Here is a 127,784-nt window from a genome sequence, read left to right as displayed (position 1 = left end):
GCTACTGGACTAGCATGTTAAAGAAACAGTTTCAGTCAGTATTAGATTCTGTATTCCCGTGTCTGGTTGATGCTGCAAATCAGAATGCTTTGTTTCCTTGCAGATAATTAATTAGTTTGTCCTGGCAAATGCTTCACGTGGGATGATACAGTTTTAACGACCTGATACAGCTTTCAAGGTTCTTTCCAAAGTGAGAGTATGGAGTACAGGGAGCTGTAGCAGTGATGGGGATGGAGGAAGAACCAAAGTGTTTTGTGTTTCTTAAGACCTGTTCCTGTATGACAGGTTCTAAGCGCTCCCCAGGAGTAACTCAGACATGCACACCTCCTATGGTCTCAGAACCATGGAATAAATACAGGTATCTGGGTGTTATTTTCTCTGCTGCTGGCAACAAACAACAGCACACTGAATAAAACTTACTTCTTTCAGCTTGAGCTCAAGTTTTCTATCTTATGTTCCTCTACCTTATGTTCATGGTGTCATTTATAGGTACAGAATTAAGTAAATGGCCATTTACTTCAACATAAAGTGCAGCAAGGACATTAGGATTGTGTCAGACCCGGAACATGCTTCCCACTTTATGGAGGCTATATCATGTGTCAACAATTTAAAATGCTAAACCTATTGGAACAGGACAAAATGTATACTGGCGAAACAACACTGATTTATGAGACTGAGAAATTAATAATAAAAACAAAGAGAACAATAGCAAATATTGTGCTATGGCTCCACATGAATGTGCAGGCAGACATCCAATTTACAAAGGAAGAAGGAGTTAGCCAGAAATTCTTTTCCAAGAATTGGGCTGACAAGAGTTGACAGTGGCATTAGTTACAAGTATAGCTGAAAGAAGGCAAAGTGTTTTATTGACATATTGACTTGGATTGCATTCAAAGCTCAAAACAAAGCACTAACCTGCAGGTAGAAATTGTTGCAAATGGGAAGCTAGTCATTCTTCTATCCTGAGAAACAAAGTAAATGCTTTTTAAAATCCTTTTTGAAAGGATTTTTTTTGTGAAGTAGAATGGCTAGCAAGGCTAAAACTGACTGATCTTTTAATCTGAGCCTTCAGTTTTTGAGCAGAGGTTAATGATTGCAACTTCTTCTTTTTAAGTGTGCACTGTAATATAATCCCCTCAGTTATATATACCATTCTGCAGTCACTCAAGCCGAGGCAAGAGTAAATGCTCCTTCCTTCACCCATTCCTTGCAGTCAAACAATGTTCTTTTGCCACAGGAGTGCTGATTGCTGAGGACGACTAAATCCAGTTTGCTAAAGCAGGATAATTAATGTTAAAATAACTTTGGATCTTTACCGTTTCTAGCAAGACTTAATTTGATGAAGGCCTCTAACACATTGATAGGTGCAATAGGCTTATCAGAGTACTTACTACGCTGTAAATGATCATAATAACCAACTCACAGTAATAAATATTTTTTCTAGTTTGGCTTAAATCATGAATGGACAGATTTCACAATGAAATATACTTTGGACTTCCTAGCAATGTTTCAATTATTTATGTGCATATCAAAACCCAAAACTGTGGCCTCTTCAGATGTCCCCTATTCCAGACTGCATCGACTGGCCCTGTGCCTACCATAAACCTCTGACTTTAAAATGGTTTGCATAACTCATTCAGCCTTCTCCATACCAGATATTTTATTTGTGGGTACTTCATTCTGGGGAAAAAAGAGGAGTCCCAGAGAAAACTTTGGGCTGTGAAAATTATTAGTGCTTAATATGCAAATTACAATATGAAAGCCAGATTCACTCCTCTGCCCAAGGGGGAGGGTATGGATACACCCACACATCAGGATAGCTCCCCAGAATCCAGCTAGGGCCTCATGGGATCTATCTTACACTCAGCACTACATCTTATGGGTGCATAAAACAGGGAAGAAACTTGAGGAGGGACTGGAACACCCATTCCCCTTGTACCAGATGAATGTCCCCACAGATGATGTTCACATGCTCCTGCTGTGCTCAGCCTCCCCAGGACTCTCTGGTGACGGAGGTGCAGCACTTGCAGGAATTGCTGAAAGACTTGTCTCTTGGCTGTGCTGTTGCCTGGCACTCAAGGCATGGACTTCCCATTCCCTGACTACTAAATTTTGACAGAATAGGATGAAAGATAAGTTATTGGGAAGAAGATGCAGGTTTTTGTCCTGAAATGACATTTTGGGCCTTACAGACCAAGAAGACAAAGGTACCAGCTCTAGCTGCAGTGCTAGAATTTCAGAGAAATACCTACTATTTCCTATTGTCCATTTCAGTAAGCTCTGCTATGGGTATTTTGAATTCCATCTGGAGCAGCTAACACACAAAGTCATGTACAGACAGACAGACACATATACACCCCCCAGGCATTTTACCTGAAGGTGCTGTATGTACTTCACCTCTTCCTGTGGCAGCAATTATCATCATCAATGGAAACAGCACAGAGGAAACCCCTACCACACAGCACAAGGGATTGTTCCTCACAGGGCAGTGTTTTGGAGGCCAGACCACAGGAGGAGGAGAGAATACTGTGGCACAGGTGCTAACAGAGAAGAGAAGATGACTGGCATTCAAAAGAGAAGTGAAAATTTCTCTGAAGTGAGAACTATGAGAAAACTGAGGTTGATACAAGTTCTGTGATTCTGTTCCTCTCTGAAAGAATGAAACAGACTGAAGAGAAGATGGCCATGAAAATATTGCAGACTAGAGAGGCAGACACCCAGAAAACAACTACTGAAGAAGCAAAGAGTACCATTTGATAGAATGCTGTATTTAGCATCATGTTGCAGATATTGACTGGGAAGTCAGCCCTGAGCAAAGCCCCAGGATTCACCTCAGAAACTTACATCAAGACTGCCAAAGAGTACATTATTGCTGGTAAACTGAAAATATTGGCTTCTAATAGCATGTTCCCATGAACTGAGATAGCCAAATTATAACCCTTTCCATATATCCATTATGATATTTAAGGCTAATACCTTATTATGCAGCATGAGAAGAAGGACCTAATTTATTGAAGCAATGAGCAAAAGGACAAACTGAAGACCCTTCCCTTCTCAATCTCTGTTTAAAAAAACATAACAATAATAATTTAGAGGATTACAAGGTGAGTGCTGAAGAGAAAGAATGTCAGATGTTTTCCATGGCTGATTAGCTCAGGAGAAAACCTGATGCTGAGAGGCACAAGCAGGAAATAAGTACATTGGGAATTGTGTTTTTGAACAAAACAAAGACCAGAAATTCTGCATGCTTCCTTATTATTTTAAAAAGAAATGTATTTTCTTGAATACATAGCTGAGTTATTCTTGAAACCAAATTTTAAAAAATGACATTTACATGGGTGTCCACACAGCCTCTTTCCAACTCTACCTCCCAGGAGACTTTGCCTTCTGTCATGACAAAACTGAGTGCCAAAGGCCAGGTACCTCTAAGTTTTGGATGTTTTTTTGGTTTTTTTCCCTAGGCCTTAATTGACTTTTTGAATGAGGAAGTAAGTCTGTGATTTTGATTCCAAAAGGCAAAAACCAAAATGGGGGATGGACAGATGGCCTACTCACAAACCTGTGAAAGCTTATGCCCTACAGAGGCAGTATCTGACCACACAGGTTAGTGGTCTAGATCAGCAGGATGTTCTGTTTCTAACCTGCTTCTCCTGTTGAAGTTGTCTTTCTGGATAAGATGTATGCTGAGCATCTGTTCTATCTCCCTATCTTTTAAAACCCAACATTGTATGCATAGGATGATAACAAGAGTGACAACTGTTCAATGGAAACACATTAAGTCAAGTTTTTTTAAAAAGGCTGGTGCTGTTTTCTACCAACATAAATACACACAGAAATGTTCTGGTGTTACAGTTTGTCTGAACACGTTTGCAGTAAGGGAGGCTTACGCAGGACGAGCGCAAATATAGCCGCAGACAAGGTTATACCAACACGAGTGTGTGCGGGGCACGTGCAACACATTGCAGTAACGCGTGGGGAACAGCAGCCTTGCACCACTTTTACAGAGAACAAATGTCATTCTAACTCTTTTCTGACCCAAATTCACTCACTCTGACAGTAGTTTGTGAAGTCACTACCAACCCTGAACTATGATCTCTTGCAGTCTTGTTTATACCAGGAGATTAAATTTTGTTTTATAAACCATCATGTCCTCATGTTACATGTTTGTTATTTAGCTAGCACTGAGGCTTTTATACAACTTCACATGACCTCAGGTCTGCCAGGTAACAGGCAGTTGTCCCCTCACATCCCTGAGGCCTCTGAGGCTATGCTGCACTTGTCAGTCTCGCACAGCATACTTGGTTCTTCGTTTAGAGATGAGTTCACAGTTTCTTTTAGACCAGTGGAAGCAAAGATTTCTTTCATGCTTTCTACAGCCCAGGCTAAGAAATATGAGGGTGATACTAATGAAGGATCTTTCCTTCCTGAACAGGCCTTGTGGCCCACTGTAAAAGAGTGTTTTCACTTGGTGTCTTTACATAAATTTCCTATCAATGCCCGTTCTGTCTCTGGGGATGTCAGGTAGCTTGGCACAAGTGGGGAAACTCGCCATGGAAGGAGCTGTCATCCAAAACAGCTTCTTCCCCATGCCACTTAATTTTCTTTTGGTTAATTTTTACCCCACAGAATGGAACAAAATAACTACAGTGTACAATTTCATCATGTGTTATGACAAAACACAGTAGACAGGACTGCAGTTGGGTTAATTTCTACTGTCTCATTTAGAAAAAATTAGATTTGCCGTATTTTCAAAAGAGGCCACACTCTACCAATAACAGGACACAGAAAGAGTACATTTTTGAATAGTAAAATGATGCATGAATTGGATATAGATCCTCCCCATCATTCTCCATGAGCTCATTGTCTCAGGAAAACATACTTAAGAAATTTTTTAAAACATGAATTTAAAGAAAAAGTACAAAGAATGTGGGAGGATTCTTGGCCACTCTCCTTTTGGAATACCAGAAGCATGAATTTCACAAGTCCCTGGGATATGGGAAATGCCAACAATTTGAGAAAATAACTACTCACTTGCATTCATTAACTTTAGTTTACATTTTTAAAGTCTGTTACTTGAACATAAACAAGATTATAATCACTTCCTCTATTTTCATATTTTTACAGTTAAATGTTACCTACATGATATAAGCCAAACTATTTACATTGTAAGACTACTTGAGCACAGATTGTCCTACTGTTAAACAGCATCTAACACAATGAGAGACTGAAACCCACCTGCATGAACCCAGACAAATTAATTATTAATAAGGACATTATTAATAATGCGTAATAACACGCTCTACAGTTCTTGCTCATTAATACCGAAAGGACTTTGGTTGCTGGATTTAGCCTGCTTTTCTTCTGAATTCCACTTAAAGAAATGTGGTCACCAAATATTCCTCACTTACAGTAAAGGTTACATCATGAAACTACCACAGCAAACCAAACTCATCTCACAGCCAGCAGATAGAGGCTGCACAGATGTAACAGAATTAATTTGATTTGTAAAAATACACAGGAATAAATCTGCACTTTAAATGCCTTTTAGGTTATGTTAACCACTTAAAGTTGGGCAAGTAAAATTTTTGTTTAATCTCATTTACACTTCAATACCACTGACTGTATGTTTCTAGTTAAGGATGGACCACCCTGAACTGTCCACTTCTTCAGAGATCCAGTCTTTGGATTGCAACAGAAATCAAACAGGAATAAGAGACAAATCTATCAAGTAAATGCTGACTGTCCTGCCATGGGGTAGTTCTGTGCCCTCCAGAAGGGGAACACACATTGTGTTCCTGTAATCTCTTTCAATGCCTGTTTTTTCAAATTATCCAGTGGTTTCCAGTCCATCAAATACTTGGATGGAAAGAGTCCTGCATATTTATATTTATTGAGTAACTTGGGGCATGGAGTTGATTTATTTTGGCAAGTGAATTTGATATCTTAGTTCCTCATCACTATTCCAGATCCCATTTCCTGGCACTGCAAAGTTGTTTGCAAAACCTGCTCTGTTTTTGTAGTTTTAAAACCCAAACTATTTCACCACTTTAGGTCAGCTAGCAGGAAGTGACTGGTACATACCATTTAACCATGAAACTCCAAACTAGTCCTTACAGAGTTTGAAACAAGCTCCTCTATAGATCAGTCTTTTTCTTGAAGAACTACATTTCATTATAGCATTCTCCATTCAGCTCTCTTTCTTCAGCTTCAAAGAATTTATCTTTGAACACACTTATTGCCTCAGCTACCTCATTTATATAATAAGCTTTTTTCCCTCCTGTAAACTAATTAGGGACCTAGTGAGATTGGGTAATTCTTACAAAGCACATTGGAAACAAATGTGAAATGTTACCACCAGGAAACTCATGGAGATAGAGCACAGAAAAGACTAGTCATGGACTGGAGGAAAGAAAACAAGTGGCAGTGAAGTTTTATTTTGATAAAGTATGAAGGAATAAAACATTCAATAGTATTGAAATGTATTTTCTGTATGCCCCATAACACCTCTTCTCAATTGTTTTGACTTTGAACCCCTAGCAAAAAGCCTTCAGAACACTGGTAACCAAACTTTCTGTATTTAACTCTACAAGTTCTTTCCTTCTGTGTGAAGCAGCTAAAGGTTGGCAAGTATGGTTAACTTTGAGATAGGAGGCAGAAACAGCAAACACCCTTTGTAAACATGGCAGGATGTGAGTGTTTTCAAACAACATCTCCAAAGCAAAGCATTCTGTTGCCTTTTTTTTTTTTTTTTTTTTACAAGTCTAGATACAGCACAAACTTGGAAAATTTTAGTAGAAGCTGTTCTCATTACACTGAGAACATCAGTGTTTATTGCTGCTGTAGATGTAATTATGTCAGTATGGAATCTCAGCTGAAACGTAAAGCTTCTATCTCCAGCAGTAAAGTAACTACTGCCAAGTTCCCTCAAGTATCACCAGAGCCAGGGAAAGAATTTTTTCTCTACCTTCAATCAATAGTAATAGTTTTGAAAGGTGCTTCCCCCACCCCCTCTTGGTATCACTAACCACCAACTAAGGAACAGAGCATTCTGCTACCATCAGGCAACTCACCTTCCCCTGTGCATTTGAAACCTTTCCCCTTTTAAATAAGGTTGGTAAATGTGCGCCCTGTGTAGCAATGAGAACAAGCCCACTCAAAGGCCAATCCTCCTGCAAGGCAGGGAGGTAGAACAACTGGGTGAAGAAAAAAGCCAGAGCAAAGCAATTCTCTCTTCAATGCTTTGTTTCCCAATAGACATTTTCACACTATCAGTTACTTTCTTGCAGAGGAGATCCACCTAGGGTGTGTTACGTGAGCATGCCTAGTCCAAGGCATTTTCCATCTTTTGTTGAATACCTTTCATAACCTGACAGGTAAATGCTTGTGAATATGTGCCAAAGGCAGAAAGAGTTGTCCTCAACACTTTCAAAGCTTCCTATCTGCTCACTAAAGAGAGGAAATGCTCACACTTGGTGACTAAGAAAACCTCCTTTTCTGCAAAGCTAATCCAAGCAACAGAGAAGAACAGAAATGTGCCAACATTCCTCACTTTGAAACAGACAGCAGGAATATACTTGTAAATCAAGTCCCTGCCAAACTGGTTTTCTTATCTGAAATGAGTTTTCAAGAAATTTGATCATCCAACAAGACTTCCAGTGGCTGAAATTCATTGGGGAAAAATCCCTCTTTTTTTGAAACTCATGATTTTCTTTGCAACAGAGGCAGGTTTTAACACCCACAGAAACCACTGAAGCATGGAGCCCCATAAAGCATATACTCAAGCCATGGTTTCCCTTAACTAACACTGCAGCACTCATTCTTTACACTGAGTCTGCAGATGGCAGCAGCAAATACAGCCCACACCTCCCTGGCAGTGCTGCAGAGCAGTAGCAGGAGTTTCTAACTGCAATAACTGGATATCATGACAGTATCAGGCGGTCAGCTTTTCTATATTACCACAGAGACTGCAAGCTAGACCACCTAATACAAGCTCTACTTTAGGAAACTTAAACAGAGCCTCTTCTGTATCAAGTTTCAAGGGAGAAAAAGGTGCAAACTTTTAACAGATTTCATGTTCTTAGTCTAAGTCCCCATACACTGAATCTAGAACAAATGGTAAACTGAAGCAAAGATTTAGCACTGAAAACTTCAGCCATGATAAATATTCTCACTGAAACAGTGAAATCTTTCAAAGAGACACTCCTGTGTTTGGACAGATGTTCACAAAATTATCTAACTTTACAATAAATGTTTCATCTGCATTTTAAAATTGATTTTAAAAAGCTGGTCATCCCTTTACTGAAATATGCCAGTCCAGAAGCAACTATAGCATCAATGCCTCTTGAGAACTGCCTCTAGTTGTTTCACTTTTTCATGTTTACGTTATTATGTTAAGTGTCAAAGAACCCCTGGATATAGTCCTTGAAGAAATAGTTTCCTTCTTCAGCAAGGGGAAATCACATGAAGGACAGGAAGACACACCCAATCTACAATCCCAATTATATTCATGTAACATATAATGTTCATGTAATTATATTCATGTAAACATCTGTGATGACTGGAAGGCAATTCAGTACACCAGAAGCATACATCTCTCTTAGGAAGATATAAATCACATTTTTAAGCACTACTGAATAGACTGAGAAGTCACACACTGAATAGAAAGGGTCTCTATGATTGTTTACTACCAGACAGATGTCTACCATTTACATTTGCTACATCCAGCTGAGCAATCTGGTACACTGAGGCAGTAGGATCATGCTTATCATCCAACCTGAGTTAAGTCAAGCACCAGGAGAGCACATGAAACACTAACAGTGTCTCTGTAGCCATATAAAATTACTAGAAATACCATTTGGTCAACATTTATATAGATATTTAAATGTAAGATGCATGATGCTAAAGCATGTGGAACTATTTTTCACCATGGGGAAAAATGACAAATAAATCCTGTGCACACATTTTTAAAGTTCTGAGTGCCTCTGCTTTGCTTATTCATGTTGTACAAGGCATACAGAACACTCACAAAAAAGATAGTGGCAAAGCTCTCAAACTTTCACCTTAACAAATCATATGAAATAGAAGGGAAGATCTATCTCCACATGCACTAATGAAACCAAAAAAGGTCATGCTAGCTAGAGCATTTTCTACCAAAACTCCCCAAGCCACAACCATATTTCCACAACAGGACCAGGAAATAATTGAGTGTTTGTAGCTACATATTGTATATAGCTACATGAACAAGATGACACAGATGATTTTGTTGGAAATACATTCATTAAGCCTTACTACTTGAATCTTATGGTATTCACTTGGCCCAGAAAAACCTCACATTTTTAGAGCAGTCACCTCAAACTTTACTTCTAAATTGCTGGCAGTAATACATAAAAAGAAGGTGGTTTTGATTATCAGCAATTTGAATGGAAATGTGAAACTAGAAGCATTCTACCTTCTAAATTCCTTATGTCAATATTATGTCCACTACCTTTGATTTAATTTCTTTTGCACAGTTATTGTATTGAGCATCTTTGGCTCATTTGTAAAAACTGATGTGAATGACTCAACAGCAGTTTAAAGAAATTACCCCAAACCAGGCAAGAAACCCTTGCTGAATTTAATTTTTAAAAGGAAAAATGAGATCAAAGTAAGACTAAATTCCCTTGGCAACATGAGGAAAGCTCCAGGGATATTAGTAACATTCCTAGGCCAAAGGAGTTGTTTCTGTGGTGGATATAGCAACAGCAACTTAGCCAATTATCCCTGCAACAGTTTCATTATAAAAATCCAATTTCATGCAGATTGTTCACTCATATTTACTAAGACAAATGTTTTCAGTCTATTAGTTTTGATTAAACAAATCTGTTTTCAAGAACTGCCTAGAAACCTTTGAATGCTTCCATCAAAAGGACAGTATATCTTTTCTTGTTTTCAATATTCTGAAGATTTCCTTGTACTAAAATGTTTCTGCTAAGTTGTAGCATGCCCTGTTTTCCCCAGACACTGAGACAAACACTTCTCCTCACTCCAGGAAAAGCCAATACAAAATTGGCTAAACAAAAGGAAAATTATTATATGAACATAGAAGGAAAGATATATATGTATCAGTGTGTGATACATATATTTACATATACATAAACATATCTATATATGTATGCATATACAAAAATACAAGTACTGTTTAACAGGGGGTTTAAATAACAGGAAACAGTTCTACAATACAGCATTCAAATATACAATTTGAAAATATAAATTCAAAAAGTCAATGCAGAGGGTGTAAAATTTGGGAAATTTTAAGAATGAACTGAGGGCACCAGCTTATAATTTTGAGGAAAAGCATTACTGTTTTTTCTGTGATGAACACAAAGAGTACTTCAACTTGACAGCTCTTCCTTTGCTTCAATGCAAGGTCTGCCCATAGTGGGGAAACAAAACTTAGTTTGTGGACTCAAAATTAACAGCTGATCAAAGCTCACAATGTGTAACACTGAGAATACAAAAACACTGAGAATACAAAATTTCTTCTGCCCTGAATAAATTTGCATAATTGACAGACTATAGATTGGCTCAATTACACAAACAGACATGTACTCTTCTGATGCATTTAATCACTTAGCTTCATACTGACAGTGACGGAATAAAAATGTATGTGTCTAAAATTAACTGTGTACTAACATTTCCTTCAGACTGCATTTTAACCCCTTCTCTCTCTTTCTGGAACTTTATTTCCATTAAAGGAGGAAATATTCTTCTCATAATAAGTCAGTATCAGTGGCCTGCTGTAAAAATTACTTCAGTTTAATTCAAACTTATCATCATTTTCCTTGGGACATGGGATCAATTATGAGTAATTCACTTACCAATAACTTAGTAAGGGCACATAATATAATATATACTGGACTGTAGTAAAAAGTGATACCAACAGTCAGGTGAAAATACAGATTAGATTTTAAAGTAGAATACAAAACTATAGGAAACATGTTCACGCATTCTGTTAAGGCCACTAGGCAGTTAGGAGAAAGTTTGTCTTTTTTCTCCAGGACTGGGGAAGAAACAGTCTAACATTTTTCTTTAACTTGGGCTATTAGTACCTACTTTTTTTACAGCAGAAATCCATCAAAGCAAGAAAGAAAAGCAGCACAGTTCTAACAAAGTAAGTCACAAAAACCCAACACTTTGTTCAACTTTTTAAGTTCAACTTGAAAATACATGGAAAATTTTTAGGTTGGCATATTAAAGGAAAAAACCTAATATTTTAGTGATATGTATCATACATATCAACGTATCATACATTGTGCACAACACCATTAGCTTGACTTTGCAAGCCACGTTTTGTGCAATTCACATGCTTTTTGTATTTTACATTTACCTGTTATAGTAATGCATGCAGTAAAGCACAAAGTCATTATACTTTTAGTATCTTGGTTTATTTTCGTTATGGTTTTGCTAGACATGGTGCTGATGCATAGTTGGAAAGATCAGTGAGTTTGAAATGCACATGATAGTAAGGAATTGTTGGCCAATTTACCTGTAGCAGATAGGTGGTGGGTGAGGAGATGTAGCAGGATGCTCTGCCTGGATGGCAGTAAAACAGCAGGAATAATGCCCTGTTTGCAAAGTTATTACTAGTGATTGCAGGAGGGGGTTGTCCTGGTGCTTTTGGTGCTGAATAATGCTGAAACCAGCCTGATTTATCAATCCCAGAGCTAAATACTCTTCAGAGAAAGGTGAAGCTGTGGCAGACCTGGAAAAGTACCGGATAAAGCAACAAACAAGTGGTACTACTACTAACTTATCTGAAGATGCTGAACTGATACAGCTGGCCTGGAAACATAGGGCCCACTCCCATTTATTAATGAGTGGGGAGGGTCTTCCAACAATCTTTCTGGAGATTCCTTCCTTGAGTTGGGATTTGCTTCAAGGTTACGCCTCAAAGCTGAGGGAAAGAGATTTGCCCACAGTCATTGCTATGGGTGAGTAAAATCAATCTCTACTTCATAATTTCTTTCGCTACTTTGGATATAATTCCTTCAATATTGCTTCAAAACTAGTGGACTGAACTAGACTCATACTTATAGCTACCTATACTGCGTAGTAAATAATTCTGATTAAGATCTTTTAGTCTCATCATTATCATAGTAAGTTATAACCCTAATAATAACTCTAATTTATTTTTTTATAAGTACTTCTGGTTTGTCATCCTTAATCCTGTGGGACAAGGCTGTGAAAAGGTTCAGTAATGCCTACTTAATCCATTAGCATAAACCATTAACAGGGTCTGGGCTAAGGCTGGATCCAGCTGCACCCAGAGGCCTCTATGAGGAGTTTAGAAAGCAAGAGGGTCCTGTCTGTGCCTTGTGACTCAACCCGAGGGAGGCTTCTCTATAATTTCTGTAGCTCCCACTCTGCCCACAACACACCTAAACACCTAAACACCTAACTTCCCCTTTGTGCCCTACCGTGGCACCCACAAAATACAGCAGTACATGCCATGTGTCAGTTTACCTTGAAAAGCTGCCCATGGCCTCAGCTAAAGCTGCCTAAATGTCAGGTTGAGGTGTGAGACTGCCATATCTATCTGGAGGGAAAGAAATCATGGTACAAAATACTTGCTACTTTCCCTAATATGTGTCTGAGTGGGTTTCAGCTATTGCTGTGGTAGAATTGGTGTAAGAACATGGCTCGAAAAAATAGTGTTCTGAAATACAGCTCAAAGTTACTGAACACACAGAAATATCTGGACATAAAGAGAATTAAAATACGTAGTTTTAAGCTACTGAAGATGTATCCATTAACTGGTCCTTAAACATAGCTAGAACAGTACAGTACTGACCTTAAGGACTGTGGGTAGACATACAGTTACCAGAAATGCTACAGCTACAGTCTGAAAGTGAGAAAGTGTAATTGTACATCTTGTTCATATATACATTTCCCTTTGCAAATAATCTAGATAAAGCACAAAATTATACAAACATTACACCATGAAACAAGTATACAGAAAATTTTCTACACAGGCTTCAGTGTTTACCCCGTGCACAAAATTTATTCATTATTGGCATTTCATAGCCTGCAGTTTAACATACAGGATATAAGTAAATGAATGAGAAATGCACCTGTAGTACACCATCACGCCTTTGAATAAAAACCAATTGTGATCTAAGGGCTCTAAAGCAAGACATTTCTTATGCTATTTCTGGAAAACTCTAAAGGACAGAAATCCACAGCATGAAGATAACCATCTAAGGAATGTTTTGCTCTTCCAATTTTCTTTCCAACACAAAAACCCTTTTATTAATTTTATAATAAAGGCTAAACAGGCCCACTGTACTATCAGGCAAGTTTGCATTGGCATTCATTTCTAATATGAAGAACAGACAGGACCAGAACTATACTTTTGGTGCAAAGACACATTTTAAAAGAGGTGCAACGTTTTCTGTGATTAGCATAGAGTGCTGCGAACAGCCTTAAGTATTCTGCAGCCACAGGAAGTTTCTGGTATTCATTATGACAGGCATGCCATTTAATAATTTTGTTTAAATTTTATTCTAATATACATTTAATAATGTAAATGTACACATCATGTAAACCCTTACATTCCTTGGTAACCTAAGTTAAACACATGCTACCTTATACATGCAGTTCCATAAAAATGATCCCCTTTGACAGCTATTCATCACAAGCTGGAGTAGTTAAGGCCCCATCTCTTTAATGGGCAGTGAATAAAAAATTTAAAAATTATTAATAGACATTCTCAGCTTGTACATCATAAACTACACAAGTCTAGACAGTCTTGTCTAGTTAGACAAGACCAGACAACTTTTAATTTGGGACTCTTTCTGAGAGATGTCCATAAATGAAAACTGAATAGTCCATAGTGCAAATTACTACCTCATAAACTGCAGCATAATATCACTTTTCCTTATGGATCTTCTTTATGAGGAAATTTATATTTCTGAACAACAACAACAACAACAACAACAACAATAATAATAATAATAATAATGCATTTCATTTTACACTTATGAGGATGATATTGCACTTAATGGAAAATGCTTTACTGAGTAGTAATGTCTTTAAGCAAACCTGTGTTACAAGCAATTTTTATTTTCTTGTGTCTCCATGAATTTTCACACAATTCTTAAATATTTACTAAAATTCCTTGGTTCCAAATTAAACAGTATTCATAATGAATGTATTTTTAAACATTAAACAATTTGGCCAACACACCATAATACTATAACCAAACTGTCTACTCCTTTCTAATTTTGAAGCTAGTAATTATCTGCAAATTTAGTACCACACAACTACTGGGGGATGTAGAATTTAGAAAAATACTCTGTGATTACAGGTTCAAAGAGGTGTGCATAGATAGTGTGAAATACAGGCGGTATTCTTTTAAAATGGTTGAATACAAGAGTCCAGCAGGACTCCTAACATATTAATAAATTTGAAAGGCTAACAGAGGGATTTTTTTTTAGAATTGCCATACACTATTAAATCCTCAATAATACCTAGTATTTATATAGAACTTCACATTTTTAAAGTGCTATACAAATACTATCTGGATGAAATGTATTCTCCAGAGGTGGAATACAAATCCAAAGTGAATGGTGATCAAATGTAAAAATGTAATGTAATTACTACAGAGAGGAACTAAGTACTTTATAATCAGCTCGCTATGCATGAACTATCATGGAAGACCACACACTGTACAAGGGAAATGTACAGATATAAAATTATTATCATTCATTAAATAGGTTCTGTAACCACAAGGAATTGACACGAGAGCTGTAAACACAACCTTAAAATGCCTAATTCAGAAGGTGTAGGAAACACAAGGAAACCCTTCAGTGACAGACAGGCAGGTTATTTCAAGTGCTAGCGCAAACCACCTTTAAAAGCCATTATTCCTATACATCAATGCGGATTCCATGTTTTATGGACATTAATTCTCTAGTGCCTGTTAAATACATAATAAATGAACATAGATGAGGTAAAGATGCTGTAATTGCCACATACAGCCAATACGGCAGGGGAGGAGTTTTTCCAAATGGGCAGATCCAGAGGCCATGACGAATCCCGTCACGGACATGATGAGAAGTCCAGGATATGAACAACATCCATGGAAGAAAGCACCATGAGTCCTTAAGCCTGAAAAGCTGCATGATAAACTTTAATGTCAGAGCCACCACAGGAATCACCGTAGAACAATGAAGAAGTGGTCTCCGTGGAAGAGTCAGAGCAGCCTGCAGAAGAGAAAAATATTACAGCAAATGGCTACAACTGTGGGAAGAGAAGAAAAGTTTAATGAGTGTTTACAGGTGCACTGTCAGGTGACTAAGTGGAAGCAGAAAGAAAAACATACTGTTCCTTTCCATTGCAATTAATTTAAAGCCAATTTTATGCATGAGAGTTGTGTGCTGCCCAGTCTCTATTGTATGACATGAATCATGCATCTTACTATCATCAGCAAAACAGGGAGTGAAAGGGGTGAGGAATCCTATTTGTCCCATAGTCAGGCGGTACACAGGAACTTGTATAATCTGCTGCACTGATTATATGTATTTAATTTCAAGACAATTAAAAGGAAAAAAATCCATGCAATACACTTGAAATATTTAATATGTTTTACTTGAAATAAATAATGTGCTTTAATGGCATTTACTCCCAAAAATACATCCTGTATTTTACTACAGTTGTAACCTGTAAAGTTGGTTTAGTTGCACAGTGTTTAAAACACAAAAATATGAGCAAATTACATGAGTTACATGTATTTTGATCACCTTGAGACGGTATTCTTCAAAGACAGGCAAAACAAAGTTCATAAACCAAGATCTGAAACATTAGTGACCGGGGTTTTTGTATCAACAACTTGTTTAATAGTAACTCAGTTGAAAGCCTGATATTTGGTTTTAATAAGGTGAATGTCTAGCTAGTGAGATGAGATTTAGCCATTTTAAGAAGTGATAATGTCTATTTAATATACATGTCTAAGAAGGTATTCCGTGGGTGTACTCAGTAGCAACAGCACAAATTCAAACACATTAAAAAAACTGTAATGGTATTTTGGATTTCTATTTGACAAATAATTACATTATTGTGTATGTAAGCACAGAAGAAACAACACCACGCTACCAGAAGGTCTACAGAAGTGCTGATGTGATATTCACTGGCTCAATTCATTACTCAGAAAACCTGCAACAAGGCCCAAGAGACTGGACACATCCCTCACTGCACCTACTCCAGAAAGCAAACAAAGTATCTCTAATCTGCTCATTCTTCAAATGTGTTAATCTTTGCAGGATTCAACAGCAAGAGGGCTGGGCAGTGGGACTCTGGAATAGGTCCATCACGTTCATGCATAATTTAGATAACTGCATGTAACACTATCATCTCTGCAAGGAAACTTTGATGTAGCCTTAGCCAGTTTATTAACTGATTAGACATGGGAAGTTAGGGACTACCTTGAAATACAAACCACAACCCACCTTAAAAGGCTTGCAGAAAGCTTGTTCTATTAGCTTCCCACCACATGATTGTCCGTGACTCCTGATCAGGTAATGGGATTTAAAAACTTTGTAAGTAGTCTCAACAATTTTTAACTCTAATGTGGTGGACCCAATTCCTTTAAATTGGAGCAAAAACTGTATTTTCTTCAACTTCAGATTTGTTTCACACAAGCAGATTGTTCATGGATTAAGGTAGAAAAATCTTGTGATGATGAAACTGTTTATCACCTGCCTTACAAAGAATCCGATTTTTGTTACTGTCAACAAGAGGCTCAAAAGTAGATACTAACTTAATTTTGAGAAAAACTGAATAGTGGTATGTTTCGGCAGATAATCTATTGACTGGCCTCTATTTCTGCACTTTGAAAAAAAAAAAAAAAGTAGTGACGTCCAAATTAGTCTTTTCCCTCTGGACTATTAAGATTAGATGCTAACAGCAACACAGTGAGTAAGGAAAAGTTTAATGTTACTAATGTACTCAGTTTATTGGTATTGGTGCCAAGGTGATGCTTAAATTCTTTCCATATAAATTTCAGGTGGCAGGTGTGTTCATATAGCAAACCTGAGTATTCAATTTCAACAAGAGAAAATCCTATCTGTAACTGCAGTACAGCTGATATGCTGTTGCTCAAGGTCTGAGAGAACAGTCTGTTTCCTCTTTTACATTCTGTGACTAAAAGAACTTACATCCTTGAGTTGCCAAGCCCTGAAGACAGACAGGTAGTTCTGTTTTGCTAATATAAGCTGCTACACTCTCTTTCTCTTAACAGGCAAATTTGTTTGCCTTTAGAAAGCACCAGATCTTAAAAAAAAAAAAAACCCAAAACCACAAAAAAACCAACAACAGAACCAAAAAACCACTGCAAAACACCAAAAAAATGGAACCTTTTCCACACTAAACTTCCTGTGAAAAACTGCAAACAGAATTTATTTGCAAATGACCTTTTCCATTTGCCTACATATGCAATCAGATGCAAGATTATCTTGCAGTTGCTGCTCCTCCAGCCTCTCTCACTACAATGAGCAGCTGGAGACAGGAGACAATAATTGCATGCAGAAGAACCCATGCAAATTATCTGCTTTAATGCTCATGGTGACACCATGGATGTTATAAAACAACAGATGCTCCCTCACTGATATTCTGTGGTGCTTCACAAGCCTGAAGTCTTTAGTTCATAGTAACATATTCAATGTAATATATAGTAGTAATATTAACAATATAGTAACATATTCAATGCTACATCAATTGTGCTTGTGCAAAGCTTATTCGCTAGTTTCAGAAATGCTCCTGTACAGCCCAGGTCAGTCAGGGGCAGCACTTTTCCAGCAGTATTATGTATGTTTGCCACCAACTGCATGTTCTACACTTCTAGAATTTGATGAGTCTTTAGCACCAAGACAGCAATTTCTGCATGTCTGTTCCACAACATGAGTGTCTGGGCTACAATCCTGGTGGAGTCCAGGAGCAGCCCATCATGTCATACCTGCACTCCTGACTGACAACAGGCTGCAGGAACTACCACCTTTGGAGTAGTCAGTGAGACAGGTTCTTCTATACTTATGTGCACAGTAAAAACCACATGGAGCACAAAGAACTACAAATTCCAAATAGTGGAGTCATTGTAGACTTCATACTTGTTGCAAAAATAATGTGGGCAAAAGGTCAGATCACATGGTACTTGGTACACAAGTATTTATCAGAGCAAATATACAAACACCACAGGTGACTATTTACCCTGAATACTGCAGAAAAATAATGATGACCATGAAAAACAGACCAATGGCCAAATAATCCAAGCGCTGAGTAGCGTCAGCAGGAACAGAAGTAGGTAGTAGAGTAGTGTGAAGGTAACAATTGAAGGTAGAAGGCAGCACCACCTTGTGCTGCAGAGAAAGGTTACTCCAGAAAAAATAACTTGTCATCAGATTTAAAAGTGATAACTATGAGCTTTATAGGTGATTGTGTAAAGTAACGTGAAATATACTATAGGTACAAATTAGTAATAGTGGTGTGGTTGGTTAATTAGACTTATTAATTTATTAGTTATTTAGTAATGTGTTGCAAAAGCAGTAAACATGTTAGTCTCTTAAAGCAGTTACTCTTAACCATGCAATTTAAATACAAAGAATGGGACTGTAACTACCAAATATGTAGTAAAAAGTATCCCATGAAGTAATAAATAATATAAGTGACAGCTTGAAATTATGCCAAGAAACTGACATGCACATCATATTAAGCCAATGAAAGAAAAATTATATATTGCAATCAGATCTAGCTGGCCAGATAGCACACAGAAGAAAAGTTTATGGGGATTACGTTACATCACAAACCAAAGGGACTCTGATGGCACTGTAAGAAGACAAAACCTGTAACAGATTATTATTCTTTTTTTATAGGACAGAAGCACTGTACATTTGTACCACTGAAAGGAATTAAACTACGGCATTTACCTCAAAGGAAGTCTCACCTAAAACACTACTCATGGTTTTGGATTGGACCCTTTAGAGGTAATTTAGGCAAAAATGCAATACATAGGAGAGGAGAAAAATAGCATGAAGTTTAGAAAACGTAAATTTATTTCCTTAAGATTTTTTTGGAAGTTATTTAGTTGAGAAGAGAGTCTTTGCAAAGCATACTGGCTTTGCAAGTTTTAATGATGCTTTTGCTCTAAGAGTCAGGAGACCTACACCAGATTATTTCCCTTATTAGCCCAGTTAATATAGGGAAAGGAAAGGAGCTGGTAGGCAAATCACTTTGAAAAGGCCTTTGGGCATCTTGTCCTCTCTTTACCTCAGCTAAATACATTTGGCTACTAAAAGGGCTATGATTCTACCTGCAATATTTTGTGTTTCTGACTTGAAAAACATTTTGGGGGAGAGCACAGAAATCAGCTGTCTTTTGCAAAAAAAAATGTTAAAGAACAAGAGAACTAGATCTAACTGTCATCAGCAGTTAGAAAATGAACTGCTATCTGCTTGGGAACTAAAACAGCACAGGAAGAAATTAAATCACAAAATTACAAAAATTTACTTGGTTTCACATAGTAGGGATAGTCTAGGCTACACAAACGTTCCCCATTACGGAAGGTGTAAATATATTTAACCTTGCCTCACTAACAAGTGGCAGGTCACCTCCCAATTCCATAACACAATTCAACAGTCAACTTCTCAAACTGACATCGGTGAGGTGTGACATCTAGTGGTCGTAATTGAGAAAAATACTGGTAATCATCTCAAATGAATGAAAAAGCAGCAATAAAATTTTAATACTTTCTAATATCTAGCCATTCATTAACTTGCATTCACTGATTTTAAAATAAGAAAAAACAGATGAGAATAATTAGAGATTTAAATCCTATTCCATATTGTTATTCAGTAATAATATTATATGACCCATTAATCAACCAAGTTAACTTTCCTTTTCTTTACATAGTTTTAATAATTGTACAGAAGTTCCACGTACAAGAAGCACAGAATAGGAGAGAACCAGGGACTGCTTAAGGGAGAATGATGCCAGGCACCAGGACATGCTGGAGCCTGACTGTCCATGAAGCAAAATGGTGGTCAGTGGTATCCTGGACTGCACTGTGAATGGGGCCAGCACGTTGAGGGACCCAATTCTTCCCTTTCTCCTCAGCATTGGTAAAGTCAAGAGGGGAAACCTGACCAAATGCACAAATAAGAAGCATCTTTTCTCTACAATAAATAATGATACTGTATGTAAACAAAAAATATTTTTCCATTTTAAGTCTGATTTTTACATCTTAACTAAAAACAATTATTTGCCTCTTGCACTTAGCTGTCACCTAAATATTTTTTAAAAATTGGTAAACCATTGTTCTTCTTTACTTACATGAATATAAAAAACAGAACTTCCTTCCTTCCTTCTTCCTTCCCTTCCTTTCCCTTTCCCTATGAGCACACTAGAGGAGGAAACTGACTGGAAAAGAGTGCCATATTCTGGTAAAACTAATCTTATTGAGAAACTCTGTCCTAACAAGCAGTTCTGCAAATAGATGATGATCCATTCACTGCTTTACAGGAGCAAATTCACCTTTTAACTTTTATTAATAAGCTGATGCTTGCTTTCCTACTATTTTTTGGTTTGTTTTTTTTTTTTTTTTCCAATGAACTATATTTAAATGCAACTCAGACTGCCTTTTTAAATGTGACAGCTCACATATAGCTTGCTCATAGGAGAAATATTTAGGGCTGGCTAAAACCAATGTATTACTCATAATGACTGAATTAAATTAAACAGAAGCTCTATCATTTATGTTTCTCATATTTCTACCCCACATTTCAGATAGCTCTAACCCTTACTGTAAAGAGAAGTGGAATAATCCGCTTCATCTGCTTTCACAAAAGTGTGCAACACAGCACTTAACTCAAGCTGGATAACATAGCAACTACTTGATATATGTAGAATAGCATGTACATGCACAAAACTCTTTTTTTTTCCTTTCTAAGTAGCAGAAACTGAACACTAGATGTAAAATATTTTTATGGCTTTTAAAATCGTAACAACTACATAAAAACATAATTCCTGTATTTCTATGAAATGTATTTGATTAAATTATCAATAGAACTTTTTTTTTGTCTAGGACATGGTAGAAGAACAATAACATAAACAGTGATAAATTAACAAGTTACTGATCTATTGACTTACCTTTAATGACAAAGATCCAGCAAGAAAAAAGTGGTCCACATCAATGACAGAGGCAAGGAAGCCAGCCAGAGTGACCTCAGTGAAGTCACTTTTTTTCCTGAGTCCAATCACTATTGCCCAGGACCACATCCCCAGTATACCATGCACTGCATTATCAGATAAGGCTCGGAGCCAGTCATTTTGCTGAATGAAGGAGAACTGCAGGAGTCTGTCTGCTACAAAGCAGAATATCCCCAAACCTAGACTAGAAATAACTGATGCTGTGCTGAAAGTCTGGAGAAGAGCGTGCGCCTTTTCAGTCTCAGATGCCATGACAAGAACCATGTTGCAGCACACAAAATGTCATCAGGATACACACTGTGCATTGTCCTTTGTATCATCAGTTGTTCTGTAAATATCAGAGATCAGAAAGAAAACTATTAAACAAAGAAAATCCATTTGCACAAAACATATGCTACCACAGCGACAACTGGGCACTAAGACCCCAAATGCAGTGCTTGCATTTAACATTCCTAGGGAATTTTTTATTTCAATTAGTTTATTGACTTGAACACTACAACTCTGGATTAAAGCACCTGCCCTGTTTTAATTAGAACCAGCTCAAGTACCATGGAGAACTCTAATTCCACTTACTGAAATCTTAAATATTACAAAATAATTTGAAACATATCTATGATAATATACTGAATGTGTTTCAAGATTCCTTCTGATCTTAAATACATTATTTAATCCAATGAAATACTTAACATTGTAATAACAAAAGAAGATTCAGTTTGGAGGATTCTTAGGACTGATGCTCAAAATCCCAGATAGCTCTATAAAACAACTGTTAAAATTCAGTTTTCAATCTATAATCCAAACCACTCCTTTAATTTACATTCTTTGCTAATGTATGTAGCATTCCCCTGTTACCCTTTCCTGAGAAATGCCTTGTTTAGTTTGGAGACTGGAACATAGAATAAACCTTAAGGAAACTAAACCCACTAAAATACCTTCATTATTTATTATAAACACAAAGACAACAACCTTTTAGTAAAGCAAAGTAATCAAAACCATCTCCTTACAGAGCAAAACCACCTAAGCTTTTCCTCAGCATGTGCTCTAGCAGAGAAATTGGCTGTTACTTTTAGGACTTACCTATTGTCTGCCACATTACCTTCATAACTCCTCTTTTTGCAAGAGAAGTTCTAACTGTCCCAGCTGTTATGCTAGTCTTTTTGGGAAGTTATACAGACAGACCAGAGTTTTAAAGCCTATATCCTAAAAATGGATACTTCCCATGAGTTTGCCATTTTTTTGCAATATATTAAATCTTGACAATCCTTCTTTATTAGGTAAATTCTTATTCTGAAGGGCCTTTTAAAATGTATTAAGACTTTATAAGCTGACACATAATTCATAATTTTAAACATATTATAAATCTCACAAGACATAAATGTTTCTTCCAGATTATTTACATGCCTGCCTGTTGTAGAATTATCCACAAGACAGAACTACTGGCAGTCTCTGTAGGAAAAGAAAAAGCCCACTGAATAATTTATTTAGAAAACATTTTAAAAAGTAAAAGAGAAGAAAGCATGAATAATACACGGACTTTGCACAGAGATAAAAAAGTGGGTCAAGTTTAGAGTCTGTTAACCATGACTGTGCCTCTTCTGAATGACTGTGTAGACACAAAGTATTTCCTGAAACAATGGAAGTGCTGTTTTCTGGTGGGTGACCTTATGCTACACAGGCCATTGCTGAATAAATACCATTTTTAAGGAAAAAAAAGGCAATCTCTTCACAAATGTTTCTTCTATATGGCCATCACATCAGATTTGATTTAATTTAAAATTACCAAAAAGGCTGTATAAAAATCCAGTCTGTGAAGGGGTGGTGTAGCAACATACCTTTAAAAAGCACACCAGTAATCAGAATCAAACTTCCTCTGTGACTAGGAGAACATTTTTTTTTCCATCGCAGGTGCCTTACTCCAGTAGGAAATGTCTACAGTCTACACCTCAGGGTTGAGCCTCTGTGCTTTCTGAATCCAGCCTGCCCAGTCCAGTGCAGGAAATACCTAACACCGTTTGTTCCATCCTAAATAGAAACGAACCAGGCACCAGTAAGCACCGATATTAGGCAAAACAGCATACATGAAATATGAACAACAGTAAAAAAAAAAAACAGAAAGAATAAACATATATTTAAATAATTTGTAAACAAATACAGCTGAGATAAAAGCAACTTCAGCTAAGCTTTGAAGCTCTGCAAAAGAAAGCAGAAAAAAGACTGTAAACCAAGAGAAGAGCAGAAATAAAAACATGATAGTAACTAAAAAATAATAAAACACAAAGTCCAAAAAACAACTGTTCCAGTCTTCTACACAACTGCATTTCAATGGATAGAGCAATCCATTTTCATAATTTCTTCTTGTGCCTTGAAGATTCCCACCCCATGAAACATTTTTTAGTCCCATTCAGGGACCTCTTTTTAAATTCCACCCCATCACTTAGTGACCTTGGAATAGATAAAGACAGATCTAGAAATTCATATAACGACAAAGGTTGATGTCAGTTGTGTGTTAGGCTTACGCTTTTGCCATGGGTAGCATTAGCATGTGTTTCTTGAGCCGGAATGAAGAACAGGATGCAAAACTGGCTTCAGGTTGATTGTAGTCAAGAGCTATGTCCAACTGTTCTTTTTAAACCGTCTATTTCAGCCTCCTTTTCAGACAAAAATGAGTGCTGCCTGTGTAAAAATCAACTTGCATTCCCAGGTACAACAGAATTTCCCAGAATTATTCTGCAGATCAAGAGGGAAATCAGACCAGAAAAGGCAAAACTCTGGTCAACCAAAATAATCTGAAACTATAAATTTTCATGTAAAACTAGAACATTTTTTTTCTCCCTGAAAAATTATGCTTTTCAGGCTCTTTACAAAATATGACAATACAGCATCGATTTTTCCAACCTATAAATCTCAGAAAGCAGCTGTGTAGCTTACGTTCTTGCTAAAACAAAAAAGTGGGGAATAATTCACACAAAAATGCTTATAAACCTCTGTGTGGTCAGTATAGTTAACATCCTGAAGGGAAGTTCTAGGTGGGTTTTACATAAAACACAACAGCTGATAGAGTAACCCAGCTTTGAGTTGTGATTTCCCATGACATTTTTACATGAGATAAAGCACTGAGCATAATCTCTGTCCATAGTCTCAAAATGGAATTTTGTAGATATGCTTAATTTAATTTAAGGAAATTATCCAAGTAATTTTTATGAACACAGAGTTAACACTTTAAATTACTGTCACAAGAAGATATTTAGATCAAAACTCTAAATATACTTTTGAGAAAACAGCTAAGAGGCCATGGTGTATGAGCAAAACAAAAATCAAATGACTGGAATCACCACTTAGAAATATTGCTCTGCATAATTTCTGCCCCAGTTTTGCACGACGCTATCAGATATGTGAATACATACAGGAATGCATGAAGTTACAGGATCACAGAATCAATTAGGTTGGGCAAGACATCTGAGATCAAGTCAAACCTACAACCGAACAACACCCTGCCACCTAACAGAATTATGCATCCTACACAAGAAGTTAAGAGACTTGTATTCCCTTACAATTCTATAATCTCCTAAACCCCTTGTTATTTGATATTGGATGTTAATTTATATATAACAAACTGCATGAAGCAGAATTAAGACACCAGCTCAAACCTTTAGCATACAATCTCATGGAAAAGGAGATCCCAGCCTAAGACTATCTGTGAACAACTGATAGTGCCAGCATTTTTGGATCACATAATTATAACACGTTATTGGAGTGATCATGCAAATATTTTTGAGCCAAATAATTACAATGCATCATTGCGGTGATCTAGGAAATATTTTTGGGCCAGATAATTATAATGCATTTTTGGGGCTGGAGAGGGCAAAAGCCCAGAAGGAAGCGGGAGGATTTTACCAAGACGCTGAAGAACGAACTAAATTAAACCGATCAGGAAATCAAGCTGTAAACCCGAGATCAGCAGGAGCGTGAGGGGAGGCGCGGGCCTCGGGGCGCCAGAGCCGCCGTCGCCCGCCCCGGAGCCCACCTGGAGCGCGGCCGCCGCCATCCGCTCTTCACCCCATGGGGCTCGGCCGCCCCGATCCCGGCCGGAGCGGGCTGTGAAGCCCTGAGGCAGCGGGCTGGAAGCGCCTCAGGGAGCCGGTTAGGAAGCATGCGTGGCCGCGGAGCAGGCTGGGATCCGGAGCCGCCTCGTTTCCTCCCATCCCCGCCCAGCGCGGGCAGCTGGGCTTGGTTGTGAGGCATAAGTGTTTCCTCGATTATTAAATGCAGGATTTGGGTGTTCGCGCTTTGGGTCCTTTAAGTGCTGGGAGGGAAATCGATGATGAGAGTTTAGTGTTTTGTCATGAAGGACATGGTGCGCCTCTGACAGACCACAGAGCCAGAGAAGTGTCTTCTGCCCTCAAGTTAGTATTTATTTACTCAAAGAAAGCACTATAGAAAGCATTTGGGAAACATTTTATTCGGTATTAAGACTTCTTTGTGTAAGCACCTGAATAAAAGCACGCTTTCACAGTGAAAACTACCCGTGTCTACCCTGGTCATTTCAGCAGCAATCGATCAATTAAGTTGATTTGAACATATTTTCAAACATTAAAATCAGCACTGTCAGGTCAGGCCTGATCTGTTTATACAGTAGTGCTCCATTATCTCAACTGCTCTCTTTGCCTATACCAAATATGGCACCAGCGTTATTTACTGATATTACACTGGCACCTGACAGACTTCACCAGGAATATACCAGCAACTTCTCCCTCTGGCTTCAGCCTTTATTACTCTCTCCCTGCAAAGCCTCCTCAGACACAACTGGGACTGCTCCTGTGAGGGCATGGAACACATGGCTTCATCTCCCAGAAGTAGCAAGCAGAGATTCAATATCCTGAATGACTTTCGAAGTTTTTTCCAATGCCTCCAAGACGCAACCTTCATTGAGTTCTGTCTCACCCCCATTTTCTTTTTTTCTGACAGTGATACCAGACGGATTGGATTTTGCAGCAGATGTCCCTTTCAGAATGTTGCTATTGTCTAATAAAACTAGTGCTACTTTGTTAAGAAAAAAATGTGAGACTCTTCCTCCTAAAGAGAAAAATTAGTCTCTGCATTTGTATTCATCATTCTGCCTTGCAAAGTCTCACATTTTGTAGCATGGCAATTACATACAGTAATTACATACATACATGGTAAAAAAAGGACTGTATTACTTAAAACATTTATAGAAAAATGCCTTTTAGACTTCAATTTATCCAAAAGGTACTTTGAAAAGAAAAAGGGTGTTACACTTTAACAGCATGCACTTTTCATACTAAGAGAACTGAACACTGGCTTGAAGACAGTTTTAGAGTGGCTTTAAGCAGATTCAGCACAGTGCACACTTCCAGCTGGCTGAACGCAATAGAACAATACTAAGGTAGCTGATAAACAGAAAGATACTGTACTGCAACAACAAACCCAAAGGCAACTGTGTTGTTCCTCTTTCAAGAACAGATCGGCAGATGACTCTTAGCAAAACTGATGCAACACACATTAAAGGGCCTTGTTTTCTGGTGACTTTTCATTTCAGTTTTGTACTTCAACACTGTTTTTGGGGTTTTTTAAAAATCTTTACCACAAAATAAATGATAAAACAAAAAAAAGATAAGTAAGAAAATGAGGTTGGTTTTAAGACGTGAGACAGTAAAAGAAGGTAAGATCAGGATAGAGAGCCTTTGACGATCTAAACTGCAGATTTGAACATGCAGATAAACAGCAGAATATAAAAGTGAAAAAAATCTTTACAGCTTTCAAAAGGATACAATTAAATCTCTGTATTTTTTCAAGCTCAGCATCAGCAGACCTGTCCAAAAAAAAAAAAAAGGTTATTTCTCAAGGATATTTTCTACTTCAGATTTTAATTTTTAATAGTTTCCAGCAATACTGAGAATTAGATTAGCAAAATCTCTGTCTTTGATATCACTATTCAATGGCTGACATTTGTCAATTATTTGTGTTTCCAGAAATTTGGTCTCTACTCTAAGAATAGTTTCTTTGCTGTATGTATAAATATAGACAGAATTTTCATTTCATCAGCTATAAAATGCTATAAATATAGCTGATGCTATAAAATGTATCAGCTGAATCTGCTATAATTTAAGTAACAAGTGCAACTACAATTGATTTCAATTAGCATGTTTTTAATATCCCAACGTTTGCAGATGATGTCAGTAGATTTTTGGTAAGAAGCAAGTGCAACTGCAATTGATTTCAATTAGCACATTTTTAATATCCTAATATGTTTAGAGATGATGTCAATAGATTTTTGGTCAGTAGCATGTATTAAAAAGGACAAATACATCAGCAAGAGATACAACTGTCATTAGGCAGTTCAAAGTACTGTTTTACGCACTTGATGTTCTGTTAAAAACCATCTTTCTTAGTCTGATATCTTTTTACTGCAAGACATTATTTTTGTAACATTAACTGTCCTTTGACAAAGTCGCCATAATTCTGATTTTTAAGACAGGCAAAGCTCAATGAAACAACCTTCACCTGAAACTCACTGAACATTTTAAACATGGAATGAAAAATGTGGAACCATATACAAAATAAATGGACTTTAAAAACAAATTTTCATTTTTGAACATTAGGAAATGCAAGATATAAAATTCAGATTATAGTATTTTTGGTTTTGTTTTCAACATTATTTATAGTCAGGTATTTGGGATAAAGATGAATACCAATTTTCTTCAGTTACAGAGTGTGCAGTATATTCAGCAATCTCTTTCCTTTCATTCAAACTTCTGCACCATTCTATTGCTGTTCTGATGTATCTGTGTTAATAAGAAAATTTTTAAAATTAGTTATTTATATGAGAAATAAATTCAATTTCGAGCGAAGAACTGAAGGTACTAAGCAAAGCACCTGGATCTGAAAGAAAAAAAGCCATGATTCAAAATCTAGCTTTTTCTTCTAGCTTGCCTTGCCATTTTTAGTCTAGAATCTTCTTCATATTTAGCTCTATACAGTTATAGCAAATTATAACAAAGCTGTATGTTTTGCAATGAATAGCATACAAGTGTAAATTTTTGTTTGTGAATATCTGCTTGCTAAAATGCAGCACAGAAAACTTTTGATAATTCCCATAATGATGCTGTAATTACAGCAAGCAGATTAGAAAACAATCTGCAGGCAAAGGTCACTATCTGTAATAAAACAAAAATTGGATAAAGTGCTGTTCAGTTCTATATATCAGCTCTATATAGGACAAATGCTTTTGGGTTGTTTTTTTTTTTGTTTTTTTTTTTATCTACTGAAGTAAATGCCAAGTTGCAGCTCTGTTATTTTTCTAAAAAGACATTGCCGTAACAGTTATAATGGAATCAAAGCATGCAGTGGCCCTGAGTCACACAGGTCTTGAATCTTTGCCAGAAATAAGATGGAGCTTTTATCATTACATGTTTGGTCCATCCCTACCAGCTTATTGTCAGTAAATACTGTTTCTTCATCTAAGAGGATTTATAAAGAATAATTTTTATATTTAAATTGTTTAAATTGAACAACTAATTTAAATTACCTTTCATAGACTCCAGGACGACTTATTTGTATTAGCTGCTGTAGCCCATCAGGAGTAGTTAACTTACACCAGCCTACATCTTCATTTATCTTAGAAGAAAAAAAAAAAACCAAACAAATATTAATTTTCTGCTGCAGTCCAAAGGAAAAAAAAAAGCAAGTATAATATGCCAATTTAAGAATGAAATATCTTTAAAAACTTACAAGTCTCTGGTTTCTTAGGGATAGTCTGCTATAACAAAGGCAGGGGAAAAACACCTGGCAAAGCCCCAACTCTTGCTTTGTGCTATTCAAGAATAAATTATTTCTAAAAGTGTGTAAAAATGTCTCCAAGCCTGCAGAAATCTCAATTATTATTTTTTTTAATTTTATTGGCAGCAGAACTTTTGTTTGGTATTCTCATTAATTTTCTAGTAACACTTTTTCCTGGAAATTTTTAGGAATAGTCCTTCCTCTAAGTCACATGTTACCTGGATCTCACTACAGGAAGAGCTGAAATCCCAAACCATAGTCAGGGTTATCCTATCCCAAAAAACAGCATGGACTTTATGATCTGAGTACACAATCAGTCTTCCTGTGCTGGGAATAACTTTGTCATGCAGAAAAACTGGCAACATTTCTCGTCCATCAGTCTCAGATACCTAGAACCAAACAAATACATAAAAAACTTGAAGAAAGGCTATTTTACATCATTACAACCATCTGTATCTGTTCCAGATTTTTAATTCACTTGTTTTTCCAGATCACAACCAGCTCTCTTCATCATGCAATTGCTTCTTAAATATAACTTTTAAATGCATGCTTTTGGTTCCCAAATATCTGCCTTCCAATCTGTGAGGATACACTCACCATTCTTCCCTCTAGATTAAGTCCTATTCACTATAGTCTGTACGATCATCCTTATAACACTGCAAGATTTAAAAAATTTCAGCTACATACCACTTTCCAGCAGCAGAGATAATAATTATGACTTAATGACAGTTTTGTTTTGCAGCAATACTGAAGAATTCTGAGGAGAGAAAAAAACCCCAAAGTATTAAGCATTTAATTCCTACTGTGTCTTCTAAGCACTCGAAAATTTAATTTTTATACTTAAAGTAATAATAAGTGTTTTGTGTAATTTTAACTCCTGTCCTTTCTAAGTCAGTGGAATTAACGTAACAAAGGTAAAGTTACTTGGTTGCCTGAGTAATAATGGAGGATATAGAGTATGGATGTCCTGGCACATCTGGAGGTAGGCTGCTCACTGAATACATCTTTTCTTCGACCTGAATAAAGAGCAGAAAGAAGATGAGTTAGTTACAGGTACTGTAGCATGAAAACAGAATTAAGAGCAAGTTATGGAATTTCTAACCTCCCATAAGCCAACTATAATCACATTTAAATCTGCCACAGAACATAGACAAATATCTGATTGAAAATTGTATCCTTAAGCCTATGTCTGTGTGAAGAAATATTCAGTTTCTTTAAACTCAGTGAGAACCAGTAAGTTCTCTTGTCAGACAGTAGACTACAGGTCTATTGAGTGGCAATGATTGACTACAAATTAAAGGCTGGGTTCCAAGACTGCAAATCTTATCCTTAATTCTGCTTTAAAAATTCAAGGTGTTGCATTAGCACTTGAGAGGACCTCTCCTCTGGGGGAACTTAACAGACATGCACAAAGGCAAAATCCTTTTCCAGCATTGAACAGCTGGTCTGCAGCACAGCCAGAACAAAGCCTGCATCTTCTAGGTTCTGTCTTCATACAGTAGAGAACACTTCCAAGTACAAAGAGATGAAACTCTAATCAATACATTAGCTTCAAGACTAAACTTCTAAATTTGTGAGAAATGGTTGTTTGATAAAATAAATGTTACAATGAGGAAGAATGTTCTTATTGTGTAAAATTTACAAAAATAATTTCTGAAACAGAAGGAATAATCTCATCTTTTTGTATGACTGATGGCTTGATTAAGGCATTATAGTAATTACCAGTGTAGTGACTTCACTACACATTGCATAGCCAAATGTCTTAAGGAAGCTGCTAATTTGAAGGAATTTGGAACAACCCTTTAAATAGTTCTAGTTTTTAAATAATTTCATACCTTTTTTGTTCCTTTTTGGATTGCATAACGTATGAAATATTTTCCCAAAAATGCTCCCTCTGACTTGAAAAATGAGTTATCACCAGGATAAATTTCTGTGATGTTTGTCCTACCATGGATAAATCTAAGAAAAATAACAATATTTTCAGCAAGTATTTAAAATGCTGTGTCACTGGACAAGGAAAACAGTTTATTAAACCTGAAAAAAACCAATAAGCAGAGACACATTTTCAGCAACTCAGATGTAAAAAATTTCTACTGTTTCACAAACAGTAGAATGTAGCAATAATGTCTTTGAACACAGAATGTTAACGTTACTAGACTCTTTGTTTGCACGTGTATGGGAGTGGGATTTAAATAAGCTAAGGAAAGCTTTTTTGTGTCAAGGTAAACACCTCTCAAGAGCTGCTCATTCCACTGACCACAAAACATAGTGATCCTGAAAATAAAAACCCAACTTTTTTAGTAGACCAGCCACACCTTGTGTACACAGAAAACCGCTGAACGGAACAATTTCTGCATGATCTAAAAGTCTTAATTGAGAAAAAAAGCTCTGAAAAAATCTGAAGTACTGATAAACATTTTGTTTAGATGTGATGAAAATTTAGGAATTACACTCAGGAAAAATTAAGAACACTCAGCAGAAAGATCAAAGGGCTAAACACCAGTAATGCTTTTATGAAAGACTTAGGTGCTAATAGCAGTTGTAGCAATTTCAGTTTGGAAGTCCTGTTGTTGGTTGGTTTTTTTCTTTTATTTTTCCATAACCATATGGACAAGGTGACTTGCCAGGAAAATCCACAGCTAAACATGTGGATTATGTAGGTCACCAAGATAAACATTTCCAAACTGTGAAATCTTCAGCAACAAAAGGAGACATAATTTGCAAAGATACCAAGTACCATTATTTTCAGTGAAATCTGTGGGAACTCCAGCTGTCCAGTAAACCTTTAAGAAATCAGATTATCAGATCACTTAAACATGACTTCAGATTCAGGTCTGGTAATATACCGTGCTAGAAAATGTGAAGTCCAAACAGCAGAACAGTGAACAAACAGCAGAAACAGACTCTGACATGAAGACTGTGTTCCATTTCTCAAAGAGTGAGAAATGGACAAAGTAAGACATTTCATCTTAGATCTAAATTCCCATACAAATAAAGTCTTCCAGATAACACAGATGATCTCCTACATACCTGTAGAAAACACCCTGGCACCACACAACTTGAATTAGCTGATGGAATGAATATTTGTCTGTATCTTCGTTCTGAAAGAAGTCACAAAATGTCCACCTGTGTGTGTAAAACACAATGACAGCCTCACTAAGTCCATATATTGGTTGTTCTTTTGTGTGAGCGTGTTTGCTGGTAATCATTTCTGTATGTAGAACTGATGCATGCACACTTATTCAAATTATAAATGGACACATATTTTCAGAGTCCTCCAATTCCTTAGTGATCCACTTTAGTTACCAAATTAAACTTCTCAATCCTGCAAATTTTTTGCTATTTTTAGTGTTGCTGACAGACAATATATGCCACTGGCCCTCAAAAATATTATCTTTTCAAAACTGAAGGGGAAAAACCAACCCACCCCAATACAAAACCCGTGTTCTTTTTTCAATATTCACTTTTTCATTTACATATTCATACAGCATGTCTGAAAATATTTTTTTAATCTGAACTAATTACTATAGCTTCATTACAATAGGTTACAGAATGTTGGTTTTACAATGTCATATTTCAAGAAGTTCCTAAAAAACCCACAATTGATAATAATTTTAAACTTTTTTTTAATAGCTAGGATTCAATTATTTTGCTAGAAGGTGAAGTTCCAAACTGCAGAATTGTAAAGCATATGTTAACAACTACAAAGTAAAGAGTTTAAATTACCTGTGTAGATGTGGGGCTCTGCAGCTGAGTGGCAAAGCTGTAGGTAAACAAGAAACTGTTTCATGTATTTCAGGGTCTGCTAAAACATCACCTTCAACAGCTGTACAGCTGTTTGTTTCATATACATTTTCCACAGTATGTACATTACAGCATTTTAGGGCCAAGGACAAAGGGTATTTCCATTCTTCTGGGCACAATGAAACACTCCAATGCTGTGTAACCCACGTGTATTCAGAAGAACAATTTGTGTGGAACAAAGGCACTCCATCTCTTTGGTCCTTTGGTTTGGTTGGTTCCCTATATCTACTTTCAGCACAACCACATTTATTCCTATTCTCTATTCTTCTTTGTTTTGATGAGACTTCTGCTGCAGAATTTTTACTTGGTTTTCCACATTGATCTCCGCTTTGATAGTTGCTGTTCTTTTCAGAGGAGCCTGAGGATGCTGCAGATGACTGGCTGACTTTACATAAAAACTCCACTGTAAATTCTTGCTGCAATTCTGACAAGTAAAGGTGAGCATAGCCATCTACAGATGAGATCTTCACACTGCCGTTGTCAAAACATCTTGTCAGATCAGCTATCACAGGGTCAGGCCATTTAATTTCTAAGATATCACTGAGGAGAATCTAATACAAGAAAAAAGATTGAAATGTGCATCAAGATAAAAATGACCTTCCTCCCAGAAACTGCAATGGAGCATTTACATTTAAATTAATTCAGTCCTTCTGCAAGGTGATGTATGGCAAGAAATGTTGCTCTGTATTTATCTGCATGTATAAACTCAGAGGAAGCAAAACATCTAATCTTCATATCTGCTTCCTCCTGTACTAACAGAGTTCTTTCTAGCAATAATGTTTTAATTTAATCCAGTCCTAAATTAGTAAGGTACATGGGCAACTGATTAGGCACAACTGTACATGTTTGTGTTTCCAATGGCTTCTTCAGAAACAAGGGAGTGAATGGCAAAATTATCTTGTTCATAGCAATTGTCAGTGAAATTGATAAAGAATTGCAAAAGGACAGTAAAAAATAATCAGTACCAGACAACAAGGCTGCAGGTAAAACTTCAGTTGAGATAAACATAATGTGATCTCAATGGAGAAAGGCAATCCTAACTATATATAATTAGATATATTTGTATATAGGAGGATGGGCTCCAAGCTGACTGCCACCAACCAGAATCCTGGTGGTGTAATTCTCAGTCCCATGAAAACACACTCACTACTCACCAGCAATTTAATCAGTACGGAATGTTTGAAAGTACTAGGAATGGAACAAGAGCAAACAGAAGACATAGCGATATTACTGAATACATAGTCACAGCTAACCTGCATTTTGAATACTAGCTGCAGCTCTGAACAAGCCAGACCACTGACGAAATCCGCCTCATGGAGCTGTCTAGATATGTGGATGGTTGGAGTGGCCAAAAATGAGCCTAAGCACACCACAGGAATGGGTTGTTTTGAACTCAAGCATAAGGCAAGTAACACAGTCTAAGTGTTTATGTGCCCATGAAGGTATTGTCATGGTAGTAACAGGCCTCAGGCCTTAGGTTAACTCTGCTAGGCCCCGGGATGGCCTGTCAGGCTCGTTAACAATTTGTTATGAGAGCTGAAGCTTGCTAACTCTTACTTTATCAAGGTGGACTGCTGGAGTGTGGGAAACAACAAGGTCCTTGAAAACATGGGCACTGTTTGGCAACTGGCCACAGAACAATAAAGTGACAGTAAATTGCTGGAGAAGGACAATCTCAGGACTTCTAAAAAGACTATTTTGGCTTTAAGAAAAGCAGTTTTTCTCAAAGTGAGTGGGAAGAAACCAAAGGAACAAAAAAGGGGTGTGGGGGAGAAGCCAACCAACATGGTAAGGTGCTTGCTGTGGCCTAGGAAAGTTATCCTTCAGCATCCTGAAGCAAGTAGTCACAAGGGATACTGTAAGTTAAGAACAGTCTAGAAACCCAGCCAACCTCCAAAGGAGCTAGATCTCCCAAGGCCTGAGAGAAGGTGGAACTTACTCCTCAGTGCTAAGAACAGAGCATCAGCTCTGCTACTGTACTTTGCACTGAATGCATGATTGGTAAGGATTGCTGTCTTTTAATGAAGTATATAGTGACACTGAGTGACAGTGCTTTAGGCAGCTAAACACCAACATGAAGGGTATTACTACTGAAGGGTCAGTCTAAAAACTTTAAAACTTGCCTGATTAATCCGTTGTCTTAGGATTCTCACCATGCTGTGCAGACGTTCATATTCAGTGGGAGCACCCAGAGAGATGCTGATCTGGAGCAAAGCTTCCAGAAATACTAAATTAATCTCTGCATGGATGTTCAGTCTGACCTGGAGCGGCCATTCCCACAGAGAGACACTTTGCTCCATTCCTCTCACAGACCCCAGCAGCGTTTTCACAGGGGTACTCCAATGGGGAGATCTGACAGCCTCGGAAAACACCATCCTGTTGCACTGTGACCACCCTGAAAAGTTTCTACTGCCAAAATGTAACAACGTACAAAATCCTAGGTTTTATCCTTGCTAGGAATAAACTAGCTTTTAGTGTTTCTTTCCACAGGAAAAAAAAAAAAAAAAAAAAAAAAAAAAAAAAAAAAAAAAAGCATTAACCGAGTCTAAGTAACAGTTAAAACTGTAATTTAAAACGGCAGTAATTTAAGAAAGATGACAGCTCCATTAACCAAACTGCACTCGATAGATCTCAACAGCCTGTACCCACACACATGCATGTGAAATTATATTAAATCAAACAGAGAAGTTTTTCTTACGAAAGAATTACTCGCCTAATGTTTAATCCCACCTTTTTTCTTTCCGGAGGTATAACATGCGAAGGCAAGTACGGGCGAGAAGAAAACGCGTTCCGGAAATCTAGCGCTCGTAGAAGTTGTTCCTGTTGAAGTGCAGAGAAAAACAAACCTATTACGATTTTTTACATGCAGTGATAAAAATTTATGCTGATTTCATACTTTTTGTGGAGCTGAGGCTATGAAACCCACTCTGTTTTTTACAGAGAGAAACAAGAACTGTTGGGTCCGTGATCCCCGGGCCGCTCCGTTTCCGAGCAAGGAGGCAAGTCTGACACTGCCCATGGGATGCTCCCAGGGACGGCGCCGGGACGAGGGACAGCGCTCCCGTCCCCAAAGGCACTGCCCACCGCATACCCGGTAGGCACTGACGACAAAGGCGACCCGCTGGCGGGTGGTCTCCGCCGGCTGGAGCGAGTGGGCGGCCGCAGGGAGCGCCGCTTCGTACAGATACTCGGAGCCGCAAGGAGACAGCAGCAGGCGGGACCCCCCCGCGTAGTGCACCTCCACCGAGCCATCCTCGAACAGCACCATCAGCCTTTCCGCCTCCATCGCACCGGAGACCGAGCCAGAACGGCGAGCAGCTCTCGGACCGAGGCGGCTGAGGCGGCCGCGCCGCAGCAGGGCGGGAACCGCAGGGCGGGGCGACCGCCAGAACTCCCGCCGAGCTCCGCCCGAGCTCCACCCTAACTCCTGCCGAGCTCCGCCCGAGCTCCCGCCGGAGCTCCACCCTAACTCCTGCCGAGCTTCGCCTGAGCTCCCGCCGAACTCTCCCCGGATCTGCTGCCGACCGGATCTCCTGCCGAACTCCTCCCCAGCTCCATAGGTCAGTGAGCTAACCGCGCCTTCCTGCTCTCTCAGGCGAGATGAGTGCATTCCATACACACATCTGGAAAATAAGCTTGAGGGAACTGCACACGGTGTCCTTGTACTTTTTTTTTTTTTCTTAATAAATTTTTATTTGCTGAAAGCGGGGGGGGGGGGGGGGGGGGGCGGTGAGCCAACACACAGCTCTATACCTAGAACGGGGCAGTAGAAGCCCTATCTGAACAGAAAGACCAAGATGCTAAAGGACAATTTTAACATGATGCCTAGTTGCCTTTTTTTGACTATTATGTATACCCTCCACTCCCCACCAATACTTATAGTTTAATCAAAGCTGTTTTAAGTGGACTGGCAGTTCACAGCTAAGTGACAGTTATTATCAACCGCCACTCCCAGACATTAGCAAGTGCAGTTGAATATCCCCACTAGTCCATATGAGCTCTCTTAGCTTCCTTACCTGCTTAGGGAAGTACAGGTTTCTCAGATAAGTGCAATCATCGATTGACTGCATTCAGTACAACTTTCCATTCCTGACAGTTGTTGTCTCGGCAGAGAGTAGATCAACACCCAGTCAAGTGGCTGCTGACACAGCCATGCATCAAAATAACCTGATTCTATTCACAATACTCCTTTTCAATAAGTATTATTCTGTTCAGTATTTGTCTGAAGCAAGTTTCAAAGTATATATTGGGATTATGAATGAGTTATGAATATTATTATTTATGGATGATACATTGCATTTTGATCACAATCTCACTGCTCTGGTTGGGACCCTCAGTATAGGAACTGTGGAAGTAGGTCACACAGGCTGAAGTAGAGGCGGCAAATCATCAGCTCGGGATACAGTGTAGTATCTTCCCTGAGTTTTGGCTGGAATGTAATTTTCTGTTCCTGTATCAACTAATGATCAGAACTATAAGGCATCAACTGGATGATTAGAACTATAACTCAGTCAGAGAGAAGTTGCAAATTTGAGCTGTCAGTAATTCAATGAGTTGTGTGTAGTAGGAAGGAAAGGCAGAATATGATAAGGAAATAATGTCCCAGTGAAAAATAAAGATTACTAGTACAAACTAGACCAAGTGTCACTAACATTCAGTGCCACAATGGATTATTCTATTGAAAAAAAAAATCCTAGCTATGTGCAGTTTGTGATACCTGATGTGGTTGGGCCAGTCTTGCTTCTCTGTAGTGGTACAATTATTCTAAAACCCAACAGTTAAAACCCAGTGACCTCATCTGTTTAAAAAAAAAAAAAAAGCCAAAGGCCAGTAACAAGAACTTTGCAGATTTTAAAGGAAAGTACAGAGAACTAGCTGCGTTACTGGATATGGAAATCACGCAACAGCAAAGCACATGCAAAGCAGCAATTCTTGCAGCCCATTTTGAGATTCCTTTAAACAAAGTGTGATTTTCAAATACTAAACATTTTTGCTAAATCTTAATAATTTGTCAAGAGTGGGAAATAGTGTGCATACTTTTACTGATCTGCAAAGCCTGGGTTTCATGCTCAAATCTGAATGTGAAGCCTGTTTCTTTTCAGAACGAGTGCTAAAGAACCTTGCTTCACATCTCCCACAAATTTTGCTTTCCATGCTTCTCCGCCTCCACTGATTTACCATTATGCCATTAAGAAAATACATCTTTTAAAAAAGTTGTACTTCTGCAAAGGATTGCTCAGAAACCTGTAGATAAGAAATACTTTTACACAGTGCATTTGAAATTAGTAAATGCTAAAACTCAGGTGAAATAACCTTTAAACCCCTCGTGACTCATCTCTATCATACACAGAACGATGGGCGATTAAGAGTGGACAAACAAGCAGCAGACAAAGGGATCCTGACAGTGAGAAACCTGCTGCTTTCTCTTGCTCTCTCACATTAACTAGCTTGTATTGAAGTTCTGTGAGATTTAAGACAAGTAGGAAATACTTGACTGTTTAATGAAAGTATTATCTTGTTTATTTAATGCAGCAGGACAGAGTTAAAATAAATTTTTCCCTGCTGCAGTAAAGACTGAAAACACTTACAAAGTTCATATATACAGACTTCTACAATAGTTTGAACAAAAGTCTCACTTTATGATTTTTAGTATTTTCAGTGAGGAAAAACCTACTATTGCAAACTTGATCTGAATTGCTCTCTATATATACAGTTCCTAGTTCCTGATTTTTTTTTTACCATATGATTTGGCATGCTTCTTATCTACTCATAAAATTACTATTTCCACAAGCTGACAGTACATCTAGAGATGACAGCTACCTGACAGAAAAAGACAACTCGCCACAAATCATGCAAAACTAAAACATGTAAAGTGCAGTCCGTTTGAGTCACAGTTACTTTACTGCAAAGCATATATGAATGCTTGTTCCTCGGGACTTTAAGTTCTGAATAAATATAATTTCCACAATCTGCTTGTAAAGCCAGCAGAAAGTCTGACCTGTATTTAGATTAAAATTTTTGTATGAAAATTGTGCTCAACTTAGAGAATATGTATTTAAAAATCATCTAGTTTTCACATTTCTAGTTTCTGAATTTTAGTCTAAAGATTTCAGAATGCTAATACAGTCTTTATGTGCATACTGCATTTTGGTAAGTTTTATTTTTCCAGCAAGAATCAAAAGATAATAAACTCTGCAACTGTGTACTTTGAAGAAGAGAAAGGAGTGCTCAGTGAATGAGAGATAGAAGAAGATAAAATATTGGTTTTGTTTTAAAGCAAGAAGACAAGGTAGTGATATTATACCAAAGGAAATAAAGCTAGTTAAATTTTATTTTCCAAAACTCCAAACTAAATAAGTATGTTAAATAAACATCCAGAAAACAGCCACTGCTTACTCTATTAGCAGATGCACAACTTATTTAATCAAACAAATAACAGTGAAATATTATCAGAATTATTTACATGCATATTTACTATGCGTGTTCTTTAGAGTACGTAACTGTTGGGAAATACTTGTGTTTGTTTTTGGTAAGGATTTCTACTCAAGTCTAACCAGCAACAGGTAGCAGGAAACAGTTCAACTGAGTTTGGCAACAACAACAATGGAGTATCCTAAGAAAACTAACATCATTATATGGAGTCAAAAAAAGAGCAATTGGCTTCAGAATGTTAACATTTATGAAATATATGAATTTACTCCAACTACAAAATTAAATCAAACTACATCAAATTAGAAGAATAAAAGAAAGTTACAAGGGTTGGGAAAGGTTAGACGTGTTAGATACATTACTAGAAAAAAAAAAGCAAAAGAAAAAAAGCACTGCACATACTCTTGAGAAGCATGGTTTAGAAAACAACTGTATTACTATTGCCTTGAAGAACACAACAAATTACAGAATAGCTTTTTCTTGTAGATTTGAAAATAAGCTTATCTGAACCAAAGATCTTGAAAGCACCTCACTTCCAAAATACTGCTTGCTTTTTCACATATCAACATGTAACACATTTATTCCAGGAAAAAAGAAAAGTCCAGACTTCACCATGTGTGTTTTGAAAGAAGAAGAAAAAGGAAATGAACAAAAGAAAAATTCATACACAAAACTTTCACAAGCCACTTTTCATGATTGTGATATACAGGAAAAAAAAAATTCTTTCTTATTTGGATCATACTCTTCTTGGGGGGGAAGTGAAGGAAGTAAATGCAAGATATATTGTATATGGTAAAAAGGATGAGTAAATCCCAATATATACTAAAGCAAACAAGCAAGCAAATTCAGATTATTATTCTTTCCCTTTCTTCTTCAAGGGAAGTTTTATGGGACATTTCCCCATTAAATTTTAATTTCAATTATAACTTTTAAATAATTTTTATTGCAGCCAAAACATTGTTCAAAAACATTTTTCACAAAATAAACTATGTTATATACACAACATTTTAAGTTACAGGGCTTAAGTTTACATTTTTTTGGCAGGTTCTGTTAAACAAAATGGAAATTGTGTAACTTTAGTACTTGGAGAAACTCAAGTTTCTCATTTTGGTACAAATGTTTTGTGTCCCCCTTCACTCTAACCATACCTAAAGTGGTTAAATAAACTAACATTAATACATAACATCTCACTGTTTTCTGTTATGTTCTGATTCTAGACAGAATTTTTCATATGCTTCTTCAATTTCTGGATCCATCTCATCATCAATCTCATCAAAATACCTGAGGGAGAAAAAAAAAATTACCAAAGGTGTTAAGTTTACATACAGATTTTCAGAGCCAACAGATTTTTAGAATTTGTGTAGATGTCAAACATCTACAACAAGGTTTTATAAATTTCTGTTATTTTTTACATTTTCCTAAAGGGAATGAAAAGGAAAAAAATAATGGGTACTAGGAAAACAAGTAAACAGAAACCTCAAAGCAGCACAAATATGTTCAAATACCTACAGTGTTTGCCACCTTTTTAGATCATCTTATGCTGTCCAGTTTAAAAGATAGAAATAGTTTCCAAGATGATAGAAAATGCAATCATGTAATCCACACGTCCCGAAATTTAATAATGCATCTCTACTGATCCAATTACGAAAAACCATAATTACTAACATATTAGTGTCATTTTGATTGGTCAACATTCTAGTTCAAAGTCAGAATACATGAATATAGAAACCCTGCATTCCTGTTTGTTGATACGTAAAAGAAGGCCATAGAAAATGTGTAAGAAAAGTTTTTTTGCTTCAAAATGTTGTGCATTGAGGAAGCAGTCTACATATTTCTCATTTGGTCCTTTGTTCTTGTAGAAGTGTAGCCTTCAGAAGAAAGAGCCCTCACACAGAACCCTCCACCCTGATGTTATCGTGAGAAATAGCTGACAGAGAATCAGCAGACATTTGTCTAAGCTTTTCTTAAGCCTTCAACAAAGAAGGTTACAGTCACTGTGCTTAAAGGTTGACTCAAGTGTTCTACACGTCACACTTAGGATTTGCTGTGTTTTTTAACTGATGTCTGTGTTCAATTTGTATTTTTTCTTCTAAACAGAGGTTCACATGGGTCTTTTTTTCCCTTCAGTATAAGCTTGTTGATTTCTGATGACATCTCTAATATATCTTCCAAAGTTCTTGATATTCCCCTCAGCTAGATACATACTGAAAGTTTTCTAATTTACTAAAAAAATACTGATCCAGGCCTGCACTCTTATAATGCATAAAAACAACACTGAAAATGTTTGTGTGTATCAAATCATGGTCTGAAAGTCCTCTTTTGTGAGATAAAGCTCAGAGCAATTTATTTTAGACCATATTTCTCCTACTTATTTTACATATTTCTTTCTTATAAACTGATGCCAAAAAGTCAGGCTATATTCTCAACTATTTCTTCCCCTTTTGCCATTAGGTTGCTTTTCTTGCTGTACAGGAATACTGAGTAGCCCTCTAATTGCAGGGAATAGTCCTTAGGCTGAAGAGAGAAAGTTAACACTTTCTCCCTTTTAAAGACACTGGAAATTCAGTAATCATCTCTTGCTGGGATTTTCATGCACATCAGTCAAACAAATTTAGGTTGCCTTACTACAAACACTTGAAGGTTTGGTGCTTCATTTTGCTTGCAAATTTCTTCTTAAGTGCAGAAGTATGTTTGTACATGTGCATAAACATCTGAAATGTAATTACCATACTCAGCAGAATAAACATGAGATAGGTTTCAAACTTGTGTGATTAAAAACCAATTTAAACCTGAACAAATACATCCACTGTAGAACTAAGTAACAATTACATTATTTAGTTCCATTTTTGTCGACATTGGAATCCTAAATCGGAACTATCACAGCATCACAGTAAAAATAACAGTTATTAAAAAATACATCACTAAAAAAAAAAAAACATACAGCTCTCCAGGTCCTGACAGATCTGCTCCATTTTCTTCATAATATGGAAACAAATCCTCTCTTTCAAGCAGCTCTTGGTATTTTTCTTGATAATCTGGCAAAGTAAAAATGAGACTGAGTAACATATAAGACTAGTCCTCTAAATTAACAGAAATATACAAAGTTTGAAAATTGTCTGGTTAACGAAATCATAAAAGGCAGGAAATGTATTAACAGGAAAAGACCCTTCTGCAATGTTTTCTCAGGACATGAATGGATGTCTAGGAATGATGCCTAACTTCCCATAGAACTGTAAAAGTTGTGACAGATGTCTTTACCTCAAATAATGTTATGCCACACTGTGGTCAGATTACAGATAAGGAGACTAAGGATTTTGATTTGATTTTGATAGTAACAATGGACAAACAAAAGAAGACTTTAATATTTCTGGCTTTCTAGAACGGTCAGCTGCTGTGGACTACTGAACAAGTTCTTCTGACTTATATGAACTCAAATGCATATTCTCCATTTCAAACATCTACCTTCTTTAACACAGAATAAATCACATGCTCTACTAAACCAGGGATTCAAGCAGAATTTTGTCTTTTAAGTTGAATAGGTTTTAGACTCTTGAAGAGTAACATTTTATGTTCTTCAACAGGCTGTAAACTTAATTAAAACTTTTTAAAGAAGATTGAGAAGACAGGCAAGCTAAATTTGTGCCATACCTGGGTCTGCTGCAGTGAAAGGAATGCCATCAGAAGTGTAAAATGTTGGTTCATTCTAAAAATAAAGTCATCCAGAAAGTTATATGTATTCAGAGAGAAAGGTTTGTAATGCAGTTGTCTATGAATCAAACCAAATTCACATGAAATTAAGGAACTGAAATGTCCATATAATTCTTACCATAAAATAGTTTGGGTCATTTTCAGGGGTAGCTTCTGCATGTGGAGTTGTTCCATGAACTCTACCCCAGTTACTAGATCGCAGCTCTACTAGTTTCAGAAGCATGTGTTTCACATCTCTGAAATACAGAAGCACTACAAAAGTTAGAATTTGTACCAAGCAAGAAATTTGGCTTCTCTTACCATGCAAATACAAGACAGTTAAATCCATCCAAAAAAACAAGTTCAAGAAGGATAAAGGTTGGTCCATTATGTAGATAGTTATGAATTCAATTTTACAACTGCAAGTCTAGATGATTTATGTGTCAATTATGAGATATTCACCCTCTCCACTTCCTCTGCTGTTAAGTAAGGAGCTCATATGAAAGAGAAAATTGCTGTAGTTTTTACTGAGATACTACACCTTGCAGTAAAAGTTGAAGAACACAATCCTTTTTGATAAAAGGATTAATACTGGGAAAAAAAGGGAGATGATCTTCAAATTTTATTTTAGTTATCTATTCTATGGTCCTAACTTTAGTCTTCATCATAATGAAATGTTTTAGTCAAAAGTAAGAAGTAATGCCCCCAGTACATTAGATACCAACACCCATTTTATCCCTAAAATAAGAGAAAATTCCTTCTTCTTTTAAGCTAGTCTATGGGGAAGAGTATCATTAAAGAATACATAAATTAATAATTTTTTTGGTTATTTTTCCAGCTGAAATTGACGCCGAATTGATTTTTGCCTTTTTTCTTTTATATATTCTCTATATTCTTTACACGTATATTTGTAGCTCTGTAGCCTATTCCAGTATCTGCAGCTAGCATTTCATCTACTCTATTAGACAGAAAGACAGAAGAAATTCCTCAGCAGCTCCAAGCCAGTGGTCCAAGGTTAGATTCTCTGGGAAGCCAAGTTCTCCTAGACACATTTTCATAAACAAAGTTTAGTTCCTATCTGAGAGGGGGAGGAATTCAGAAAGGGTTGCCCTGGGGGGGAATTACCACACCACTTATGTCTCAACCTGGGGATCCCTGTCAGCTATGCTAATTTGCTAAATGTACAGAAATTGTATACACATTATGCTGGGTGTGCATCTTCAGCACTTTTCCACCTAGTGAGTTGAGCACCTAAGGATCCTTATAAGATAACCCCTTTTTGTCACCTAGCTGTGTCTGGCTCATGATTTTAGGACCAGCGAAAAGGCATCAAAATTAGTTTGTTATTCTGTATCTTTGAAGCCTCAGCTTGTGCCATCTATTTTGGTTCCTGAAGCAAAAATTTCCTCATCCTCCTTGGGGGCAGCTCAATTACAACCCATAGATGTTATAAGCCACTCTTGACCTCCCCTCCATATGGCAAGAGATCACTGTCTGAGCCCTCAGCCCTCTACAGGTTTTTAGTAAGTGTGCAAGAAGCTGAGGATGAAGCACAGCAGAATCAGATAACCTCATGCATACAGGTGGTTTTATGACAATTTTATGATTATAGTTAACCACTAATCTATTACTAATAGATAGTCAACCACTCATTTTTTCCAGATTAAAACTAAGACCTTGCCAAAAAGGTGTGCTTTCCAGAAAGAAAACCAAACAAAAATCAAGCCACAAAGTATATTTCATTTTGCCTTTACATTTATAGTAATTTGTATGTATTTAATACAGCTACATATTTAGTACTGCTTGTATGTATTTAAGCCTGTTCAATTCAAAATTAAAAGTATAAACTATGAGATATTGCCCCTATTTCCTCTTTGCATATACTTGCTTTAAGAGCCTAAGCGCTTACCGAAGATTTTGAGACCTAATAGGTTAAAAAAACCCAACTGAACAGTGGAATTTGAATCTCTATTAAAAACTAAAATACAAAGAACCCTACCCTAAAACAAAATCAACCCAACTGCCAAGAAAGCCACATTATCGTTCAACTGAAAAACAACTTTTATTTTTTTAACATGGAAAATGACCTACAAACACATCAATTTTCATAAATACAAGTTTCAAAGATAATTTTTTCATTATAGTTGAAGCTTTTTCAAGGTGTTCTTTTTCATATAAACAAAACACTGCACATAAACTTATCTTCTCACCTGCTACAGTTTGCATCCAACACAACATTTTCAATTCTCTGAATAATTTCCTCCATATCATTCTTTCCTTTTTCTTTCCAGGCATCTTCTAAAACGGAACCTGTCAACTAAAGAAAAAGGATTAGTATTTTTTAAAAGAAAATTAGAAATCCTTAATAAACAGTCAACAAGAGATTCTGTAACAATTCATGACACTTGGACTACTCAATGGCTGACACTCCCAGCTGTATCTCTTTGCTAAACAGATTAATAGACCTCATAAATAGGTTATTGGTAAACTACAGACAGTATAGGAGCTCCATGTCCTATATTTGTTACCTAGAAGTTCACAGCCACTTGTTTCAGTCTTGAAATACGATTTTGAAACAACTCTTCAGTGACATTGGTCAGATCTTACTTAATTTAAGTACATACTACCATTATTTATTTCCTTTAAATCTTATTTTTGCAGCTGATGCCAGCAGTTGACACAACAGATAATACTTTATTGAGCTTTAGAAACACTTCAGTCAACTTGGCCAGCATCACACATGCCAGAGAATTTCTTCTGGGTATATATAAAGGAGATGAGAATTATCTGAAGAAGCCAACCTGAACTTTAATATATAAAAGTGTATGAGGCTAAAGCTTTAGCAGAAGTCATTCTAGAACACCTGTGGATGAAAGATTTTTACTACAAGAATTGTACTTCATTGCCCAATAATTGCACAGGAGGAGTTAAATCAGAAAAAAAAAAAATAGTTTGCCACTAATAGCCATCTCCTCAGCATAAATATTACATAATCAAAAACACCTGGAATGGCACTTGATGATACAAAGGGATAAAATCCCAAGAGAAAAGCAAGTATATTGGTCAGCAATTGCTTGGCATTCATAGTATTCCACAGTGGTCTCACCTTAATCCCGGATAATTAGGAAATAGCATCAAGATTAATTAAAAAGAAACATATTGCACAGCAAACAGAGAAAACCTCTACTACTGTATTAAATGGGAAAGATAAAATGACACATTTATTGCTTCAGTAGTGAAACCAAGGTTTCATGAGGCAGCCCAGTCTAGCTACATATATATTCAACACTTGAGATACTATAAACATCAGAAAACACTGGATTGAAAAAAACAATCTCTGTTCTGTACCACGTTTTAGATATAGCAATGTGTCATAAAAAAATTTAGATGACTGGTTTTCTTCTTCTTTACTGCACTGTAAAGTTTCCTGATTTGTGTATTGCTGCTTAAAAAGGTTCTTCAATGGGCCTTGCCTCAGGGAAGCACTTGCCAACATCAGGACTGACCACAGGAGTGAAAGTGCTCATTAAGCACAATCTCACACTTGCTGTGAAGCAACCTCCTTAAACATCCAAACTTCAAATGAAGGTTTTAAATTACAAAAATCTCTCTTCCCTACTCTATGATATCAAAAGAAGCTGTCAGAAATGAAATTCAAGATAGAACAGGCTGAGAAGCAGTGGAGTATGAGGAAGGGTAAAGAATGAAAAAAAAAAAATAGTGTAATGATACCTACTGAAGATAAGTGTTTCTCCAACATAGAGGCTAACCATTTTATAAGAAAAGATATGGGTTATGAGCAAAGAGGTTTATTTTCAACATGAAAGAGAAATCTATTTATTTCTATAATAGTAATGACACAGACAGCACAGAATGAAGTAAGAGATATTAGGAACCTTTTGCCTCAAAAAGTGGTGGACCCCAATAGCCACATGTCCTTCAGAACACAGAGCACACCTAAGATATCACAATTCATTCAAAGTGGTTACAGTTTTCTCCCACACCAGAAGCAGCAAAATGAGATCTAGAGGAAGCATTTACTCATTTGCAGCTTAACTTCAGTTCTATTGCTCACTTGTACACAAATGGCCTTGAATGTATTTTTAGAGCATCTTGTTACTTTTTTTACTGGCTCAATTTCCTAATGGTACTAAGGAAAACAAAAAAAAAGTAGTTTGCTCTGCTAATGCTGTAATGCATAAACCCTATAAATACTTCCTCACTTGTAATTTACCCTACTATTCCCTATATTAAAGCTAGGCAGTTTAAAAAGACAGATTTTTTTTTTTTCTTTTAAAACTACTGTCTCACCTTCAGCAGTTTCACTGCACATATCAAATTACTGTCCACAGGATTAGAGAAGAGTGCATTCAGTAATTCCCGAAGGCCTTCTTGAAGAATTTCTGCCCGTGTAACCTGTCCCTTTGATCCTTTAATCTGCAAAACATAATCAAAATCCCCCTAATATTTAAAATACTTAAGCTGTAGAAATTATTTTGGGCACATTTTCTCTCTTGAATGCTGTATTATTTGGTTTGTGATCAACATAGTTGACATCTATATGCCAAATACTGTAACCATTTTAGAACACTGACTTTCATGGAATCATAGAATAGTTTGGGTTGGAAGGGCCCTTAAACATCATCTAGTTCATGACCTACTTCAATCTGCTGGCCATACATCTTCTGATGAATGTTAGGTTGAGGTCCTCATCCACCAACACCCAAAACCATTCTTAGCAGAGCTGCTCCTGACTGATTCTCCACCCAGCCTGTATTTGTGCCTGGCCCAGACGAGTACTTTGCACTTTACCTTGTTTGCATGGTCCCACCTCCCAAGCCTGTCTTGGTCCTTCTGGGTGGCATCCCTTCCTGCCAGCATGTTGACTGCACCACACAGCTCAGTGTCAGTGGAAAACTTACTCTGAGTAATCTCCTTGCAATTCTGGCATAACAAAGCATGTCTAGAATTTTGTTTCTCTGCTAACAAATTGCGAAGAAAAGCTACCAAGTGCCTGCCTAATGGTCCAAAAAATACCAAATTTCCAGAACCTCATGCTCTTTTCCACACTGCATTACATATTCTCTACAACAATGGTAGCTTAGTTCTAGAAAGCAGTCTTTATATAATTAAAAAATTACAGAAAATGGTTTAAAACCAAATGGTATACTTCAAGGAATATGGTATACTCCACAAATGGACAACCTCCCCTGTTCCAAAGTCTTTGAAAATCTTCATTTTTTATTTCTAGCAAGTGAAAAGTAGATTTCAAGGACCACATATGGTCCAGAAATGGAAGAGTCAGAGAAGGAATTTCCCCATGCCAGCAGAACCTGTTTACAGTGTTTGCTTAAATCAAACCACTGAAACAATCAAGTCAAACGTCCTACACTGCAGCAGGAAGTGAACTTGGTAAATGCACAGGCATAAAAATAAAAAGAAAATTGTACACATTTTTGTACATATCACAGATACAGAAAACAAATCTAAATACAAGATTGCATAATTCATGCATCAGCCAATGACTAAACTATCAGAAGAAGTATCTTTAAAAAAGTCTGCATTTTTAATTCCTCATTTTGAGGATTTTTCACATCTGCCTCAAGGGTTTGTTAACACCTCTTATTAGTACCTGAATACTGAATTACATGTTTTTGAGCCTGATCTGCTTCTGCTAGGCATTTAATACCATTTAATATGTTGGTCAAGTATAGCCATCTAGGAGTTTTGCCAGTAAAAGAAAATAAAAGCTTCATTTCGAAGATGTTTGTGGTTGGCTCTTCCCACAAATTCCTACACTTTCATTTTTATACATTTCTCTTCTAATGATTTTGTCCTTTTTTGTTTATATGTTTCTTGGACATATGCATTATAATGAAACAGTTCTAAAGTTCTTTTACTTTACTGCACTCTGCCTTTAGAAAAACACCTCAAATTACAGTCTACTTCAGTGTTTACCTACACACAACAAAAAATGTACGAGGAGTCATGTTCTTCTCACCTCTAAGTTAAGATAAAGTTCAGCTAAGAACAGCACAAAGGCATGAAATTGTTTTCTAGTAGTCTCATCCCCTTTGGTTGCTTCATCTCTGTTTTCATACTCTGTTCGACACCTGTAAAAATTAATACGCAATTACACCATCTGTAGTCATTCCAACATATGTAACATGCTACTTATTTAAAGGAACACTTAGAACTTATGAACTGCATGAAAACTGTTACATGCTGAATGCTGGGATGTATGATCTGTGAAGGGAATGAGAGGCCTTCACAAAGAAACAGTGGATTTGCATCCTTTTAGAGAAACACATATGATTGCATGATTATGTCTTTAAGCACTGAGGTATCTGATACAGCAAAGCAAAATAGAACAACTTAAAACATGTAAAAATGAATACAGTTACACAACTGAATTTATACAACTGAATATGGGTCTAGGATGTGCAACAGTAACAAACGCAGCCAATGCCCAAAGAAATGAAGTAGACATGTTTCCCTCTTTGGGGTATTTACCACATTGTCTTAGATGCCTTTACACTTATTTGATAAATTGTTTATCTTGCCATGTTAAGTGACAGTGATACATAATTCATTACACCCAGCTGAGCAGTGTTAAGTGACACTCTAGAGGGAAGGGATGGCACACATGCTCAACCCTGATAGGCTTGAGAGGTGGCCTTGTGCAAATCATGAACTTAAATGAGGCCAAGTGTAGGGTTCTGTATATGGGTCAGGGCAATCCCAAGCATTAAGAACAGCTTAGGCAGGGAAGTGGTTGAGAATAGTCCTGCCAAGAAGGACTTGGGGTGTTGGGTGATGAGAAGATCAATGTGACAGCGCATGCTTGAAGGCCAGGAAGCCAATTGTATCCTGCATCCAGAGCCACGTGGGCAGCAGGTGAGTGAGAGTAATCTGTCCCTCTGCTCTGCTGTGGTGAGACCCACCTGGAGCACTGCATCCAGCTCTGGGGTCCTCTGAACAAGGCAGACACAGACATATTGAGTGAGACCAGAGAAGGCCACTAAGTTGACCATAAGCCCTTAACATCTCTCCTATGGGCACAGGCTGAGAGAGCTGGGACTGCTCAGTGGGGAGCAGAGAAGGCATTGGTGACACCTTGTAGCACCTTCCAGTACCTAAAAGGGGCCCACAAGAGGGCGGGAGAAGGACTTTTCACATGGGCATGTAGTGACAGGACGAAGGGGAATGGCTTCAAACTAGCAAAGGACAGGTTTAGACTAGATGTTAGGAAGAAATTTTTTACTGTTAGTGTGGTGAGGCACCAAGAAAAGTTCCCACAGAAGCTGTGGATGCCCCATCCCAGTGTTTAAAGCCAGGCTGCATGAGGCTCTGAGCAACCTGGTGTAGTGGAAGGTTCCCTGTCCATGGCAGAGAGGTTTGGAACTAGATTCTTAAGGTCTCTTCCAACCCAAATAATTCTATGATTCTGTAATTTAATATAAATACAACAATAGTATTAAAATACTATGGCAGTGAAGTAATTTTTCTAGTATTTAGCAACTGTGCCAAAAATACACAAGTTTACATAACCGTACAAAACAAAATTTAAAAAAAAAATGAGATAAAAGGAAACCCAGACAAATTTTAATGTATTCTGAATGACTGTGTAATGGATTGAGAAAAAGTGGAGAAATTGAAACATCTTAAAGAGTTGAAATACAAAATTTCAGTTAGAAACTTTGTTGAGAAACAGAAGATGACCTCTCTGTTGTCACATTATTAGGTTGTTTATCTGCACACACCCTCCTTGCTCCCAATTTCATCCATATTAGAAAGCAAAACATCAGCAACTTTAAATTAATAGGTTCAGGGTACTAACATTAATGTTATCCATTGGGTTTGCCTCAAAACCAAGAACCAGAAAATGCAACATTAACAGGGATTTCCTTTCATGTTCAAGTAAGACAGTTCAAAAAAAAATCATAAGCAATGACTTTAAAAGAAACAACAAAACAAACAACAACAACAAAAAAGAGAGAACAACAAAAAAAAAAAAAGAGAAAAATTAGTGTTTTCAGCTTCTCTATCCCCCCCGTTTTAGCTTTTGCTTCACAGTGTTTGCTCTACATCAAGGACTCTTCTGCTTCTCACCCCAGTCCACCGGCAAGGAGACTGGGGTGAAGATGAGGGGAGACACAACTGACCCTGCACTGACCACACAGCTATTCCATCCCACGTTGCCTCATGCTCAGCATATAAACCAGGGAGAAAGCTGCCCGGGGGCCGCTGCTCAGGAACTGTCTGGGCATTGTGGGTGGCGAGCGACTGCATGGTGTGTCTCTTGTTTGCTATATGCTAATTCTTTTATCACTGTTACTATATTCACATCCCTTTCGGCCTAATAAAATATCTTTATCTCAACCCATGAATTTTACTTTTTCTGCCCCCAAATCTCTTGCCTATTTCATTGGGAGGGTGGGGAAATTGAGTGTGGGCCTGCAAGCTGTTTAGGTACCTGCCAGGTTAAACCACAACATTCCACTCATGACAAAAGACCATTGGAATGCACTACAGTAAAAGTTTATCACACTTTTGCTGGACTAAGTAAAAACTGTTCAAACAAGAGGCAAACCTGAAGCTTAGAAAGCCAGATGTCTTTAAACAACAAAAAAAGAGGCATATTTATAAAGAATTCTGAAGTGTCTAAGACAGTATTCCTTCAAATGTCATGCAGTAATATTTGAGAGGATGTATAACAATTTAAAAATGTCGCATTTTTGTCAACTACAAAGTCTAATCATTATTAAGCTGAGGTCCCCAGAAATCTGCAATAACTGAAACTGAAGAACTTCTGGATTTTATACAACTATTTCATAGATACAATGTCAGTTAACCTATCAGTGAATAAACCTTACACACAAATTCCAGGCAAAAAACAAAAGCACTAATTAAAAAAAACACAATTAAGTAAGTACTGGCAAGAGTCAAAGGACAAGGACAGTACCTATATGTGCATTTAGTATATTTTAAAATAGATTAACTTTCCAATTTGCACTATTTTGGGGATCAATCTAATATACTCAGTTCAAAAGATCCTACAGAACTTCAAATGGAGTCCTATTTTTATGTTTAAAAATATTAAAATATTTTAAGATGCCTGTGTTCAATACTCAGAATGTACCTGTGTTTCGATAGTCCTCAATCTGTACTACTATTTTAAATAATATCTCTTTGTATGCAACAGAAAGAGTTAACACACAAACCAGAAAGATGTAACTGAAGAGAATAAGGCTTAAAGACTTATACTTAAGGCTTAAGACTGATACTGACCTTTGAAGCAGCAACTGTCGGAAGTTCCCACTTTGTGGACTAATGGTTAGGTGGTGAGATAGATAGTTACACAACCGTGCTCCCATGTATGAAAAATTTGGGACAGATGTGGCCTTCCAAAATAAAAGCGGAAAAATAAATTATTTATAAAACTAATGATTAGGCTATCAGAGAATATTTTTAAAAGCTTTTTTGAAATCCATGCTTAATGCTGATCAGACAACTCAAGAGCAGAAAATGAATGATTAATAATTATTATTTGCCAAGTTCACTTTTGTATTGCTTCAGCATGTTGTTATATGCATTTCAGCAGAACTTAAAAGTTCATTATACTGTGATTCTGTGGCTCTAAGCAAACAACCACCATTATGCCACGTGTCTTCATGTAACTCTACTTCTGTACTGTGATCTGCAATGGAAGAGTATCTCAAAGTCACTTACAGACTGCTTATACAAAAAAAATCAACATTGAACATTAAGACACGTTTTCAAGAACACATACTCTCTCAAGGAACAATGAGTACATTCAAACAACATCGTAAAAACTTGTCTTCTTTCAGTCTATAAGCTATTTATTCCATAATCTTTTTTTGGAAAGAGTGTAAGAGTGTAAGAGTGTAAGGAAAGAGTGTAAGAACATGGCAAGTAAAGAGAAATACTTTCTCCCATTCATGCTCCAGCAATCTGCAGAATTGCACAGTTCTGAATCAGAGAGTAAGACTAAACCATTACAATTAACAGCTCTTGATGTATCCTTTTTTTCTAAAACAAGTCCTGTTACTGCTGAACATCTATACCTTTGTCATCTGAAAAAAGGTGGTAGGAATGATATTGTGTAACAAATCTTATGTTTTAATCTTTATAATTCAAACTTTAAAGAGGTGGAAATTTATTTTGTTCACTCATTTTCAAGCCTCCTCTAACAACACCTGAATTTCAGATTATTTCTCAGATGCAGTTTCAGTGAAAAGAGGTTCTGCTGCAAATAACTTCACCAACTCTGCTCAAAAGAAAATGAGGATACTAAGAACTCAGTAAACTTCTACTTTGGCTTTATAATCTGTGAATATTTTTTTCTGTAGCATCTATCAGTACTACAGATATGTTTGCATGTTTGAGCTGTTCCAACATGTTTGAAAAAAAACTCTTGCTAATGCAATTATACCTAGCTACCTCTTACAGGTAGAGAAAAAGACATAATTCTACTGTGTGCATAGTACATAAAAAAAAATTGTCTTTGGAAGATACAGTAAATGGAATTCACTTTCCAGTAAGGGGCACCTTACTGGAACTACCTAAATAGACTTTGATGCTGTGGTTCAATCAGTTGCTCTGACTAGAAGAGGTACCCCTTTTTTATACGGTGAGCCTTTAAAATACTTTTTCCAACAAAAAAAAAAAACCCAACCCAACAAACTCCCAGCAAACAAAAACTTTAACATCCAAACATATACAAAAATTCTTCAAATCTCATCTGTATTTTTTAAACATTATCTTCCTTTTTAGTTGGTCTGTACTTGTGGTTGCACCAGACATTGAAATAACTAAATTTTAGATATTATGATCTGGCATAGCACACACCCTGTATCTTCCTAATAATCAATCATTACATTGCAAAATCATATTCTTGGAACAATTTTTGCTGGTAACACCACTTTATCTCCAATCCAAAAAAGTCACAATCTAAGCATGAAGGCTAATCTACCAACACATATCTTGAGAAACAGTAGCTGCTCTAACAATCCACTGCATTAATTAGACAACAGTAAAGGTTCTTAAACTATGAATTCCGTGTCCAGCTTTTGGAAGACAGAAGAATTGGCACTTCACTCTGTTCAGACATAAATAAGAATGTAAGTATATAATTACTATTTATAGACAGGCTAAGATACCTTACACAGAGGTGATGGGAAGACCCTACAGGACGTGGGTTTATTTCATTTCAGTGTATTTCCTTTACAAACCTATTTAATTTTAATTGTTTTGAGAAAAGCCAGAAGACAAATGCTTGAGCCTCTGCTCAAGACAGAAGAATAATAAGTGTAGTTGGCTTTGCTTAGTCACTATGCTAGCCTGACACACAAGATATATAAAATTAGATGCTTTTAGATACTAGTATAGCTTTTTGCCATTAAGCTTTATTTTTCATGTAACTTAGTTTCATGTAAATTTTTCAGACTAACATTGAACTTCTGAGTTGAGGAAGTCACAGTAAATCCTAATGCTGAACTTGTTTTTAAAGGGGGATAGAAAGGAAGAGGCAACATTAGAGACTTCTATTAAATGCAAGTCAATGTATTTAAAATACAGGAAGTTAAGAATAGCATAAAATCCTCTTTTTCCCCTTCCTATAAACTACCCTCCGTGGGTTCAGTAAAGAATGGGAAAATGATGCTGCCAAATGCAACACAGGTGATCATCATGTCTAACTAAATTGGTCTCAATTAAATATGCATTAATTCTGTATAGTAATGAGAAACCTGAGACTCTACAGTTCTATACAATGACCAACCAGTCATTCCACTTCTACATACACCAGATTAAAATATTCTGCAGGTATCTTCAATTAAGTAAAAGTCTGATTTTTACTTTTATTCAAGGCAGAACGTGAAAGCAACAAACCTATGAAAGACACCCAACATAATAAAGAGCAAGCCGGAAGCATGGCTTCCTTTTCTGCAGTGAGCCCAAAAGACAGTAACAGCAGCTCATTTGCTAAGCAACACATATTAAGATGTTCTTTCCAATGGCTTGCCCAATTAGTGCAGAGTTCAGCTCAAGGTCTCTGTCCTCATTTCCATGCCATCAATGGGACTGGACCTAGTTACCCTTAGAGGAGCTTTCCTTTTCTCCAATTATGCTTTTCTGAAATAGGTATATTTCAAATAAAGAAAAAAGCCTGGCAGTAAAGAGGTACTTCCCAAAGGATGGTGTGTACAGTAGGTATGGATTTAATTTTTTTAAATACCTAGGAATTAAAGTATCATAGGACTATGAATTTTTTTTTTCACAAGAGAATAAAACTGTATAATATTGTATAAGTTTCTTCAATCTTTACTAACAAAAATTAAAATACAGCTTCCTTTAATTAAGTACCATAATTTCAGCTGTAGTATGTTACCCAGGAGATACAAACACACAACAAATCTAAGCTACCATTTCAATTTACTGAGCAAAATCCTTCCCTATATATTTCAGTCTAAAAGGAAAAAATATCAAATAATAAAAACACTACATTGATACAATTATGTAACAAAAACTGGAATGCCTGTCTTGAGCACTGGGTAACAGAGGCATAATGTCCATCTTGTAATACATTACCTGCTGATAGATAAGTTCAACAAGTTCTTGTAAAGCTTCATCTGCAATAACCCAGCCATTCAGTGTTTCAGCAAACTGTTCTATTTCCATTTCAAAACAACCTGGTTGCTCCGTGAGGTGATTTAGGAAGTCTTGTACATACTCTGCCAGGGTCAGATAGCCATCACATCTATCATCAAAGGAAGAATCCTGTAGAAGTGAAACAATATGGCAAGTACTTAAAAATAACCTTGAATAATTTTTACACCTTCTGTCTCCAGAAATAACCATACAGCCCTTAGTTTTGAGTCTCTGTATGCTTGATAGAGATCTTTATTACACAGTTCACTTCAACATTTTTACAGAGCATAGACCTCAATGCCTCCTGGAGTGTAGACTTCAGAAGCCTCTTGTACACCAATCACCTTAAGAACCAAGCAAAACATTTTTACAGACATTAGGGTCTCCCAGTAAAATACATAAAAAGATGGATTAAAAAGAAGTTGGTTGCAAGATTAACTAACAAACAAAGTAAGTTTATCTGTTAAGGGTAGAACTACCAAACTAAGGCTCAACACCCATTCCTGGTGTGGACACTAACCATACTATGGATTTATAAACTGTAGAGGAAAAAGAATGGAAAATTTGAAACATTGAAAAATTTTGGGCTTAGATAGTGTGTATAGTGCTCCAAAAATATGCAGAAGGGAGAGTAATTAGAGACATACAATAAATACATAGTACTGTTCCCATGTAAGAAGTATAATCAGAAAAACTGCTATTTTAAAGTCAGAGTATTTGCATCTCTTGGCAAAAGATTAAAGACTACAAGGCATGAAATGAAACTATTCAAATTGAATTGCATTAATTTACAGCTACACAGGTTTAAAACCAGAAAAGACAGTAAACACACTTGCTCTCTAAACAGAGGAGGGGCTACCCAGTATCACTTTATTGATATTTATGCTCCCACTGATGGAAAAGAAGAACACCGATTTTGTCCATTCAGAAATGAATCTATGTGAGAGCATCTAAAGTCAATATTGTTCCAGATGATTATAATACAGGTAAATGAAGGGAATAGCAAAGAAAGCAGCATACTCAGTGATGTCACTAGAAGTAACACAGTCCAAATAAATAATTTTGTCACACTACACAAAAGGTTGTGTAAAGCACCTCATATATTTCAGAAATGCAAGAAGGAGCCCGAAGTGGCACTTTTAAAAAATGACTTAAAATTAGCAATTCAAGACATAAGAGTAACATAAAGAAAATCAGAGTTATCAACTGTTCTACCATTTAAAAATGCTTAAAGGGTATCTACAGTAAAGCTGAGCTAAAATGATAAAGCACTTTTCCTTTACTTAGTGTACATAAATATATCAACAAGGATTATAACTATATTTTCCCCCCTCCCCCTTCTACTCCCTTAATAGGGATTTTTCATTACTTTGTCTTCTAAATGCCTATCTCTCCTCTACTGAGAAGTAATATGGATCTGTGAAAAATTCCTAGCTAGGTATGAACTATGAGAAAGACAAGATACACATTGTTGAAAATCACATCCTGATATTAATTTCATGACTTGTAAAGAATGTGTGGGTAAAAAAAGCAGACTTTTCAAAATCATTCAGACATGTCATAAATTAGTGAGGTGGGGCATACATCAGTGTAACAGAAGTAAAAATAGAATGATTTCCTATAGTTAAGTAGAAGACATGCTGGTTAATAACACTAAAGACTAAATAACTTAATGTTGCCCACAATCAATAGGAAAAAAAAATATGGGTTTATGGAAATAAAGGCAAATTATTACTACATAAAGCCTTTGACAACCTGAGGATTGGAACATGGTTACTCCAGAGGTCCTTTCTAACTGAAAGTTTTCCATGATTCTAATGACTTGGAGCTTACAAATCCAAAAAGTAAAGGCTAATGGGCCTATGTATGACTTGCTACATACTCTGCTTCACTAAAGAAAATCAATATTTATAAGGCAATTTCAAACAGTCCGGTAGGAGTTCTGTACAATAAATTTAAAACTACTTTGTTTCACGGAGCTATTACATTACTGTGCAGCTACTGCAGCTTAATCACATACAGTTGAACTAGCATCTCTGCAAACAACCTGTCTGAAAACTCTCTAGCCAGGCTGCAGAGTATGCAATTGCTGTAGCTAGTAAAAGAAGCTGCTCCTTCTGACAGCCGTCAGATTGTTGCAAGATCCTCCTTCAGCAGAAAGGAAGCTATCTTCCTCTCATACTCACTTGGCAAGAAACCAGTCTTGGAGAACATCCTTATGTTGTAAGGGGTTCCAGTACCATTTGGTATACTGGTGTCCCTGTTGTATACTCTTATTTTCAGTTTGTAATTAAGAGGCTAAACACGAGAACTAAACTCTGTACCATATTAATCTACCTGTACTAAATAAGCTACTTCAAAAGATGTCTAGATTTCAGAAACTATGCCAGGGAACTGAACAAATGGGAGAGAAAAATAAGTACTTTAGAAATTCAGAAATATACAACTTTATTAAAATTATTTACAATTGATACTTTAGAAACTAACTAAATTTAGCCCAATAGCTTCTAGACATAAAGTACTTGCATGTCTCATTGTCAGATGAACCACACAATGTATCAAACGAAGGAAAACAAAGCAAATGGCTCTTGATTATTTTTCAGGAGGAGCTGGCTAACAGAAGCCTGTGAGATTACACATCACTACAAAGTTATAATTTAAAGCCACAAAAGTCAACCAGAAATTTTCTGTTAATTTCAATAATTACTCCAACAAGCCAGTGCTCCAATTTCTTTCTCTAATCTTTGATAGTTATAGGATGGGATCCTGGATTATTCACAACAAAAGAGTAACTGATGAAAAGATTATAGATTTGACTCTTTTTTATTATGTGTCAGTTCATGAGTTTACATATAGAAGAGTAGAAGGCTAAATAGGTACTAAAACTCCTCTGATTTACATAAAGATAGAAAGTCTGTAGCAAAGATTCACGAGACAAATCTGCTCTTAGTCAGTTTTTGTATATGTACTGATTGCCATTTTCTTTTATCTAGTAAATTCACATTTCCACTTATAAACTTAGTCACTAATAACTTATCATTGATTTGATTTTTCTTCCGGTTTCTTAGGAACAAGGATTTTTCCCCTTCAGTTACAGGAACTCAACAAGTTTCCAACAAAGTTATTGCAAACCCAAGTACAAAAAGACTGTTGCATATATAAAATCACCTATTCATGCTGAATGAGGTTAAGTGGCACTCTCATGCTTGGTCTTTTGATGGCAATTACTGAAGTTAAAAAAGAAAAAAGCAGGAGGGAAGGATTATGGAACCCTAAGATAATAAAAATTTCATTCCTAAAGCTATGAAGTAAGAATGTCATTATGCCCATCTGATGGAGTGACAGCCATATTATTATCATACAGCCATTCCAAGGAACAAATCTGGTGTTTCCTACTGGCAATTCAAACCTACCTAGTCACTAGTTCTGCTGCAGACATCTACAATTTCCATGGGTTGGACTCTGTATGCAAACAGTGAATTCCATGGAGGCCTTTCTTCAAAGTCCTGGTAAAGTTTTTCTGAAAATTCTAGTAAACCTTGTAAGCTGTACTCCTTAAACCATCTTCACAGGTAATTGATAGTTTTGAGTATCAAAAACTGGGAAGACTGGAAATTAACTGACCCAATAGCATATGTTACATGGACAGACACAGTGATTATAATGGTGCACAATCAAATAAGGAATCAACACTGTTTTTAAAATAATAAATGTTTTTTTGCTATTGCAAAACAACTGTGTATTTTATGAGAGAAATACTATATTTCAGATCTAAAAATTCAGGGATCTTCATAAATGAAAGCTATAAAGTACTAATTTTAAGTAAAAAAATAAGTTTCTCAAAACTTAGTTTTGATTCAAATTTTAAAACTCATGGTCAAAATCAGTGTAACTGTAAAGTGTGCTAATTTTTTTTATTTTTATGACAAGTAAGCCCAGTTTATAAAAAAAAATTCCTTCAGTTACTAAACTAAAAAAACAACAGATTTTGTATTAGTAAAGATTGAAAGAAAAATACCACTGTTTTATGTGTGTCATATTCTAATTAGATTATAGTCCCTGCAACATGTTTTGCTAATGTTTTCAGAGGTAGTTTTATTAATAGATGAATCACATTCATAGCATATTCCAACAACATAGCAACCAGAAACTCCCACATTCTTGTCTGTTTTTGCAAAACAGCTGAAAAGCAACATTGTTGACATTGAAACTTTGCAATTTTAAGAGTGCACTATGTATGCTATTCAAAAGTTTGTTTGGGTTTTTTCTTTGTCTTGAAACTGAAACACTTTATTTATAGAAAACATGTAACCAGTGCTGGGGCAAAGTAGTTATTTTTTTTCCTAGATTATCAATTCGCCAAAAAGCAAGTTTACATTGGCATTGTTAACAGTTGTATATTGGCTGTGGGGTTTATTATACAGGAAAGTGATTACATTCAGTAAACAGGTAAAGCTGGTAACATTAAGGTAATATCAATTTTACTGGTGAGGAAAAGATTTCAAAACACCAAACCACCATATTCAGCATTCAAATGAAGTTTTTCTACCAGTTATCAAAAATCAATTTGATTCAGCATCCCTTTTTTTTTTTTTTTTTTTATCACTTGATTGTATCTGTAAAAGTTCCCACCTGTTTAGATATAGTACCAGAGTTTGACTGTTTGCATAACAAAAGGATATGCCAAGAATTCACAGAGATCTTCCCTGGAGTAGAATTACTGAAGCAGTAACATGGAAGACAATGGAGTAGAAAATAGAAATACCAGCTTTTATTACATGATGCATCTACAAATTGATCTGAGTCTGGCTGGAAATGCATTTCTTACTAGGAGTGTTGGTAGGTTACTCATAGGAATGAGTCTAACACTTTTTTTGCCCTTTGGTGATACAACACCACTGATGACACATGATGGTACACTAGCTTAGGCAGTCATGATGAGTCGTACCTGTGGCACAGGAAATTCAGGAAAGGCAAAGCCTGTGCTCAGAAAAGCTAAAGTTCAAGCTTTCTCTCCCAAACTTTCTTCAAAAACCTGTGAATTCTGCATAAAAGTGAAGTTATGCTTTCATTTAAAATGCAATACAGATATAACTAAAACAGAGGTAGTCACCAAAAAAACAGCTTACTCTCACGTTGAATGTAACCAATGCCTGGTGTAATCAAAACGAATAAGATTATCTGCAGCAAGCTTTGGCAAAATATCCTACAGCAGAGGCTCTCATGTACATCATAATATTCACCCATTAACACTTAACATCCTGGCTGCAACTCTGGAGGTTACAATCAGAATTTTTGCAATCTCTTCAGCAAATACAGAATTCAAATTATCTGACATAAAAGATTTCAAGAAAACATTATTAGTCTGAATACAAGTAAATTGGCACATACTAAAGAATGAAGTTAAAACACTCACTGTGACATTCTGATTGAAGTTCTGGTTGTACCCTGATGGATAGAATTCAGGTGCTTTAGCAGACAAGTTTGATGTTGCTACAGGATCCACAGCTAACTGAGGTTCAGCCATTTCTGGTCCAGAATCAATAACTGAAACTTTATCTTGTGATCCAGATGGAATTCCCGTCTTTTGCAGGTGCTCTGAAAAGTTTTTGTTAACAGCTTCTCTTAGAAATCACTAAATTAGTATGTATTCACACAGAGTAAACACTTTTGTTTTTTTTACATTTTTTATGGTTTTGCTATAAATATACTTCCTTTAAATACATAGGCTTACTTTAAATACATAGGTTTTATTGTTTATTCTTAGGTATGGATATTCATTTAAGCACACGCCACATGCCTTTCTACATGGTAGAAAGTAAACAGTGTAGGTGAACAAAAAAAATGGGACAAGAGAAAAAACCTTTTCCATGTAAACACATTGTCTAAGAGTTAACCTAAGCAACTAGTAAATCTGCTTATAGTATATTTGATTATCCTGTGATTTTTCATAGATTTTAGATACAAATACAAGATACATTTGTCAGGTCAATAAATGACAGACATCACTGATTTTTACCAACACTTATTTTCAACAAAATGCTCAGGGACACTTGGCCATTGTTGTTCTTATATACCATTTGTCAAAACATCCAATTGAAGTGTTTTTAAAACACTATTTTCCAAACCTCTCTTTACAGACTACCTCTTAAGTTTATTGAAAACAGAACCTGATACCTACCTGAAAAAGCTGACCAACAAACATTGCTTTGTGTTACTGCTGGGTTTGGTTTATTTTTTTGCAAATAGGCTGGAATTCTTCAGTAGGGGGAAGGCTGAGACCATCTGCAGTCAGATTAACAGATGGATAAAAAGCACACTCAGATGTGGGGGCACAAAAAGGGGGAAAGGACAGAGAGTATTGCAAGCAGCTACAATACATCACACCTTTACCTGGTCCAGGTCCATAACCCAGTATGCTGGTTTCAGCAGGGATTGAGTTAATTTTCTTCTTGATACCTAGTACAGCATTACGTTTTGGATTCAGTATGAGGCAAGTGTTGATAACATGAGTTTCCCATGCTCTGATGGTGAGCAGATGCACAAGAAGCAGGGAGGCAGCAAAGACTGGGCAGCTGACCACAACTGGCCAAAGGGATAATCCATACCACAGAATGTGACGTTCAGTATATAAACTGGGGGGGAGTTGGCCAGGAGTTGTCAATTGTTCCTGAGGGACAGGCTGGGCATCGGTCAGCAGGTGGTGAGCGACTACACCGTGCATCATATGATTCTCTTTGGTTTTCTTCCTCTTGCCCCTCTCTAGTCGCGCAGCTGTCCGCCGGCCCCCAGGGCTCACCACGCTGACCCGGCCTCAGCGCGATGCACGCATCGCACACCAGGAACAGGACCACGCTCCCGAGGGCAGGTGCCGGTGCCCCTGCGGCGGGCAGGGAGCCGCGCAGGTTCTCCGCGAAAAGAAAGAGCGGGGAAAGCAGCCCGTACCTGCCATCCCGGTGCCCAGGGGCGCCGTCTTCGGAGGCCGCAATGGTTCCTGCTGCGGGTAGAGGCCGCCCAGCTGGTGCTGCTGCTCCTCGGCTGAGCCCGAGCCGCGGGACGCTCTGCCCGCGGGGCGGGCCCCGCCGCCGCTCTCCGGCGCGCCGCACCCGCGGCCCCGGCCGGCACCCGGCGCTCGGCTGAAACTCTCCGACATGCTGAGGCCGGGCGGCTCGGGCGCTCATGGGAGGGAGGAGCGGAGCGGAGAGGAGCGGGGCGGGCGGGCCGCGAGGGGCGGGCGGAACGCGGACCCGCCCCAGCCCCGCACTTTCGGTTTCACCCCCGTGCAGCGTCGCGATGGCCGCGCCCGCACCGAGCCCGCGGCAGCCCGGAAACGGCGTTTCCAAAGGCACCGTATTCCCTGCGACTGCATCTCCACGGTAACGAGCGGGGCGAGGTGACCGTGCCAGGGCCAAGGCTTCAGCTACAACAGGAGACCTGCAGCCACAGGTGCATCACGCGCTGTGCATACACAGCTGTTTCCACCAGAAAGGGATGGGAAAGCTACAGGCGAAATTCTAAATTTAACCCCATAAAGTTAAGCCTTCAACGTGACCATATTATTGTACGGTTAGGGCTACTCAATAAAACTATGTTTGTTCAGAAAAATATATTTTCATTTATAATTTATGCTGATGTAATAACAAATGCTGTTCTGATTTAATGTTTAACAAACCACCTTCCACACCAATAGGAACCAAATGAAGAACATGGTCCATGTAATGCATTTTTCCTAATATTATCACATAAACTGAGAACGGTTCAATTCACATGTCCAGTTACAATTTAATGAATCTACTCTTCAATTTCAGTCCAAAGTCTTGCTCTCATTGTTTTGCAAACTCTGTACTACAATCAGCTTTCAAGATGAGGAGGACAACTGTAATCTGGTGTGCCACAAATATACCTCAGCTGATCCTGCTAGGGAGTTTATGTTTTGTCTCCCTGAACAGTCTGGTGTCTGCTGTCCTTGCCAGTTGTTCCTGCCACAGAAAAAAAATCAAAAGATTGTGTGGCACTGGGTCCAGCTCCATCTACCACTCATGAAGGGGTGAAAAAAATAGGCAAGTATGTATGAAACATTATTAAAAAAATCAGAATAGTGTTGTCTTGTATTTAAAATCCAATTGGATTGTAAAATGGTGCCTTTAGAAGTCAAGTTTCTATTGGGTTTATTTATTACATGTTACCATTTTCAATTATTAACAGGGGAGGGGCAGGGTATAAAATATTTGTTAGCTTCCCAAGGCATGAATTGGACTGATTTTTGGCAAGATAAAAAGGTGGCCAGACATTAAAGGTGTCATAAGTTAAAATTAATGAGGCTCCTGGGGAAACTGTTCCTAGGCAACCCTTCTGGAAATATAGAATGGTAAACTAATAAATCTATACTCTGCAACTGGAATGTGAGCCGATGCAGGATGTTTTGAATAAGTTGTAAAAAAAAAAAGATAATATTTCACTTGTGTAAACCATTGTCAAAACTAATTTCAGTAGTATTACCAATTCTTTAAAGATCAAAAATTAGCTACTAAATTTCTACCCTAAAAATATTCCGTCTTCTTGTGTTATATCAGCTCCAGTTTTAATGCCTATATTGTGACCTCTGTCCACATCTGTAGACTTTGCCTTACCAGGAGAAGAATGAAAACTTTACATTGATGTGAAGATGAAAAATGAATTTCTCCATCATTATATACTGAGATCACTTATGAATATGCCAATCTTTAGCAAATCTCTTTAAGGTTTGCACCTAAGAGGAACTGAATACCTTAAGTTATTGAACAAGACAAGTTTTCACCTTTGGACATAAATGTGAATTCTTTACACTTAGTGGACATTTTATATTATACTAATTTAATAAATGTTTGGCAACTACTTACCATTTAAAGTGGAATGTGATCCGAAATCCATATTTCTTACAGATGCACTACTTAAGTTTGCATGAACACAGTTGAGTTTGGTTGGGAACCCAATTTCCTCTCCCCACTGTAGACACCTAAAACAAAATTAAGAAAAATAATCAGGTAGTTAATTCCAAAATAACAAGCCCCAAATACCACCTACAACAGTACACCCCTTTAGACTGCTTAACATTATGCTTAGAAGGTTTTGGCCTGAGTAGCTGAAGTCCTGTGAATTACTTCAAGCCTCTGAGATCACACAGCAGAACCCCAGAGATCACTAAACTAGGCAGACCTAACCTAAGCACCCAATGACTGGATTGAAACTTTCACCAAATACAATTATGAACACTTCTAGGCAGCCACTAGGAGATACCTGCTTTGTCCTAAGTGTCTTACCTAATAATCTAAAACTTAGCTCAGAACCAAATCCACACACACCTTCAGTGCCTGGTGCCAAGAAGTCACACACTGTAACCTTGTCACTATTCAGAACACAGGCATTTTTACAGAAAATAGGTATTTACTCTATTTTTTTTTAAATGCTGATAATGTATTTCTAATTAGAAAAAAAGGAGAGGGCTGGTTAGCTTTTGAAGTGTAATTTATTGTTAATAGCTGGAATTATTCCAACCGCTACCATACCGATGAGGCATGTTGTTGTAGGAGTCAATGGTTTTTGAGCCCAAAACATAAAGCACAGGCATAATCTATAGCTCTAAAGCTCTACAGATTTCACACAAGCTTATTTAAAAGCACAGTAATGAACATTTAGTAGTAGAGAATCCTATTATTTTCAGGATAACTCTCATATTTTCATTGCTTAACTTTACTTGCCAAGTCACCATTTACAAGTCTGGAAGTTGTGTGACATCTCCAGCAACATGCAGTTTGCTTGAGCAACTACACAGACTTAAGTAAATTAAAAAAAAACCAAACCAAACTATGCCTCATACATGGAAGGAACCCACAGATCGTGTGAAGTAAGACAACATATGCAGGACTGTGTGAAGACAATGTATGGATGCAATGGGCAGTGTGGCTGGCTATCCTCTGGAACTGCTTCTCCAGTCCCATGTGCTCTTCATCCAGCCATGCATTATTTCAACAGCTATAGAATCACAGGAGCACAGAATCGATTAAATTGGAAAAGACCGCTGAGATCATCGAGTCCAGCCTATGACCACGACAAACAGACCAGAGCACTGAATGCCACGTCCAGCCTTTCCTTAAACACCCCCAGGGACGGTGACTGTACCACCTCCCCGGGCAGCCCATCCCAGTATCTAATCACACTTTCTGTGAAGAAATTCTTCCTTATGTCCAAAGTTAACACAGCTCCCCATTTTCTGTTCCCGTACTGCGCCTACCACTCGGCCACCTCGCTGCTTTACCACGCGTTTTCAGAAGTAACAATAATGAAGAGGACACCACTTACGTGCTATGGCGTTAGCCCCACGTCCAATACACGCGTTCCAGCACGTCTCCTCGCCAGCCCCGACCTTCGCCTCCCCGCCACGGCCAGCTCGGCGCGGTTATCCCGCAATCCCGCTGCCGGCGCCGCGGGCTCAGCCAGGACCGCGGCGGCCCCCGCCACCGCCCCTCAGACGCCGCGTGACGCGGCCGCCCGACCCCCGCGTGCCCCTCAGTCCTTCCGGGTTGGCGGCCACGGGCCCGCCCCCGCCCCGCCCCAAGGTCGGTCGGAGCCGCGGCGGCGGTACCGCGGGCGGGAGCGCAGTGTCGTGTCGGGTTGCGGCGGTGCGTGTGCGGGGCTGTGTGCGGAGCGGCTCGGTGCGGGGCTGCGGGAGGAGCGTGTGTGGGGCTCCGCGCGGGGCGTGTGCGCCGCGTCGTGAGGGGCTGCGCCGGCACCGCCTCATTCTCCCGGTGCGTTTGGGGGCCAGCCGCTGGTGGGGAGAAGACAGCGGTGCCGCGTTGTCGGGGGAAGGGAGGGAGAGGGAGCGTGGCGGGACGGACGTGCGGGAGGAAGCAGGTGGCCTGAGAAGGGGCCCGCGGGAACGGGGAGTGGGGAGCGGGGAAGTGGCGGCTGCGGGGTGACCCCCGAGCGGAGACAGTGCATAGCAGGGGACGAGCCGCCCGCCCAAGGTCATTCGGTGGCCACGGGCTATAAATAGCGACAGGAGAGAGAAGGGGCCGCTGCCGCGGGGGCCCGGCGGGATTCTGGGCGAAGAGCACATTCTTGGCTCCCCTGTCCACTGCCCAGCGTGTCCCGCCCCGAGTGCTTGCTGAGCCTCCTGGGCGCCTGCAAGCTGTCTCCCACCCACGGTGACTCCTGAGGGAGCTGTGGCATGTATTGGAGTCGTTTGTTTGGTGCTTTGGGGCGCCGCGGTTTTCCCCTACCAGTTCCCGTTTTAAAGCAACGGTGTAACGTGAAAATGGCCCTGAGTCGCAGAAATGCGATCCCCAGTTCGGCTGGTCACGCCAGTTGCTTTGGTTAAGAGCTGTCTTACTTAATTTGGGAAAAAAACAAAAGGATTTCTTTTTCTAGCCTGAAAAATAAAGGTGGTGAGGAATGATTGTCTCATGGCTCCTGGCAGTCGACTGGTCCTAAACCTGCTGTGTTTACATGCCTTCTGTCCAGTGCCATTAATAACTCTTGATTTGTTTTCACATTTGCTGTAGGGGTTCCATACGTGGCAAGGAATTTGTTGTGAGGTCTGGGTGCAATGGCGAGCCTTCTGCGTGTTGCTGTGAGTGGATGCTCAGCTCCTGTTTTTGGCAATGTGTTCCCACTGAAGGCGCGTTCTGCAAAGGTGCTGTGCTTGCGAATGTTTAGAACACACCAGGTGCTTGGTTCTCAGGCAGCTCCAAAGCCAGGTAAATTGATTAAAGTACTGTAAGCAGTCTTTTATTTTAAAACATGAATTTAAATGGTTTCTTTTTTTTTTTTCTTTCTTTCAGATCTGCATTAGTACAGAAAAGACTTAAAATAGAGCACTCTTAAATCATGTCAGCAGCGTACTTGAGTCAGTTGCAGCACAATTTTAGACTGGCTTTAGAGGACTTACACAGAAGGTGTTTGTGTTTATTATGAATACTTTAGATCCACATTGTTTTTGTGGTTAGAGGATTTGAACTCCTGCTAATACTTGCTTGAAGGAAGTATTTAAATAAATGCTTTTATTAGTTAAAATCTGAGTTCCCCATTTGTTTTGGTAGTGCAGCTCTTTGTGTGCATGTGAGAGAAAATACAGACCTCACAAAGACAGCATCTGCTAGCATATGTAGACATTATTAGCACATCTTAAAAAAAATCTCTTAACTTTGTTTAGGAAACACTTACATTGTATCACTTTGAAAAACTATTGATCTGTATCTGTATGTCCAGATCTGTATGATCTGTATGTGTAGGGTTTGTTAGTGTATTTGCACAACTTGCATTTCAGTAGATAGTGGACAAGTTCAGGTATTTTCAGGGAAAAAAAAACCTGGGAAAGGGGGCACCCTTGTTTCCAGTTTCTAGTATGACCCTGCTATATGAAGATCGGAACTGACAATTATTTTTCTCTATTCTATGTTGTATATAACCTGACAGTTGGAAGGAAGACTGAAGAATACCTAATGCAGGTTTAATGCTATTTTTGCCCATTATTACTGCATGGGTCATGTTTTCCTTGGAATTTAGAGACCCTGCTTTTGTGCAGATGTAGGATCTTAGTCTGCAAAAGATTAATGTGGAGAGTTGGACTGCTTGCACACATGATACTTGGTTCTTCCAAATGTAGACAGTAGGTAACTGCATTAGGTACTTGAGAGTATAAAGAAATTAGTGCTGTTGGAAACAGAAGTGTCTGATTATGAAAATGTGGGTCACAAAAGTAGCATTTAGTAGCTCAGAGAAGCCTGTGTTGTGTAGAATTTGTGGCAGTATTAACAATGAATGGTGCATTTTGTGGTCCTTTCAACTTGGTGACTGAAGATTTTGAAACCTCTGAAGAAATGTCATGAGGGGAAGTTTCTTTACTCTGAGGGCTTCTGATAAATCTGTATCACAGTTGCATGCTGAAACCAGAATTTCTTTGATAGATTTGAGATGCTCTTGATTTTTTTCCCATGTTAAATATCTGAATAAAAGAGACATCTGTCAGTCTTCATATGGCAGATTGTCCCTTGGTTGGGCGCATAAACTGGAACATAGGAAAGTAGGTTCAAAGTTCTTTCTCAAATATCCCAGGTAAGTGTCCTTGTTTGAGTTTGGAATCAATTTTGTATTTGGCTTTGACCACAAATTTCATCACGAAACTAAAGAATCTCTTCTGTTTTATTGAAATTGGTATGCTACTCTGTGTGTGTATGAATTTTCTTATTTTTAAGAATAACTTTTGAAAAAATTTCCCGCAAGGATGGAGAATTTTGATTAGTGGTAATATGTTTAAATGCTCAGTGCTGCCCTGTCAAATCTGTTGTGTGGAAGCCCTTATTTAAGGATTAGTAGTATTCATGAAATGCAGTTATTTAATATGGAGAATTACAAGTTTGGTAGTCTTTTGGTTGATAATTAAGCTGTCCTTGTAGTATGCTTTGGTAATGTGATTTGTCATTCAGTAGAGGACAAATCAAGGAGAAAACAGCAATTTAATGACAAATTAGAAGCAGGGCTATTTCTTATATTTTCTTTTTAAGTGCTCTTGAATCAAAATGTAACAAATTCAAAATACCTGTGTTTTAGTCTTTCAGAAATTAGCTTTGATTATTTTAACACTTGGTAAAATTGCTGTATTACTAAGAAGAGTAAGTTTTCTGAAAAGACTAGTGTCTCAGTGATTCTTCTTAAGGCTGTAGTTATTACTTTTACTTGTCTCAGGTTAGCTTTAATTCCATCCAGGCTATGTTATGTACAAGAACATAACTGCTGCTTGAGGACAAGAAATATAGAGATATGGAGTCAGCTGAAAAGTGAACTTGGAGCATGGATAATTTTCTTACTGCCACCTATTATGCTGCTGCTTGCTTAATAGAAACATAAGAACTTTCATCCAGGTGTAAACAAGTATTCCCATAATCTATGCCAGGTAGTCACTAGGACCAGCTGCTTGAGAAACATACAAAACTTTCTGAAGCCCTGGGAAAGGTACATATGGAGTGACTGACTGAGCTTCCCAGTATACTTCCAGATTAGTTTGTCCTACAGCTCTGTGACTTTTACCCCTCTCTATTTTGGAATTTTAAGTATATTTTTTATTTTGAGGCTTATTTCTTAAAATTTCCTATTTTTTTCTAAACTTATAACAGTTCATTTTTAATTAGTTCTCTAGGTAAGCTTTATTTTATTTATAATGAAGAAATATTCTCCTTTAATTTCTCTTTTATTTTTTTTTTAATTCCTTATTTTTGTATTAGGAGGGATCAGGTGTTCGTTTAATCTTCTGTACCATTTTGTTTCTTTTTGCCAACATTATATTGCTGTTCTTTGGAATATGTCCTCATCTTCAGAACAGATGAGATCGTTTGTTTAAAGGTTATTAGCATAACATAAAAAATAGACATCCTGTTTTCAATCCCAGAACACATGGCATATGGTCAAAACTTCTCCTTTATCTTTTCCCTAAGTCAGTTTCTATTGGTTGATACTGTTTTGTTGCAGACTACTTCTCAAAGTCAGGTTAAGGAAATAAAAAAACCTGTGTTTTCTGCTATAGTTTTGACTTAGAATCTTCTCTAAGATTCTTATATATAGAAGTTAAATGGGGAAAGTCACAGTTATAGTTTTGTTTACTTGAAGTTTGAATATGTCTTCATTACACAGTTAGGATTGTGGTAAGGGAATGAGAGAGTGGCTTCTTACTAGTTTTTAGAAGTTCTAAGTTATGTATATGCCAGAGTGTTTCACTGGAATGTATATTCCATTCTAAGACCTGTGAAATTTAATGATTCTACTTCTGATAGTGGCAGAATCTAAGTACTGTGTACCTTCTACTCAATATATTAAAAAACTTCACGAGTCAAAAAGGTGCTCTAGGTATGTGTGTATCACTCAGCATTTGGAAGATGTCCATGATATTGTAAAGTAGTAAGTCAGTAAAACATATTCAAGGCAGTATTTAAAGAGATTATCTGACATGAAGGATTAGAGAGACAACTTGTAGGCTTCACACTCTCACATAACTTTAAACCCCTGGCAGGGATAGCAGATGAGCTTCCTCAAAATAAAAGCTAAATTAAGGTCTTAAATTTATAATCTGAGATTTCAACTTTTCAAAACTATTGACTTTGATGAAATTGCTGAATCCAGCAAACCAAATCTGTGCTAATTACAGATCTTCTGCCAGCTAGAGTATTGATCATACCCTGTTGTGTGTGTCAGCGCAGACAGGCAGGTGGGACAGCCACAAAGTCATGTCTAGAATCCAAAGGGTAAATTTAATTTCCATTACTTTGCTAATGGGGTATTGCTGAAGCAGCACCCGGGCAGAGGAAAACAAGCAGGCAGAGGAAAACAAATGGAGACACAGGCACCAGTAAATCATCACAGATTTGCTGTTCACATAGGCTTATCAAGAGTTATTTCCAGCTGAAAGGGAGCTTTGCAATCCTCTGTGCTGGTGTCCTGCTTTTTAACCCTTTCTTCCCAAGACCTCTACTGTAGTTTTAAGATATATCTTTGTTTTTGAGCTGTAAATATCTGTTCCATTTTGATGCTGAATCACGTGGAAGCTCAGGACAGTCTACTTAAAAAATGTCCTCTGGCTAAAATTTGCTTTTGTATTTATGGATTGCTGGAGTTCTGGTAGTGAGACAGAGAAGAAAAATCGGTGAGGCAAATGAGACTTGTTGAATATTTTTCTTGGATTTGATCTCCCAAAGCTCTGGAGAAGAGCATGTTCCTCAGTGCTGGTCTGTGATCATTCTGTTTACTAAATAAGGTGCAAATACTTGCTATCTGAAAAAGTTGTACTAATTTTTATTGCATGCAAGATGTACCAATAAAGAACAAGTGAGGAATGAGACAACACATGTGGCATCTAGTGAATGTATATTTGTCCTTTTATTCCTAGCCATTTACTCTTCTATTCTGTTACTCCACACAGAAGCAAATGAGCAGAAGGAAATTAGAAGCATCTATTGTCATTTGAGCCTTAGGAGCTAAAAGAAGATTTGCTTGAGAAAAATAAAAGCTTTAGTTGAATATCTTTGTGCCTTTAAATTTGCAGTTATCTATTTCCTTTATGCTATAATTTATTCCTTCCCCTGTTTGCTCCTTCTTTCCCCTCCCTTTTTTCCGTCCCCTTTTCCCCTTCTTTTTCCCTTCCCATATTTCCCCCCATGTTTCCCCCTCCTTTCCTCCCCTTTGACATTTTTTGTGCTACAAAAATTTCTAAAAGGAGAAAGGGAAGGTAGGACTTTAGTTCTTAACTGTTCTCAGTGCTTTTTGAAAAGAGTTTTGCATCTTATCCTACCCTAGAGCTACTTCCTCTCTGAAATTCTGGTTGGTCTCTGTTATCCTAACAAATTTCAATTTTCTAGGTTTCATTCCTGCTTCTAAAAGACAAGAGAGCTCATTTCCACCGAGTTGATTTAGTGAAAATCAGAAGCAGGACTTTATTGTGTAGTCATTTGAAGAGATGAGGAGAAAAGTCTCTTCAAATGAGAAGGGTAATTTGAGTGACAGCAACAGTTACCACAGCTGGTAACAAGTGGTCAGTGTTGCTGTGGTGGGTATGGCCTGAGTTGCACGGTGATGTTTAGATTTGGTGTATGCTGGTGGAACAAATCATTGCAAAGCTCTGTTACCTTTGTGGGTGTGTTGTGTTAGATGTGCATTTTTGCTCCTGTTTTGGCTTTATGTTCTATGAATGTGTGTTTTTCTGAATTTGAGTGTTGTCTTGTGATTAAAATATTTCAAATGTTCTCCAACATATAAAACATCAGAACACTTCTATCTTCAAATTATTTGTTAATATTTTACTAGTCAAATTTCAAAGGCAAAGCTAAAAAAAATGTAGAAGTAATTAGAATCATAGAATCATTAAGGTTGGAGAAGACCTCTAAGATCAAGTCCAACCTTTGACTGAAAACCACCTTGTCAATTAAGCCATAGCACTAAGTGCCACATCCAGTTGTTTCTTGAGCACTTCCAGGGATGGTGACTTGACCACTTCCCTTTAGCAAGCCATTCTAGTGCTTAACCATCCTTTCAGTGAAGAATTCCTTCCTGGAATTCTGAACCTCCTGTGTCTCAGTAAAACCTCCCCTGGTGCAGCAATTAGAAGTAATGAACTTCTTTGTCTGGTGAGCTTTCATTCTGTCTTGTTGGATGTGTTAATTTTTTTTAATGTGTTAGTAGGCTGAGAACTATAAGTAGGTATTTAAGTACCAGTTCTTAGCAACTCTCTACCGTTTTTTCAGAACGTAGTAAGTTGACAGTACCTTTAAAGTTTCTAACCAAAAACATTTTCAGATTGTCAACTTTAAGCACATTGTAGTCCAGGTTCAATTTCACAGATAAATAATTTTCATATTTTAAATCTAAATTTAGTTCCTCAAAGCTCTTATATTGTAGTATGTTTTTAGCTTTTTTTTTTTTTTTTTTTTTTTTTTTTTTTTTTTTTTTTTTTTTTTTCTATCTCAAAGTCAAAAGGAGGCCTTCCTAAAATTTGCATTCTTTGCCTGGTACAATTTTTTGTAGTACAATACATAGTATTGTTGGACTATTTCAAAGAGATTTGTAATTTTAAACAAGCCTCTCATCCGCTTCCTCCCCTTTTTTTAGGTTTGGGGTTTCTTTGGTGGGTTTTGTTGTTGTTGCTGTTGTTGTTGCTTGATCATTAATATGAGTGATGGCTTAGACTGCTCAAATTATAGTTCATTAATATTCATGTGCTGTAAATGTCGTGCATAGTAATGTCACAATCCAGGTTTAAATTCTGGATAGGTGTCAGTGAAAGCTGGTACAGGATTCAGCCTATGTGTTGGACTGCATGCTGTCAGTGTAATTGAAGCACTGTAATAGTTTTATGTATGATTATTCTGCTTGAGCCTGTGTATTCATAAATAATGTATTTGAACACTTGTTTGGATCAGAGAAGTTTACCTCCCAGATATGAGACTGAAAGCCCCCAAATTGTACTCGAATGAGGTTAGGTGTTTGTAATTTGAAAACTTTAACTAAAACATAAATTTCAGCTTCAGCAGTTTCCTGATGTTACTTAATGGAGCTTTGAACAAGTTAAGAGAAAGAAATAACTTTGAAGAGAAATATTTTTGAAGAAACTGGTAGCTGGATATTCCTTTATTCTTCAACTACTTCTGAATTCACATTTTTAATTTCTTTGGCAACTTTTAGAGTAGCTTATTGATGCAGTTATGCCTTTCAGTGTACTTTGTGGTGTGTATGTAGCATTCAATAATAGTGATTTGGCATAATTTGTAATGTATTACAAACATACTCAGTTAAAATGCAGTTCCACTGTTCAAGCTCATTTATTTCTGTCTTCACAATAACCTGGAAGTGACTAGAAAGGGATTTAAATTCTGGCCTGAGGCAGAATGTGTTATCACCAGTACACCAGGTGTTTGTAAATCAGAATGCTAGTTACACAATCAGAACTGTGTAAACGACAATGAGTATGAACTGCACCAAACACTTGTTACCGCTTGTGTGCCTGATTGTGGTCACCTGCTGATCGCTGAGAGAACAAGGATCCCTAGGAAGATGGTGTAATTTAAGGAAATGTAAACGATGTTCATAGAAAATAGCATTCTGCTTCCTCCTCCCTTAGGAGGGAGAATTGCTAACTGTGACATGTGTCTGCATGTGTCTGCACAATGTTGAAGAGTGTCCCTTATGCCAGTTAATTAATGTTTAGTACAATTAATGCTGTCTTATCTGCCACTCTTACAGGAATTCCTTATAAACAACTGACTGTGGGTGTCCCCAGGGAGATATTTGAGAATGAGAAGAGAGTGGCTCTGTCGCCGGCTGGAGTTCAAGCCTTGGTTAAGCAAGGCTTCAATGTTGTGGTGGAATCTGGTGCTGGAGAAGCTTCTAAATTTTCTGATGACCATTACAGAGAAGTTGGAGCAAAAATCCAGGGGACCAAGGAAGTTCTGGCTTCTGACTTGATTGTGAAAGTAATTGCTTTATTAGTATATTTACTACTACATTGTTTTTGGAGAAATGTATAGGTAATTTTTTTCTAATAATCTGTGGAAAGTTCAGTAAGTAAGGTCCTTTAAATTAACTTTTTCCATTTTGAGTTGTGATTCAAGTTTTGTTGTTTTTTTTTCTTTTAATAGCTCAGGCATGCACCTGCACTAAAAAAAAGTAAAAGACAGTGTTGAAAAAATTGTGGATAATATCTCTAGCAAGTTTTTAACTACCTGAGAGTTGTTGTGTTTTCTAGAATGAGGTAGACTAGTTCTGTAATCTAATCAGATGAGAAACCTGCTCTAAGAAATCCTTTATCCAAGATTGGTAACATATTACTCTAGTTACTCTTTAAGTAGAGTGGTTTGGGATTTAGAAAATATGATTGTGTGACTTCTCTGAACTCCACAGCGAAGATTTGTTTAAAAAATTGAGAAAAGAGCTAAAAGCAATCTTACTTGAGAGGTATTAGGTTATGCAGAGTCCTGAAGGGAAAAAAAAAAAGACCTTTACCTTATTGAGGCTTCCTTCAATTGCTCTGTTTAAAATTATCCCATCAGCATTGAACATAGAATTTCTGTGAGCTGCTTTGTGAACCACACTTTTAAGTAGGTTTCTGTTTGGAGAAAAATGAGAAACTCAGAAGTGAATATAGATGAAGATCAGTGTCTGCTGGACATCTGGCATGAAATGCCCTGTATGTAGTCATGCACTGCAACCTTATTAGTGATTCTTAGTTTGCAGAGCTTAATTGTCATATGTGTTGAGTAATCATTTTGCATAAAAATGGGTTTGAGGGTAGTTGTCTGTTACAAAAGTGACTGCTAGTTGGAAATCATTAGATCTTTGTGAAGGTGTGTGCTGATGGTTTTTGCCCTGTCACCAATCCACCTAGAACCAATTCCATGACGTGGACTGCAGCTGAGAAATGCAGTTACTCAGTTCAGTTGTGTAAATAGTCTTTGATATGCATTCTTCTTTCTGTAATTTTTGCATGGGAATGAAAAGACTGCAACGTGAGAGAAAGAAGTGGAATGTGTTCTGATTTCTCTCCTCTGATTAACTTGGAAACTTCTGTCTTTTTTCAGGTGAGAGCTCCTATATATAACTCATCTCTAGGTATACATGAGGCAGATCTTTTCAAGACAGCAGCAACCCTGATCAGTTTTATCTACCCAGCACAAAATCCAGACCTGCTGAAAAAACTTGCAGAAAAAAAAGCTACTGTCTTGGCTATGGATCAGGTTCCACGGGTCACCATTGCTCAGGGATATGATGCACTTAGCTCCATGGCCAACATTGCTGGGTATGATTTTTTTTTTTTTCTTTTTTTTTTTTCCTGCTTCATTAAGTATAGCTAATTTAAAATCATGTGCTTTGATATTAGGTATACCTAAAATGATTCTACATCTCTATTTTCATAAAGCTGTTTCAAGCAGGGTGGTGTTAAAGTTTTTTATGGTTAGCTTTATAGCAGATCACACCAATGCTTTTAAAATAAACAAAATTGAACACAATTCTTTTAATTCCTTGACTGTACCTTTTTGCTCTGAACTAACTTATCTTGAACACAGATTGTCTGTCATGGGGATCTGGTGTTGTTAGGAGCTAACTAACCCAAAGAACACTCAGTGTGAATGCAATTGCCATAGTAGTTACAAACAAAAGATCAGATATTGTCAGACATCTCCATAGAAATACGAATGAAGACTATTAAGCTTGTGTTCAATGATAAAATACTAAGCTTGCTTTATCCTACACATATTCTGGTCAAATGTTCATCTTTTAGATTGATGTAATGAATGGAATTTACTGAATCTGAGAAAACACTGATGTGTGTTCATCCTTGATTGACAGTTACAAGGCTGTGGTCCTGGCAGCAAATCACTTTGGTCGATTTTTCACGGGTCAAATCACAGCTGCTGGTAAAGTTCCTCCAGCAAAGGTATGTGCAATTAAATACACACTGTGGCAAAAGAATATTTGAATTTCTGAGCAACGGTTGCTGTTGCTGAAACTATGTTAAAAGGCTTTTTTCCTGCCTTTGGGCTGTTTATAGAGACTTCAGCAATCACTGTAATTATTCTCATGCCACTTTTTGTTCACATCTGTTCTGGATTTGTTTTGGGAATAATAGAATAATTTGAGTTTTTTTTAAGTTTGCTTAGTTTTAAACATCAGAATAGCTATAAAGGGTTGGATTTATTTTTTTTCAAAATAGGAGAAGGTAAGGAAGCAGTTAAGAAAATTCAGAGATACTGGTATTTCTGGTGCATTGACGAGTGCAATGGAAAGAATTTACTTGATTGGAATTACAGATTGATTGGGTTGAAGAGAAATGAAAGTAGAATTAAGGAAGAAAAAAGTAAGATAAATCAAGGAGAAAAACTATAAGCTACAAAAGAGTTGGCTCTTAAATATGTGTAATTAGGAGGTACTGCTTTTAAACTGTTGGATGTATGGGGCAACTCTGCCCAATTAAATTTGGTTTTATCCCAAGGTATCTTGTTTAAATGGCTAGCTAATGAGATTTATCATTTTAGGTGCTGATCATTGGGGGAGGAGTTGCTGGCCTGGCTTCTGCAGGAGCAGCAAAATCAATGGGTGCAGTGGTTCGTGGATTTGATACTAGGTAAGGGTGTGAAAATTGTAATATCAATCTGAAATTACTTGAAGATTAAGTTGTTTATGGCTATATTAGAGTGAAATAATTTGTACTACACTGAGTCATAATTCACTTCCTACCATTTTTATGCCATCATTAGTCCTTAAATTTTTATTAATTTTAAAATCTGTCTAAAACGTTTCCATTTTTATTTTAATTCATTTCTTAAGCACGCTAAATACTTTTATCTTGAGATTAAAGAACATTTATGTTTAATTCTCTGCATGTTGTCACTGTTCACCTAACACTGAAATTTACTCTCTTTATTTAGTGTGATGTCATATGATGCAAAGTAAATTCAGAATATTAACAAGCCACAAACACCCACCCCCTGGCCATTTTCCCAGTGAAAATAAGACTTACTAGTACTTCCCATCTCACTGTTTAAAGACAAGGTCATGGGTTCTGTGCTTGTCTTCCGTTTTAGGCACCTTAGTTTGGCCTGTAGATTTACCAAGTGACGACAACAGAAATGTCGAGGAGAGTTAATCAGCAAAGCCTCAGCTCTGAGGTTTTTCTTGAAGCAACTCTGCTGACTATGCAGGAAACCATAGGCTGCCTTCATTCCTTATTCAAATCTGACTGGAATATAAATTTATCAATGAAATTATTTTTTACACTAAATACAGAAAGCTGAGGACTTTTGTTATGGTCTCCTTAATACTAGAATAAGTTTTACATCTCTTGTCTGAATATTGCTACTAAAACCACTGGTATGTATTTTTAAAGTTGTGGTTTTTCTCTCACCTACAATTTTATTTTTCTAGAGCTGCAGCCTTGGAACAGTTCAAGTCTCTTGGTGCTGAGCCTTTGGAAGTAGACTTAAAGGAATCTGGAGAGGGACAAGGTGGTTATGCTAAAGAAATGTCCAAAGAATTTATTGAAGCCGAAATGAAGCTCTTTGCCAAACAGTGCCAAGATGTTGACATTATCATCACTACAGCACTTATTCCAGGTATGTTTTATATGAAAAATGCAAATTTTCATTCTTCTAGGTAAGTTGTAATATTTTGCAGTTGCATCTGCCTGAAAACAGAGGGGTTAATGAATTATGTCTGTGTGAGCATGTGCCTCGCTTCTGTGATAAAGGCCTGGTTTTAAAGTGAGTCCTTTTTTTTCTTAAACAACTTTTGTTTTCAAAGACTATCAGTATGAATCAAATACTGTCATGTTTTTCTTACTAAAAAAGGAGTATTTAGTAATAAAGTGAGAATATATAATTCTCTTGCATATCTATTGCATCACTGCTACTTCTGCTATACAGCTTGTACACTGAAACAGGTCTGATTGAAATGGAATTGTCCTTTGTAATTGAAACACAGTAAGGTAGAGCTTAGAGTTTAGTGCTTCATGTTGCACAATGTCTGTATTTCAATAGTTTGCAATGTGGTGGCTTTTTTTTTTTTCCTTATGGCTGGAATTGTAAGATTGGATGTTAAGATTGTCAGTTTGCTGGCAGAATTGGACTAATCTTTGGTAGACTACTATGCATAACTTTCTTGTATGCTTTTGGAGCAGGATGTTCTAGCACTTCTGTCATTATAAAAAAAACCTTTTTATCGTAGATACCAATTACTAGAAAATTTTGCTTACAAAATTAAAGGTTATATATAGAGCAAAGAGGAGAAGTCATCTCTAAGCTCAACAGATAGAAAGCTGTATTTTGTGTTTAACTTACTATGCCTTGTTTTGTCAGGAAAAAAAGCTCCAATCTTGTTTAAGAAAGATATGATTGAATCAATGAAGGAAGGTTCAGTTGTTGTGGATTTAGCTGCAGAAGCAGGAGGAAATATTGAGACTACAAAGCCTGGAGAAATGTATGTTCATAAGGTGAGCATTTTAATCTGCAATTCATTCTCAGTTCACCTGAACTTCCATGGAGTTTTGTAAACTACATGCTGAAAAGAAGCAGCTGAATTTTCAACAGTCTTTCAGGTGCTTTGGGCTGAAGTAATCCTTTAGATTTGCATTTGGTCACTATTTATATGCATAAATTTGAATATTTCTAAAGAAACTAACACCTTTGTATAATGTTAATTTGGTTGTTAATAGATATTACAGAATTCTTGCTAATTAAGCTTCCAAGTCCAGTGTTTGTCTCTTCTGAGTTGAAGGTGGGATTTTATATCTATTTCTTGGTCTATCAAAAAAACACAACAGTAGCAATAGGTTCTTTGATTTGCTTATCACCTCCCATGACTGGAGGTTAACATTTCCTGTCATAGGCAAAGCTAAGCAGGTTCAGACTCTCAGTGTTTACTTCAGTACAAAGTCTCTGGCTTACTCAGTATTATTTCAGCTTCAGGAGGGTGCTGGCTTTGCTTTTCTTTATCTTCAGCAACTTGAGTGTATCTCCCATAGATTATCCAAAGCACTTGAAACTCAAACTAGATGTAGCATAAATTGGTTCCTTAAAGTAAGCAGTTTTGGTCTGGACTAAACTACTTTGGTTTTGCTCATGTTCATTTGCTCAGTTGAGAACTTGTCTTTCTGCTTTTTGGGTTTTGTTTTTGGTACTTATGGGAAGTCTGCTAACAATTACAGCAATCTGGGTGATGAGATTTATAGCAGCAGATTTCCTAGGCAGTAATTTGGTAATGCAAGGATGTAATACTTTTATTTGCCTGTGGGACACTGCTGCCATGGTTGTCATTGACATAAGCAGAATTCTGTTTGTATATATCAAAGAATCACATGTTGCACTTGTCTTTGTGGCTTTCTAGGGCTTTTGATGTCATTGATTAAAACCTAGAGAATGTAAATACAAGTAAGCAGATACTTGCATGAAGGGTTTATATGGAACACTTTTAGTCAGAGGAGTATTACCCCTGGATTTAGTGTACTGGCTCTGTGTTCTGGAAAATAGCAGAACTATTAGGATTGTGCCAGAGCATTGCATTAGGAAGCCAGAGTTCTAGAAGCATATACATATCTTAGCTATAAGTTGTGGGAGCAGTGTTTTAACACAAACCTGCTTTTGAACACTTAGAGTGTATGCCAGTCTCAGCTTCCCATTCTTTACTAAAGCCTGATATCCTTTAATTCTCATTAGTTCTTTAAGCAGTGAGGATATATTAGGTTACATTTTTACATTCATATGAATTCAGACCTATCTCTTGCACAGCTCTGAGGGAGCTCCCTTCACTCCACTGGGATACAGAAATTTGTCTCCACTGCCTGCCTTCCAGAAAAACGGAGAAGATGCCAAGCATTAGGCAGATTAATCTGTTACCTGATTGTTTAAATAATTTAGGTTCTGAGAGAATGTAGGATTTGGAGAAGACAAGCTCTTGCACCAATATATCTTCCTCTCCTTGAAGTCTTGTTGCTAATAGAGTTTAAGGTGTTGGATTTGATCATGTTGGATTCTGCAGCTATTGTGAGTGATCTGTCCCTGAATTAGTAGTGCCAGATCTGCAGGTAGGCAATTCAGTGGTGCTATAAACTGAGAAAAGTGGTACAGTTTGGATAGGTATTTCCAAAAGGATATACTGGAAGAGATTATGCTTTTTCAGAGATTATGCTTTTTCAGAGATTGTACAAATCATTATTTTATTTGGATTTTTTTTTCCAGGGTGTTACACACATTGGGTACACAGATCTGCCTAGCAGAATGGCTACTCAGGCCAGTACCCTGTATTCTAATAATATTATCAAACTTCTAAAAGCTATTAGCCCTGACAAAGAAAACTTCTACTTTGATCCAAAAGATGACTTTGACTATGGGACTCTGGATCATGTTATTAGAGGAACTGTAGTAATGAAGGTAAGCCAGTAAATACTCTATTCTTAATTTGTGAGTACAGACCTAACATTTATTATTTCTGTTTCTTCAAAAAGCATTCAGAGATATTGCATGTCAACAGACTTCAGAGGTGGCTTGGTAGAGTGTGTGGGTAATTGTATGTTTATTCAGCTGAAAATTCCTCTGTTTCTTTTTACTCTCTTGTCAAGGTTAAACCTAATGTATTTACTAATGAAAAATAGGAAAAAAAATAAAGTTTGTGTGTTTCATGTGATAAAAACATAGCTACTTAAAACATATTTGAGGCTTTACCAGACCAAAACATTCTTCCAGAAAAACATTCTTCCTTTAACGGAAAAAAAAAAAAAAGTGTTCCTTTTATAGTAAGATTAAAAAAAAAAAAAAGGTGAAACTAGAATATGCAAAATACTTGAAGCTTTATCAGAAAATAATAAAATAAAAACTCAGGGCATAGACTTCAGCTCTCCCAGACCATTGAAGTGGTATGTACAGCTCAGTGCTGATAGCTCCACAAAGGCCTGAAGATTAACAAGAAATGTGGGATATCATCCTTTGTTCCTATCTGAGGTCTGGAAAGGCTGTGATTACAGTTCACATGTGTAGCAGATTTTGTTATTTCCAAGACTTAGTTTTATTTTGCATAATGTTTTCCACTTAAGGAACTTTATCTCTTTGCTTTTCTCTTGTTTCTGCTCTGGAGCCTTGTGCTGTCTCTTCACCAGGTACTCTTGGACATTAATATCAAATCTTGTCTGAAGAATGTGTAAACCAGTATGATTAACTTGGTCATGCCTTGCAAACTTCTGCTGATGCAGAAAAAGAGCCTGTTCCTGGGCATGGCTGTAGGATATTAGCACTTGCCTGAATTGCCTGATTAAGAAGAAAAGGCTTCTCTAAGTATTAAGCATCTGCCATGTTGGGCATAACTGTAAATATCTGTTGTCAGGATGGCAAAGTGATTTTCCCAGCACCTCCACCAAATAACATTCCTCAGGGAGCGCCAGTGAAGCAGAAGACTGTAGCAGAGCTAGAAGCAGAAAAAGCAGCTACTATTACACCTTTTAGAAAAACCATGACTACTGCATCTGTATACACAGCAGGTAGGCAACTTCCATTGCTGGAGAATCAGTGTAGAGTACTTCTCACACTAATACTAAGTACTAATACTTTTGAATGACTCATCATCTAACTCATTCAATTGAATAGCTATTTGGGAGAACAGTTGATTGGCTAGTGTGTCCTGGTGCAAAATCAGCATAGTGTAAGAATTGCTTGAGAGGGAAAATAAAACTTCTGAAATTTTACCAAAAGATTTGGTAAAATCAACAAGTGCTGATTCTCTGCATATATATGTGTTTAACTCTACTTAAATATTAGTAAAATGCTTTAAATTCTGAAGGACTCCTGCCAGGGACTGTGCCCATACTTTGCAGCAGAATCAAAGAAAGAATGTCTTTGCTTTCTTCAGATTTTACTGTATTGTGTGAGACTTAAATGGACACAGTCTACTGAAGTATTGGAAGTAGGACTTTGCTTTGACAAATACGTATTGGCTCTTAATTTCATTTGTTACTCTCAGTGCATCAGAACTTTTGCATGAAGTAATTAATGAATTCAGTAGTCTTAATTTTAATCCCTGTTCTTCATACATATGCTTTGATAAACCCAAGCAATATCTCAACATATTTGTGACTTCTACATTTTTTCTATAGAACAGGAGAGTGACAGGATTTAGTGTTGGTGTAGAAACCTATCTTTGCTGCATTATGACCATGCATAACAAATACGTATGGATTATATTTATGGCTTTATTTTCTGTTACAAAGGAAAGATAAGCACTGAAAGAACTTAGTGTATTGGAAAATATTATCTCCCTGATTTTGAAACTAGTACATGCAGAGAATTCCATTTTGCTTTTGTGTCAGTTCTAGGCTCCTGTTTTATACAGTTTAAATGTAAGAAGTCATTGGAAAGTTAGAGTTTTCATGTGCTTTCCTTCTAGGTTTAGCTGGTATGTTGGGGCTGGGAATTGTAGCACCTAATGCTGCTTTCACACAAATGGTGACGACATTTGGCCTCTCTGGAATAGTGGGGTACCACACAGTGTGGGGTGTGACTCCTGCTCTGCACTCCCCACTCATGTCTGTGACTAATGCTGTCTCAGGTAAGTGACTGTCACACAGCTCCTTGTTTTCTACTTGAAGTAGGCACAACTTCTTTTACCTGAATTAGTACTGCTGTGCATGTTTGATTTTTCTTTCATAAATAGCAAGGATGCCTGAAACAATGTATTTCTGGGAGTATGATTTTTCAAAAGAAAGGCCAATATGATGCTGTATCCTTTTAATTTTCATAAGTAATTTTTACACTTGACGTATTTGCTTAAAAGTTTGTTTTACTTGGAGTGATGCAGTCTCCTTTTGTAGACCACATCTTTCCTCCCATCTTTTCAAAAGATTGCCCTGAAAACAACTTATCTTTCCTATTTTTTACATTCTTCTATTCATCTCCACAAACTATGTGCTGAGAGAGGGGAAAAAAGAAAATAAATCCTAAAATGCCCATAAAATTCATAGTTCTTATAAGTAAAATTTTATGTATCAGTGTTTGGCTATATGTGGCAGGTCACAAGTGATCTACTTTGGTTATTATAAAAAAAGTTTCCTTTAATAAACAAGTACTTGGCTAACTCTTTGCTTAAGGCACTGTTCTTCAAAACTACATTCATATACTCTTTTTTTTTTTTTTTTTCTTTTGAAACATGTTTGTATTCCTGAAAAAGACCGTGGTAGTCTTCTTTTAAGCATTAATGTGTGAAGTGGGGGTCAAAATTTGAATTGACTGATACTTGTCCAGCAGTTGAAAGGAAACTTCCTATAGGGATAGAGCCTTTTAAGGTTACACAGTAACCTTTTCCAGTAACACTTTTTTCTCTTTTAAATAGGACTGACTGCAGTTGGTGGGCTGGTACTGATGGGAGGCCAATATCTCCCTCAAAACATTTCCCAAAGCCTAGCAGTGCTTTCAGCCTTTATATCTTCAGTCAATATTGCAGGTATGAATGTTGACTTTTCTCCCAATTATAACTTCAAGTACTAGTGTAATTTTAAAATTTCTTCTAGTTCTTTAATTGTATAATTCCAGAAATACTAGTCTGAGATTAGAATCTGAGAGCATTTATCAATAAAAAAGCATTGGCCCTCCAATTTTCACAGTAGTTATTATAGGTATTTTGCATAGCCTGTGGAGTAACCTCTTTTAGGAATTATTTAAATGTTCATTTTCCTTTCATAAAGGAAATGGTGATTATATACAACAACATCGGGTGGTGATTATATACAATATATTTTCCTGTATAACTCAAGAGGGTAGTTGTAGAGGATTTGTACTCGTATTAATTTTCCTACTTGAAATACATACTAGTTCAAATTTGCATAGAACAAAAGTCTGTTTCCTTGAGCTTCAGAGGTCCCAACTTCAATAATAAAAAGACAGTAAAGTGAGCATAAAGTGACTTAGAAATACTGCTTTTGCTAGAGCAGGTGGGTAAAAGAACACACTCATAAACTAAGCCATATGCTACAGTCAGTGTAGAGTATGTAGCCAGAGCAAGTCCTCCTTTTCTTCTGAATTTCTTCCATAGGCTAAAAGAGACAGAAAGATCTAACCCTGATTATACCTTTGTTTCCTGGTAGTTTTCTAGGTTACTAGCTTTATTGGTTGCTAAATTGTGTGGTAATATGGTATTACTAAATATTTCTCTTATAACTTGGAATGTGCTTGATTTCAGATTTTATTTTTTTAAGATTGTTCCTTTACTTTGTTCAGGTGGCTTTTTAGTTACACAGAGAATGCTGGATATGTTCAAACGTCCCACAGACCCTCCTGAGTACAACTACTTGTACCTGCTCCCTGGTGGTGTTTTTGTAGGAGGCTATGCAGCTGCTCTCAGCGGTGGCTATAACATTGAACAAGTAAGAAGATAACTTCATGGCTCTTAGCCCAGTGCTCAGTGTTATGTTTCTTCATGCCTGTTCTGTTAAGGAGTAAATAACAAATAATCCAAGGTCTTTCCATCAGCTGCATGTTCCCATAAGGCCAATCTGAAGCTGATCCACTGTAAGCTTGCAGTTACATAGCTAACATACTTTAAAAGCTCTGTTATTGTTTGGTTTTGTGTTAACATAGCAGGTGCTTTTATTTATTGGACTGTTTTCCTAAACTGCAGTCTAAATAATACAGTAACTACAGAAATCAGTCTTTGTTTTAAATGTTTCTGAAAGTTCAACTTGGCATGACAGTTAAAAAAGGATGGTATCAGTTTTCAGCACAGAGGGATATAGAGGGATTTTATCTATAACACCTTTTATAGTAAACTTTTGTTTACATTTGCTTTAATAGTAAGAAAAATCAATGTATATTGCCTTGTGCATTTGGAAAAAGTGAATCCAAACATACTGTTATGGCAGGGGCTTGTAATCTATTTGTGTTTTGTCAATTATCTGGACATATATAGCTCAGTTCATATAAGTTTGTTTATACTTTTTGCAAACAACAGTTATAGAATGCCACATAATCATTAATGTAGGAAAAGCCCTTTAAGATCAAGTCCAGCTGTCAGCCTTGCACCACCACCATGGTCACCACTAGACCATGTCCTGAAGGACCACATCCACAAGTTTTTTCGAACACTTCCAGGGATGGTGACTCCACCACTTTCCTGGGCAGCCTGTTCCAAAGTTTGGCCATGCTTTCCATGGGAAAAAAAAAAAAGTCCTGATATCTAATATAACCTTCCCCATGAGCAACTTGAGGTCATTTCCTCTTGTCCTCTCACTTGTTACCTGGAAGATGAGAACAATTCCCACCTGGGTACAATCTCATTTTGAGGAATTGTAGAGAGTAACAAAGTCTCCACAGATCTTCCTTTTCTCCAGACTGAACAGCACCAACTCCTTCCTCATCAGACTTCTGCTCCAGATGTTTCACAGCTCTGTTGCCCTTCTCTGGACTTGCTTCAGTGTCTTTATTGGAGTGGGGGTCCAAAACTGGACAGAGGATTCAAGGTGTGGCCCCTCCAGTGCTGACTACAGGGGAATGATCACAGTTTTACTCCTTCTGGCCATACTCTTGCTGGTAGTTCAGAACTATCTGAACTATTTCTTAGTTCAAATTTGCCATAAACAAATTCTGAAACTATCCCTATAATGAACAGGACCATATAGCTTTGAGTTTGTGATAAAAGAAAGGTTGCTTCTGAACTGATGTGGAAAATCGGTTTGGCTCTAGTTAATATTCTTTCTGCAGATAGAAAATTATCATCAAGTGATGGAAAAACTTTATAGATATCACATTTTAATTGGCCAAAAACTCATTCTGTATGACAGTTTCTCAACTTCAATTAAGAATTGTGACTCTAAAACACATTCTGGAGAAATCAGCTATTTTGTGTAACTGTCAGAGATGTTTTTATAGAAATGCAATTTGTCACTACTTCATACTGATGGTTTTTCTTATTTTAAAGGTGATGTATCTGGGCTCAGGACTGTGCTGTGTTGGTGCCCTAGCTGGTTTGTCTACCCAAGGAACAGCTCGTCTTGGAAATGCTTTGGGTATGATTGGTGTTGCAGGAGGTTTGGCCGCAACTCTTGGAAGCCTTAATCCCTCACCTGAATTGTTGGCACAGATGTCAGGTGCAATGGCACTTGGTGGGACCATAGGTATGTGTATGGTGAACTAACAATCTATGTTCCATGCATACCTATATGCAACCTGTATATACATAAAATACTGTATAGCTTGCAGGTGAATTGACTAACTGACATTTGTGGCTTGTGCAAAATTATTTGGCAAATATGTGAACAAAATATCGTAACTTTCAGGGCTTTTATTAATGCTTCCCAGTGTGGTAAGGAATAGGCTGACTGAAAAACGGGACCACATCATCTCTGGTAGGGAAACTTGTGTCCAGAGGTAAATGATCTTGCCCAACTTCATACTTCTGTTCAGTTCCTGACCAAATACTGCTAAATTCTCTCTTTCACACTGTGTCTTTGCCACAGAAAACAATGAATTTCTCAATATTTAGTGAAGCTTCTCAGCACATGATATGCTTTAATCTTTCTATTTTTCATGATGCACAAAATTCACATGTGTAACCTTTGGTTCAATGCCATAGCAATTTCTAGTTGGAACAGACTTGTGTATGTGTAATCATTGCACACTGAACCATCCTGTACTAATTTCTATGTGAACAGGTGGGCTGTCTTTTCTAAGACTTCCCTTCTGTCTTCAACTCTCAATAGGTCTGACAATCGCTAAACGCATCCAGATTACAGATCTGCCTCAGCTAGTGGCTGCTTTCCACAGTTTGGTCGGTTTGGCTGCTGTGCTCACCTGTGTAGCAGAATACATGATTGAATATCCTCACTTTGCCACCGATCCTGCTGCAAACCTCACCAAGATTGTGGCATATCTTGGCACATACATTGGTGGAGTGACATTCAGTGGCTCTCTTGTTGCATATGGAAAACTGCAAGGTGAGACCTTCTATTCATAATTAAATATTTGTTAAAGGGTTTTTCTTCCCCTGGGATTTAGCTCTACTTTTAGACTGCTATGTAATTGGAAAGAAACACTGTATTTTGGACCAGGTAGAAGTTTATAAGTTTAATTTTTACAAGCATGCTTTTTTGTTTCTGTTTAATTTGTGTACAGCTTTAGTTATGAAAGGTTGTCTTCAGTGCTGTAGCATATTATTACTATTCATCTTGTCTAGAAATAAATGTTGCTTTGGTGTTAAGACACTACCTGATACTTTTTCTTGAATTCATTTTATTGAACTTTTATGATCACAACTTTGTATTTCTGAGCAGATATTTTGATTGAAACTCTCATGTTGCTGGATTCAGTGAGCATTAATAATACTTCTAGGATTTTTTGCTTTACACTGTAATCTTCATTAAGGTAGGCAACCTGCAATATTGAGGCTGCCTCACTTTAAACCATTCAGTTCACTGTCTATTTTACCTACTGGGCAGACTCCAGGCTCCATGCCTCTTGGTATTTTAGCAAATATGCTTTCTAAGTTAAATGCTCACTAATTCCTGATTCTTATGCATGTGAAGGTTTCTTTATTGCATTTATTTTTGGTTTTGTAAGCACAGAGCTTTTGAGAGGCTGAGGTAATACTTGTACAAAGAATTTCAGGCTGAGAGCTTCCTATTACTAATCCTGTTGTTAACTTTGCAATAGTTCCTTTGGGAAACATCTGTTTGCTTTCTTCAGTGTTTGTGAGACCAGCCATTGGAGGAGGAAATATGACAAAGATGAAAATCTGTCTTCTCTAATAATCTTTTGAAGGATTTGTCAGTAGTATGTATTTCTGATGTATCTCTGCTAAGTAGTTATTAATTTATTTCTCAGTTATTTTTTTTCTCTCCATTTTACCCCCTCAGTGATTTGTGCGCATGTCCCTGGTGAACTTCACTGCCTGTTTCAGCCTGCTTTCCTATTTTTGTTTACTTTTTTCTCCCTTGCATTTTCATATTGTCATGGTATGAAATATGAAGCTTGTCTGTACTAGTGAACTACTGATCCTATGGTATGGAAAAGGGTAGCAAGTCACACACTTTGACTCCCCTGGCCGACACCATCAGTTCATTTTTTTCCCTTGAATTCAACTTTTCTCAAATTTTTATAAGAAAATTAAAATGAATGAAATGAAATTAAATTAAAATGAATTTTAAAAGAACTTTCTTCCCTTAAATTTAAATGAGACACTGTTATATCTGATGTAAGTTATTACTGGTAAACTTGCATTGTTTCAACTCTTTGTCATGTGGTTTGAAAAAAAAAAAAACTCTAGTATGAAATAAATGTGACTGTCTTTTTGAACTGAATCACACAAATATTGAACTGCCTTTTCCCCTCAAGTTTCTGCAGATGTGGGAAGCTGTGGGAGTTCCGTGTGACTGAGGGTAGTTGTGAAATTAATGCATTTGAAAGCAGGAGTGTTTTGTACTTGGTGTTATCTGTGTAGTCATATTTTTTTAAGCACACTGTTTTTGAGAGACTGAGATAATCCTAGTTCCAGCTAAAAGCTTCTTTCTACTGTGCGTCATATTCAACATACAAAGATCTAGAGACAATGTGGAAGGACTTTGTTAAAGGAAAAATAAAAAGGCTTTTCAAAAGGAAAAAAAAATTCTAACTATTCTGGAGCACTTCAGTGAAATTAGGAAGTAGATAGAGTTTAAAGAAGAGTATTTGAGAATCTAGAGGAAGTTTGAATGTCTTGCAATTCTGAGTCAGCTTCAACTAACTTGTTTTATCTTCTACCCCTCCCTTTTTTTCTTTTTTTAATTTTTCTTTTGCTGAGTTATTCAGTCTTCTCTGAAGGCAAGCAACAGGTTTCCTTGAATGTTCATGTCTGAAAATGTTTGATTGCAGGTATCCTGAATTCTGCCCCCCTGCTCTTGCCTGGTCGACATGCATTGAATGCAGGATTGCTGGTTGCCAGCATTGGTGGGATGGTTCCCTACATGATTGATCCTTCTTACACCACGGGAATTACTTGCCTGGGTTCTGTGTCAGCACTCTCAGCCATAATGGTAAGCTGAGGAATTGTGGAAAGTGAAACAAGTTACACAAGGAGTTTATTCTCCAGTTTTGCAAGTTTCCTCTTTACACATTATATTTACCATCCTGAGTCACAGTGGGCATGGTGCCTGCCTATGTGGTAACTTGCAGTAACAAGTAGCAATTGACTTTTCTAGATCTAACTGTAAACCAGAACTGTTCCAGAGAACTGGAATGCATTTTTATACTTTTGCAGCTATTGATTAATAAAGTTTTTTTATATGACAGAATGATACTTGAGAAGACTTTTTGGAAAGTTAATCCCTAAAATACCTAAAGGAGCTCTGAATTTACAGATTATTATGATTTAAGATGACTTCCATTTGTAACTAATGCCATTCATTTACACCAATGTATGCCAGTGTTGCAAAATTTACCTTGAATATTGCCATTCTGTAAACTGAGTTTTAAAAAGACCGTTCAATATGAATGCCTTAATGGTATGAACAGTTCCATGGAGTTGGTAGGATAATTTTGCAAGTAAAAAAGTGTGACTAAGCAGAGCATCAGTATGGTGGGGTACCTTTCTGTCCTCTTTGAAAAGGCAGATTTGGTAGGTCCAATCCTCAGCCTGAATACCTACACTGACAATACTTGAATAGGCTCTAAGTAACTTGATAGTTGCTTAGAAAAGTTGTGGATTCCCCATTCCTGGAAGTGTCCAAGACCAGGCTGGATGGGACCCTGAGCAACATTATTTAGTGGGTAATATCCCTGCCCAAGGCAGGTCAGTTGGAACTGGCTGATCTTTGAGGTCCTTTCCAACACAAACCATTCAATGATTCTATATTTATTTTTCAGTGCTGCAGGCTGAGTGTCTTTTCTGGGTGTTCTCCTGAGTCATTGCTGACGTGAAGTATTTTTTTCCTTCTCCAGGGTGTCACTTTAACAGCAGCTATTGGAGGTGCTGACATGCCTGTAGTTATTACTGTCCTGAACAGTTACTCTGGATGGGCTTTGTGTGCCGAGGGCTTTCTCCTGAGCAACAACTTGCTGACCATTGTTGGTGCACTCATCGGCTCCTCTGGGGCCATCCTCTCTTACATCATGTGTGTGGTAAGAAGTCAACAGAAACTCTGCTTGTTTGCTGAGTAATGAAAAAACTTTTTTAACCATGTTTTTTAGGAAGATAAGCCATTGGATCTCAAAGTGTTAAATGTTTATAGACTAGAAAATTCTTGATTGAAACTGTTGGACTAGATGTCATTTTTCTTTGATTGGGTGAGAAACATATCTCAAAACTGAGAAAAGCACTTGCATTGATTTAAGCATTAAGGATTTGAATCTGGGCTCAAAGAAGTATGATTACTTGTGGTCAGCTATTTCTTTTTCAGTCATAACAGCTTCTGAAATGTGGTTAAATTTAAGCTAGATTTAATATGTAGCAGGAGATACTTCAAGAAATGTGTTTGTTGGTTAGCCAGTGATTTACAGTTTGGTTTTTGGAGTGCAGAAACGTGTGCCCTTTTCTTCAGAGCAGCTAATTTGGAGTACCACGGGGTGGCAGCAGGCCTGCACGAGTTCAGTGCTGATGCGCCTATGTGTCATCAAGCTTGAGCTTCATCTCGGTGTGAGAGTTGTATTGTGTTATTAGTAATGACCTCCTTTTCTCTGGAACATTTGTATAGAAGTCTTGTATTCAAAGATGAAGAGGTAATGGTTTAAAGAAAACTGTTTGCAGTGCAACAGCTGCCAGCTTTCTCATTCCTGTTGTGTAATCCTGCTTCATTTCTGCCCTTGTGCTCTTGTGTGATCGGTGCCGCTGTTCTCCTGTCTGTTTTCCTCTGGTCAGCTCTGGCAATCATCTTTTACTTCAACTCCACTGATAAATAGTATTGTTACCATGTTAGGAATATTCAGTATCGTTCTTTTTCATCATTCTTGAGGAAGAATTTCAAAAAAGCTTAAAAAGGTATTCTTGTGCAACTACGTGAAAGTGAGTTCAAATGAGCAATTCTGGGAATGACTTGCAAAGAATATTGTTCTTTCTTGAACATTTTCTGTCTCCTTATCAAAAGGAAATCAAATTATGTAGCTCAAATATTCAGTTGTGTACATTCAGGAATTTAGTCCATATCAGAGGAAAATAGTGCTTATGGATAACACAGGTATGAAAACTCTGTTCTTTAAGGATCAAATTCTTGTAAACCTTAGGGAAAATGTGAACTGTTTGGTATGTATTTACCAGTAATCTATCTATACCTTCATTTTTCTTTTACTGTCTCTTTCCTTTCTTAATATTGCTCACATCTCTTAGTACTCATAAGAGAGTTTTGAAATACAGAGTTGGTTGGAGGAACCTAGGTAAATAGGAAGACTGGGGGAGTAGTTAGCAAAATATTTAGGCAGTGACAGAGTGGCTTTCCTCAATGTTTCTCTGATTACAGGAAGTTTAGTTTTTGAGGTAGCGTCTAGAAATCTTGTGCTGCTTTATATAAGCTTAGACAACTGAAGTTTATCAACTAGTAAAATAAAAATGATTTTGTATGATTTCTGCACTGTAAGCAGAATAACATGCTCTTAGTCCCGAATTTTTCTTTTCTGCTTTACTTTCTTTAATGGAAATCATTACTTTTAAAAGCAAAGTTATAATCAGGGGATTCAGTATCATTGTCTTGAAGCTGCATTTCCGGAGAAGGAAATGCTCAAGAGTTTCAATAAATTCTGCTCTTGGTGTTTCAACCTGTGCTAATGAAGCAAAAGTTTCCCCTTCCCATTTTTTGTCTGTTTTTGTTTGTTTGTTTGTTTTTGTTGGCTACTTTTTAGTATGATTTCTGTCAAAACTAGTATATTTATTAATACTTACCTAGCACAGGTAAAGAAGTATTTGTGGCAAAATCTTAATAGTTAAGCCTTATTTTTACAACATTTTTCAAATAATTTTTGTGATAAAATTGTAGCTTAGTTATCCAAAGGCAGTCCAGCTAATCTCTTAAAGCTTCATTTGGTAAATGAGTTAAGGACAGAGGATTTAACTTCAAAAAGCAAAGGCCTGTACTGTTTGCTTATCCTGTGAATTGTGACTCTCTTAAGACATCAACGCAATACATCTTCTTCAGATGTGTTAGTCTTAAAAATTGTATGCTGGCCATTCCTGTGGACTAGCTGTGAAATTTCTGTGGGCACAGTGGAAGCACTTGCAGTTTTCAGGATTCAGGTATTTGATTTTCCCTGGACTGTAAGCTCATGTAACCATTGTTGTTACTTGTCTACTCACAGCACAAAGGACTTTTTGCCACTTGCTGGATTATCAGTGAGTGATGAAACCTGCACTTTATACCTCTATATTTGTGGTCTGTGGGGGTTAAAAAGGTGGAAGAGGCTGCAGAAGAGTTGTCACTCTATCCCAGCTATGTTGGTTAACGATTGCTTGATAAGGTCTTGGCTCTTCTGTGCCTTCCACATTTTCTCTTGGAAGTTCTTGGCTTTTTCCAGTGGAGCCGGGCAAGGGTGCTTCGATCTCATGCTATCTTTTAGCTGATTCTCAGATTTCTAATAATATTTTATCTTCTTTTTTTCCCCTTTGACTTGGTCTAACTGTTGTCTTTTGGTTTAGATATGCTTTGCTTCCTGTAAGCTTGGCATGTGCAACATCTGCAGAGAGTTTTCTTTTGTCTGGGCTGTCTTACCTGACACAACTGCTGTAATATTGAGATAGATGCCAAAGGCATTGTGTTCCTAGGGCATGCGAACTACTGTGTGCTGTAGACAGTAAAAGATGTCAATTTCGCTATGTTTGTTTGCATCCCTTACAGTATCTGAAACAGTAATGATTTACCAGGAAAAACAGATGTTCTAACATCATTGTTCTGCTTAGTTGCTAGATAATAAATTTCAAAGAATGGCACATCTTCTGCGGCTGTAGCAAAAAACCTGTGGAACTGCATGATTTGAAATGTCAGTAGAGAATGGACATCTGGAAGCACAATTTTGTGCTTCCTCCTACTTATATTTGCGTCTCTCCAGATCCATTCCTAAATTTTGTTGTGCTTTCTCAGCTAATACAGAAGATGTATGACTCATGTGTGTAATTAAAGAAGCATTTTATCCTCTTCCTTTGCTGCTTATAAAGTTTTTTCTCCCCTGCAGTTACAAGTTTTGCCTATTTCCAGTTATTGACAGATATTGCTTTGGGACCACAGTCACAAGTAGACGTGCCAAAGAAAGCATTTAGCCAATGACTTTTCCTGGCTATGTGTCTAATGGAGCCAGATTTTCAGGGTGTGTTCTCCTCTTAAACATTCTAGTTAAAATCTCTTGTTTTCCTTTGGTGGGCTGCCAGTAAGTCAATGGCCCCCTTCAGTTCTTTACAATGTGGCTGGTTTTGTGTGGCTGATTAGCTGCTTTTGTGTTTTCCTTTCTTGTTGCTGTAGCAGTTTTGCTTCAGTACTACCTGTAAGAGCTTTGTGGATTCCATGCTGTCTGTATTCCATGGAGCAGTGCTGTGCTTTCATGTTGAATTGGTTAAAAACTATGGAAAGTATCTTGCAAAAATGTGTGTATGTGTATACAAATGTAAAAAAAAAATTAGAAACTCTGTCATCAAACATGCATTCTATCATATTCTTCCCTTTTAAGAACAAAAAGAGACCAATATTTGCTATTTGCATAGTTCTGTTCTTTGTTTTGGAGAAATATTGGCGCTCTCCCACTGCATGTGTAACATAATGTGTTCGAAGCTGATTTTTGGTGATGGCTGTGGTAAACTGTTTTAAAGAGCCTGTTTTAAAAGTCTTTGGATTATAAGAAGGCAAAACCACCTTATAAAGACTATTGTCAAGAAAATACATATTATTTATAAATATTTAATATTTATAAATATTTAATATTTTCAGAAATATTTTCCAGAATTTTTCTTTGTGGACTCTCACCTTTATTTTTTGATTTCATCTTTATATAATCAAAACTATCCTGTCTTTTAGGCTATGAACCGTTCCCTTGCAAATGTGATTCTTGGGGGCTATGGCACTGCATCAACAGCTGGTGGGAAACCCATGGAAATTACTGGAACTCACACAGAAATCAATGTGGACAATGCAGTTGAAATGATAAAAGAAGCCAATAGTATTATTATTACTCCAGGTAAGATTCTCTTGACTTATACAGCAAGATGTTCAGAGGATGTAATTTAAAAAAAAATACCCCAACCAAACAAAAACACAAAACAAACCAAAAAAAGGTAGCAGCAAAGAGGTAGCAGCATGGCAGCAGCTTATCAAATGTTGACTAGGTCCATATGATTTGTTTTTGTTCCCTGGTCAGATATCGTTGCCCTGTGCAGAGATGCGTGCCACTTCATTTTTCTTTGTGCATGTGTCTTCAAAGTTTGTCATTTTTATTTGCATTTTAAATTCTTCAGAACAAAGATTATCTTTTGTAAATTAGGCTTACACCACAACAGCAGTACACAAAATTAACTGAATTTCCAAGCACAACTATAGTACCAGTGGTACCAGTTGTACCAACAGGTCTGTTAAATCCTGAAAGACAGGATTTTGTTTACACTTCTCATGTACTTGCTCAATTCTACAGTGGTTTATTAAAAAGAAAGGCCAAAAACCCCCGTCCAAAATTTAGTTAATATAAATACTGTAATTAAAGTAAAAAAACCCAACCTGAAAACCAAAACCTGAATTGTCTGAAATGATTATGTTGGCTGTTCATGTCATTTAGTAGTACGTTCCCTGAAAGGAAAACTCAGGTAGGGGACAGTTCAAGACTTCTCCTTCAACTGAAAGGCATCACTATCAGGTTAAACTCATTTTAGCACTGGAGTGTGAAGAATGCTAAAATACGAAGTTATCTTTCATTTTGCTTCAACTTTAAAGAGACCATCAGTGAGGTAGGGTTCTAATTTGGGAAGCTACCTTTGTTTCTAAGGAAGCTTGCCATCATCTTCAAGGAGTTGGCTCTTTCTCCTGTGGTCAGACCTTGAGGACATTAATAATATATGCTTGTTATTTTTCTCCTGGGTATAGTCGCTCTGATGAATTAGCTCAGAGAGACTGAAAAGATTATTTGCTGCTAAAAGCCATATCCAGCTACTAGATTTGCATTATGCAGATTGAAATTCTGTTGAAGATAATGGTTGTGAAGTAACCTGACAGTTGCCCTTTTATCAGTTTTTCAAAATATCTGCCTGGAAATCCTTTTCTGGTAGAGAAAGGAATGTGTCTTTTTGTAAAGGCGAAATAAGTGCTTTTGTTGTTTGACTGGTCAAATCACTGCACTATAAGTGGTCAGGAGATCAAAAAAGAGATTAATTAGAGTGGTTAGGCTGGCAATGTATGAGAATCTGATGTGTGTTTTTTAAATTTCTTTCTTTTGTTTTTAATTATGAGAGCATCTCTTTGTGTGGAAGGTGCACTTATTGTCTGCAACTAGTCTTTCTGCACTAAAACAGGAAAATAGGTTAAAATTTTGAAATTCTTTCAGGTTATGGTTTGTGTGCAGCAAAAGCTCAGTACCCAATAGCTGATCTGGTAAAGATGTTGAGAGAACAAAGGAAAAATGTCAGGTAAGTGCTTTCCTTGATGAAAAGTATTACAGGTGGTTTGGTTTTTTCATTCCATTAAAGCCCCAAAAAGTCTCAGTTTTGGTTTAACCTTTTTTTTTTCAGTATTGACAGAGGCACAGAATAGCAAAGTTAAAGATGTCTCTGGAGATTGTGTAGTTCATCCAGCCCCCTTACTCAGACCAGAATCAACTGGAGAAGCTGTCTAGAATCTTGTCCAATTGGATTTTGAATATCTTGTCTCTAGAGATGGAGACTGACAGCCTCTTTTGAGTAGTTTCTTATGATGTTCAGTCCTTATCCTTAGGGTAAAACTGTTTTTTTCTGTGTTGGAATTCAGCTGTTGCCTCTTGCCCATTCCCTGGATACCCCTAAGAAGAATCTGGCTCTTTTTTGTTGCCCTCCATCTATATTTATACACATCGATTCCCATAAGATTCCCTTGATCCTTCTCTTCTGCAGGCAGAAGAATCCCAGTTTTCAGCCTCTCCTCTTATGGCAGATACTCCAAACCATTAAGCAACTTACACCTACACTTATGGGGTTCCTGTAAGATTTTGCTGTTGCAGGCAAGGGTGCTATTAGAGTTCTTTGAGCAGCTCATGAAATGATTATGGGAGTGCATGTCTCTAGTCTCATGAATTTATTCTGCTGGAGTGCTGCTCCAAAAAACAGAGATAATTCTTTGGTTTCCAGTATTGGCCTCAAGTCCTTTCCTCCTTCAGTTTTTCTGTAGACCTTATAGAATCTGAAAGTACTGGAAAGCAAACATTATGTCTTTCTTGCTGATTGTTTGAAATTTTGCTTGTTTTCTAATTATGATAACTTAATATTTAAAAATCAATCGAGGCTCAGTTTTCACTTCAAACAAGGTATTTTGGCAGATGCTGGTTAGCCAGACTCATTCTCTGATTTCCATATGTTTATTTCAATTAGATGGTGACTTCCCTTTGGAATCAGTCCTGTAGTAATTAGGGCTTTTTGGTTTTGTTTTTCTTCTTCCAATACTTTTCCAACCTGATTAAAAAGTTGCATGTAAGCTTTTGCAGCATATTACAGCATTGTGTTGGATAACAGTAGAGTTTTAGGGTTTAGCAGCAATAATTTGTTAGCATTTAACAAGGATTTTGCAATTTTACATATAAAATTGCTTTATGGATGGATTTGTTTTTTGCATACATGAGAAATGAGGATGTGTGGTAGTGCATTTGCTTCCTGGAGCAGTCTTGACACCTTTTTTCTCCATGTTTAACAGCAGCTCTGTGTATGTTCAGATCACATTTGAGGACACCTTAGTTGTGCAACAAAAAAACCCTTTCATGGCTAATGCGATGACAGTCTTGTATACTTCTGTCTTTCCTTTCAGTGCTTCTGTGGGGTGTTAGCTCTTTTTTGACCAACCTTGGTGAAATAAAAAAAAAAAAGATTGTTTTTGCCTTTTATGTTGGCTTTGCAGGGGAGAAAAGTGAAAGAGTCCTTGAAATAAATGTCTTATAATTGAAATGAATCAATTTCAGGAAGGGATCGCTGCAGTGGTTACCTAGTATTTTAATGAAATAAATCTGTATTTACAGTTTGTGGTAATTCAGGCCTTTCATCACTTTGCTGAGCTCCCATGGTGTTCATTGAGTGCAGCTGTTGTCCTCTGGTTTCAGTAGGCCTGGAGTGCCTCAGGACCCTAATGCACTCACCATCCAGATGTAGTGACACTCTCACACACGCTGTGGAGGGCTGCCAGCATGGACACAGGATTGCATCAGTCTGTAATGCCCATCGTGTGCCAAGAAAGATTGCGACTGTCATATGGTCTGGTTTTTTGTTTCATGGCTCACCGCTCATCCAGGGAAGCTGTTGTTTTAATTTGCTTTGCCTATAGCCATAACATTCTCATTGAAGACCACAGATTATATAACATGATGCGTAACCTTTGACTAGGATTTAAATTTAGAAATACAGGAGAGATTTTGGAAACTTTAGACTGTTTTAGTTACTCAGTTGCATAGCTAACATCATTGCTCACTTGAGATGGTCTTGCAGCAGATCACATCTTTAATGCATTAGTAAAGTCACAGAGAAAGCTGGATATTACTGAGCCTTGAGTATAGCTTTCCCTTGTCATGGATGGATAAACACCAAAATTTTTTATAAGCTAAATCCCATAGCCCCCTGAATGCATTGGCCTTGGAGAGGAAATGGCTGTTCTACAACTGGTGTTGTATTTCTGCAAAGTTAGAAGTAAGTAAATTGTTGAAAGTTCCTGCCTTACTAAAGTTCATCAGCCACATGTTATGTTGTTTGTAGAACCCTGGTCATGAAATTCTGATTTTTTTTCTATATAATAAAACTATATTCTGTAGTAATTTTGTATATAGAAACATAATTACAGTCTAAAACTGTATGTTCTCGTATTTGCAAGGGTATTGATGCTCTCCATATTCACATCCACTTAACTGTCTTAGTTTTTACCACAGTATGACTTTCTTGAGACATTTTCTATCAGTGTGTTTTGTTCTCCTGAATAGTAAGATGTTCTTGATAAGAAAAATGGACCTTGGTATAGGAGGATTCTTAAAATTATGCTTCGTGTAGACTTTCTAAATAATTACATAGTTAATAAGTTGATTTTCTGGGAATTCATATCTGAGAGACATGCACATTGCCTCTTTAACAGCCTTTCAAAATAGTTGCTGGGAAGTTAGTGTTCTGGTTTGGGTTTTTTTAAACTTTTTTAAAGGTAGATATCTTGAAGGACTTGGATTTCTGTCTTTTGATGCTGGAGAATGTAATTACTTTTGAACACATGAAAACAAGAGTTTTCTACATTTTTGAAAATACTGTAGTATTGATTTAGTGTTGTGCCTGTGGTTTTAAGTTTTTTTTATTGATACCTTAGCGGTTGAACTCTAATCAAATGTTTTTAATATTTCTGATTTTTTCTCCATTCTTTAATTTCTTGAAAGTAATAGAATATGTGCATGAGTGTCAGTTACACATTTATCTGCAAATTAATAAATAAGACTGATTACCTACAACTGTTTGTGGTGTCAGTTTAAAGCCATCATCTCTTGTGGCTCTAACAGAAAATCTAGAAGAATTTTAAAGGACAAGATGTTAACATGCTGTCCCAAGCAGGCTTAATACACTTCCTAGCTCACATGCCAGATGGAAATGACTGTCACTGATGAGAGGCAGCATAAGAACAATGTGTGCTGGTACAGGTTTCTGGGAAGCTGAGTTATACACAGCACAAGAACACAAACTCTTTACCTGTGTGTTAGTTCTTGGTTTGTTGTAATCAACTTTGGTGTATGGGTTCTGAATTATTAATGCTGCAGATGAAGGGATAGCTGGAGTCCAACAGGTCTGTTTAGCTCCAGTGCTTTATTGCTGTAGTTAGAGCTTGCAAACCATGCAGTGCCTGATGGCTTCTGCAAGAATGCAGCTGTAATTGTGCACAGAGCTAAAATCCATCTGCATCTTGCCCCTGCTGTCATAAACCATAGTGGCTGGAAATAGGGAGCCAGTATCAGCCCTTATTTAAGTATGTGTAATTTAGCTGTCTAACTTAATTTAAATTTAACTACTTGACTGCAGCAGAGCCACCGAGCTTGATCCATGCCATAGGATTGTTTCTGGGGGCATATGTTGCCTTCAGCATAACAGTAGGTCTAAGCTAGCTGGTCTAGCTCTGTGTATTGATGCCTGTAACCTACAGTTATCCATATGTGTGATAAACATTATACTCTGAGTCATGCTGCACTGCAACTGTTACATGGCAGGATTCAAGCTGTGGAATACTTGAATGATGTACTTCTCTGGTCATCTAGTTTGTTGCTGGCTTTTTCTCACTTTCCATTACCTAGAATAATGGATTGTTGTTTGTACTTCCAACAGAGCTGCAGAGAGGTGTCTAAATAAAGTGAATGAGCTGTGTGGAGGTGTAAGTGAAGCAAAACCCTTGGGCAAATACAACATTTAAAATGTTGAGTAAGCTAAATTAGGCACCAGGCAGATGTTATTTTGCTCTGGCCAACTTTGGTATAATGACAGGAACCCTATCTTCACATTGATGAAATGATCTTGAAACACTTCTCTACTGGATTAGGTGCTGCTCTTGTGAGCCAACTCTTTTAGTATTGATTATAAGAATGTCATTTAGCCAGCTGTAGTAAAGATAGATAGTGACTTTATGAGCTGTATGAAAAGTAATTTCTATTCTGAAATTTTTCAGTAATTTTTCATGCTATAGCTGTCTTTTTTATATTACTGACTTTGTACTACTTTGGCCACCTTCAGTCCTTTCTATCCCCCCAACTTCAGATGAAGTGTTTTCTGTGCTGAAAGTATGTGTATGTCAGGAGTTTTAGATATTTAGTCTAAATTTAAAATAAAATTCTGCACGTTTGTATTACTTTAAAAAGTTCAAAATATAAACTTGTGTGCTGTGTTGTCTTTATAAAACTTAAAATTATTCAGTGGAGGCTGGTTAAAAGAGTTGAATATGCTTGCCTCACGCTGTTTACCTGTGAAGTGTGAGTAGCAACTTCAGTATTTGACAACTGTTGGTGGTAAGCAAGCCCCACATTATGTTGTCAGGATCAAAAGAAAAAATTCTTGTTGAGTTCTGTGTTTCAGTGAAAAGCCAGAATAATGTTTCAAGTCATACGCAACATGACTGTGACTATGTGTTGTGGTTTAAGATTTCTTCTTGATTTACAAACAAACCAACCAACCTAAGGGAGTTCCTGCTTTACTGATAGCAAAAGATTATCAAAGAAACTTTGAAATTTTTCACTTGAAAGCATTTTTGCCATAAAACATGTTTCCCTTTTAAAATAATTTCTGTGTTAAATTTTTGAATATGAATGAGGTTCATGTTATGAACATCTGAGACAGCATATGTAACAAAATATTCCTGCTGAAATGCATATAGCCTTGAAGAACTGCTGCTGTTAGGAGTTGGAGGCAAGATTGCTGCTTTTGTTAGACACGTTATTAGCCATCAAGGATTTTTGGTACCTATTTTGCATAGTAACCTGAATTCTGAATTCTGCTTTCTATTAGATAGGCTGAGTTCACTCCAGAGGTTTGTAAATGTTGTCTTGTGACATAATGAGAGTCTTAGAGAAGCTATAATTTTAAATTATTCTTTTTTACATTCTTGCACATCCAATTTTGAGCAGTACTGGCAAGCTACTGTCATATTTGGTTAACAGACTCTTAGAAGCAGACTTGGGAGTCACTTAAATATTTATCCCAAAAAGCTTTTGTATGAGCAGCTTTCTCAAACTTTTTGAATACGCAGTATGTGGTTTCAAGCAGAGTCTGTCAGAAGTCTCTAACTACTGATGGTTCCTGCCATAACTCTTCCTGTTTGAAGATAATTTGTCCTTTTCTTTTCTTCTTTCCATGTCTCTTGCCAGGAATGGCGAAGTCAAAGGTGAAATTCATTCTCTTGGCAGCTTAAATTTTGGCTTTCCAGCCCTTGAAATATGATTGTATGTGTATATAGTACTTAATAGAAACCTCACGAGTATTTTGTTTTGTGTATTGCCAAAGCAGCTTTGGTCACAAAGGCACTCAAATAATTTTATTAGACACAAAAGAGAATTTTGTCAGAAAATCTATTTTCACTGCCAGAGGAGTGATGAGTTTTCTCAAGGGTACTTCAAAATAAGAGTTCTCCTACTGTACTGTTAGTGATCATATTTGGTATACTTAAGATCTATCTGCACATGGCTTGTGTTACTGAGTGAATGGTGTGAAACATAAGCTGTTAGGAATTTGTGCTGTATGTTTGCTCTCCTTCTGATTCTAGGTATTAGCCTTTGCAACAGGGTCCGAATGTTTACTAGCTGAATACAATCTATTCCTGTTCTTCTTTAAAAGCATTAATTTTAAAACTAGCTTTTATCCTACTCTTTGACCTAGAGCTTAAAGTTGTACTATATCTAGTATTATGTGGATTAATCATATGTCCTTAATTTTGTTGCTGGAGTTCCAATTATCTCATGTTTTATTGTATTAATGTTGCCTTGATGATGGAGTGCTCAGTTGCCCATTTAAGGATGTATTTGTACAGTCTTCAATTCACAAGTGATCTGTGTTGATTGGACTGTGACTTGTGGTCCGTCAGTCATTCCCATCACGGTGGAGTTGAAAATAGAAGTATATGACAATCCATCTCTCATGGCAAGTTGATTTATTAGTAATTCTCTCCTTTCTGAGGAATTCTGAGTTACTTTTATTTAATTCCTGACTTAATTGGATTTCTGTTCAGAAATTTCTCTTCCAAAATCCAAGAATTCAAAAATACAAGTTTTTTCTTGACTATTTTCCTTCTCTTCCAAAGTGTCTGTAGACTTCTGAATTAAACATTATCTTCAGCCCCATACAATGTTAATCTGAGGCACTTCTGGTATGTGTGAGCCAGCATTCCATCTAGTGATAGCTTTGGAGATGGAAAGACAGAAAGTGCACAGGACAGTAGGCATGGGTATGCCTTGCTTATAAGGACCAGTAGATTATCAGAAGAGTACCAACAGGAAACAGGTTAACTTCTAACCAAATACGTCTTGGGTGGTTGCAGGTAAACCTGTTTAACATCTCCATTCTGGCTTTTTCAGGTTTTTACTCTTAGGGAACTGCATACATGTCTGAGCACCCCAGGTGCCACCCTGTTGGTCTGTCTGAGGTTTTAGTAACTCATGAGTGTATTCTCTCTAAGTTGTTTTTGAGCTGTTCTGAAAACACTTTTAAAAATGTTTATGCTTAAACTGTTACAGTGTCTTAGCTCTTTACCTTTTCACTCCCCATCCTTTTTTTGGTCCCCTTTTCATTTCCTCCTAAGGTTTCAATCCTGAGAAGGAAGTGGCATGTTAACCTAATTCAGCAAGGCATTGTCTTGTGCTTGAAGTCTTGTTAATTTTTCTGTTGAATTGAAAGTGTTCATACAAGTGTTTCCTGAGTCAATAAACTCATTTGCTAAGGGCGTCTCTAGGTCTAGGAGTAGTTTTGCTTCAGAAAGGTGGCATGGTCTCTTGCCTTTTTCATGGCAATTTTATTTAGTCTGTGGCATTTTCAGTGATGTGAAGGACCTGAAAAACATATTAATGTGGATGGTAGTTTTGGAATTAAAAGGTTCATTTGTAAAAGTCCAAAAGAATCTGTCACAAGGTTTGAAATACGGTACTGCTTGGAAGGTGAACTGTTAAAGTTTAACAGTTTCATTTTTTAATTGCCATTTGTGCTTATACTTAAGAACTTCTCAGCCTTCTAAGCCACAGGTGACAATTTTAATGTATAAAAGGCAGTAGTCCAAACTTGTTAATGGGGTTCCTTCCCTTTTAGGTTTGGTATTCACCCTGTGGCTGGCCGTATGCCTGGTCAGCTGAACGTACTGCTAGCAGAGGCTGGCGTTCCCTATGATATTGTACTGGAAATGGATGAAATCAATGAAGACTTCCCAGGTTAGCACGTAAGCCATAAGCCATTCCAGTAGATTGGATGATTTATTTGATTCTGTTCTTGGCACTGCACAGGGATTTTAACAATAGAAAGTCAAGCAGTCAAGCCATTCAGTTTTTCTTTGTAGAGGACAAGAGGTCTTTTCTGGGGGGGGAAGGTAGGGGAGCTTTTTTTTTAAAATTGCTTGTAGCTGTAAAGTAAATGGCAAATGCTGTGTCTTTATTATCTCTGTTACTGCCACATCCTTGCAGAGGAAAATTATTATTACTTCTTTAGTTCAGGTATTGTGGATGACTTGACCCTGTCATGTACTGCATTGTACTGGCAATTTCTTGCTTTTTTACATCTTTATTTAAAAGGCAGAAGGTTGCTGCTAAAGGTTTTTCGGAAGAATATTCAAAAGAAAAGCCAGGCACAAAAGAATTTGAAAGTGATGTGTGTATTCAACCACATTTAAATGTCAAAAGGTTTTAAATTTTGTGTGGCAGGGTGGTCTAATGAGTCCCTTGGAACTGGACTGTGGATGCGTGTAGTTTGTTAGAGGTAGCTGGCAGCACATTTGAACTCTGACATATAATTTGCCTGAGAAGTTTGTGAAATACTTGTGTGCATGCTTAACCATTGGGGGTCCTTCGGCCTAGAATGTGCATCAGCCTCAGTCTTTCGATTTCAGATAATTTTTCATCAGTGTTATTTTCCTTGTCTTGCTGCAGAAACTGACTTGGTCCTTGTAATTGGTGCAAATGATACAGTTAATTCAGCAGCTCAGGAAGATCCGAACTCTATCATAGCTGGAATGCCGGTTCTTGAGGTCTGGAAGTCCAAGCAGGTGAGATTAACGAAATTGAATTATCACCTACCTTTAGCAAGCTTTTAAAAACATTGTTTGTAGGATAAGCTAACAGGATACTTCCACTATTCTGGTTTCTACAAGAAACTTCCCTCCAAGTTGTCCAACAAAATGGTCAATGCTTTCCGGGTGTGATGCACTGTTCATGATTTTAGAATTATCAAGTGCTTCAGTGAGACCAATGATGACTGCAATAGAAAAGATCAATTAGAATGCTTCTACTAGAATGTGATTAGAATAAATGGTGGTCTGCTTGCATCCGCAGCCCTGAAACATTTGTGTACTAATACCTATTTTTTTAAGTTTATAGTTGACAACGTTAATACTGAGGTGGAAATACAAGAATGAATAATATGCTTAAATAAAATAAAAAATAATAATTAAAAACCAACAAACATCCCCCCCAAAAAAACGCAAACAATGCATGGCTGAGCCAAGTAGAGTGCTTAGACTGTCCAAGTTGAACCAACAGTTTAGTTACCTTAACAGTTTTGCTCTGATCTAAAGCACATATAGTTGTCTTTCCTTGGTGTGAAATCTCTGATACCTTGTTCTGAATGCAGTCATGGCCTCTGTTGTTCTGTGGGTTATCCATTCAAATACTCAGTCACAGGCATATACATTTATCAGCAGTGTGTATAGCTATATATTGCAATTTGAAAAATAAAAGCAGACACAGTTAAGATAAAGCTTCTTAGTTTCTCTGCTGAAGGTGCCGCGGTTAACTAATTTGACACTTAATAGGTAAAACTGGCTTATTTTTTATTTTTTTTTATGTCCTATGTATGAAGTAATACAGATGAATAGTAAAAAGACTGTTGCACCAAGTATTGATGTGAACACTTATCTGAATTTTATTGCTATCAGGGAATTGACCACTGCAAAATTAAAGTCTCAAAACCCTTCAATGTTATGGTCATCAGTGGACATGTTTGCTTTGACTTTATTACATGCAATAAAGTAAATGCATGTGCAATGTCCACAATCTCTTAATCTGAAATATTTTAACAAAAATTGTTTTTAACAAAAAAATTATTCTGAAATTGATCTGGATATCAATTTATCTGCTATATTAAAATCTGAAATACATTTTCTGAGTACCCTGTTTTGGTCAGAGGTTTCTCTTTATTTGTGGAGGTTGGTTTTGTGTTGCCTGTGTTTGAGGAAGGGTGGTGGCTGTGCTTTGCTATTTCAAACATGAACTCTTTATGTGCAGGTCATTGTAATGAAGAGATCTCTGGGAGTTGGTTATGCAGCGGTGGACAATCCCATCTTCTACAAGCCCAATACTGCCATGTTGTTGGGAGATGCTAAAAAGACCTGTGATGCCCTGCAGGCTAAAGTCAGGGAATCGTACCAAAGCTAAATACTGATTTGTATTCTGCTCATATTTACGACTACAGTTTTGTCACAGACGTCACAGAAAATGAGAGGTGGAAGAATCTCTCAATGTCCTAAGGCAGCTAGCTTTTGGAGAAGACTGCATTGACTCCTAGGAGATGTAGTTCAGTCAGGGGATATAGACTTTTAGAAAAAGATGGGCAGATTAGCCCTTCAAACTAAATCTCCAATGAGACAATGCATAAAAGAATGAAAATGTTCTTTTTAAGGTCAACACTGTGCTGGTACAAGAAGGAACTAATAACTCATGGCCATCTTTTAATAGTTACTGACTTCCTCCTCCTTACTGTCTGTACTTCTATCATGGAAATTCACTAAAAAATACTGTGCCAAAACTGTATTCAATCTTATCATCAAAGCTGGTTTTTGGCTTGTATGGATAATGCAACTGTTGATTTCATCAAAACTTAAAAATAAATTTCAAACAGATGCAAGCAGAAGCAAATCCTTGCATGCCCCTTCAAACTCAGGGCATTCTCTGAAACAGATGCTTACATGATTTGAGATCTAAGCATAATGTTCTTTTTCTTTTGGGGATTGTATGGATGCTGTGAATCAGGAACATTTTAGGAAAGTTACTTTTCTTTAAAATACGGTTCCACTTTTTATGGTGCACATTTATGTTAAATAAAACACAGGATATCAGGCACTTGCCAAGTAATCTTCAAGTCTGAGAAGGAAATGTATATTTACTTGCACTGCTTACCTATTTTAAGCAGCTGCTAAATTCTCCATAATTTCCAGTCATTGCCTTTTTAAGTGAGAAAAAATGTGGTCCAGTTCTGCACAGGCAGAATGTCTTGCATACCCAATCTGTTCACAGAGTTTGGACCACAGTGTTTTCAGTTTGTTCACTTAACTTTTAATTGTACTTACCACTTTAGTAGTAGTGATGCTTAGTGATGCTTTCTTAATTAATATTTTTGTGATGCTGAAAAAAACATATTTGAACTCTCCCTCTCTATTCTGCTCTTGTGAGATCCCACCTGAATTGCTGTCTTCAGCTCTGGGCCCTCCAACACAAGAAAGATGTTTACCTGTTGGAACAAGTCCAGAGGTGGCCACTAAGCTGATCACAGGCCCTGAGCACCTCTCCTGTGAAGACAGGCTGAGAGAGCTGGGACTGCTCAGTGGGGAGCAGAGAAGGCATTGGTGACACCTTGTAGCACCTTCCAGTACCTAAAAGGAGCTCACAAGAGGGCGAGAGAAGGACTTTTCACATGGGCATGTAGTGGCAGGACAAAGGGGAATGGCTTCAAACTAGCAAAGGACAGGTTTAGACTAGATGTTAAGAAATTCTTTGCTGTGAGGGAGGTGAGGCACTGGAACAGGTTCCCATAGAAGCTGTGGATGCCCCCATCCCTGGAATTGCTCATGACCAAGGCCATATGGGGCTCTGAGCAACCTTGTCTTGTGGAAGGTTCCCTGCCCATGGGGTTCCAATTGCACCTGGATGGTCTTTAAAGTCCCGTAACAACCCAAGCCATTCTATGCTTCTATATTTAAGATGCTGGAGTTTATTAGAATTTTTCTAAATAAATAAGCTATTGTTTGGACAGCACAGAATCATACTAAACTTAAAAGCCAGTCTTTTGATTGTTTGACTTTTCACTAATCTAATTAAAAGCACTGTTTTAATTTCCATAATAAGTCCAGCAAATTTAAATTATGACATAGATTGCTGTTTTGTTTTTATTCTAGTAAGTATCCTTGACTGAAATTCAAATATTTGCCTAATAACATGGATTTGTCATATTTCCATTTCGTGGTCAAGAGAACAAGCATTTTTTTTTTACATCATGCATAGAGACCTCATATAAAATACAGCATTTCTTCTTGGCTACCTCTGTTTTTATGTGAAGATCACTTAAAACACAGATTTTGAACAGGTAATACATTAAAAATGTAACAACATACAGCAGATCTATCATTTTTGCAGATCTTTTTTCTATGGTTTGACACAAAACTTTTCATGCAGGTACTAATATGTTGTATACTGCAGGAAAAGGCTTGTAATTGGATTTTAATTTAAAACACTGTGACAGCTATATTTGAATGTAGCATGTATGGCCTCTCAATTTCATTGTATTCAACCTTTCCTTCACATCTGTAAAAAATAGGAGGGAAATTGGAGAAGAAGGAAGACAAAGAATTAATTCTCCATCTCCCTCCCAACTAAGCAAAAGGAAAAAAGGGGATTTGAAGAGATCTAATGTGCTAAGGCTCAGTTATTTGTAGTAAGTAGATGGAGCATTTAAATTCAAAGAAACGTACAAAATCAAGAGTGTTTTTCACTACCAGCTAAAGCATTAATTTTTGTCTTGTCAAACAAGTAGTTTGACAAGTATCCAGCTGCAGTATGCATCATGTCTCTGCTCATAGACAGCTAATAAAAGATCTATCTTTTCTTTAAAAAATAGCAAATGGGGGAGGGGGAACACTTTTTCATTTGTACTTGGAGAAAAACCCCATTCTGTTACTTTGGATCAGGAGTACCATGGTTCTCTTTAACATGTGCTTTACCGTGGATCACTAGATAATTGTTGAAGTGCTAATAAAAAGTCAGTTATTTTTCTCTGTTGATCACTGTGTTTGTTTTCTCCTGTTGTTTTTCCTGAGTAGTTAACTAGTCCAAGGTTACTTTTGAAAGTTAAAAGAATCAAGCTGCCACCAAAGGATGTTGAGATTGAAGGCTGTAGTGAATGGAAATCATAATAAAATATTCTTTTTCTTTTTTCTTTTCTAATTGCATTGGTTCTTTACATTTTTTCATTCTGGGTATGACTGACATCTGACTGTAGCAACTTCACTTAGCTTTTCTAGTAAATGAAAAGCGTTAGACAACTGAGAGTGATTGAACAAGATGTGTGTTGCTTTTTTTGAGATTAAAGAAGATAAAAGAAAAACTATAATAACTGATTAGTCTGAGTAGTTAATTTTCCAGTGGCTGCAGTTTGAGATTAATACTATCCCTTTGAGCCAGGTACCATATAGATTTGTTTCCACTGTTTTTTAGTTCTACAAGAATGTTGAGTTGATTGCTGTGATGATTCCAGTTTCTACCTTCAAAGTGAATGATAAGTGAATAATTTTAGCCATCTGACAGTCTGTTCAGTAATATCACAATTCTGGCATGCAGCTTTCATGTTTTCCTTATGCTTTAGTGAAGCTCAGACTGGAGGTCTCTTCCACAGGCTGCAGCTTGGTGTTGGCTCATGAAGTAACCTGTCTTCCCTCTTGATGGAAAAACGGAAGCACATACACAGAGCCTGTGGGTTTGTAGTGTGACGGAAAGTAAAGATCTAGCCTATGTCCTGTGGATCTGACTGCTGCTTTGAAGATTTTCCTCTCTCTACCCTATCTCCAGCTTATTATCACCCAAGAGGTGTTTGCTCTAGCCTGACTCAAGCAGGCTATGGAATCTAATCAGGTCATGGCAAAGCAGTGCAGCAAGAACAAGAGTATGCAGGGCACTTGTCTCTGTTCAGCTGTGGAGCTTTTGCAGTTTGCAGGGTGTGCCCATGACTCACTAAGAACCTTAATCTTTGCTGGTTTTTTTTTTTTTAAATTTATTTCTTTTAATACAAATTGTTACGGTATTGAAGCTACAGAGAAATTTAGTTTGGAAAGATCTGCTAATTTGGGCCAGTTCCCTGCTGAAAAGAGATCCAATTTGATTAGACTGGTACAGGCTTCATTTGAATTTCTTGGTGGAGATGTCAGCCTCCCTGTTCAATTCTTCCAGTTGGGAACAAATTATTTTTTTAAAATTCTAATTGGAATTTCCTTTTCAACTGTAATTAGAATTTCCTTTACTGGAATTGCCTGCAACCTCAGGAGACCAGTTTGTCCAGTTGTCCCAGCCTCCAGCAGCACTTCATACCTTTTAGCAGGCTGATGTGCTCCCCCATCTCTGGAATGCATTGATTGTGCAAGCATCCAGTCCCTTTGCAATACCCACCTAGTGTTCTTATCTTAGACAAAGCACATTGAACACCAGAGGGGCGGCTGAAAGGGAGGGGCTGCATGGTGGGAAGATGGACTGAAAACAGAACTGAAGCCCAACTATCTTTCATCATTTTTCCACTCTTCTTGAGCCAGAGACTTATTTAAATCAAAAATTAAATTTATAAAATATGGTATTTTGAAGAAACACGCTTCTTACTTTCTGTACTGAGAAGTACAAAATTTTTTGTGCTGTTAAATTGGCTTTGAAATTTTTTTGTAAGTAGGGCAATTTTACTGTTTACAGAATGACAAGGTTTCTGTTATGTGATCTATCAATCTGTCTCTAGATTCTTGCTTTAGTATATGATGTGATTTCTGAAATTCCAATCTAATGTGTCATGTGTATACCACTATATTGGTATCATGCAGCAAATGTAATTCTGGTCCATTCTGTATTAAAGTTTGAATGAAAACCCCAGCATCTGGAGATTTATCCACTTGCTAATTTTGGATTCTGTTGCAGAGCACTGTTTGAGCACACAAACTTGGATGTCTTTGAAACTAAGCTAGAATATATATTAGCACCATGAAGGAACATTTAGTCTGTAGGACTTAGATTAGAGGTCGTCCATATTAAACATCCTCAGACAAATAGGAATGGATTTCATATCCTCAGCACAGAAGGCCTTGTTTGCTAAGTTTGTTTCTAGAGCGCCAAAATTGCTGCTTAGGTAGTCTTCCAGATCTGCAGTGCATGACAAACAGTGAGGGAATACATTTCAGTTTCTTCCATTCCAAGGCTCAGTTATTTGTAGTAAGTAAATGGAATATTTAATTCAAAGAAATGCACAAAGTCAAGAGTGTTTTTCACTACCAGCACATGTGAGATTTTGTGTTTAAGCTTTCAAATTCTGCAGGAAATCTTTACAGAAGGGGATTTGAGTAGTAGGAGATCTAAGTCCTCTGTTCTGTACCTAAGTGCAGTTCAAATACTCATTTCATAAGACTTGCAATGGGTATTGTTCCATCAATATGATTAGTGTGGGGTGGTTTATGAATAAACAAATTACAAATGGTGATAGCTTGCATAATCCAGCTTCTCTGCAGCTGCCCAGAGGATATATTGCATTGCTGTTTTAGGCTGTTGTGATACATGGCTCTTCCTGAGAGGAAAATACATAATTAGATGTTTCCATAAATGGAGTTAATAATAGTTCAAGCTCTAAGTTCTCAAAGAGCTGATGTTTTGGAGCAACAGAAATAATCCTAAAATACTAATTTAAGGTATTACTTGAGAAATTAAGGGACTAATTTATAGCCCTTATTCCAGGGTGAGCATCCTAATGATTTCTAAGGAATGAGCACTTTCTCCAGTTCCAGTGATAGTGAGGAATGTTAGCTAATGGGAAGACAGCAATCAGGAAAAAGTGTTAGAGAAAACAACTATTCTGCTTTGTCTTTTTCACTTTTTCCTGGAGACACGTTTTCCTTGAGAATGAGTAAGAGCATATTCTTCAACTGAACATATGAAGAGGTAGTTTTATGGTCTTACTTTAATGACAGTTCATCAGTTTTGTTTTACCCCATACACTCCCAGGCTGGATGTAGGCCTCTACATCACTTTGAAACCTGGCACTTCAATTTTCTGCGTAGCATATATAAATTACATGTTAATACCCATTTTTACTTGCTTATTAGAGAAATGGCTGTGTAAATTCTACATTACTAATTTTTGAATTCACACCTATTGATGCTTTTTTTGAACTCCGGAGACTGTACTTCTGCAAAGCAATTTTAATTGGAAAATTATATGGAAAATAGCTATTAAACCTTATTTACCAAATACAACTCTTTTTAGAATATTATGTAAACAAGGTACAAAATATGTCTGTTACTCGTTTTGATAAGAGGGTCAAAATGGGCCAGAAAAGGGGAAAAGAATTGTATGTCAGAGAATTAAAGGAGTCATGCTGTAAACATCCAACCTCACTTGTACGTATGCCTTTGAATTAAAGTTATACATGATGCAGTTCTGTTAGATGTGCTAAGGATGACTTTTAATAAGTATGATGTTTTGCAATTAGACATGATACTATGAAAAAGGCCCTGTCTGTCTCTTGACCATTTTTTCCTGTCCCTTGTTGACAAAACCCCATAAAACTGGTTATTATCCAACCATTTCCCTATGAAAGGAAGCAACAAAGGAACTGGGGAAAGAAGGACTGAAGGGGCTTCACACTCAATAAGAAGCATCTTCTGAAAGAAGATTGAGGTTGAACTCCAGCACAGCATGAAATTAAGTTATTCTATTACATGGTCAGTCTAACCCATAATTGAACAAAATCCCTAACAGAAGGGAAACTAACAGCTAATGAACATAAAAAGCTCAAGCAGATGTTAGAGTTGTCTCATGCAGTAATAACTAGCAGTTGCCTATTCTCCCTATTCAAATATTACAGATGTGGGTAAGAAAAGCCATTTAATTTTCTGATTTTACAGTCTCAGAAACTCATTTTTGTTATGGACCATGGAACAATTAACTTCAGTTTTTGAGAGTTTTATGGTGGATTTGTTGATGTACAGACACAACACAGGAAGTCTTTAATCAACATCAACAATCCTTATTTTTCACTAGAATTTTGTCCCACAAAATAATAATTGAATATTAGTTTAGTGAACCATATAATTTGATGTGATTGAATTATATCTGAGTTTTGAAACCTGAAAAAAAGTAAAATATGCCAACAAATGCAATGTGCTATGTATTGATATAATTTTCATGTCATATTGCTGATGCAACACTGACTTACTTTTTTAGCTTTTCAGAGATATTATAAGCCACACTTTATACCTGGTTAATTTGATCTGTGAAAACTATTAAGCTGACCCATGGAGCTGCTGAAGTTTGGTTGTAGACCTTGGAACCACTTTTTTTTTTTTTTTTTTCTTTCCTTCAGGATGATATATCAAGTAGCATCTGTTGCCTTTTTACCTACTCATTCCATTTTCTGTTTTTTTGGGAAATTATCATGACATTTGGTACTTAAATGCTAACTCTTTCTGAGGCAGCTAGTTTCTGTTGTCCATTCGGTTTTTAATGGAGTTATTCTTACAGGAAAACCTACAGTAGCCCCACCTTACTGCCCTGTATCTCTAACTCTGCTGCCAGGTTTAGAGAAGAGAAGAGAAGAGAAGAGAAGAGAAGAGAAGAGAAGAGAAGAGAAGAGAAGAGAAGAGAAGAGAAGAGAAGAGAAGAGAAGAGAAGAGAAGAGAAGAGAAGAGAAGAGAAGAGAAGAGAAGAGAAGAGAAGAGAAGAGAAGAGAGAAGAGAAGAGAAGAGAAGAGAAGAGAAGAGAAGAGAAGAGAAGAGAAGAGAAGAGAAGAGAAGAGAAGAGAAGAGAAGAGAAGAGAAGAGAAGAGAAGAGAAGAGAAGAGAAGAGAAGAGAAGAGAAGAGAAGGAGCTTCCCATTTCTTCTGGAGCAGCTGTTGTGGTTGTTCCTAAAATGTTACTTGCCTGGTGCTCATTTGTCTTTACAGTGAGGGTGGTGAGGCACTGGCACAGGTAGCCCCTTACATTCATTACAGATCTGAATAGAATAAATATGGCCTTGATGGGAGATGATATGAGTGAGAAGCTTCAGTTTTAATGTGGAAACATGCCCTAGTATATTTTGTTACTTTGGGACTGCATAGTCTTCATGTTAGACATACGTTGCAATTCCTCGGGTTGTTAAAATTAATTTTATTAGAAGTTTGAGTAAAACAGGATTGGGATGAAGTTGAGGTAACTGAAGACCAAAATACAGTTTGAAAACCTTAGTGCAATAAACAGTGTAACACTGCACATAAAAAGCCTTGCTTTGGTTATCCTGAAGATGTCTTGGATTGATCTCCCTAATGAATTGCAGTGCATCCCTCTGAATAAGAAGGAGACATCTGAAAATTTTATGTCCTTTACTGATGACATGAGAAATGAGAAAATTTTCAAGAGGGGGTGATTTTGACTGTTGTAACAGTCAGTTCTCTTTCAATCTATTCAGGGACTAGTTCTGTGGCTTTGGACTGAACAGTTAAATCTCAGTGTTTGGAGGGGCGTGATATCCTTCCATCTCAGAAAATGTACAATGGCTTACAAGTAGCAACCATTTTTTAAATAAAGTAAGTTGTAGCCTTAGCAACACATTGTTTCTGTGCATGCATTCTTCTCAAAATAATTGTTTTCAAAATTGTCAGCTCTTAAAAAGAGAAAGAAGAAAGCTGGATCTTTTGCCAGCCAGAACCTGGAACACATATAGTCTACAGACTGGTCCCATGCTGCTCTTGTGTTTTTAAGGTGGTATTCTACCCTTAGATCTTAATAAACCTGTAGTGCAGGCTTTCATGGATAAGGTAACTTCTCACTCCAAATAGTTGTAAAAGCTTTTTAGCCTACTTGTCTCTTTAATTTAGGAGTAAGTTCTAGTATATGAAAGATGTGTATTTAAGGTGATGTTTTGTTAGAATTGTTCCTGCAGACAATGCTTTTTCTTTCCTCAAAAAGAAAATCCCACCCCAGTGAGGTGCAGTGAGTATTTGAGCCTTAGTTTTCAACCAATATATTTTTTATTCTATCTTCAAAATATACTGATTTGACACTCATCCAGACTTACCTAATATATTGCAAAGATAGGACAGGGAAGTAGCTCAGGTTTTGATCAGTTTGACATTAGGTTTACCATACCTGAAGACTTATGTTCTTTGCAGGAAATACTGAAGTATTCTGCCAGAGTTTAAATTCATTAATATTTTTCTATTTCCAAGTAGAGTCGGTATCAGTTTGCTTTTGTCTACCTAGCTCCAAAGATTGTTCCCCTCATGGCTTTTACTTTCAAGACTAATTGTAGTTGCCTTGGGAATTAGTCTGATGATCTTGCAGTATAAATTTGGATGCATTCATTTTGTGGGTGAAAATTAGTTTTGGTAATTTTCTTAATTGTCTGCATTTTGTGTTGGAGGAGGTGGCCATAGTTTGTAGGAATAAAAACATGGGAAAGAATTACCATGCTTTGCAAGCAATTAAATTGTGTTGAATACAAATATAATAGGAAGAGAACAGAGACAAATTTGAGTTGGGTATCTAAAGCATCTTTTTTACCAAAAAACTTTTGGTGTTTTTATAAGAAAGTTTGTACAAAATAAAGAAGATGCTTTATCCAGCGTAAATTTGATGCTGTATCAAAAAATTTCTGTGCTCCTTATAGGAAATACTTGTGATTTGTTACAGTATTCACAAGCTTTCAAAAAAAAAAAAAAAAAAAAAGGAAAAGTCATTTAAGAAATGTAAATGTTGACATGTTTATATACGACATTCATATTTTCTGATTAATGAGTAAATAAACCATTATCCCCTTTCTGAGCAGGGGAGTCCCAGTTTGCCTCATGTCTGCCCTGTGATGGTAGCACTAGTTTACAAGAGGGCTTATGATCTTTGTCACCCCAACCACTACTTACGTGTTCAGGGTGTGGAACACAAATTCCCACAAAATAAGAAGACCTTTAAAGGCTAATGTTTTGCCATCATTTATTAAAATCCTGTAGAAATAAATACTGTTGAGGTCTAAACAGTGGAATTAGAGTGCTCTGCATGTGTTGCAGTATGTCAAAACCCATGTTTCAGCAGATATGTATCTCCACAAACACATTTTGCTCAAGTATCCAAGACTTTTATATATGTTGCTGCTTGGTTGCATATTTAGAGAGTTTTTTGAAAGCTTGTTCCAGAAACATCAGTTAGGTTGCTTTGGCTGAGCTTGTATTTGCATTACCACTGAGAATTGACCTCATGCAGAATGTGTAATGGAGTAGCTATGGCACTGTCTTCTGAAAAACAGCTTTTCCTCTTGGTGGGTTGGTTGTTGCTATTGTTTGGTGGTCTGCTGTTGTCATAACAGACTAAAAATTAAAGGGAGAGTTGACATCTTTTATTAGGAAACTGCTGTAGCTGGGAAAATAATAGACACATTTTTTCAGCCCTCATTTTGTTCCTCTAGTCAGAAATGGAGTTGCACTTAGCTTTGAAGTGTGCTTAGCTTGAAATATTCTGGTCCTTTTCCAAGCTATATCGTTAGGTCTTACATTATTTTTTCTTACAAAACTTGCTTTCCATGGCATGTCAGGTAAATCTTTATAAAATTTATTATTGCTGTGGAATCTAAAATTATTGAACATTAATATGGTACTAAATATATCTAGTGTGTTTTTTTTCTGGTATTTATTCTTAATGCCTGTTTTCCTTTTCCTCTAGCAGAAATATTAGTTAATCTTACTGTAAATCCTAATGTCTTGAAAATTGATAAATAAGAATTTAAAATGGAATGCACATGTTTCTATTGACACAGCAAAAATTAATTATGTTCCTGTAAGGAATCAACAGCAAATAAACGAGTATGTGTGTGCATGGTAAATAGGTATAGATGAGATTTCAAGATATGAAAAAAGGGCTAAATTTTTAAAACACTGTAGAGTGTTTTTTGGCCTTTGATGTCTTTCACACTAGAGTACTTGATTTGAACATTTTATTAAATATGTCTTTAAAGTTAACTGAAACACTTCAACCTCTTACAGAATTACGTATTTGTTGTCTTCCATTACTTACCTGGTGCGGATCATTGCATCCAACCATAAACCTTACACTCAACCATGACCCTAAGTGACTTGTAGTAGTTTTCATGGCACAATTGGTCAGTAGCTGCCTTTTGATCAGATCTGGCCTGCTTTTCTGTGCTGTGTCCTTTTTCACTAAGTTCTGGTAGTAAGAAAAACAGCAAGGTCGAAGTCCCTGATGCTGTGACTGGGCTTTGTGCTTGTGACTGTCACAGGAATCACCCCAGAGTGTCCAGGTGGAAGATCTGCCCATCCCCATCTTCTCTGGTGTATACATTCTGCCCATGTGATACTATTGTGAGTAGTACTCAGGAAAACAGATTAATGAGATGATTTCCTAGGTCTTTATGTAACCATCTCTTCTGAGAAAGTTAGTATGAAAATGCTTGATTTTTGAGCTCATAAATATGAGGTTGAATGTAGTTTATAAGCATGAAAATACCCCATAACAGAATACAGAATACTTAGGAAAAAAATACCTAATGTAGTTTCTGTGTTCTGTTTCCTAGTCCTAGAATAGTCTTGCTGGGATTTTTTAGACACAATCTCTAATATGCCTTAGTTCAGCTGTGTTATTTGAGAGTATTCTATGCAGCACTTTGAGAATTGATGAATATCAGACAGGTGGCAAATTTCATCAGACTGTCTTTGAGAAATCAATTTTCGTTCTGCCTTTTTGAGGATTGAAGCAAGCTGCAAAATGAATAGCCTTGCAATAAAATTCCACTGCAAACCTGAACATATTTCTGTGCCTCCCTTGTGTCAGTCTCCCATGTGATTTTTCTAGTGAGGGCCTTGAAGAAGTTCTTTTCAGTCAGAAAAACTGGTTTGGGCACTTGGACTAAAGAGCGACCAGAACAAGGGAAGAAGAAAGATGTGAATGCTGGAGCACCTGGCTTGACAGCTGAATGGTAATTGACTGTACCGGCCACTGGATGTCACTTGTTCCACATAAATACGTCTAAGAAGCTCATTATCTGGCTGCAGAGACAATAGTTTGTGCGTCTGTTGGGAACATGCAAATGGTGTCTAAGTGAGCACGGGCAGCAGAATTTTTCTTTCCCTGCTTTATGCTTTTTTCATCTGAAAATCAAGAGAGCTTAATTTGAAGTGACATCTTGTTTCTTTGGAGCACAAGACGCTCGTGGCTGAGTTTTGCCTATGTTACCCTTCTCAGGTTTAGATGCTGGCTTTTCCTGGAATGTGGAACTATGAGGCAGCCATCAGGAGGATCCTATTTTTGGTGCTACAGTGCTGTTCTCCATCCCCTTTGTAGTATTAACAGTGACTTTGCACCATGAGTTGAGTCAACAGAAATGTGGTTTGCACAACAGTGCTTTTGATTTCTGTTTGAAGGTTTGCCTTAAAGATGAAAATGTGGGTGTAGAGAAAGATACATCAAAGTCAGAAAAGGAAAAAACCCCAAACAAACAAACCAACCAAAAAACCCCCACCATACTGAGAAAAAGAAAAACCATACTCTCTCCCAAAAAGAGAGAGAAAAGATAGAAAGGAACAACGCCCAAAAGAAAATATTCTATTCTTGAGGTAGTGACGATTCACTGCAGAAAAGCTAGCTAAGAAAATTCACATCTTGGAAAAAATATGTGGGCAATGTCAACACTAGTCAAGTATTAACCATCCTTTTGTCATAACAGACAAAAGTGTGATGTCTTATGTAGTCCCATACATGTAGCTATCTCGTCAGGTGCTGTGCCTGTCTGTCACCTCCTGAGAGGAGGCTGTAGCCAGGTAGGGTCGGTCTCTTCTCTCAGTTAACCAGTGACAGGACAAGAGGACACAGTATGAAGCTGTGCCAGAAAAGGCTCAGGTTGGACATCAGGAAGAATTTCATCACAGAAGGTTTGATCAGACACTGGGAGGGGCTGCCCAGGGATGTGGTGGAGTCAATGTTCCTGGAGGTGTTTAAGGAAAGACTGGACTGACACTCAGTGCCATGGATTAGTTGAGGTGATGTTGAGTCATAGGCTGAGCTCGATGACCTCAAAGGTTTTTTCCAGCCTAACTGATTCTGTGATTCTGTAATTGCATCATCTACCTGATAGCAATCAAAAGACTGGTATAAAAGGAGGAAGGGCCTTTTCCTGACTGATCCTCAGATAACTGTGTCAAGTCTTTCACTCTAGGTGTCAATGTACATGCAGGTAACCCTCAGCCAGAGCACATTGTCCCATCGCTTCTTTTCCTGGCTAAATTTTCATCATTCTAGTTTGTGTATAAACTATGTAAAAGTTTGTATGCTATAAGTTTGTATAACTACGTAAAAAAAAAAATTCCAGATATATTCATGAAATGCAATATGAAGACTTGTAAAATAATCTAAAATATATAGAATGCATAATATTAATTATATGTATATATAATATCCCATAGTTAGTGACTTTATGTCAATACAGACTTTTTGTAGTGTCAGAATATTATTTTCTACTGAAATATCTTCTACTTCTTGTCTAGGTGTCAGCTTTTAAAATTTTCCTGGTATTTCTGATGTAGAATGATACTTTGTCCTTAGTGAGGTGAGGTCTACCTCTTCAAATGCTTTCAGGCTGAGCATGTTCTTCTCATGTGAACTGAGTTGTTCTGAAGTGTTACTGCATTCTTGGAAATAAAAAACAAACACCCAAACAAAATAGTTCCATGTCATTTGGGAAAAAGCATTTAAAAAATCATCCAGTGAAAAATCAATTCTGATTTTTATTTGTAACCAAAATTTGTTCAAAATGAAAATACATGTTGTTGCATCTTACAAAATTCTGTGCATTTCACTTGAAGAATGGGAGTTCAAGTGTGGATCCAATCTAAAAACCAGTAATTATTGTTAACAATTTCCTCCTACTTGTTATTCCCTTGAAACTTATGCATTGTTCACTTATGCATTGTGCAGTGCATAAACACTGAAGTGATAGTGTCTTTACAGAGTACATGAATAAATTTTAAATTGCATTTGTATGTTTTTATTGTGTTTCACCCTGTTTATAGTAAATTGCCATCTGAAAGTTTTATTTACTGCTTTGGACAACGTTTAGGTTTTTTTACAGCAATGTTATCAAATATTGCAGGTGTTTAAAACTGAAATAGTGATTGTTTCCCTTCTATTTGTATTTTCTGCATCTGATGTCATCAGCCATTAAAACTCAAGTACAGGTCACTGCATTAAAGAGTCTCAGATAGCTGCTACTTACCAGCTTTGCTGTTGTTACAGAATGATTTCTTAGAGAACGGTCTCTTTCCAAGGGTCTTTCAGTGATCACATCTTTTATAAAGGAGTTTTTTCTCCTCAGTTCTGTTGTGTCTTAATACTCTACAGTGAAGTCTGAAGTCCCAGTTTTTCATGACTCTGTATAGTATAAATTTCCCCACAGCAAAGGTCGTCTCTGTCTGGTTATTATAACACCATATTAGATACCAAAGGAAACAACAGAGCTTGGTTACTCTTAATTACATACAATTCAAGCAGTGTATAATACAAACCTTGGCTAATTTTGTTTCAACAGTAAACTTATTGGTCAAATTTGGTAAATGATGCCCTAAAGGACTGTGCTGTAGATTACAAGAGCTGTAGGAGTTTCTAAGCTGCTTTCTGGCACTGAATTTTAATTAAAAATATGAGGGGACCTTTTGTAATCACACACATGTGAGGACTGGAAAAAAAATTAAAATTCACCTTTAGCTTATAGTTGTACACTTTAACATATTTTTTTTTTCTTCTAGCAGCTATACCATGATGTTTCAAATGTTCCCAATGTAATTCAGATAGGGAAGGAGACATCTAGCTATTTGCATGAGAGCTGTTCACGGAGGAAGGCTTTCCTGTGCTAGGTCTTCCTCCCTGCTTTCAGTAGGAGCTGTATTTCCAGTTTGTTACTTCCTGTGATGGCCCACTGGTATTCAGTTTGTGTCTCATTTCACATTTGGGGAGGGCAGGGGACTGCAGGTAGTTAGTGACATGTATTATGGCTTCATGTTCTCTTCCCCCAATTGCCTTTTGTCCTCCAAGCAGTGTGGATTTCACCACAAGCAAGCTATTCCAAGTAGTTTTATTTTGGTTGGGGCTTTCTGTGCAGCTTTCTACTTCACATGATAAGGAATTTCAGGAACAAGAACAAAAAGGTGGCAGGGTTAGAGTGTTATGAAGTTTCCACTTCACCCATGCTTTGCTGGATAACTGAGGGACACCTTGCTGGATTTTTATTAATTTACTTGTCTAGGGGTCCTATAGGTCTTTTTGTTTTGTGGAATTAACCAGTTTTAAATTACAGATGAGTAGACATAAGCAACTCGTTTGTCTTGATTTGTATTAGCTGCTTCCAAAGGAGCTCTTCTACAAGTTTCACAGAGTATCTCCTACCTCTGATCCATAATATTGAAAACATACTTTAAGGAAGCATTTCCTAGCTTTAAATTCACATTATATGAAGTCATAGATTGGTATCAACAGAATCACATACATATAACAGTACCAAAAATACAGCAGCTCCTTAGGCTAGTAGTATTTTAGTCATACAAGAGCTGACTGTAGTAAATTTTACTACATCAGGTTACAGACACTATAAATGATGAAATGAAACAGTACCTACTTGAGTTCCTCTTCATGCAAACATTTCAAACAAGCTCAGGCAAAATGAGTAATGCATCCATTAGTGTTCTGCAGGGTGATATATTCATTAATTCTTTTAAAGTGTGTGGTGGATCTGCATGTGAATCGTGAGAAAATAACAAATACTTCCAACCTGCTGAGTGTCAAAAAATGGTAAGAAAAACTTATTTAGGTTTTGTTTTGTTCAATAGTTTTAAAGCATGTGTGTCTGTGTATTTTAAGCTCCTGATAGACTATTAATTAAAACAGGCTTTTTTCCCTTTTTCAATTCTTTCTTGTACAGCAAATAATGAAACAGTTCTGCCACTGGCAACTCAGAGAAGAAGTAGAGAGAAGAAAAGTTCAGGCAAAATAGTGTAATTAAAAGTCATTTTTCCAAAGAAAACAGGCAAGGAGATGAGACTATTTTGTTGAGGTCTGGCATGTATCAAAATGACTCATGTTGTAACAGTGGGTACATTTAGGTTCCATGCTAACACCCAGGAAAGCTTTGAATTCCATGTCTCAATAGACTCACCATTAAATTGGGAAAAAAAGTCTTTGCATGGAGTGTGAACATCCTCTGTCAGAGGATCCAAGCTGGTGAGGTGACCATAGCTTAGAGGAAAAAGGTATCTTGATTCAGCTGAGTAGAACTCACTTCTTCCATCCTTCTCCCTCCGGTGAGGAAAATTTTAGCATCAGCTCTGTTATGCTTGTGTGAATGATCCCTTTGCAGCAGAAAACCTTTTTGACTGTGGGCTCAGGAGAGCAGGGCCAGCTGCGAGCTCCAAGCTGGTGTAACGCAGCCGATGCACCTCAGCATATACATGGACTGTGTGGGTGACCAGCAGGTAACGCTGGATTTCATGCTGCACCTCTCTGGGCACAGACCTCTCACGGCGTGAGCCCATGAGGAATCTCCGTCTATAGAACTTCCAGGGTTTGGAGAAGTTTCATTCCCCCCATGTCGGGCAGTGGGGAAGGACCTGCTTGCACACAATTTGTGAAAGGCAGGGATCCTTTCCAGTGAAACTGTGCAAGGGAAACTGCGCAAATTTCGAATACATTTCAATAGGCACAGTCACGTGTAGTGCTTTCTCTAATTAAAAAAATGTTTATGTGAATAATCTCTTAGGAAAATGGGGAAAAATGATCATTTTTCCCACATTTTGAACTCTAGAATGTGACCCTGATAGAAGAATTACTTTTGCCAGCAGATTTTTTTTCATGAGCAATACTCTTTGGTCTGACATTTGAAACTTGTGCCAAAACCACGGGGGTCAAAAGGTAGAATTAAAAAATTCCAAAACTCCTTTTTCCTTTCCTTTTTTTTTTTTTTTTTTAAGGAACAGGTATGCCTCTCTATACAGAAATTAAAGAGATGGAGTGTTTTTGCCTTTCAAAAAGTTACTTATTCACTAGAAGTTTTACAGAAGAAAAAGTTATTTACACACTGGGCAAATATGTTCTGTTTATCTGCCAAGACAATTCTTGCACCATAGTAATTCCTTCTGAAGAAACAAATGTCCCCTTTCACATTACAGCTATGCACAGTTTATATGAATTTTTCCAGGACTCCACTTTAGAAAACTGCAGCAACACTTACATGTTTTTCTTCATGTGTAAGATGTGACCTTTTTATCATGGCCCCACTCTTATACAAGCCAAAGCACTGGTAGGTGATAACCTGTAGGTGTTATGAAAAGTACTTTGGTAAACAGGAGCACTGCAAATTTTGTCAGAGCAAATAGTTTTACCACATCCGTGTTAGAAGGGCAGACCAGAGCAGGATTTAGGAGCTCAGATTCAGCAAGTGTGGGACTGTGAGATCCATGAAAGACACCCTTGATTTTTCCCTTTCTTTGGGTCCCCCTCTATCAGTGTTAAGAGGCCTACTATATGTAAAACAAGTTTCCTAACATTTCTGGTATTGCCTACCAGAGAATTCTTCAAATAAAATCTTGAGCCTGGGCTGAGTGATGCCCTTGGGATGTTAATCTCCTGGGAATTCTCCCAGGACACTTAAACACAGTGGCCAAGTGAAACTATATTCCTTTCAAAATAGAGTTATACAGATGCTTTATCTTAAAACAAGATTGACACACAAAATGTCAGCAAATAATTAGAAAATAACCTCCTGCTCAGAGCAGGCTCTGGAAGTAGAATGTGTAAGCCATAAGGAGACATCTGCCTCCTCAGAGGACTAAGACATGTCTCCAAGGAATGGACTTAAAGAATGGACTTCAAAAACATCTCACACTTTTATTGTATTTCAAACTAACCTTGTGCTTTGGTTTGAAAGACAGATGTCTGTCAAGGGAGGTGGGAACCTCCCTTGGAATGGAGACTATGACCCCCAACCTCTGAATTATTATAACTTTGAAATTAAGGGGCTTTCAGGCAAAAATATGGGTTCTTTACTAGTGTATGTATGGATAACAAGAAAAACAAACAGGAACAGAAAACCCAGTGAACTCGCTCTGCTCTTTAAGTGCTTTCTCCTTTGGTGCAGTTCCAACTGTAGCTGGCAGGGGCACTGCTGGCTCCCGGCCAGGCGGGTGCGCTGTTTTCCCGCGCCTACAGGGGGCGCTGTGGCGCGAGCTTGGCCATGTCTCCCTCATGCGGCAATCGTGGGCGGGCTGGATGGCGAAGATGGGCGGCAACAGGAACCTCTGAGCGGTGGCTGGAAGGGCAGGGCGGGCTCACCAGGAGCAGCAAGAGGCAGTAGGAAATGAAATCAGTAGCTGTGGCAGGAACCACATGATGTCCCAGCAGGCAGGGTGTGTGTGGCTACAGTGTAACAAAAAACCCAGAGCAGTGTGAAAGAAACCACAGTGGCTGGGCAGCAGCGGCCCAGCTCTTGAACAGGGCAGGGAGAGGCTTCCTTGGAGGGGGAAGGGGCTCTGGATCCCGGGGTTTCCCCTGAGACACCCCAGGAGATGCTGAAGGGTCCCCCTTAGTGAGGTCGGGTGTTCAGGTCCCAGTGCAGCGGCCGCTCCTTTGAGCAGAGCTCCACTTGCGGTAGGAGAAAGGCAGTGGGAGACGGAGCCCAACAGTGGTGATGAATTCTTCCCACAGCGACCGAACACCGAGAGAGCAAGAGCAAGCTAGGAGCTGCACCCAACCCCAGCCAAATCTTGCAGTATCTCTACTCCTCTAAGAGAAACACCTAAGACAAGAGAAGTGCAGGCAGGCGCACTCCTCCCCCTCCATCGTGGGAACATATCTTTTGTCTCTTCTTAAGTATCAGTCATTATTGTCTCTATTGTCAACAAATAGGACAAAATTCCCTCAGAGAAAGAAGCCAAAGGAAAAATAATAACCCTAACACATTGGCATTGTAATTATGCCAGGCACACACTTATAGAAAAGAAGTGCGCAAGTATGGGTTGTGAGAGGGGAGTTGGTTCATCTCCATCTTTGGTATGTTTAGTGCTGTAATCAAATTTATTGCTTCTGCTGGCCATGTCTGTCCCAAACTGATTGTGCACAAATAAACATCTGTAACAAACATTTTGTGGGGTGGAGGTCTCTGACCATTATGTGTGGCCAAAGTAAAGCTCGTTTCACTGGACTAACACCCCGCAGGTATATTGCCTCCACCAAGAATTCTCAATAAAACCCAAGAAGCATTTTTAAAAACTCATAACTGCTCAGATATTCCCAATTGCATATCTTCAAAATACTTTACATATCACTAGGATTAAGCATTATTTAGGTTGAGTCACCTGTGCCTTGGAGGCAAGCAGTTACAGATTTGTTTTGACTCTTGATAGTGCTTTACTTTAGTGAAAAAAGACTGGTTTTCCTTGCTAGCAAGTTCCTTTTCTATTGGTACTGATGTATAGTATCATTGACAAAATACCAGTGACATTATTTATGTGATGTATGTGATTCACAGAAAATCTTTGATTTTAGCTGTGCAGAGTGATATTATATTGATAAGCAGCATTTTCCAAGCACCTTGTGGAAATTGTAACTTTCTTATGTTGTCCTGCATTTTAAAACAAAGGTAAAAATTGTCAGAAATTAAATGTGCAACACAGATTTTATACAGTAAGTTCAGATGGACATATTTCCTGTAAGAAATGCTTCACTTTATAAACATATTTCCTTTTCTCTGGAGAAGAATTTGATCAGTATTTCCTGTGTTTTTAATACTCTTGATGTATTTGTTATGATTGGTCACAGGAAAAGTAGCTAGACATTTAGCTAGTGGAAATGGAAGATATATTATTGTTTTCATTACCAATGGTAACTTCACTTTTAGGACAAAGGAATGTATTTTCTTTTAAAGGGCGATAGGTTTCCAGATTGTAGGTGCTTTAATGAAAAGCAATATTGATATGGTGTGTGATTAATATAACATAAAACATTAAAAAAGAAAATTCTGAAAATATTTTAGTTATGTTTTTTTCCTTGCATTTTTTCCTGCCTATGAAGTGAAAAAGTGCCTGTGTGAAAAAATCTATTTGGTTTCAATTACTAGCTTTCATAGCATAAAGTGTTTCTTAGAAATGCAATAACATTAGGGAACACTGAAAATTTCAACCGTTCTTTTTGCTGGGACAGTTTAAAATCACCTTAGATTTTGTATTAACTTCACATTTTTGTTTAAAATTTTATTAAATTCAAAATTTAGGCCTAAGCTATGCTGACACTGTTTCTTTAAGAGAATGTCAGCGTATAGTAAGCACTCTGGATATGCTTTAAATTTTATTATTGTAGAAGGGTTTTTCTGGGGGAGGGGAAGGCAGGAGGGATATTGGACAATTCAGAGCATAGGGGAAGAAAACCTAACAAATTCCTGAGCTAAGCCATGAACTCCATATTTGGCTTGAAATAAGGAATTTGCTCCTCAACAGCTGTCCCTGGAGTCAATATAAACTATTCTAAAATATTTTGTTACCAGAAGAGAGATACTACAGGAGACACAACCAAACTGTTGTGAAGTACTGGCCATTGCAAGGGAGCCTTAATTCACAGACTGACATTGCATAGTGATGCAGCTATTCCCCGGTGTGCTTCTAATGTTGCGGCATGATGAGAGGGCTTCCGGGGCACCCAAGCCATTCTTTTGGGAGGAATGGCACAGGGCATATGAACGCATAAAGCTCTTCATAAGGAAGGAATGCAGATCCAGGCATGATGATAAGAGGCTGAATTACCTTTCCTTTATTCCTAAGAAAACTTCAAAAAATAAAGGATGGTGTTCACCTCTTGGCCTGTTTTGGAACTTTTTAAGGACTTACTGCTCTAATAAATGATGATTTCTGGAAACAATACTTTTTGACAATGGAAGAAAGCCAAAATCCTGCTAAAACCTAAATGGAGCAATAGAACTGAAAATATCTTTGAGTAAAACTTTACCGTTTTGAATGAACTATGTATTCAATCAAAGTCTTGAAATGCTACTTAAAATGAAGCCTTAAGAAAGACAGTACTTTTCTTCTTCCACTTTTAAATCTTCATAAAATCAGGACAAAAAGCTCTTTGTAATATGCTGCTTGACTCCTCAGCTGCTGAACTGAAACCTTATGCTAATTCATTATTCGATTGAATAATGAACTGAGACTGAGATTACCTACTCTAGGTGGTATATTTATACTGCTAGAGAAGCAACAACCTTACTGTGTATTTAAACAATATATGAAAGAAGGTGCATGCAAATAAAGAATGTCAGGTAGATATAAACCAGAACTGGCTGGAGGAAGGGGACTGTGGAGCTGCATCTTCTCTTATGGAACATTTTGCAGCCTGCTAAAAACTGTATTTTATTACCATCAAGGATGATGACTATTGCTGAAACCAGAAATATTGACATAGAAGGCTTGGATGTAACTACTGCAAAGCAGGTATTACCAGAATGCATCCCTGGAAAAAATGGTTTTTTTTGCAAGATTTCTTCCCTTGAGGGCAGTTAGAAAAAATGCAATAAAATGGGTTAATTTTGAACTGAAATGCAACAACGGGGAAGAGCTGTCTTGCAGCCAATGCAAAAGATTAATCCTGTGTTGAGGTTGAATGTTGTACAACACCAAGAGGTTGATACTAAACTCTTTAGCTCACAGGTATTAAGTAGATTGCTGGCAACAAACTCATTAATGTTTTGGATGTTGTCTGTTTCAAATGTGGTTAGCCTCATTCTGTTAAACTGGAGGACTGTCTATACTGTTACTGGAAAGAGTACAGCACAAAACCCCCCAAATCAACAGCTTGACTTCTACTGGAGAGAATAGAGACAGTGTGGGAAGATGATGGCCAGGCACAGCAAAACATAGACAGCAAAGTAGACATATAAATATACGCAATATCTAAGAATGCAAATTATTGTGGATTCTGAAAAGATGAGGGTTTTTCCTGTATTGCTCATAGTAAGTGCTCTGGGGACTGAGCAGTTCCAAATAGTGACTAAATTTTATATTTTCTAAACTGAGGCAGAAGTTGGTATGAGATTTCTGTACATAATTGCTGTCTTCCTCAGCAAAACTATTGCCATGAATGAATGACAGTATCATCTTAAAATTATACCAAAACATAGAAAAGAATTTTTTACATAAAAGGGATCACATGGTTTGGTGTGCAATAACTTTTAAATGAAATAAAGCCACTTCCTAGGGACAGTCTTCAAGAATGATTTTCTCTGAAGCCATGGCAGTGGTTG

General features: G+C 37.4%; 4 protein-coding genes and 1 long non-coding RNA gene across 8 annotated transcripts; 2 read left to right on the top strand and 3 right to left on the bottom strand.

The window, feature by feature from the left end:
- Positions 1–13,012: 13,012 nt before the first annotated feature.
- On the bottom strand, positions 13,013–29,706 carry TMEM267 (transmembrane protein 267). 2 transcript variants are annotated; one of them, XM_054004361.1, is made up of 7 exons: positions 29,250–29,706; positions 28,781–28,869; positions 27,945–28,037; positions 27,024–27,064; positions 25,259–26,271; positions 23,751–23,882; positions 23,067–23,256 (listed from the first exon to the last, which is right to left on the bottom strand). In XM_054004361.1, exons 1-5 carry the CDS (start codon positions 29,394–29,396, stop codon positions 26,075–26,077), a joined length of 567 nt encoding a protein of 188 aa, XP_053860336.1. In that variant the 5' UTR covers positions 29,397–29,706; the 3' UTR covers positions 23,067–23,256; positions 23,751–23,882; positions 25,259–26,074. The 2 variants fall into 2 exon arrangements, with proteins under 2 accessions (XP_053860335.1, XP_053860336.1); XM_054004360.1 differs by lacking the exons at positions 27,024–27,064; positions 27,945–28,037; positions 28,781–28,869; positions 29,250–29,706 and adding exons at positions 13,013–15,242; positions 21,175–21,562 and having other exon boundaries at positions 25,259–26,075.
- A 1,200-nt stretch (positions 29,707–30,906) lies between these two features.
- Positions 30,907–36,268, bottom strand: LOC128822594 (uncharacterized protein C5orf34 homolog). The gene is made up of 6 exons (XM_054004359.1): positions 35,927–36,268; positions 35,566–35,655; positions 34,959–35,039; positions 32,758–33,386; positions 32,062–32,132; positions 30,907–30,990 (listed from the first exon to the last, which is right to left on the bottom strand). The coding sequence occupies exons 1-5, from the start codon at positions 36,119–36,121 to the stop codon at positions 32,096–32,098; spliced, it is 1,032 nt and encodes a 343-aa protein (XP_053860334.1). The 5' UTR covers positions 36,122–36,268; the 3' UTR covers positions 30,907–30,990; positions 32,062–32,095.
- Positions 36,269–36,271: 3 nt separating this feature from the next.
- On the top strand, positions 36,272–42,933 carry LOC128822596 (uncharacterized). Its single transcript, XR_008441506.1, has 3 exons — positions 36,272–36,395; positions 39,005–39,124; positions 42,846–42,933. It is a non-coding gene; the product is annotated as an uncharacterized LOC128822596 (long non-coding RNA).
- On the bottom strand, positions 39,132–66,135 carry PAIP1 (poly(A) binding protein interacting protein 1). 3 transcript variants are annotated; one of them, XM_054004358.1, is made up of 13 exons: positions 65,962–66,135; positions 64,503–64,618; positions 61,805–61,908; positions 61,040–61,221; positions 55,564–55,752; positions 52,243–52,355; positions 48,953–49,064; positions 47,263–47,388; positions 45,162–45,268; positions 43,091–43,208; positions 42,913–42,967; positions 42,206–42,299; positions 39,132–40,545 (listed from the first exon to the last, which is right to left on the bottom strand). In XM_054004358.1, the coding sequence occupies exons 4-13, from the start codon at positions 61,148–61,150 to the stop codon at positions 40,452–40,454; spliced, it is 1,119 nt and encodes a 372-aa protein (XP_053860333.1). In that variant the 5' UTR covers positions 61,151–61,221; positions 61,805–61,908; positions 64,503–64,618; positions 65,962–66,135; the 3' UTR covers positions 39,132–40,451. The 3 variants fall into 3 exon arrangements, with proteins under 3 accessions (XP_053860333.1, XP_053860332.1, XP_053860331.1); XM_054004357.1 differs by lacking the exon at positions 61,805–61,908; XM_054004356.1 differs by lacking the exons at positions 61,805–61,908; positions 64,503–64,618; positions 65,962–66,135 and adding an exon at positions 62,569–62,804.
- A 55-nt stretch (positions 66,136–66,190) lies between these two features.
- On the top strand, positions 66,191–108,677 carry NNT (nicotinamide nucleotide transhydrogenase). Its single transcript, XM_054004355.1, has 22 exons — positions 66,191–66,281; positions 67,164–67,358; positions 74,383–74,612; positions 75,717–75,934; positions 76,486–76,573; positions 77,172–77,260; positions 78,061–78,248; positions 78,990–79,123; positions 80,868–81,059; positions 82,006–82,159; positions 83,062–83,223; positions 84,004–84,114; positions 84,888–85,033; positions 86,584–86,779; positions 87,365–87,598; positions 89,511–89,671; positions 90,576–90,755; positions 94,622–94,781; positions 96,135–96,216; positions 103,564–103,682; positions 104,394–104,509; positions 105,747–108,677. Exons 2-22 carry the CDS (start codon positions 67,208–67,210, stop codon positions 105,894–105,896), a joined length of 3,261 nt encoding a protein of 1,086 aa, XP_053860330.1. The 5' UTR covers positions 66,191–66,281; positions 67,164–67,207; the 3' UTR covers positions 105,897–108,677.
- The last annotated feature ends 19,107 nt before the right edge of the window (positions 108,678–127,784 follow it).

The sequence above is a fragment of the Vidua macroura genome, chromosome Z (genome assembly GCF_024509145.1).
Source record: "Vidua macroura isolate BioBank_ID:100142 chromosome Z, ASM2450914v1, whole genome shotgun sequence".
NCBI lineage: Eukaryota > Metazoa > Chordata > Aves > Passeriformes > Viduidae > Vidua > Vidua macroura.
Note: the sequence above shows the minus strand (reverse complement) of the source record. Positions and strands in the feature narration are given on the sequence as shown.

Bases quoted from the DNA above. Each gene is read 5' to 3' on its own strand.
- TMEM267 (XM_054004360.1), bottom strand. From the start codon at position 21,498: ATGGTTCTTGTCATGGCATCTGAGACTGAAAAGGCGCACGCTCTTCTC. The intron at 15,243-21,174 runs GTAAGTCAATAG...TCTCTTCTGCAG, and splicing joins CTGGATCTTTGTCATTAAAG to GCTGCTCTGACTCTTCCACG.
- LOC128822594 (XM_054004359.1), bottom strand. From the start codon at position 36,121: ATGGAGGCGGAAAGGCTGATGGTGCTGTTCGAGGATGGCTCGGTGGAG. The intron at 33,387-34,958 runs GCAAGTTTTAAA...TTCTTGTATTAG, and splicing joins TAAGACAACGGATTAATCAG to ATTCTCCTCAGTGATATCTT. The intron at 32,133-32,757 runs GTAATTTAAACT...GACTTCTTTCAG, and splicing joins AGAGCCCCACATCTACACAG to AACGAAGATACAGACAAATA.
- PAIP1 (XM_054004356.1), bottom strand. From the start codon at position 62,776: ATGTCGGAGAGTTTCAGCCGAGCGCCGGGTGCCGGCCGGGGCCGCGGG. The intron at 49,065-52,242 runs GTCAGTATCAGT...TAATTTTTACAG, and splicing joins CGACAGTTGCTGCTTCAAAG to GTGTCGAACAGAGTATGAAA. The intron at 45,269-47,262 runs GTGAGACAGTAG...CTTTTTCTTTAG, and splicing joins GTGCAGTGAAACTGCTGAAG to TTGACAGGTTCCGTTTTAGA.
- NNT (XM_054004355.1), top strand. From the start codon at position 67,208: ATGGCGAGCCTTCTGCGTGTTGCTGTGAGTGGATGCTCAGCTCCTGTT. The intron at 90,756-94,621 runs GTAAGAAGTCAA...CCTGTCTTTTAG, and splicing joins TCTCTTACATCATGTGTGTG to GCTATGAACCGTTCCCTTGC. The intron at 103,683-104,393 runs GTTAGCACGTAA...GTCTTGCTGCAG, and splicing joins AATCAATGAAGACTTCCCAG to AAACTGACTTGGTCCTTGTA.